We start from the raw sequence: 130,742 nt of genomic DNA on the forward strand, positions 1-130,742 counted from the left end.
GCATTACAGTGTGATGTCACTGAGTGTGATGTCACTGAGTGTGATGTCACTCAGTGTGATGTCACTCAGTGTGATGTCACTCAGTGTGATGTCACTCAGTGTGATGTCACTCAGTGTGATGTCTCACAGATAGTTATTAACTACTTTTAAGCATAAGTTTAAGATCACATAGGCCCGGTTTGGTGGCGATCGAATAAATTCCCTAGGAGAAATGCATCAAATTCCACTGGGATTATTATATAGTACCCAAACTAACTGACTTCTTGTTGAGTAGAGCTCATGACATGTGAAAGTTGTTCAGCTCAATGAGCTCTAAGTAAATACCGGCTTTCGCATGCATATGTACAAGTGTGTATGAGCTATGCATCAAAATCTTGTGTGAGAGCCTAGTGCCACGCCCAGGGCCCAGACTCTCAGACATCCTAATTGCAGCAGATTCCAAACTGTTAAAACAGCATTATCAGAGTGATATTCATGTCATCATTGTGCTGATGTCATAGTGCTTGAGCCCTAATCCTTAGCCGAACAGGAGGGCCTTCGCACGTTATGACTTCAGCACTATTAAAACTTCAGCATTATCAGAACGATGGCGATGACACCATAGTCATCGTGCCAATGTCATAGTGCTGGTGCCCTAATAATCCCATAGAATAACAACAAGGCACAGCATACATGATAACATCAGCAATTTCAGACATCCTTACTATATGACATCAGTACTTTCAGACATCAGCACTATGAAGGTAACGACGGTGATGTAATAGCCATGACACCATGGTACTAGTTAACAGATCGCGGGCGGCAGATGAAAAAAGTTTTGGCAAATATTAGTATAATATATACTTAAAGTATACTTTGTGTGTGAAGAACACTGTAAACTTATCTAGACAGTGTCACCAGAAGCACACCCAAATCATCACACCTCCTCTTCACAGTGGGAAGCACACATTTAACTGTTTGTTCACCCTCTCTACATCTAACAAAGACAAAGCGGTTAGAACCAAAAGGAGTTAGAAACAAAAGCGGGTAGAACCAGATATGGATCAGACCAAAGATAATTTTTCCACTGATCTAAAGTCCATTTCTTGTAATTCTTGACCCATGTCTCTTCCGCTTGTTCTTCTTCCAAAGTAATAGGTACTTTCCCACAATTCGACCATGAAATCCTGACTCACAGTTTTTTTCTGAGAAAAGTCTGTTTGAACTCCAAGAAATATTTATGTGGTCTCTAATCTGAGGTGTTATACATTTTTATGCCAATTTTTTTTTTTTTTTTAGGCAGGTCATTCTAATAAACTTATCCTCTGCATCAAAGGTAGCTCTTGGTCTTCAGGGAGAGCCAGTTTTATCATAGCATTTGACTTAACTTGGGGTAACACTCAAGTGTTTAAGTTCTTGAGATTTTTGGGATAGACTTACCTTGATTTTTTAAAGTATTGATACACTATTTTTCTACTTTTCTCTTTTCTTAACTGAGTGTTTCTTGCCATAATATAGACTTTTATAGTAGTTGTAGTAGCACTAATAATAGAGCTATTGACTCTGTACTCACCCTTCCTCTGCACAAGACAACTGATGGTCTAAAGCACATAAAGAAGGCAGGAAATGTCACAAATTAACTCATGACAAGGCACCTGTAAACTGAAAACCATCCCAGGTGACGACCTCATGAAGCTGATAAGGGAATGCAATCAGCAAAGAAGAACTTAATTTAACAATTTTGTTTCTGTAATACTGATGGCCTGAGGGGCTGATGTCCTGGTGTCAGTAAAACAATCCAGTCTTGATAAGACCAAGGAGTTGATTATTGATCCTGAGAGGAGGAGAAAGAAGCCACATAGCCTAATTTACATTGGCGGGACTGAGGTGGAGAGCGCAAAAACTTTTAAATATCCTTGTAATTAATATCAACGAGGACTTCAAATGGTGCCAGAATACTCAACAGCTTCTGAAGAAATCCCAGCAATGTCTGTACTTCCTAAGAAGGTTAAAGAAACCTAACCAAAGTCCTTAGAGACTTCTACAGACATACAGTCGAAAGTTTAATCACCAGCCCAATTACAGTGTGGTTTTTGAATTCCAATTCCACTCCTCAGGAAAGTAAAGCTCTCCAGCGGATGATTAAAACTGCACAGTCCATCTGAGGAGTAGCCATCCCCGTACTTCAGAGCATTTACAATACCAGGTCTCAGCACATTATTATCTTTATTATTATTATTTATTTATTATTATAATAAAGAGTCACAACACAATCTATTTACACTTCTGCCAATTGAAGGGTGATAAAGAAGTGTGAAGTTATGAACAAAAACAGTTTTTATCCACAAGCCTTTAGACTTCTAAAGTATACCTTAAAATCCTTAAATCACCTTTTATCTAATATATTTTTTATATATGTTTTTTGTGTATGGCTTTATGTGTTTTGTGTATGTGCATCAGGAAACAGGGCAAAGTAAGAATTCCATTGTATTGTTTAAACTGGTGTTTTTAACATGCACATGACAAACTTAATTCAATTTAATAAGTGTTTATATTAAAATGACAAGTTGAGCCTAAAAAGGAGAAAATGGCATTATTTAAGATCTACATGCAAGGAAAGGTGTACAGGACAGTGGTGAGACCAGCAATGCTCTACGGCTTAGAGACAGTGGCGCTGAAGAAAAGACAGGAGGTAGAGTTGGAGGTAGCAGAGCTGAAGATGTTGAGGTTCTCTTTGGGAGTGACAAGGACGGATAGGATTAAGAATGAGTTTATCAGAGGGACAACCCACGTTAGATGTTTTGGAGATAAAGTCAGAGAGGCCAGATTGAGGTGGTTTGGGCATGTTCAGAGGAGAGATTGTGAATATAGCGGTAGAAGGATGCTGAGGATAGGGTTAACTGCCAGGCAGGAGGTCTAGAGGAAGACCAAAGAGGAGATTTATGGATGCAGTAAGAGAGGACATGAAGTTAGTAGGTGTGAGAGAAAAGGATGCAGAGGATAGGGTTAGATGGAGGCAGATGATTCGCTGTGGCGACCCCTGAAAGGGAACAGCCGAAAGACAAAGAAGAAGATGAATCTATATGAATCAAAAATCTTAGATTTTTATATAAGAGACCAGGCAGTTATTTAATTTATTCTGCACGAGAGAAGAACTAGCCAATGACGTCCATTTCCCACAAATAAAAATACAAAAGAAATAAAATGGTTAGTTTTAAGCTGTAAATTTACATCATTCTATGAAGTTTCTAACAGACAACAGGAAAGTTATTAGCCTACCTGCACACAGTCAAACGTCTCTGTGACCCTGGAAGTATACTTCACTTTGAACAGCGTGCTCAAGTTGCCAGCTGTGTAGTAAAGCTGAATCTGCAGACCTTTGTATCCAAACGCCACTTCACTAATTTGAAATTCAGAAAAAAGTTATAAGATGGCATTCATCTGTTTGACAACGCACAGCTCTTTGATCAACCATGATAAATTGTGTGTGGAACATAAACATCAATAGATTATTATAACACGCATATAAAGGCATATGAAAGTAGTCTGGTATTAAAGACATAATGTCAAATTGTGGACTATTACACCATGTTCTAACGGAATGTGTCTCCCAAATGGGCCACAAAGCACACGGTGTCTATGGCATTGCTGTTGACCCAGGTGATTATGTGTTGAAATATCTTTACAAATAAAAACTATTCATAGTAGTTTCTATATATATTTTTTGTAGAAAATTACACCCTGTACAATTGTACAGGGTGTCATTATTTGCTGTGACTTTCTCTCAAACCATCATATATAGTTAAAAGAATGTAATGTAAAATAACGATTGAATTATCTAGCTGAAGAACACTGAAACATACTGCAATTTAAAACAACTACTGAGGTTTTAGACTGCGCCTATACTTCAAGAATATATGATTAATGTTTATTAGCCTATTAAAGTACATTACTCTGCAAAATAATTTTGTAATGAAAAATAATATATTAAAAAACCCTATTTTTAATATCTATAAATCTTGCAAATACTTACTCATCACCATACAGCTGATGACTGTACTCAGGGTGGAACGTTGTACTTTCATCATCTATGTCCTCTGGGAAACGTACTGCATGAGATAAAGAAAGAAATGCATTATTACTAAAATTATTATAATTTGTACATATGCACAAACCTTAAAAAAAGGAAACAACCTCAATTACCTTACAGGTACACTTACAGGTATATTAACTTTATCTCTGATGAGTCAGAGCCCAGACAAGTTTGGTAGTTACCCTGCTATGACACACCAACTAAAAAAATTATTTTGATGAAATGTGATTTCTATATCATGATTGTCAAGGATTGTTACATCTATCGAAATTTTAATATTTGTAGCAATTACGACAATGGATAAGCATTTTCTGTATGAATCCCAGAGATGGGAATTCATTTGCTTGAGCGTCTTCATACCAAAGGAAAAGAACACAAACTAAATTTTCATAGATTGTAACGGAATCTTTATCAACATGTCTTTGTACAGGATAATGATTACCCTATTTCTCCAAAAAACAAAACAAACAAAAAAATAACACACACACACTGGGAATAGGCCTTAAGTCTTGTAACCAGTGAGGTGAATCCGGTGTCTTCAAGCAGGTTTCTAAATGCTACTGGATTAAGATTAAATAATTTGTAACATGTACCTTATAGCACTAAATATATATATATATATATTTTACATATCCCAGTTAGGAAGCTTGAGTCGAGTATAGGGTCAGCCAGGATACAGTTAGGCAGAGCAGATAGGGTTAAGGATCAACATTGGCAACTTGATGGTGCTGGAACTTTCTGATCAGTTGCTTTAACCATTTAAATCACTACTGCCTTAAGAAAATCCCAGAGATGCTCTCTGCAACTGCGTGTTGGGAAATCTAAAATGTATAAAGAATACATGAACATTATAAAAAAAAGTGTGTATTATTTACCTAATTTTAAACAAATTGCCTCATTGGTGTCACACTTGTATTCTGCCAGTTTCTTCTCCATTGCATTCATATCTGAATGAGAAACAGAAAACAAATCAGACAACAAACAAACTAACAGTGATTACAAAAATTGAATGTTACCACATGCTGGTTAAATCTCTGGAAATACGTCTTTTTAATATAGCCCTAGGTGTGTGTATCCCTAAGGAATAAGGGTGAATTCCCGCCTCAGCATTAACGGTACAGCATCCACCACGACCCTGTCCAGGATGAAACTCTGACTCCAGATTGAGAAATGAAAGAGCACCTGTTTACACTGACTGTTAAATAACATCTAGCGTAGCTGTATCCATGACACGAGCTTAAGGACAAGACGGCGAGCAGTGTTCATGTTCTTTAATTCGTTAGTGTACAAAATATAGCAGCTACTTTGGCTACAACTACAGTATATATATATATATGTGTGTGTGTGTGTGTGTGTGTCAAAGCTAACTTATAACACTCACCCGGCTAACTAGTGAAATACGGCGTTCGGACTCTCTCTCTCTCAGTTTCGGTATTTTGCCCTCTCTTACACCTTATTTATCATTAACATAACCCGCATAAACAACTCCACTACATTTTACCATAAACAACTCATAACTCAAGTTATTCAGGTGCGTAGCTAGTTAGCTGTCAGGTAGCTAACTAGCTAGCTGACGGCTGTTTACAACTTTAGCCAGTAAACTCGCTAACCAGCACTGCTACCTTCTGCACTATTAACAAGGTGTTCATAAAATATCTCACCCAATATATCAATGTCTGCAAAAAAATCATGTAATATAAAACAAGTTCTTACCCGCCATTTCCACCGAGCACGCTTCACCACATAACCCGCGAAATGCAAAACTACTTCCTGTTTACTCACGTGCTTCCATCCTCAAACCTGATTGGATAGTGCTCTAATGACGTAATAATTTCCCTGGTAAGTGTGAAGAAAACATACTGGACACGTCCCATACGCGCACAGCTGTAAGAATCGTTGAAAGGAAATTACATCAGAATTTATAATACATAATTTCTCATTCCAATTTTGAATAATTACAAATTTATCAACTTTAACACATAAACAACGATTATCAATTATGCACCAGTAAACTGGTGACAGGACTATGGGCAGCCAAGTATCATTTACAGGAAAGGTCAATGCAGCACAACTTGCCAAAATACATTGGTCATGATACTAGGCCATGATATTAATGCACCAGAGTACTGGGCCCAGCAGGCAAAGAGCCCAAGGCTCAGCAGATCTCACTACAATTGAGTATCCATGGAATGTGCTGCATAAGCAAATAAGATCCATGGATCTGTCGTTAATGTTCTGATGCCACAGACCGCAACACACTCCCAGAGGTGTTGTGGAGTCATGCCACAAGGGGAACCTACACACCTACACAGTTTTGGGCTTAATGATTTGTGTTGTAATGTTATAGCTCAAGTCTGGGTGTTTTATGTTTTTACATTCATTTGATTGCATATTTGTAAGAAAATTACAATTTCAGCTATTATTGTTTAATTATTATTCTTGATTAGATATTTGCTGCATTGAGTCATCTACGCATTCTGTAAAAAATCTACTGTATACGTTACAGATACCCTTCTACGATCTAGAAATATGTAGATTAATACTATTATAAATTACAATAAGGATCCAAGAATAAGTATTTTAATAAACATTATGCAAATTTCTTAGATGTGCACTTTGCATTAATAATTTTAAGAAGAATAAAAACACCTTTGAAAAACTAAGCATGCCATTAGTGTATGCTAAAGTGCATACTTTATGTTGTATGTGGAATTAGTATAATTTTTTTCTATGATGGTTTTGAGCAACAGATAAAAAAATGTCTCATAACACAGTTACCACATTCTCATTAAACAGAATAGACATACTTGTGAAAACCTGCTGCACAAAAATATACTGTATGAAAAAAAAAATAGGTAACAGGAAACCATCAAAAAACACTGCTGTAAATATAAAAATATATACTGTCTTTTCAATGACAAAAAATAGTGCCCCTAAGTATTGAAATAACAGAGTTTTGTGTTTTATGTGATTCCCACATTCTGAAATATAGTCCAGTCCATATGCAAAAAGGTAATTAAATCCACATAAGCAATATAAGTACATGTACTCCAAATGAAAATTAAACTTTCATTGAAAAAAAATGCAAGCAGTGGCATACCCAGTATGATCATAAAAGAAATGGCATTATAGCTTTCTGTTGGCTGTTCTTACTGGTGTATTTTAGAGATGAAATGGATAATTATGTATTACTGCTCAATATTAAATCAACAGTAAATATCACCTGAAAATCAATGTATTATTTCTTGATTGTACATTTTTTAGCTTAATCAATGCTTGTTCACACTCAGACAATCAGTGCGTGGACTTGTATGGACTGACGTTGGTGCTTGATGTTAAATCAATTCTTTTGATGATGATGAATACAAGAATGTAGATTCAGCGTCATTTTTGTAGCTGCTGCAGTTCTCACATGTCTGGGTGGAGAAGAAATGCCACTGTGGATTGTAGTGATTGTCTCCAGGAATAAACAAAGAAATGCCAACCCAGTCAACAGTGGCATGTCTTAGATTTTAAACTTAGGATGGCAAAGAGGTAGTGGCACAACCCAAATACTTTTAAGGAAATGCTACATGTGCATTTATGTTGTTTGAGTTGTGAAAATATTCAAATTTAAATTTTATTTGTCACATACACAGTCATACATAGTATGATATGCAGTGAAATGCTTAGACAACTGCTCGTGACCTTAAAATAAAACATTATGAATAGGAAATAAATATGAAGAAGAAAAGAGAAGGTAAATTTAACTAAGAATAAAAAATTATAAAGAAAGAAAGAATAAAATGAAATATAAAATTAAAATAAAATAACTGTACAGTACAAAAAACAATATGAAACAATATAAAATATACAATATAAAAAACAGCTGTACAAAGTAGAAATATAGATTTTATGGAATTTTTGTGTGGAATGAAGTTGGATATAAATGGAAATAAAAATGGAAATGTCCAGGGACAATTATTATTATTTTTTTAGGTCACGGGCGGTCGTGTAAGCATTTTACTGCATATCGTACTGTGTATGACTGTGTATGTGAAAAATAAAATTTGAATAAAATTTGAATTTGATCCACATATTTAAAGTGACTTGTGCATCAGCCGTAACAGAATGTCCACGTGGTGTGCAAATATGCTCGAAAGTGATTTATTTAAAGTGACAGAGTGATGTAACTAACTAATCACCACAAAAGTGCAGTTGTGCAGTGGTTAGTAGTATAAATGAATGTCCAGAATGTCCAGAGTGAGTGCAAAAACCATATGTGTGGATGTGCAAAATGGATCAGTACTGTGTGGTGTACTGAATAAAAGAGAGGTTATTTAGGTTCAGAAATGGCCAATTGGGGTAACAAGACTTGTTACCCAGGTCACCCCTATTTAACCTCTGTGAAGAAGCAAATAATGTCCTATCAGACTTACCATAATAAAAATATATATGATAACATTGGACCTGATTTGACACCAAAATTGCCAAAAAATAAAAAAGTAAAAATAAATACCGTGGTGTGGTCGCCTTATCATTTTTAGATTTCACTGAAACTTGAGAATAGCAGTAACACTGGGAGGTTGATTTGGCAGCAATCTAAATGTTCTCTGTTTTAGTGACATATATAGCCCACAATCTTGTAAAAAACTTTCATCTAGCACCCATTCTTGTGCATCTCAGGGCACAAGAATTCAAACCTCCAGTCAGTGTTCATACAAAAAATGCTGAATAAAAGAACCAATTTAAAAAGGGAGAAATGGTTATTATCCAAATAGTTACATTTGAATTAAATATTTTATTTTATATTTCTTTTAAGCATTTTTCATAATTTTCTATGTTGTATTTAGTTAAGACTGTAATTATTAATTGGACCACAAGCAATACTATGCTTACTTAAAAGTTATATTCCCGACCAATATTTTGTAGACTTTTTTTGGAGTATTTGGAGAGATAGTAGAGCCAACTCCATTTGTTGCATTGTTTGGTGTGCCTCCAGAAAATACCAGTTTTAACCAAAGGAAAATTAAAATTTTGGCCTTCTGTTCCCTTTTGGCTAGGAGATTAATCTTGACTAAATGGAAAGACCCTGATCCACCAACATTTAGCCACTGGATAAGGGAAGTAATGTACTGTCTTAAACTGGAGAAAATTAGGTATACAGTTAGAGGGTCTACTGGCACATTTTATAGTATTTGGCAGCCTTTCTTAACTTTAGCTGAGGGCATGAACGCAGATAATATAGTACCGTAAAGGAAGTGTGTGTGAAGATTACTTATTATTATTTTATTTTACTTTTTTAAGGACATCTGATTGTTATGGCATCCTTGTGTTTGTCTGGTGTTGAGGGGGATGGGGGGGTTGGTTTTGTGTTTTTTTTGTGTGTTTTTTTTCTGTAAAGTTTGAAAATAAATAAAAAAACTTTGATAAAAAAAAGTTATATTTCCAAAGTAAAACCACTATGCTCAATCATACAGAATACTTCAGGCAATATGCAAACACCAATTAGCATACATTGCCTGTCTCTGGACTGTGGAAGGAAAACTGGAGAACCCAGACAAACCTGCACAAAGACTTGCACAGGAAGGTGATATTCAAACCCCCAGTCAAAAGATGCGAAGAAAAGTTGTAAACTGCTCGGCCATCATGCCCGATACACTTACTTACGTGGACGAGGTGCCAGTCCATCTCAGGGCACAAGAATGCACACACACACACACACACACAATGTAGACACACCAATTAGCTTAATCTGCATGTCTATCGACTATGGAATGAAACTGGAGTACTCAGAAGAAACTCGACCAAGCACGGGAAGAAAATGGCAAATTCATGTACGCAGACCCAAAAGCAGAACTCTTTTCCCTGGAGGTGTGAGGCCACAGTGCTAACCACTTCACCATGCTGCCATATGCCCTATACTATATAGTTGTAAAAATGCAATAATTAAAAAACATATATTAAAGTATTTTAATGTTTATATCCCCATGTGTATTGTAGCTACTCTGAACTTAAAAAAATAGTTTTACATTATTTGAGACATGCGAGCAGGGATTTAATTTTACACATGTTTAAAATATCGTTTAGCCAGTTTATATGCACACATTGTTCTACATGGCGTGTCAGCTGGACACACATGCCACCCCGGTGGAGGAGGAATCCCTCACTGCAGCACACAGCCGGAGAGCTGCAGCCCTCACAGAAGCGTGCGCGAGGAAGAGTGACGTCACACTCAGCATGGCGGTCAAGGTGACTCTGTCAATATTTATGCTTGTCAAAATACTAACTTCTAACCATTGTTTGCTCTGTTTGTGAGTTTATAACCTGTTAAATTGAGCCACACGCCTGTGACTGCTCTCTGCGCCGCTTGTCGAGTGACTTCTGTGGCTAAGCCTCCTCCAGAAAGTGTCCTAAGAAAGAGTCTAACCGTTATTTTGTTCTTAAATACACACACACACACACACACACACACACATATAACAAACGCTGGTTTTTTAAGTGTAATTTCTTATCTTTTGTATCAGTCGTCCATTTTAGCGTCTCATTGGAGAAGTTGCATGGTAAAAGATGTTCAGGCTGGAGTTCACCTAGTCGGTTAATATTATATCTTGCTCATAAAGATACACAAACTGCTTATGCACTCTTGTTATTATTATTAGAACACAGTTTGGCTTTTTTATTGTTGTTTTCGTGTCCTATGAGGTGAACTATAACACTTGCTATGGCAAAACATTACTAAGATGACCATGTCAGCATAACCTTCTGTAAAAGTGAAAGTCTACAGTTTGAGCTCAGTGATTTCCCTCTGTCTGCAGGTGCAGTCCACTAAACGAGCCAACCCAAATGAACTTAAAGATATATTCCTAAAGGTAAGAATATACATAGTTTCTATACTGTATTACCGTCCGTGCAGATTTTTACTTTTAGACTTTTAGGCATGTATCCATGATTTACTAAACCAGCATCAGGTTTACTTATTGCTAATGATTTCAAAGCACTTTTGTAAGTAGCTATGTTATTACTATCACATATGTTATGTAAGATTCAAACTGCTTATTTCCCATTAAATCAATAAAAGTGCATGGAAAGTACTTTCTAACTATGCCAAGATTACCTTGGGGTTCCTATCATCCAAGCTGGTTGAACGTCTGGTCAAAAGGAGGCTGAGTGGCCTTATAGAGCGGAGGTTAAGGCTAATAAATCCGGGATTCCGGCACAGCTATTGTAAATCACTTTGCTAAGGGCATATGTCAAGTTCTATAAACATAATTATGTGAGCTCGCCATAAATGAGAATACTGTAAATTGAGAAGTCCCACAGCATATTTTCTCCTGATCATCTCCTGATTTGTCGGTCAAAGTATTCTATGTGTACCATTCCTAGAAAATTAACCACCGCCAGACAATTAAAACAGATACAGATGGGTGCCAAATAAAAGGAAAAAAAAAAACATCAGATAGGTGGCATGGTCATGCAGCAGGTAGCAGTACTTCCTCACAGCTCCAGGGGTTTTCCCATTGTCTTTGTGGGTTTCATCTAGGTTCTCTGGTTTCCCCACATTTCCCCAAAACAAACTAGGAATGCTTAATTGCCTTTAATAGTTGTAAAAGTGTGTGTGTGTTTGTGTCTGTGTGTGTATGGTGCTTTGTAATAAACTGGTGTCCCATCCAGGGTGTAGTCATGCTTCTTGGTAAGTGTTCCCAGGAAAGCCTTGACTCTGTCCAGAATAAACCAGTTAAGATGAATTAATAAGTAGCATAAAGTGTTTTTGTAAGGTGTTGGGCCAAAACAAGCTGTCACAAAAGCTTCATTGTACCATGGCATAGATTCTACAAATCCCTGAAACTGTACGTGGGGTTGGGTGTGGGGAGACACACACCATTCTTTTGAAAGATATTTAATTAATGGTGTGTTTATTTTAGTGGTGGAGACCGCACCAGTTCAAAATCTCTCAGAGTTGTTCACTTAGGCTAGGACACAGACACCAGAACTTTCATTAATTCTTTATGCTCTGTGGTTAGAGGTATTATAATCCTGAAAGCTACCACTCCTATTAGGATATAAATGTTTCTTCATAAGGTAAGGTAAGGTGATATTTAAGAATAACACCCTCCAAGTGGAAATCCCTCTAAGTGGAACCAAAGCATGGCAGCAAATGCGTATCCCACTGAGGTGGCAATACCCACTGCATGGAACACGAGTGTTTAAACAGGGCATAGTTGATATATTGACACAGATTTATTAGCAAATGCTTTTATTTAAAGTGTGTTAATAAGTGCTATAAAAGAAAAATAATTTTCAATAATGTAAGCTTCCAAAAATTGACCAGGCACAAGAAGGAACATAGAGAGCCACAAATATCCACAGGACAAATTTTTTATATGAAAATATGATAGCCCCTGCATCTCTGTTTGATTACAATAGTTATTAAAAATCTTGTTTTAAAAACAGAAACTTCCAGTCTAGTGTTGCACACTGATCTATACCTACAGTATGTGTGGGTAAACTGGTCTTTTAGATTGTGTGTCAAGAGTTGGCAGAGGTCCAAGCCTTTACAGAAAAGGTCACACATATGCTTGGACTAATTCTGTCTCTTTCCTTCACCCTGGTATCTGCCCTTTCTGGACTCCTCCCAACCTCTGACATTTATTTCAGTCTCATGTAGTCTCAGCAATGCAGTCAGTCAACATGCATGCAAACTGCAACACAGGAAATTGTTCGCTGTTTTTTAGATCTTGGGCGCTAAGTTTCTCGTGATCACTTGACAGGGTTGTTGGTGAATCTGTGACAGCACAGTGGAGCAGTCACAGCAGCTGATGTTGTATTACACTGTCAGTTGCTAGTTATTGAAAGCACTTCGACAACTCTCAAAAAGAGTGGCTCGTGTTTTAACCTAGCAATATTTTAAAAGCTGCTCACTCTCTCACCACACATCACTGCACAGTTAACCTTGCCCGACAGTGATCAAATCTATAATTGACGGAGCTATGATTTTAATACCACCCTCGTCGCATGAAATAATTAAGTAGCTCTCAGAAATGAAGTCTGCTATAATGTGTAAAGGAGCCACTGAAAGCAAGAGTACTATTTCACTCAGTGCTGACTACGTGCTTGATTTGATGATGAAGTACTCTAGGCTTACCATGGCTGAACTTGCGCTCAATTATATGGTGAAGCTGTTAATAAATTGATTGGAATTAATGCTTTCCCCACAAGCATTAGCTGTAGAGTGTGTTTGTGTGCATGTGTGTGTGTTTGAGAGAAAGAGAGAGGGAGGGAGCGAGTGACAGAAAAAGAGAGAGGGTATGTATTGCATCAAAACAGGATATTTTTTTTGACTATTGCTCTTTAATTTGTACCAATAATAAAAACTGTAAAACTTTACAACAAAAAAGTAAATGATAGAAAGACTATGAAAATGGTAAAAAAAAAGGTTGTTAATCTTTTTAATCTTATTCATTTATTTGCTCCATGACAAGTGTTTTACTTGAGCTTTACACCAAGTTCAACAAGTTTTCTGGGATTTCTCCCTATATCATCACAGAAGTCGCCAACCCTTTGCACATTTAACAGTTGTAAGACTAAAGCAAAGACCCTCTTTCTTTCTTTCTTTCTTTCTTTCTTTCTTTCTTGCTTTCTGTCTTTATGGCTGTGTACTTTGAACTCATCAGCTGTCAATGGAATCTATGAATAAGGTGAAATTATTGATGTATTTCAGACAGAGTGTACACTCGGTTTGCAAAGAGAACCATCAATCAATGACATTGATGTTCTCACAGAGAGAGAAACACTGTTGAAAAGCAGTTTTAGCTTGGAGCAATTACTGTTGTAATGAGGAATAAAGTGGTCATATAATAGGAGTGAGAACAGTGATACAAAGGACAGATTGCTGCTGATTTTACATCATCTTTCTCTGAAGCATTTATAAAGAGAGTAAACAAATGTCTGTATATCATTTAATTTCCTACTACTGTCAGTGCACAGGATGTATTATTATTTTAGGAGATGAAAAAATACGTATTTCTGTAGGTATCTTTTAATGTTAAGCAATAATCATTTTCACTAAGCAACTTTTAATGTAGATAGCAAGAATCTGCTTAACGGAATGGTATTGTTTAAAAAAACGTAATATAACCAAATTAACTGTATTTGTAGCTATCTAAATGGAATTATATATCTCTCTCTCTTTCTCTCTCTCTCTCTCTATTTTTAAACGTATTTTCCCACAGTATGCAAGTGTGGTGGATAAGGATGGGGAGCATTACATGACTCCTAAAGACTTTGTGCAGAATTACCTGGGACTCCACACTCAACCTAACCACAATGAAAAAACTGTACAGCTCCTTGCTGGGGTTGCAGACACCACTAAAGATGGGTAAGAGTTAACAAAGTAATGCTATTATAAGACTGATAGTAATGATATAAAAATGAGATTCAGAACTACTAGGTTTGACTTGTTTAATTGTTCCACACTGAAGAATATTAGCAAGTGAATTTTTTTTTTCTTATGTGTTAGAAATACCTTAAGATTAAGATTTATTATGATTCATGTCTCTATTTTTAAAATAATTTTTAGTTTTGAGGTTCCAGCTGTCCTGTCTGGGCTTAATAATTTACAAGATTTTTAGAGCTTATTGGACCTACAGCAGTCAGTTATTTTCCTACTCATAAATCCCCAGTGAAAGTGTCTACTCTGTGTGACCACTACTTTATATTGTAATTCTGAAAGCTAAAATAAATTGAAATATGATTAAGGGCTACCTGACGGCTCAATCATATATGTTGAAGTCTAAAGCTGATGTGTTAATAACTGTAAAAAGTGAATGTGGGATATAATGTACAGTTTTGAGGAATAGCTGTCATGCAGTACGTAAGGATTTTTTTAATCAGTTGTATTAGAGTGTAGAATATTATTCACTAGAATAAGTCCCTGTGGTTGATGGGAAAAGAGTTCAAAAGAGTTAAAAATAGTTAAAAATAAATTTAGGCTATACAAGTACATAACAAATAAGTACTATAAATATACATATATAATCTATACTTATAAATATAGTTATAAAACTGTATTTTTTTCTGTACATTGAAGATATTTAAAAAAATTAATTTGACGCTGAAAAAAATGAATTAAAACGCTTTACATTTTTAAATACCGTTTATGAGTGTGCAATTGAAATCTACTAAATAAACGCAATCTCACCTTTGTTCCGCACACTTCACAGTAACATAAACATTTTTTCATATTCCAAAATTCAACAGATGGCGTTGTAGAAATTTTTTTTTTAAATGCAGTTATGACTGTGCAATTAAATTTCACATGAACAAAATGGAACATTTAGGATATAATAATAATAATAATAATAATAATAATAGTAATAATAATTAGAAAAAAAATATTTAATATTATCTACTTTCCAGAGCTCAAGGACACTTTACAATGAGTAGAAAAACATTCAACAAACAGACAAAATATACAGTATATAAGAATATTCATAAAACTGCTAAGTAATACCATTGTCTGAAAATTGTATTGTGCAAACTGTACTTTTAGTATGCTAATTAGGCTCAACCTCTCTTCCATGGCGCAGAGATTCCATGACCTAAAACCGCATTATAATTTTGTTCAAAATAACCATTATGGCAGACACAGAGTCAACTCGCAAAAAAAGATGCAAGCTTTTTATGGAAAGTGTCAAGAAAAATCTTCACTTGCTTGGGTTTCCAAAATATATTTTCACCATGTCATGTGACTGTTTCATTTGCATACTCATTAATACTCCTGCGAAAGATGGACATGTTCACAGGAACAGTTTTGTCTGTGTTCAATTATTTTAATGTCTGTACACAACACATTGTATTTGCTATAGCGACTTTATTTTTTCTCTTCCTTTTAACATACATTTTTACACATAAATTTTAAGAACCATGTATGGTAAGTGTCAATCTTTAAAGGTTAAAGCTAAAAATAAGCTGGTCAGCTTTAACGTAATCAGTGATATCATTATTTCAGGTTAAAGCTTACGTACATGTCTGCCCGTCTTTCTGTACAGCAGAACTTTCTGCCTAACCGATTAATACAAGGAAATAAAATTTTCTAGGGTTGAGTACCTTAAGCCTTGTTTGTGCTTAGTTGTAGTTCTTTCATCGTCAAAAATTCTGTTTCAATATCCATCTGAGGATTTTTTCGTAAAACATAAATATCCTTAAAAGTTTTGACAAATGATCAAACAAAACCTTTTTTTTTACTTATGTAGATACACATATATGGTGTGTGGGGGTGTGTTAGATAAATATAGATAGACTGATATACTGTACTAACTGACCATAAAAAGGTTAAAAGTTGGGCATATTTTTTTTCCTTTTATTCGAACCTGTTAAGAAATAGGGTATATTAGGCAGCATACAAACATCTCCAGAGCATCTCCAAAATAACAGGTCTTGTGGGATGTTCTCACTATGCAGTGGTTAATGATTATCAAAACTCATTCAAGGAAGGACAACTGCTATTCCAGTAGTTAGGAAGCAAAAGCTAGCTAGCAACTAACAAGGTAACACAAATTGGCAAAAACGAAAAAGTTAGTTCTGGCTACAATAGAAAGGTGTGAGAACACACACTTCACCACAGCTCTGGGGTTTTAATCTATAGACTGGTCAAAGCATGTACAGTATGCTGATGGTTTTGTTTGATAAATTACATTTTTTATTACATGATGTGGACCACCAGGCATTTTTACCTGCGGGAGGTGGCACCAGGAGGCACTATGTCAAAAAGACACGCCAGCAGCAGCAATGCGATGCTCTGGGAAATGTTCTGCTGTAAAACCTGGAGTTCTGGAATCCATGCAAATATTAATTTAACATGTCACCTACCTAAACATTGTTGCAGACCGAATACCTTCATGACAGCAGTATTGCCTAATGACAGTGGCTTCTTTCAACAGTATAATAGCCAGCCCTGCCATGGCACAAACATTGTTCAGGAAGGTTTTGAGGAAAATAAGATAAAGGATTCAAGGTGTTGACCTGAGCGCAATGTTTCGCAGATGTTGGTATGGTCAAGCATCTGTGGGATGTGCTAGACAATTAAGTCATAACCATGGAGTCTCCATTTCACAACTTATAAGATTTAAAAAACATCCACTGTATTGTCTAAGTCATTGTGCCACTCACTACAGCTTATGTAGTTTGGGCACTAACGGGTCAATACTGGTTTGGGGGCAAACCTACTCATTATTAGACAGGTGACGTTAATATTATGGCTGACCTGTGTGTGTGTGTGTGTGTGTATGTAAATACACTTACACTTAAACACTTGCACAAAGTCAGGGATTTTGTAGGCTCAGAGTCAGGTGTACGATTAAACAATTACACCAAGCAGGTGCTAATGATGATCAATTTCATATGTAGGTTGAAACACAGTCATTAACTGAAACAGAAACAGCTGTGAAGGGGGTTTAAAACTGGGTGAGTAGCAGCCAAACCCTGCTACTATGGTGAGATTGTGGAAGACAATTTCATGTCACAGGTCATGCACCTGTGTGGCAGGACTGAGCACAGTAAAAAGATACAAGGTAGTTATACTGCATCAGCAAAGGTCACTAGCTGCCAGTGATTTCAAAGCAGACTGGAGTTTCAAAATGTGCTGTTTAAGCTATTTTGAAGAAGCACAAAGAAACAGGCAATGTTGAGGACTGTAAACACAGTGATCCGCCCAGGAGTCTTAATGCAGCAGATGAAAGACACCTCATGCTTACTTCCCTTCAACATCGGAACTGTCAGAAACCAGTGGGACACAGGTACACTCATCTACTGTTCAGAGAAGTCTATCCAGATTACCTTCATGGAGGAATTGCAGCTCAAAAGCCATACCTTCAATGTGGACATAAGGCTAAGCAACTCAACTATGCACGAAAACATAGGAACTGGGGTGCAGAAAAATGACTGGTCTGATGAGTCAACATTTAACATATTTGGCTGTAGCAGGAGGCAGGTTGTTTTCCGAAGGGCTGTAGAGCAGTACAGTAATGAGTGTCTGCAACTTTGAAGTATGGAGGAGGTTTCTAGCATGTTTGGAGCTGCATTCCTGCAAATGGAGTTGGAGATTTGTGTTCTTAATGCTGAGAAATATAGGCAGATACTTATCTATCAGTACCATACTATCATGCAGTACCATGATGGAGGCATCTGGTTGGTCCCAAATTTCTTCTGAAGCAGGACAATGACCCTAATACAGTCAATGTCATTAAGAACATCAACAAGATGTCCTGGAAGTGATGGTTTGGCCCCTATCTCAACATCATCAAGTCTGTCTGGGATTACATGAAAAGACAGAAGCATTTGAGGTAGCCTACATCCTCTGAAGATCTGTGCTTAGTTCTCTAAGATATCTGGAACAAACCACCTGCCAAGTTTCTTTAAAAATGGTGTTCAAGTGTACTGTACCTAGAAACATTTATGCTGTTTTGCAGGCTAAGGGTGGTCACTCCAAATACTGATTTGATCTGGATTTTTCGTCTGTTCATTTACTTGCTTTACCTGCTAAAACTTTTGCACAATATAGATCTAAAGTTAATAAAGATTTATAGGTTTTATATTTGTGTTCCAGGTAACATTCAAATTTCCTTTGTCCCAACAGACTGATCTCTTTTCAAGAGTTTCTTGCCTTTGAGTCAGCGCTCTGTGTGCCCGATGCTCTCTTTCTTGTTGCCTTTCAATTATTTGACAAGACCGGAACTGGCGATATATCTTTTGGTATGTTGGTGCCAGGAACCTTCGAACTTGTTTATTGGAGTTATATAAACATCATATACAATTAATTTTAATCACTCTTAAATTTCTGTTTGTATTGCTGTCCTTACTGATCTGTATACTATTTCATCTTAAAATATAATATGTGTGAATAGGAATTATAAATAAAATGAGTTTTATATTACAACAATAAAAGATAATTATGCTAAATTTATTAGTAATTAGATTTGTTAAACTAAGCTGTGTGTGTTTTATATGTTCTGTAGAAAATGTACGAGACATCTTCAGCCAGACAACTGTTCACCATCATATCCCCTTTAAATGGGACTGTGAATTTATCCACCTGCACTTTGGACAGGACCTCAAAAAGCACCTCAGCTACTTAGAGTTCACCCAGTTTCTACAGGTGGGAAACCCTCCACCTTCCAACCCCTTACTAACCTGGTCCTAGGAGTTTGTTTTCACTCTGCCATCTTGTGGCTGAAATATCTCCACATGTAATTTCTGAAGACAAGAGCACAAAACCTTTAACATATACTTGTTTTTTAAAAGGAAATGTCTCATGTAAAAAAATAGGCATGCTTCTGGATGACACTGGATTTTTTTTTTCTTGGTTTAAAGCATGTTAAATATGCTAGTATAGCATTCATGTAGTCTTTAGGACCTCTGTTATACTTTTACTTTTTTAATAAGAATGTAAGAAAAAAGTCAAACTACACTTTGTGTGAAAATTTTAATTAGTACGCAGGTGATCTCCCTGTCCATCAGATATGCTGCTTTCTAAAGAGATGAGAGTGGGAGAGATGGCTGCCGTTTTAGTTGATGGCATGTTGAGTTATGGAGATCAGAGGGGCTGGTAGTATCTGATCAGTTTTGACAGCAGCGTCGACTCCTAGTGCGACCCCCTCCTCCTGCTCTCTCTCGTCCAGCTCATGTGTCTGATTGCAGGCCTGTCCGGCTAAATCACAGCTCTCTGCTCCGGAAACACCTGCCTCCTCTCCAGGGCATGCAGCACAGGATCAGACTACACCTGATGTGTTTTTCATTAAGCTCATGCACATGCACGCACACACACACACACTCCCACACACACATACACACAAGATGTGGACACACAGAAAAACACAGACATACACATAAAGCACAAAGTTGTTGTAGTCATCAGGCAAACTACAGGTTCTGTTGTTCACAAAATGACTGAGAAAAACTCTGACTCATTCCAGATTACAACACAAGCTCACGATTTCTCTGGAAATGTTAGAGTGAAGGATATACGCTATTTTTTAAAAGACAGCAACATGAGGTTTATTGAGTAGTTAACTAAGTTTAGATAAAACTTCTATCAGAAATGAAACAGGATTGTCACTGATGTGGTTATCTTCAATGTCAAATAAAAAATATTGTCTTTTTTTGTCTGTTGAAACATACTGATACATGGCCCTCGCATATTTGCTCCTGCTGTTCATATTGTAGGAGCTACAGTTGGAACATGCCCGGCAGGCCTTTGCTATGAAGGACAGGGGAAAGAGCGGGATGATTTCAGCCTTAGACTTTAGTGACATCATGTCCACCATCCGACATCACATGCTTACCCCATTTGTCGAGGAGAACCTTGTCTCGGTGAGTAATCAGTGTGACCCATCATGTGTATGATACAAGTTCTGGTCTTAAATGAAGAAAGCATTCCTTTAAAGAACTGAATTTATTGTTTACTAATTTGGTTCTTTTTTAATCTGTGTCTGGAAATGAACCCCCTGGAGAAATAGATTAATCTTAGTGTGTGACCAAAGAGTGGAAGATTTTGTGTTCAGAAAACCGTTTGATATTCTAAGTAGATTTCTCTCAGAAAAAAGAAAAAAAAACAATTAAAAGCACTTTCATTTTTTTAAAGTCTGTATGGGAAGATCTGGATGATTTATTATATAAATTAATGATATATTTATTATCATTACTATATTTGAATGAATTCTCTGTTGGCTCGCTGGTTTGCAGGTCGTGGGAGGAGGCACTACTCACATGGTTAGCTTCTCCTTCTTTAATGCGTTCAACTCGCTCCTGAACAATATGGAGATCATTCGGAAAATCTACAGCACATTAGCCGGCACACGCAAGGACACACTCGTCACTAAAGGTACCTGCCACACTGTGTCTTGCTCACTTTTGTATTGCTCAGGAAGGTCAGAATGAGTAAGATTACAGATTACGTAACTCTAAGTAACCATTTCCTGATGAATTTGGTGGAATACTCAGTTGCCGCTGGTCACAAGGCAAGCCTCAAGCCTCAGAACAGTAATAAACACCATACAAAACCTTTCAATGTCACTGTAAGGTTCTATACTGTACATCGTTCTTAATATTCTTGTAAGCAGTGACCTCTATTTAATGAAATTAATTCTAGGGGCTCTCCCTGATAGCTACTGTATATTTGATTATTTCTTTATAATTTTACACTATTGTTTAAATGTATACAATAATGTTTATCTATTTATTGGCACCATATAGCTATTAATTTATGAACTTTCCCATGCCAGAACATTATTTATAGGCCTGGGATTTCATTATGAGTTTTTCATGTTTTGATTTGAGCTTCCAGTTAAGCAAGCTACAGTGAAACAGACTAATAATTATAAGAATTTTATAATTACTTTTTAATTGATGGGTTATGATTTTGACTATTGTATCTTAATTAAAAAACACAAATCTCCTGGCTTACTGTAGTTACTGTAGCATAAATTTCTGAAAGAACACACCAACCGACCCCTGTCCACTGCTGAAAAAGTCTACAATGGGTATGTGAGGATCAGAATCAGACAAGAGAGCAATGGAAGATAGCGGACTGCTGTGACACTTTTTTTTTTTACATCAGGGGATGGTGGGGTACATGTGCCTTGCTTCCTTGGTTAAGACATGGCACACAATAGAAAGAACGCAAACAACAAGAGGAAATGTTTAGCTGGGAAAGTTTGGGTCCATCCATGTGGGTGTTATTTTAACACACACCACCTACCCACTGTAATAATGTGTCCTGCCAGAGTGCAAAAATTGTCATAGAATGGTTAAGGAGCATAAGATATAATGGATGTTGACAGGGCCTACAAATTCCCCAGATCGCAATCTGATCAATCATCTGGGGAATGTGCTGGACAAACAAGTCAAATCCATTTCGACTTCACCTCAAAATTTACAGGTCTTAAATGATCTGCTGCTAACATCTTGGTGCCAGAGACCACATCATGCCTTCAGAGGTCTTGTTCGGTGCATGTCTTGCCGGGTCAGAGCTGCTTTCATGACCTACACAATGCTAGGTTATGTTAGGTAATGTTGTTATATTACATCCAGGTTTTACATAATCAAAAATCCAAAATGGCAACAGACACTACACTTGACTGTAAAGAGTTTCAATAGACACAGCAGTTAAAATGTGCCTGATTGATGATGTCCTCCTCTTGTCATATTACAAGATCTGTATAGCTTTTTTATTGCACATTCTATTTGACATTTTTTTTGTATGGATTTGCTCTTAGCAAGCACAGCTTCCCTTCTACAATACACATACTTAGGCTTTTTCCCAAATATTTTGAGATTCCTACATCAAAAGAGTGTTTTTTTTAGCTGATTATATTTTTTAAAGGTCAAAGTAATAAATGTAACCTACCTTATTCTCTGTACCAGTATTATTAGTAGAACTAGTATTAGCGGTAGTAGTGGTATTAGTGTCGTTAACATTTTTTTTCCATCACTCTTCCCCCAGAGGAGTTTGTTAATGCTGCCAATAAATTTGGTCAGATCACCCCGATGGAGGTAGACATCCTGTACCAGCTCTCCGGCCTTCACACTCATTCAGGGTAAACACCATATAATCTAAGATCTTTCTCTGTGCACATTAAAAACGAATATTTCTTAAGCTCTCACATATTCAAAGTAGGATGTCTTTTACTGTTATACCTTTATACTGATCATATCCCCATGTTGTGTTTTTAGGCTTAATCAGTGTAGGAAAAGTGATTTCAGTTCATTTTGTTCTATCAGATTTTCTAAACCACTGAATTTGTTCTTGATTTGCCCCGAAAGCATCTTGTTCAGTTGATATTGTGTTTCACGTGAACATTGGCATTATAGTTCGACCTCATGCTCTTACCTAATTCTACGCATTTCTCACAAACAGCCTCTGTTGAATGAATCTATAAATGCCATTAAAACATTACAGCATGGTTTGTAGCTTGTAAATTTAGTGTTATTGCCTGTTTTCTGTAACAACAGTGGCTCCAGCCAGTTGATTTATAGGGAAAGAGAGCATGAGGGAGCCATAAGAATGCCTGCGGCATGTAGTATAGAGCACTGTGTGAGTCTCTTTGACTCTCTGAGGGAGTCTCACTCTGCGTGTGTGTATCTGTGTGTGTGTTGCAGGCTCGTATCCAGCTTTGTTTACCTGTCTGTGTGTATAAGCACACAGTAACTTGGTGTTACGGCACTGTAAAAAAGCTTATGGAAAATGTGACTTCATGCTGCTGGGAGGGATACAGCGCGTTTGGTGTTTTAACTTCAATAAAGTGAAGCTTTCCTGGCATCTCATTCTAACCCTCGCTGCTGTGTGTCTCTCTTTCTTTCTTTAGAGTCTTCTGTTATCTTTCTCTTTCCCTGTCTGTTTATCAGTGCACATCTGTCTTTACTGCTCATTCGATCTTTACGGCCTCTCACACACGTGAATGCACGTTGTCTGTCTGTGCTGTGGTGTGTGTAGATGGCTGAACCTGACTGATATTGAGAGGATAGCTCCTCTGGAAGAAGGCGCTCTGCCTTATCACCTAGCTGAAGTGCAGAAGCAGGTAAGGTCCCTCGCACCTCCACAGATTTCTCTCTTTTCTCTCTCTGGATGCAGCCTGAGTACACGCTTTAATCTCCTTTTTGCTGGGTAATAACATAACCACGCTCTTATTACACTGAAATTACACATGCTCTCTCCATAATAGAATTAGTAGGGCGATGGTTTCTTCTTTGTGATCCTGCATTATGTAAAACTAATTGGACAGAACATTATCCACAATTTCCCTTAGTAAAAGCTTGTCACCTCTGCACAGATACATACATCACAAACATAGCCCTCAACACACACACACACACACACACACAAATAGACCTAGACACATGCACACTGACATCTGAGAGTCTTTAATAGGTGCTTTTCTCCGGGCAGGGCTCTCTGAAGCCTCATTGTGTGAAGATCCCGAAGCAAGGTCTGTTTTGTCTAAAAGTCACAGGGAGAGAGAGAGAGTGATGGAGAAAGCAAACGAGGCAGACAAAACATAATCAGAGAATCAGTAAAAAGACAAGAAAAAGAAGGAGTGAGACGGAGAGCATTAGTGACATGGTGGGAGTTTACCTGAGGGTGTGTCTGTAGGCCTAATCTAGTCAGGGCTGTGGTCTCTGCCTTCACTGCTGGAGGTCTGGAACAGCATATTGGGAACACGCAGGCGCGCACGCACACACACACACACAGACATTTGTGGCGTTCTCAGGCCTCCTTGGGTGGAAGTTGGGGTAATTGCACAAACTCCTTTGATCAGAGTGCAGCCTCATTAGCATTCTGCCCTACAGTAAAAACAGCTGTGCAGAGACACACAAAGAGAGAGAGTACGCATGACAGAGAGACATAGACTACTCATAAGTATGTGAACACACTTTTGTAACTCATGTAGATGCTTATCAAATCCCTAAACATTTCACAGGAATAATCATCTCCTTTGCATCGTGGTGGAGAAAGCGAGACAGCTTGATAACTAGTAGGTTCTGCTTCGGGTGATAGGGTAAAATCGGATAATTGCCATACTGTAAGCAATTTTATTACTTCGAACTTTTTCGGAAGTAATCTTAACCATTTACAGACAGGACTTCATCTTCACATAAATAAGAGTGGGAAAATAGGAGGGTAAGATGCAAGGCGCCTGCAGCACATTCCACATCTTTCCTCCCCTGTCAACTGCTCTATAGCACTCTGTCCGCACAGTATCTGGTTGGCGATAGTTTTATAAAGCTCAATTCATTCATCCCCTCCCTCCAGTCTTGCTCAGTGTTTTATTCTCTGTCTCCTACTCTCCTTCTGTCTTGTTTGCTGTAGCATGCAGACATCTCGAGGCCGGTCTGGCTCCAGGCTGCTGAGTCTGCGTACCGCTTCACTCTGGGCTCCATCGCGGGAGGTGAGTGACGTCCGAGCTCCGCTGGCTGAGGAGTAACCTGAGCTGGCCAGACTGACATATAGGGAGGCCCCAGGGCTTGTTATTGTCCCATGGATAGAGAGAGAGAGAGGCTGATCCATGGCTCCAGGCTGTCTTTGGAGGCCGCAGTTCCGGAATGACACAAATCTTCCGGTATTGTGGTGGAATCTCAGAATAATTACCAAGAAGGAACTGATACAAGGAGACCACTGACAAAATGACACACACATACACACGTGCAGAAATGCATACACACACTCATTCACATGCACACAATGGACTTCACATGCAGGATTGTAAAGGTTTGGAAAAAAACGCATTATCTCTGGGTAGAAACACAATCATTTGGTTGGGCTTATGCTGCTAATGCTTTAGATCAGCATCTTCTGAAGTTAACATTATGATGAAGACAACTGTTAAACTGTGACACCAATTAGAATAAGTGATCATAACTCCTTGCCTGAAATGCCACTTCCAAAACTCTGTCATATTCGTCACCAAGATAGTGAGCAATATTTATTTAACATTTAAAACGACAATTGTGTCGCTTAAGGTGATGTTGTGTTATGTCAGCGTCTAAATACAATCTCGTATCTCAGTAACTCGGCAGTGAGAAATTATGTAGTGAAGTTACTTTAACAAAATACAATGCGGTGAAATAAAACAGTGTGAGTGTAAAATAAAAGCAGTATCTGGTGTGGATGGGATTTGCCTACTTAAAAGCTGTCAAGTGTTGAGCAGTTTTATGAGGGGTTTCTGCACATTTTGCACAATTCTGGGTTTCACCTCTTTTTAAACCTCAACCAACATTTATGATTGTTTAAAAGTTATTATCGAAAAATATTTTTAGGCGAAACTTGTTTATGTATTTTTAAATGTCATTTTTACACTGCACACATGGTAGTTCAGGTGTAATCACTGGAATATAAAAAGTGTTTTCTGTTTAACTGATCTGCACAATAAGACTGAATAATCAAAACATTTCTAAAACATTTTTGTTTATGTTAAAAGTCCATTAAAGGTTTTTTTTATTAAATTATTTACATGAAGTGTCTTTAAAAAGTTACTGCAAAGACACTTTAATGAATTGTTTACCAAAACGACTTGTAAGTTAAGCTTTAAATGTATGTCACATTACTTCTTTCAGAGTGTGGAAGGAGCTGCAACCAAAGGTTTGCAACATTCTTTAATATTAGTCTCATCCTCGAAAACTTTGGTTCACACTGTAGTTCCGAGGTTCCTGCATTACAACCAAATTAATGAAATGTTTAAAGGGTTTCAAGTGAGCTTGATGAATCATACAAAGCTTAAAATATGGTAGCTAGAGATCAGTCTGAGATCAGAGTTTTATGAGTATTGTGGGGGGGGGGGGTATCAGCAAAAAGACAGATTTCCACAAGACCAGTTTACAGGTAGGAAGTGTTAGAAACCTTTTCTCGTTTTTCTCGCTCTCTCTCGCTCTCTCTCTCACACTCCCTGCTTGTTTCAGAGGCACAGTTGTTACACATGCTTTGAAGTCGAGACAAGACATGACAAGCTTTTGAGGCTGAGAGAGGCATTTATGGCAACCTGCTGCTGAGCTGACACCACACACACACACACACACAACATAATACATGCACGCACATTTTCACAGCCTCCAAACTCTCACACATGCACATATGTGTGCATATACGTATCCTTAACAACCCAAATTCATGAATACATTGACATTCGTACACATACAGATCATTCCCCCCGCACATGCCTTCTCATGCTCGCAAGCTTGAATAAACACACAGGTACAAAAACTCTGTGTGAGAATTGGAAGTTCCCACAGGCACACAGCACAAAGTAAGGACTCAGTCTGAGCCTAATGACTGTTTTCTGCATGTACAGTTTATTCAGGCATCTTTAGCATGGAGAAAGGAAACACCAAAACATGGTGGGTAAATCAGGAACTGAAAGGTCAATGCAGGTAGATTAATTTATTTGTACTTGGTTTGTGTGGTTTAGCAGGCAAAGCCAAGGCTTTTGTACATTGTGTGTGTTTGTGTTGTTCATACATACAGTTTGATTGTGAATGACATGTACACATAAATGCAGAAGCAGTGTGTGTGTGTGTGTTTGTTTGTTATATTTCATGTGTGAGAATTTGGGCTCATAAAGTCATGTGCTCTCTTCCAGCCACGGGAGCCACAGCGGTATACCCCATCGATCTGGTAAAGACACGAATGCAGAACCAGAGATCCACCGGCTCCTTTGTGGGAGAGCTCATGTATAAGAACAGCTTCGACTGTGCCAAGAAAGTGCTCCGATATGAAGGATTCTTTGGTTTCTACAGAGGTACAACTTTCCAGCATGACAAAACAGCTTCTAAAAAGAGTATAAATGATATGCTTGTTGCTGTTCATCTGATTTGGAGTGTTATCCGATAAACCCAATACACCAGAGGAAAATCTTGAGTGAAGATATTTCTGTTTATCCAGGATTATTATTCACTGTGTACTGCGTCACTGACATGTTTGGTCCTACAAAAGTTAATACCAAAGCACATAGCTGTAGTGCTTTAGTGGTTGATACAACACTGAATGGTTACTAAATAAAGAAAAGACTCACCAAACAACTTAAATAATGCACCAGGATTGCCATAACAGACAATTTTTTTAAGAACAGCTTTCTGTCAAATATTGACATCTAGGTTGAGGTGATGTCTGTGAACTTGAGCAGTAGAAATATCAGATTTTTAGAACGGTGTCTGTTCCAGCCTAAAGGCTATATGAATTGGACCCTGGCGATTCATTTTAGCTAGCTCGAACACAGAAAATGGGTGCCACTGGGTTGTGGAATGAAGCTCTGTCCTGTAGTGACTGCCTTGTAATGGAATTAAACCCCTGAGGCCTGTGTGTCTGGAGAACTCAGACAGCAAAGGAGATTTGCCAGAACTAGTGCAGCAGCTTCCCACAGTCGACTAATCCAATGTAGATGTTGCTTGTCCACACCTTGAGCAAAAAAAAAAAAAAAAGGCATGGTAGACAGCGAGGGAGTCCAAGACTGCCATCTGCTGCTACTTTTGACATTGCAACCTTTATTTATTCCATCCTGCTTCTCTACCACCTCTTCTCTATTCACACGTTCTATCTGTTCCCTCACTCATTTAGTCTTTTCCCTAATGCCTTCTGCTTTCCTCTCTCTCTCTCTCTCTCTGTCCATTGTTATGTGGGATAGCTAGACTGACTGGTCTATATGCTGGCAGATTGCCATTTTGTCCACTCACTCAGCATTGCCCTCAGACTGTATCATACTGGCTGACAGAGGGTTACACACACACTGAAGGACCTCAGCAGACGCACACATACGCACAGGCCTATAAACACACACACACACAAAGTCAGCAGTGCTTTATCAAAGCAGCTGACTGAGATCCACTGAAATGGCTCTCTTTAGCCCGTCTGCCTTTTTTGCACGCACACAGACAGTTTGCTTCTGTTCTCCGTTCCGCACACCGCCATCAGCCAACAGCTGTCAAATACTCCAAAATGTTTCCTCACATTTTATCTTGTTTGTTTGAATGGTCACTTGTTAACGGTTTTATTCAGAGCAGATCTATGAAAAGATGTTCAGTTATGGGAATAAAGATATTTTTATTCTTGATATTCATAATGTTTAATTAGGAGATTGGTTTTGATTATGATTTGTTCCACAATGGTGTCGAAATCTTAAAACTAAACAGACAAAAAAACGTTGATTCATTTACTGTAACAGCAGCTCGTGCAATAGTGATGTCTGGAAATCACAGGTTTTTACCAAGTCATTAATTATATATATATATATATATATATTATTAATGTTTTATAGTCACAACGTATATACAATGCATTGAATTGTTGCGGCTCGTCATTAGTTTTTGTGATGAACTGCATTTGAGATTTAAGGAAAAGCTGTTGTGCAACCTCAATTTAATTCAATTCAGATATTGTCCTCTATCATGAATCATGCGTGCATGTCTCAGTACTGTATATAGTTGGGTAAAAAGACATCAAAGTATTTTTACTTTTTCCATTAGTTTTTTTCTTTTTTGGTTTGTTTGTCCTGTACACAACAGCTCTTTTTTCGGAGAACCATTGGGACTTTGCTAGTTGAGCTTAAATTTCAATGAGGTCTCATATATAGATAGAGATAGCAAACTAATATCTGTTTGGAAAGCAATATAACATAACCAGCATAAAAGACTCAAACTTAGAAATCTTCAGGACAGAAGGCTTTCCAGTCTCTTTCTTGGTAATACAACTTTTTTTTTACTGTAATGGAGATGTAAGTGATGAAATGATTGTTTAAAGCTGATATAAAGTAAGTTATAAGGAATTAACTTGTTTTATGGATGTTCCATAATTGTGGATGTAGTTATATCCAGATCAAAAGTATGACATTTTGCTCATTAATAAATAAAAGCAGGAATACAAAGTCAGTACTTTCACTTAACAGCATGCCCTGTCCTATTTCATTCCATACTCACCCTTTCAGAAGGTTGTGAATGATGTAATGCATTTCTGTCCGCTGTGTTTAAGTTCAGCATAACGTATTATGTTTCTGTGTGTGTTCTCGCCCCTGCAGGTCTGTTACCACAGCTGATCGGAGTGGCTCCTGAAAAGGCTATCAAACTCACTGCAAGTTATTATTGCATCCACATTTAATCTTCCTTAAGCCTGATCTGTTCTTGTTATACCCAAGGTTTTGTTTTATAACATGCAAATGAAACACACATCCTGTTTTTTTTTTTATATCATAGGGATGGTGAATAGTTTTGTATGTTAGAATGACAGCAGAAAGATCGACTTGTCTCTTGTTCTGGCTGTCACGTGACTGACTGTTTTGCAGGTCAATGACTTTGTAAGGGATAAATTCACCGATAAAGATGACACCATTCCACTGGTTGCAGAAGTGCTGGCAGGAGGCTGTGTGAGTATGCGAGTGTCTGCACACACTTCATGTTGTACATGTGTATGTGTGTAGTTTACTGAGTGAGTGTGTCTGTATGAGGAATGTAAGTATAGGGTTTATGAGTGTGTTCCTGATGGTGATGCTGCCTGGCTTTGTGTGTGTGTGTGTGTGTGTGTGTGTGTGTGTGTGTGTGGTGCCAGTACTCAACTGAAAGAGCTCTTGTCCCTCACGTTAAGCAGGTCTGAGTGAGGCAGCTGCTCTCCTCTCTGCACTCGGCTTATAATTGGTTCTGATGTGGTGGACGTCAAAAGCGCTGTTTCTTCAACTCAAGCGTTATGCCTGATTTTCCTGTTCCATTTTACTGAATATTTATGCGTGCAAATGAAAAAATGGTGAGCTTCAAACAAGAATGAAAAGAGAGAAAAAACACCAGAGAGCTAATTGAAAACTCTAGGGGATTGTGATTTCTTTCTCCTTCAAGGAAACTTTCTGACAGATGTAAAGCTACAATTATATGCTTAGAAATGATAATGTCATAAGTGATTTTTTTCTACATAATTTGCCTCTTGGGGAGTGAGTGACTTGTGGCTGTTATTGAACCATCATCAGGACTTGTACAGGGCCTCTGGCCTGTTCTAGCCACTCTTCCTCTGAACCCTGAACCCACTAATTGACCACAATCTGAAAAATGATGCTCGAGTATGAGCGCACTATTTTTAACCAGTGCTATAATTTAGCACACACTGGCATCGCCTGGCCAGTGGGCTTTAGAGGATGTGGATAGGGCGATGTCTGATCAGTGTAATGAGTCCCGGTGACAGAGACCAGGCTGGCCGGATAGAGGAGAGAAGTGAAGACTGTAGCTGGACAAAGAGGGTCAGGCCTCAGAGGTTGTGACCCCTGTCAGGGCCTAATTGGTGAAGATGCCCTGGAGGACTGTGGCTAAAACTGTGTGGAGCTCGATCTTATTAAGTTTGACAGCAGCATGCATACCTGTGGCCTCCTCAGCCTTGGGCATGGAGAACAGCCAACATGCAGACGAGCACACGTTTATGACATCTTTTCAAGTAAATAGGAGACTTTTGCTTTGGGCGACTGCTTGTTTTTGGGCACAAGCTTAGAAATCTTACAGTGTAGAATTAGGCCTTGTCAGAACATTATTGTCTGATTAGTTATTATATTAACCTACTGTCTACATTTAACACTTGAGACCTGAAATGTAACCTTTACTCACAACTTTTATATTTCACAATTTAACATGTGAGGATACGCTGTCCATTTATGTCACGTCTTCAATAGCAAAAATGTACAGTACTACCTCTTCACGTCAATGTGGTGAAGAAAAGGTTTTTTAAATGAACTGCAAAGAAAAATTAACCTTATGGCGTGAAATCTGTAAGTTAATTGTCTCATTATGAAATCAAACATATATAAGACTATTAAGACAAATTTGTGGAGATACCCCCTCCACACACACACACAGTTTCAAGCATGATATTCTGTTGATAATTTTTCATTATCCTAGAAATTATATATGTATATAACATACAGTACATACTTTAATGTATACAACATTATCTTCCATGGAAAAATAAAATTTGAAACCCTGAATTATAAAAAGTTTTAGTGCGATCTCAAAAATGTAATACCTATAATAATTGAAAGTTTTTAAAAATATATTTTATACCTTTCTGAAAGCTGAAGGTGTTAATTAATTTTTCCATTATAGCAGCAATGACAGTATTTTTAGCTATAATTCAAATTATTAGTTTATATTATTCTAAAACATAAAATGTAGTTTAACAAAGAAAAACAAAATAATAAAATGATGAAGTTTCTGCAAGGATATTTTAATGTATTATTTATGGAAGGAGCCTCAGGTGTCAGCACTTTGTCAGTAAGTCAGTAAGTTTTAAAACATTGGGGAGCCTTCAGGACAGGTTTCTCTATAAAATGACTCGTTTTATTTTTTGCCCTAACTTCTATTATCTGGGTTTATACCTATATAATGTGAGGAAAAGTTAAAGAGATTTCTTTACTGTTTGGATCATGATGAACCATCTCTGTGCTTTTAAATGAAGCATTTCGGATGTTTACAGAATCAGCTTCGACCCCGGGTGTCACCCCCGGCCCTGATTAGGCTCCAGAGAGGTGATAGATGCTTCAGAGTCAGAGGGCTTAAAGCCTGAGGCTGTCCCCACTCGGAGCGAATCGTCCCCCGGGAGGAGAAGGGGAGGCTGATGAGTGTGTGCGTGTGTGTGGAGTGTGATGGAGACAAGGATGCAGAGGATTGGGGGGGCCTGCAGCCTTGAGGCTAGGCCAGAGAGGGGAGACAGCCCTGGTGCTAGGGTCAGAGCTGCTAGGCTTTGTCTAGCACCAATGCTGCTCTGACATGACCCCAAATTTCTACTGTGAATGGACACCAGTGTAGTTGTGCCGACATAGAGACTACCCTCCCGTAAAGAAAGCCTTGTTTTAGAGTTTATGTAGCTAATTTAGAAGTGCTTACTGGGAGGAGAATGCTGATGTGACAAAAATTGGAGGGCAGACTGTCAATCTTAAGTGGCGTCATATCTGATCACCTCATAGGACCTGAGATTCCTCAACTTACAACAAACCAAATTGCAACTCTAAGCATGTTGTTATGAACCTATCATGTCGTGCCTTAGTATAATCTCAATTATTAGCCACACAGCTGGTATATATCACATTCATAAGTGGAGCTCTTGATCTTTTAAAACATGAATGACGTTTACGTGTTTTACAGGCCGGAGGCTCTCAGGTGATCTTCACCAACCCTTTGGAGATAGTGAAGATCCGTCTGCAGGTGGCAGGTGAGATCACAACCGGACCACGTGTCAGTGCACTTACTGTGATGCGAGATCTTGGATTCTTTGGACTCTATAAGGTGAGCTGAGTGAGATAAATCATGTTGTTAATAGATGTATAGTAACATTAAGACAATTTTTGAAAGCTGTGACACACATCATATGACACAGAACATGGCAAAGAAATTAAACGACATACAGTAATAGGTCATGGGTTTATAATTAATCGGACTAATTAAAATAATCTAAAAACATAGCATTAAGCCCATGGAAGCAAGAAAAGCAAGAAACATCTAGGAAATGAACGAGACTGAGGCTTTTGTAGGACAAGTGTTAGATGAGTTCACTGTACAAAGGGTGCCATATACAGTACAGTACAGTGGTGTTCATTTACCGAGAAATGTGACTCAGGTGGTAGGAATTAGGGACATGCAGGGGCTGATGGGTGCTGTTTTTGGCTCACTAACTTTTGTTTGTGTGTGTGTGTGTGTGTGTGTGTGTGTGTAAAATGTATAATGTACTATATTGAAAGAATCTAACTAGCTATAAGTAATATTTATATTTTTTAAACCTTAACCTAACCCTAGCCAGACATCAGTACCTTGATTTTACCCTCTCTGTTTTAAATAATAATAAAAAAAATATTAAAGTGTTAAAAATGGCATTTCCTGACAAAATATGTATACAGTATATATATTTTTTTCTTGTTTTACTACATCGTTAAATAATTTGTAGTCATGACAGTTCAATACACAAATAAACTCAACACACACACACACACACACACACAGTAATATAACTGTTTGCTACTCCCTAATGGTATTATATAATTATTGTTATCAATAATTCTAATATTTTTTTAATTAAATGTCCATATGCAGAAAATTTGTCCCTGAAAACGTTCTACCTGTGCCATAAACAAGCACATTCACTTAACTTCAAATGGACCAAAATGACTTTTTCAGTACTTTCCAGTTCTCAGTAGGCAGTTACTTGCAAGTCACTTATCATGACTGTAAAGATCTCATTGATTTTGAAAATCATGCTCTGTGTGTAATCATCAGTTACTGAGGTGCTCTACATAGCCAGCTGCTCTACATCCATGCCTTACTCATTCATTGATTGCTTTTTAACCTGGTTTCTCATTTTATTATTAAAATTTTTAAAAAGTTTAACTATATATTTTTAATGCTCATTCTGCATTTTTAAAATCTGTTGTCTGTTTTACTTAAACTTTTAATATCAACATTGGATTGGATGATTTTCCTGGATAAGTTGGTGGATCTTCATTTAAAGTTTGTTTGTTTATGAACATTTTTATGTTCAGTTTCAGGTTTTACAAATCATTAGTAATGTTTCATTTTTAACATAAAATAATATCCCTTGAAATGAAAATCAAATTTTACACGAACATTTATAAATAATGTGCCAAGCCCTGATTTACCAGACACAGCGGAGTGTTTGCACTGATTGGTGTGGTTGATCTGGACACACACCACAGGAATGGAGATGCTGTGTGTTTGCATAATCAGTGGCCTAACGATGAACAGCTGAAAACATGCTAGGGCTGTGTGCCTTGCCAATCATATTATTCCTATTAAAATGTAGGAGTACTACAGTGTGTTTGTCACTCACGCACACAGAGGCACATGGATGTAGACAAGAACACACATACAGGTTTTTCCTGTAGTCAGTATTCAACACTAAAGCAGCTGGAAAGATTGTGCTGCTGGTGCTCTCCAAGTTCCTGTGGCTTTTGCCTTAGATCTCCAGGAGCGTTCTCATATGCCATATTCTAATGAGGAGCAGACAATGTGCAGCTTGTTAAAATGTAAACACGCCTACTTCTTCTTCTCTGCATGAAAAGACGCAAACACAAGCTATTTGTGCTCAAACCATGCCTGAGTCAGAGTGCCTCCAGCTTGTGGATGTGGTGGCGAATGAGAGATGTCTATTGTGCTTTATGTGGGAGTGTTGGAGAGTGAGACTGTGTTTACCTGCGTTAAAGTTTTTTTTTGTTGCATTTATATCATGCCACTATGTTTTTATTTTATTTTTAATCAGCATCTTGTTTTTTAGTTTGCTCTGCATCTAGCTTATTCATTTATTAAAGTGACACTATAGTCAATTCAAAATAAAATGATTCAGCCTTACAATGGGAAAAGAAAGTAGGCATAATTTATAAGGTTCCTACGTTACCATACACATACACTAAAAAAAATCTACTTTTTTTGAATAAACTTTAAAAAATTAAGTACAGTCCAATGGTAAGCATCAAAAATCACAAAGAGCCACAAAAATTATGAAAATTACAACGAAATAGAAAGGAAGTAGAAAGAGAGAGGAAAGTACGAGAAAAAAGGTCACTTATTGATGGTTTAGTAATTTCATAGTTTATTCATGATTACTGTTTCAAATGATTCATGTTGAAATTTACTTTATAATATGTTTTTATATAGTTTGTAGAGGACTGACTGAGACATGTCCTATTCAGTTTTTTCAAAACATTATTTTACACTTTTTGTGTTTATTTGGGTGTCTTTCATGGTACATGTATAATACTTTCTGTAGTTGCCTTTAAAATTCACAGAGTTTGTGGAAAACCTGTACTCTATCATAAAGGTTTGTCCATTTAATGTCACATCCATAACTCGGGGATGAAAAAGCGGGGTTTTTTTCAGAATTTAAATGATTATATAAAATTTTCAGTATTTGTTTGTTTTTAGCTGAAGAGATTATATTAAAAGGGATGCAAATTAATTCTCGGATACTAAGCTTGTCCATGTGCCAAAGTCCAAATGTCACATGCCGTAAAACTGGGCTTACTAGGCTCTTAAAGATTAAACTAATGTCAGCTAAATCAGACAATTTCTGCTTCAGCCATGTTTGTGACCAAGTTCTTTTGCAGTTTTTTATTAAAGTAATCAAAATAGACAAAAACGAAGACTAAAATGTTTGTATGTTATTATTTCATCTTATATAAATGCACTTGTTCTAATGTAGACACTCCCTGGCAAAAGTCACCACTTGGAGTTCAATAAGTTCTATTCATTAGCATGTTTTATTTTGCATGTTTCTTTATTACCACTACAATCTTCTTGTAGCACCACATGGCTTTATGTAGAGCATTGGAGCAGCAGTGACTTACAGATATTTACTTACTGGGCCATTAAAGACGTTTCCTGGGAGGCCAGCGTTTCGTACGCGAAGCAGATAGTCCAATCATGGCTCCGGCGTACTGAATAACTTTTTATCTTAATGGTATTCAAGCACTAGAGAAACACTGGGATAAGTGCATTTGTGTGCATTAGCAGGGAATTATATAGAGAAATGAAGTTTTTAGAGTTTTTACTGTCATAACTATGTTCAGTTATTTTGCACCAATAAAAAAATCCCAGTTCAACCCCTTGTAGTTTATGATGTGTGTATTATTTGTCTGATATTAAAATCAGCTATAAAATAGCATGGTGTGAACCCAGCCTGTGGTAGAGCCTTTGAAAAATTCCTCAGAACATTGTGTTGGTCATAAAAAATAACCCTTCTGTATGTCTGGTTGCAGGGAGCAAAGGCCTGTTTCCTGAGAGACATTCCTTTCTCTGCCATCTACTTCCCTGTGTATGCTCATGGCAAGACAGCGCTAGCTGATGAAGAAGGCAGACTGGGAGCAATACAGCTTCTCATTGCTGGAGCTATTGCAGGTGGATAACAGCTCTCACCTTCATCATAAATAATTTGTTCCAGTGAGCTGGTAAAACTGATAGAAATGCTCAAACAGCTGAGGTTTCTTGCAGATCCATTTGCAATGTTCTGTGTTTTGTGTAGTTCCTGGGTAGGATGCAGGGTAAGAAATTCAGATCAGGTCTCCACACCTTTGCATTATGGTTCATTGTGAATGTATTGTGGATAACTGAAGATGTCTTGCGTAGGCGTTCCTGCTGCCTCTCTGGTGACTCCTGCTGATGTGATCAAAACGCGTCTGCAGGTGGCAGCCCGCGCAGGCCAGACCACATACAATGGCGTGATCGACTGTTCGAAGAAAATTTTCAGAGAAGAGGGCTTCAAAGCATTTTGGAAGGGAGCAGGAGGTACATAACACACATGGGTGATGCATGCAGCAACGAAATGAGAGGTTTCATGACTGTGCAATGAAGAACACGCTGGCTCCTGTAAATGCACTTTTTAAGTCAGATACCCGTGTGTGGTCATGCAGCTTTTCCATTCTCTTCTCAGCGCGTGTGTGCAGGTCCTCCCCTCAGTTTGGTGTTACACTTGTCACTTATGAGCTCCTACAGAGATGGTTTTACATAGACTTTGGCGGACAGTATGTACCACGTTCACTTTTATTTCATAAAAAAAAATTATTTAACATTTTGTATTTAATAATTTCATTGTGCTTGTTTTCCGAGCAGCCGTCCTACAGGATCAGAGCCGACACCGAAGTCACGCATCTCCGAGCTTCCTCCTGTGAGTGCGGATCACATCGGAGGTTATCGATTAGCCGCTGCTACGTTTGCAGGTGTAGAAAGCAAGTTTGGTTTGCACCTCCCTAAATTCACATCATCAGGTGCTGTTACAGTAAAGACAGATCCTACAGTTCACCCAGCTGCAGCCTCGTAGACCCGCATCCAGCTCAACCAATAGGTGCATTTGACATTTAAATAGCTTTCTGTTTGTGCATTCTTTATCTAAACTCAAACCATGCCATGTAGACACATGACTCTTCTTTATTTTATCAACAAAAGTTCTGATTTCCAAGCCTCCTGCATGAATATTTATTACTCTATTTATTTCCCCCCTGTGTGGCTTGCGTAAGTGTTCAAGCATGCAACACGGCAAATGTTAAAGTACGGAACTTGGAACTGTTGCTGTAATCAAAACAGAGGGATGTACTTACTCTTACTAGAAATTCTAACAATGTATTTGAATTCATATGGAAATCTAAAACATTGTTTGAAAAAGAAATGCATTTTATGTATTTTATTGAAATTAAATGTAATGATTTATTTTAATCTTGTACAGTGGAGACATGTTTTACAATTTAAAGACATACAACAAAATACTATTTAACAGAATTTTACCTGCTTAATATTTTAATGGTCTCATTAACAGGTATGATGTAGTTAGATGAGTTTTGAATCAACACATGAAACAGTTTGAGTTCAGAAAGAGACATTTATAGAGTTGTATAAAGACATTCAAAGATCAGCTGAAGATTGAAAAATTGGAAGAACAGGATCCAGTTTAAAAAAAAAAAAATGGCTTAAAAATGCTCAGCAAGTTGATGACAATCGCACAGCATCTCAATGATTAATAATACAGGATATTTGTGTAAGCATGAAGACAGGGTGTTTAATCAGTACCCAGAATTTAGTGAGTCAGAGATTAAGTAGAAGCAGGACTAGCGTTTGACAGTCAGGGAATCTTAATAGCTGCCCCACAATACTAAGCAAATCACAAGTACATTCATAAATTCAGCAGCACTCCTCAAATGCCAAACAACTTGAATGAGTAGATAAATTACTTAATTTGACAAAGATAGAATGACAAACACAAAAATTCCTGGTTCTGTGGGTAAAAAGTGTTACTGTCCTAAAAATCTTTGGTTTCTCATGCGGACTGTTATAATGCCCAGCTTTAGAAACTGTAGCACTTGGACAACTTTCTAGACAGGAAATAAGTGCAATGAGGGTTTTAAATTTACAAACCTTTATCACAATAATGCTTTCATTTTCAAATCACAGCAGTGAATTTATGAATGCACTCAGACTCCAGTGAGCAAGAGAAATGAGGGGGAAAAAAAGCAGGCTCTGTGGCATACTTTACAATTGATTGAAGTTTCAGACCCTTTCAGATGGGATAAAGAGCTCAGGTGTAAATACCAGCAGGAATCAAACTTTAAACTGTGTTTCTGATGGATTTCTACCTGACAATTTTAAGGCTTGAGGTACTGGAAGAGAATAGAAAACTGCTGGTTGCTGAACTTCATTGTCATTCCCATCACTCTGATCACATTCTTCACTCAAACTCAAAAGAAAAGTTGTAAATCAAATTTTTCGGATAGTCTTCATAATCATTACCGCTGTCGTCATGCCTTGTGTAAAAGCACATGCTTTTAATTTTAATTTATTTATTTTACTTTTGAATTGAAAACCTGTAGCTCATTTGTGGAATGGTACTGGAAGTGTAGTAATTATGATGGGATGCGCTGAGCCACGAGCTCTTCAGCATCTTCACGGTTTTCATTAATCTCTGTAAGCGTCCTGACGAAGCGGGTCCACTCATCAGTCCGTGGCACGGCGATCTGCTATAATGTGAAAGACACAGAGAAGCAAAAATGCAGCAATATGTTATCTGTCCAAGTTCACACAGGAGGGGTCTTGTAACTGAAGTCGTTCTCAGTTGTCAGAAGGTGTCGGACATCATAACCTGACTTCAAAAATGTACTTGTGGCTTATGTTATAGTATACTAGGGGTTATTATAGTGACAGTGTGATGGGATGTTCAAGAAGCACATATGATTGTGATAGTTCAGCATCCACAAACTTCTGACCATATAGTATCCCTTGCAGAATTCTGCAGAAACTCTCTTTGTCTTGCACTTAAAAAATTTTTATTACTCTTGAAGGTCTAGGAAACAGTTAAAATTGATTTCAGTTTGTTTGCAGAATTTATTTATTACTTTTATTGTTAGTTGTAGAATAGATTTCTTTGTCTTTCCAAAGCGGTTTTGGTAATTAGTCACAAATAGACCCCAGTGTTCTTTCATGCTCATCAATGGACATTAGTTTTGAAATACAGCTGGCCTAAATAATACAGAATATAAGCAAGAGAGAAATATTTAACCTTGAGGATTTTCAAGTGATATGATTATAGTCTTGTATATTAACAGTACTCAACTGAGCATTAAGAATAATCAAGAAAGGTAATGTTAGCTTATACCAGTAGATTAGCTAGGTAAATGCATACACAAGCTATGCTGAGTGTGGATTTGACTGTTTAGCGGTTGTAGTCCCTAGTCACATAATACAGAACTAAACGCTATGTCATAGTGCCTCACCTTTCGATGTTATAAAGTGGTGTAATACACTTTCAGGACCAAAAAAAGTTGGCATTTAGATTTAAATAGGAAAATACTTAAGAGCCTTTAATCAGACAATAGAAAAATTGGGAACCATTCAATACATTATAAAAAGTATAGTTATCAGAAAAAAATAGACCGTGAGATCACTTAAAAGCTTGGTGAAGATGCATCAATAAAAATCAAATGCAGAATCACAACTATGTTTAATAATTAAAGCAAAAGCATTTCCACTCAAAGGATTGGACTAAACTGTATGGCCATAAGAAAACCACATGTTGGTCAGACTAAACAGAAAAAGGCTTCATGTTTGCATAAAGATTGGACTTTGGCGCAATGGAAAAAGGTCATGTGATCTGATGAGTTCAGATTAAGCCTATTCCATAGCAATAGGTAGATCAGTCAGTGTAAGAAGGAAAGTGCAAGAAAAGAGGCACCCACCATGCATAGTGCCTACTGTATGGGCCACTGGAAGTATATTATCTGTTATGATCTGAGGTTGCTTCATTTGGTCGGGTCGAGGCTTAGCAATGTGGCAATAAAATGAAGTCAGCTGACGAGCAAGGTTATCCCATCAACACTGTTTTCTTCCATGATGTTATTTGCATAATGAATTGTGAAAGTGTGGTTCTGGAAACTGGTCACCACAGACTGCTGACCTTAACCATGGTTAAAGTCATGGGGATTTGCTGGAGACGATTTGGAAAGATGTTTGACCCTTCCGTCATAAATACAAGATCTTGGCCAAAATTTTATGCAACTTTTGACAGAAATAAATGTTATGAAGTTGCTTAATGTTGCCAAAACAATGTCATGGCGAATACAGTTGATAATCAAAGGGGAGTCCAAAGAAATCTTAAATTGTGCAACTTTTCTTTTCTTTTTTTGGCAAGGCAGCGTATTTTGAATAAAAACTTGCAGTTTGATGAAAAAGATATCATGTAAAGATATGGAGAGTTTTTGTTACTGCTAAGTGCAGAAACCAGACTAAGTAAAAATCATACCTTTGCCTCAATCCTACTGAAATTCCTAATAGTCTAAAACCCAACATATTACAGAAACAAACCCAATTACTGCAATAAAGCTTTTTTAAAAATCTTCTCACCTCTCCAACATCATAAATGAGAACCTGTCCTTCAGAGTCTCCGACTGCGATCTCTCTGCCCGTCTGTGCCCATCTCAGCCTATTGAGAGCAGGACTCCCTTGCACAGTAACACTGGCAGTGGGAACCTATATAACAAAAAAAACCTTAGCAATACTGAAGCAAATACAAAGTTACAAAACCTTGGTCACTATGTGTGTGCAAGTGTGCTCCAGAGACCTCTGTGTCATTGTTGAGGTTCCACAGGTCTAAATGACCAACTCCATCCACACAGGCGAAGAGGGCAGGGTGAATAGGTGACCACATAACATCATACACATAGTCGGAGTTATCCTCAAAAGAGTAGAGTGGTTTATTATTCTATAGGACACAAAAACAGCAGAGAAGCAGAGTCACTGGCTTAAACAAACAATGTGAATGGAACCAAAATCACTTTTCCACTGCTGCAATTACTCTCTTTGTTTCCAGGCGTTCACGGAGAGTAAACTTAGGCTGCTTTCATACAATATTTTTTAACAGAAAGGTCAAAGAACTTTTTGTGTTTATGTGAGAAAAAATGGCTCACACTATGACACACACTATACACATAAGAAGACTCTTAACCAGTCTAAGTGTCAGCTAACAGACTCTTACTGACCGTATTAGATTTATAATTTTAAGAAATACATTTTTAACCTTTATTGTAACGCTAGATGCAGAAAAGCAGCACTGCCTGTGTATTCTGGCTATACAGTATAAGCTAGGGTAGGATTTCCAAATCATATATAAATGTATTATTGTTAATGAGATTGCAACATTGGAATAGTGCCAATAAATATTTTAATTATGAGCATGCTGGCAAGGCTCAATTTGACTAACGTCTTATACTGAAGTTGTGACGCGACTGCGAAAGCATCCTTAAAACTTCTTTTTCACCAACTTTTAAGTCACAGTTCTGGTAAATTGGGGTACCTTAGTGCTCCAGAGTTTGACGGTCCAGTCAAAGGAAGAGGTAAGGAAGAGATGGGAGAAGTCAACAGAACCAGCCGCTGTGTGGCAGTGGATTCCCGTAATCGGACCGTGGTGGCCTTCAAACATCTCGCTGATCCCTGCCTTACTGCTCCCAAACACACACAAGACAGTGAAGAACATTCATCACAATTCTCCATCTTCTGAATTTAGAATCATTTGCTAACATCAAATAATTATTAAAAGAAGTGGACATTTAAAAGATCCCGAATGAAAAATGCACACCGGCCTGTTGTACTTGTGGCACAATCGCCTGGTCATGATTACTCGAGCCAAGTATGATTATTTGGCAGTTGCACCGCCGGTAAATTCCACAATCACATGTTTCTGATGCACGACGAGGAATGTGAATTAGGTGTGTTTCCATCAGTGAGGATGAGGCAAATAAACACCCAAACACAAGGTTCCAATGTGAGGAGTAAACATGGAAAAAAGCCTGGCTGTCTAGACTTACTATTGGGCAGGTAGCTCTGTGTCAGCTCATATAAAACTGCATTTGTGACAGAGAGATGCCAATAGGAGATACTGACGCATGAATCAATGGGTCTGTTCTAAAGAGAGTCTTCCCTATGCGTGCAACAGTGTGCTCGACAGCTCTGGAGATCGTTATGCTGGAGGAAAAGTACAGTTCCTAATTTCAGCATGTTTAAACCTGGTACTGAATGCAATCTTACCCAACAGCAGATCTGTTTTTTTTCTATATCTTTAACCTATTAGGTAACCGTTTCTCTATTCCCTAAACATTGATGCTTTCAAGCAAGTATTCTATACAGTTTTTTGCATTAAAAACTACAATTTTAAACACTTTCTTTTTGTAAACACGTTTTATTATATCATGTAAACCTAAAAATACAACCCGGTATTAAAAAACATTGCTTTGTTGCTTTGCACAATTGTTTTAAGAGAATTAGCCACCAGCTATCTCATGATCATAAACACTTTTTCGCCATATTAAGGTTACGAGCTAATTCTGCACAAAAAAGCTCCAGTACACAAACAGAGGCTCTCTGTGTGTATATGTGTGTACTCATTACTCTGAGAGGTAAATAGCCAGTGTGAGAGGTGCTTCTGTCTTATTAGCTGGGTTGAGATGGGAATATCATAATCATAGCATCATAAATGGAGTGGAAACACTGCAGCTCTCAAAATCACTGCTGAGCACAAACACGCAGATGAACATCTCGCCGACTGACTGAACTGCTCTCGCACAAGAAAACCTGAAGCGCTCGCCATACGGAGAACTGAGAGAAATCCCCATGAACAGAAACACTCCTGCTTTTCCTCTTCTGTTCTAATGACTTGTTAATTCCTTCATGAATTATGAGATCTTGAGTTTTCCACAAACATTTCACACTTTCACACTAAAAACGCACAAGAAATAGTGAAGTGGGATTAGTTGTTTCCACTAGGCGTGTTCGCAGATGTGTGTGTGGTCATTTCCAATGTTTCCATTCCATTAGAAAAAGATGATAATCAGACACTTTTTCCCCCAACTGAAGTGTGTGATTTACCTGCCGTGTCGACAGGACGTGTAGACCGATCCATCCTCGCTGCCTACCACAAAGTTATTAACGTCGCCCAGGGGAAAAGACATGGAAGTGACTGCTACAGACTTGGACTGCTTAAAGACCAACTCCATACTGTCCTGTAAGACAAACACATCGAACATACATCACGCAGCATTGTAAATATCTTTAGTAAACAACCTCTCTTGGTGCTTTCGTGGTGAATGATGTCAATACACCTAGCACTTCATAAATGCTTCACATCTGACCTTGTGGTTTGGCAAACTTTATGGAATGACGAAAGTAACGTTATTCACACTTTAAACATATAAGACACGCGAACAGCCATTTAGCCACCCCCCTCCCCTCCCCAAAAACTGCTAAGTCTTTAAAGAGCTGAGCAAACTGCCTGCCAAGTCCAAACGCATTTCCAAACCATTTCTCCTTGAGTGCATCCCTTAGACCCGGATTCTACACTAAAGGCTCTTTCCTACACAATTACCGCAGTTCTCTGACTCAAACCTCCAAGAATGATTTACATGGCCATATTCAGTAATAATGGATAGGAGAGTGACTACTGAGAGAAATGCATATAAAAAAATTTTCCCTGAGCTACATGTAATGAAGTGAAAGAGAAGAGGAACTTGGGTACCTGAGGCTGGGACAACATGTCCAGACTCCACGAGCACATTTTACCGTCGGTGGAGATGCTGATCAGGTTGTGAGCATTTTGAGTGCCGACTACATTTACACAGTACACAGGATGCTACGAAAGAAAGAGAGAGAAAGAAATATGGAACATATACTTCGGAGGACAGACAAAAACGGTTTAATTATAACCTATCACCTGTATGAATAATTATCATGATTTTTTTTTATAATTTCTGGAATTCTTGCAGTTTAGCAGGAAGAGAAAGATGATATGTATCCTATCGAAATGATCCCATTTAACATAGCACATACATGTTAGAAAAGTTCTAGCGCCGCATTTTATAGTTTTAATGATTTGTATGGCTCAGTAACAAAGCGCAGTAGGTCGGACCCGATCCCTGATTACATGGAACATATGGCTTAAATTACATTCTGTATGAGTGATTCAAGTTTCAGCTACTGTTGTAATCAACATGAATACACTCTCGTGGTTCACAGGGCTCTAGATGGCGTGGGCAGCATTACCGTGTGAGCAGCGGCTGAAAGTGGGGTCCTCTGCACTGGGGTTCGCTTGTTACTCCTATTGTCCCATAGTACGATCTGTCCTGAATACGTTCCACCTACCACCAGGTTAGGGTGAAACTTGACAAAGGCAGCTGACATCACTGCAGACTAGAGAGAATGAGAGGGAGAGAGAGAGAGAGAGAGAGGAGAGGAAATGGGAAACGGTCATGTGTTTGTCTTGTAACAGCAAGATGGATGGAATGAGACCACAGGCCTGTTTCAGTGCATTAGAATTATGTGAATGTAACACAGTCCTATTTTTCAACTCAAACTTGATTACGATTTCATTTAGATTTGCACTCTGTGGATAATGCTTTACATTCCGTTTCCCTTAACTAAGATCATTTACTGTATTAGCTGATTGACTTTGGCATTAACAAATTATAAGTAGTATTTAAAAAAAGGAAGAAGAAAAATAGTGTGCTTATTCTTTAGGAAAAAGTTCCATGAAATGGTGGTGTGATGTGACCTACTACAAACGATTAATTTCCTATAACAGAACATTAATTTTAGAAGCTAGTTATTTTTTTATTAAGTTTTTAAATAAGCTACACTCTAGCAAACAATAAACATTCTTATTTCTTTATGTCTCTTAAAGTTAGGAAAGGTCTCCATTCAGAACTCTTCACCATATAACAGGCATATATATTTACATTTAAATAACACACTTTTGTGTTTTTTATGTGTACTATTAGCCTTAGGTTTGGTAGGAAGTCTGTAGTACAAGTGCTAGATAACACTGATTAGTGCATTGATGTTACTGAATTACAGCCAGAACTACGATCATATATAAAATGTGGCTAAAGACCTTCTGACCAATCAGATTTAAGCAATCAGCAGCACTTTGACAGTTAATAATTGACATTTGTTTAAACATTTGTTTTAAACACAACTATTTTTATTCAGTTAACAAATGCATGTACTCTGCATAAAACACTAACATGTATATTACCAAATGTTACTAATTTACTGTTTCCTTCTCTGTGTAAAATAATTAGCAATTTATCTTCACTTCAGAGTTCAGCTACTGTAGTTTAACAGAATCATTCTACGAGAGGCGTACAAGTCCCGGCTGAGGTGTCTCAGAGCCCACTGCAGTCACTCCGGCACATGCAGTGAGTGTAACGCCTTGAAAACAAACTTTGCAGAAGAGAGAGAGAAAGAGAGAGAGAGAGAGAGAGAGAGAGAGAACTGTACACAACACCACTTGCACATTACAGGAACTCAGCTGGGCGTTACTGGCACGTCTCTGATATAGTCCTCACTCTAAAGTGATGTTCACATGTTTGGGCCATTGAAGGAGTTCCTTGGAGGCCAGTGTTTCACGAAAAAGGCAGTACAAGTATGACTCAGGGGTAGTACTGCAAAAACCTGCCTCGATGGTAGCCGAGCACTAGTGAAACGCTGGTATGTGTGCATTTATGTAGCAGGGTATTGTATTTAGAAATAGGTAGTATTTACTCTCATAACTGTGTTCTGCTATTCTGCACAATCAAAAGTCTGGGTTTGACTTAAACACTCTCAAAACTAAGATCCAGTTTGTGTCACTCATTCAGGTGGAATAATTTTTAAATATTGCTTGTTATTATTTTAACTTTTTTTTATTAATATAAGCACAGATTACTTTGTTAATGTTACTTAAGATGTATTAATACTGACAGTGTGTTTAATGATAACTAACACACATCATAACGCCCATTAAAAGAACCTTCATGGAAAGTGTTAAGAGCATTTCTACTAAAAGCGAATGCTAAGCTGAAATCTTTCTGATGCTGTAACTCAATCGTGCAGAACACATCCCAATACCGACCGTGTGATACTTTGTGATGAACTATACGTTGACGGCAAGGACATCATTTGCATTTGAGGCGCGCTCATTTTCCAGAGTGAATGGATGAGTGGCTGGGTAAGTGCATGCGTGAGTGAATAGGAGATAGAGCTGTTCTTTAAACTGGAAATGGTCCACCAGCACCCCTGAGATTTCAGCGAGTGACTGGTTCAGCCAGATCCAACCCCCTACTGTATCCAATATAATCCGGCACCATCTAATCAAACGCTCCCTTTATAACCTCAGAGGAATTTTCCCTAACTTAAGAGGTAAAACGTTCCTTTTCAGCTTTCAGAGAATGGCGAAAAATCCATTTTCATACTCTTGGTCTCACACACACACACACACAGGTGGAGAAAAACAAGTTCACACTTATGTATGTATGGAGTTTCCTGATTTGTGTGTGTGTGTGTGTGTGTGTGTGTGTGTGAGGCATGTATCCGCTCTGAAGGCCAGCACATGTGGTTCTACTCAGCATGTCCTCAGAACACTACCTCAGGGCGTACACATACAAACACACACACGCACGCACCTAAAACTAGAAGTAAAACATGCTTGCTAAATCCAGTGGAAATTTTTAAGCTTGAGTTCTACAGCTCTCTAAATTTCAAATCACATCAAATTCTCTTTTTATTTAAACTCTCTCTCATTATTCACTTTCTGGATTATTCTCAGCTTCCTGAAACATTTTACCGGTCTCTGTATCTACACTATGATTTCTTATTGCTCAAGCTGATTCTAATCAGTATACTTTAGTAAAGACTGAACTCAGAGCAGTTATAGTATAATGTACAGGTGATATTCTTCAACACAATCCCTGTTTTTGCACAAAAATCATTTTAACACAACACATGCTCTGCGATCTGCAGGCTTTCTAACAGTAGACAACGGAGGAACTTTTTGTGTAAGAAATGTTTTTTCTGCAAGTCAATGAACAAATTACAAGTTTATCATAGTTTCTTTAATCTATAGATATACTGTAATCATGACGTGCAACACTGGGTTTGTGTTAACAGAGAGAGAGAGAGAGAGAGAGAGAGAGAATACCAGCATGATGAAATCACAGAACTGTGAGGAGGGATGAGAGAAGAGGAAGAGTGGATGCCAGGAAAATTGGCAGCAGATCATGTTGGTCAGAGAAACAGCTACCTGTGTGTGTGTGATTGATGAAGAAGGGGGTTCAGAGGGTGTGTTCGTGTACGTGTGCGTGTTAGATGTTATTTCAGGCAGCTTGTTTGTATGTGGATATTTGTGGGGTGCTGATTTGAGAGGGTGGTACTTCCTCTCTTACCTGGCAGTGAAAGACATACTCGGGCGTAGTTTTCTTATACTTCATGTTCCAGACCAGCGCCACTCCATCAGGCTCATGCGGTGCCTCCTCGTTGTTGTTATAGGAGGCAACCAGCAGCTCAGGATACTGCACACACAGAAAAAAAACATGACTTGTAGCGCACACACTCATTCCCTCAGGCTCTTTTCCTCTTCCCTCCCACTGCGGAGCGTATGCGTGTGTGTATGTGTGGATGTGGATGTGGATGGCAGCCAGAACGCGTCACTGCTTCAACAAGATTTATTACAGGGAAACTTTTCCTCAGCAGCAGTGACGGTAAATAAGGGCCAACATGAAGCAGCAGCTGACTGCAGACCACTAAATGAGCTGCTCCAGAGATGCACTGCCTCAGGCTACTGCTGAGACCTGCTTCACATTCAAATCGCACTGAGACTTGTAAATACCCTGCAGAAAGTAATCTTTTCGCCACAAATGAAACGAATGCTTAACTACCGTCTCCGCTAATGTAAATGAAAAGATTCGGTTTTGTCCGGAACGCATTAGTTGCAAAAACATTTTTTAATAATTTTTTCTTTTTAAAAATGACAAAGCAAATGTGTGCGGTGAGAAATAGTTTCGGGTACACATCTAGTGCCAGGAGTCATTTACACCCTGCGTATCACACAGCAGCGCGGTACATGCGGGAACTTAATCATGCCACCTCAACCACCATTTGCCAAAACACAGATTTAGGACTCTGAAGAAACCGCAGCAGCTAAAACAATAATCCACGTCTGTTTATATTGTACACATTTACTAGAGGAAATGAAATTGAGAAAGCAGAAGAGCACACATTGAGGCGATTTGCTCATAACTAGATGCAGTGCCTCCGAGCTTCTGATCAAGCTTTTCACTTTGAAAGCCCAGAAGCAATTTGCATTATATAGTCAGTAAATAATATGTGACGTTTATACTTAAGGTCAATCTGTAACCTGAAAAAGAAAAAGAAAAAAACTAAACCCAAACATGACTTGTGGGAAGCGCACATTAAGCTCCATACAGCGGAGTGAAGAAGAACTGGAGATACTTAGACCTTCTTCAAACTAATTCTGATAAGATTTCACTAAAGGTTGAATATGAAATTGAAAATGGCACAAAATCACAGTGTCTGGGAGTTATTATAGCTTTAAAATATCAGTAAATTACTGATGCTGAAAAAAAAGCACAGAACTGGGGTGGACCAAAACAACCAAAAAGATGTGACCTAAAATTTCTTGAAACTGTACAATTTCAAAACGATAGATAGAGAGACAGAGAGATAGAGAGGGTGATAGAGATGAGGAGACACTGTGCATGTCTGCTGCTTTTGCACAGGTCTGAGTTTGGAGAAGATGCTTTGAAGACCCTACATGTCCCCTTTTCTACACTCCTGATTAATGCAAAATAAGCAAATTATCATTTTAGTCCAAATTTGTATGTGAGTGTAACATGTGCCATGTCATATAACATTTCTTTGATTCTTGAAAACAATATTTTGTATTTTTTCCAGTTTACAGAGGTCCATGCTATGTCAAGGTACAAGCAGTGAATGAGCATGTTTTTGGTAGTGTCACACAGCGCCTGAAAGCCTGAAAACCATTCTAACAGTGATGTAAAGTACCAGTCAAAAGTTTTGACACAACTTTGGAAAAATTCCATGCTCTTTTCTGTTTTTATTTCATTCTACTGTACATTGTAAAACAATTCTGAAGGCATCCAAAATACATATGCAATGATCTCCTCTAAACAATTGATATTGTGCCTGCTACTGATGCTCTGTAAATTATTATTATTATTATTATATTCAATTATTTGTCACATGTACTTTACAGCACAGTGAAATGTCTTCTTCGCATATCCCAATTAGGAAACTGGGGTCAGAGCGCAGGGTCAGCCAGCTTACAGCGCCCCTGGAGCATATAGGGTTAAGGGCCTTGCTCAAGGGCTCAACAGTGGCAACTTGGCGATGCTGGGGCTCGAACCCCCGACCTTCCGATCAGTAACCCAGTAACCCACAGCCTTAACCGACTGAGCCACCACTGCTCCAAAGCCTTCATAATGGCTCTAATTTAAGGTTCTGTCAATCTGTGATTTCTGAGGCTGGTAACTCTAAATAAGTTTTGTTCTTGCTTGCCTGGGATAGTCCTCATGGGAGCCAGTTTCATTATGGTGCACTTGACAATACCGTCTCTTACAAGAACTGTTGCAGAACGGTAAAAAAACAACTGATCAGAATAACAAAATAATTGATCCACTAAATAAAAATCTAGTATTATTCTACTATATAAAAAAATAAATCATTAACAACAAGACATTGAATTAGAAGGTGTGTCCAAACTTTTGACTGGTACTTCACGTCACTGTTCAAACGTTTTTTTAGGCTTTTATGGCCTGTGTAAGAATAACACAGAAAAGGTGATCCTTAATTGCTTGTATCTTTGCATGGACATTTCCTTTGCCAGGAAAGTACAAAAATTGTTTTTAAGAATCAAGAAACATTCCTCAGTAACATTATTTAGGAAAAGAGAATTAAAAATCCATTAATATAACAGGGATTAAACTGAACAGATCTGATAGTATTTTGTTTAACACCAGTAAATTCAGGTTTACCTGTGGGGACCAGTCCAGGCAGGTGACCACCCTGTGTTTGGACCAGCGCTCATCCGTGAACTGTCTGTTCAAAGACAGCTTTGCTCCAGCCTGCATCTCACTACAACACACACACACACACACACACACACACACACACACACACACACACACACACACACACACACACACAATAGATTCTGTATCTAGAAATCACAGCATCTCTTGTAGTAAGGATAAACTTTGACTCCTTCTCCAGTACACTCTCTTTCACACACACACAATTTTTTAATTATTAAAAACTGCCTTGACCCTATCATTTCAACAATCTTAGCTTGTTACCCCTCCTTATCCTCAGGGTCACGGCCACTGTAGTCAAAGAAAACATCAACGTGTTCAGACAAAGCTCTCTCGATGATGCGTGTGCTGTGGTCAAAGAAGTCCATAAACTCCTCCGAGTGCAGGATCTGCAGCTTCTCCTCCTCGGTCAGCTCATGAGGGGCCACTAGAGATAGAGGAGTTAAAAAAGATACAGTTCTTCCTTCTTTACTGGCTAGAAGATGACAAAACATAGCAATAATAAGAGCTTGTGCAAACTATGAATAAGAGCGCCACCAAAGCAAAAAACTACCAAGATGCAACCAGAATTGACTTTTTTTTCATGACAAAAATGGAATACAGGAAATTCTGAGAATTTATTTAAAAGTTACACATCTAGTTAGACAAAACACCAATATACCTTGATTTATCAGTTGCTAAGCTATAAACTAAAAAACTCTGGGGAAGGGCCACATATGGCACTCTGACCCGAGTCTTTTGAACTTGTACAAAGTACAGTCAATGTGTTGAATGAATGGGATTAAAAGTTGCACGAGTAAACCATCTAAAATATTTTGGCTAAATAATGAGTTTGGAAGTGGAGACAGTGGCTGATGTCATCGCTCCTTTGATTGGTCGGTCTACACCATAAACACCTAGACACCACAAGACTGGCCTGTATGCAAATATGATTATATAGTGGAGCTGTGATTTTTCTGAATGAAACATACTACAATGTTCACTTTTCTCAAACGAAGGCTTATTCATTATTACAGTATGTGTGGTATAAAAAAGTCATTATCACTGTTAGACCAAGGTGTATCAACATTAAAATAGAAAGAAAAATGTATAGATATGGTGTGGTTATTATTCTGAACATTATTATTGTTGTCATACTACTACTGTTAATAATAATAATAATAATAATACAAATCCTCTGAGGTGTATCTCATCAGTGCTTACTGAATTTGGCATTATTCTCCCATTATAATTTTATTTTTAAAAGATTTGTATATTAGCAAGAGTAACAAAACAAATTTGTTACTAAAATCAATGAATAATCTTGATAAATAATTGTGATTATAAAGTCCTACTTCAGATCGCATCAGTGATGCAAGCAAAAATCGCAAAGTCTGAGTATATTACTCTCTACTTTATCCACGCTACAGTGGCAAACAACTTTATAGAGTTTCTCTTTTCTGTCTCAGGATTGCTGATCAGAGTTTGAAGTTTATAGTGGTCTTTTGTTACCAACTCTTTAAATAAAATAAAATCACCGTAAATCAACTTAAAAACTATGCATGATGTTAAAATCACGAAGGAAACCAGCATGTGTTTATATCCTTTCAGACATACCTTCTACTACTTGTTCCTGCACGGATGTCTCCTTCTCCACTACTGGCACTGCTTCTGCAGGAGCCGGCTCTTCCTCCTCCTCTTCCTCTGTTGAGGAAATGGTACCATAATGAGACCTTGTGTCAATAAATCACACAATACAAACAAGATAACAACCATAAAATCACTATAAAGGAGTTGAGTTATGAAAAAAAGTAGAACATAACTGATATTAAACGACAAATAATAAAAAGATACTCCATTTATGTGGATAACATTACTGCTAGGTGATATGGCTTATGCTTCATGTATGCTAACTTCTAAACATGGTATAGCTATTAATAAAAACTATTGATTATTTAAAATTCACAAGAGTAAAAGCTGGGGCAGTGGGGTGTAAAAGAAATTATCATACAAAACATTATAAATATTAAAATGTTCTTGAAATGTTTTGGTAAATTACACACGAACTTGGGTCCACCAGACAGAGAAACATGAACACAGACGATAACTTTGAGTTATGGAAAAATATTGTATGGAAAAGCCGTTGATATGAAACACGTGCCCTTATCTGGACACACCATTTCACTGTTCCCAAGTTTTACTGTGAAATCACTAGCTTAGAAAAGGAACAAGGCCTAGACAAATGCCTCAGTTAAACACGCTCCCATCACAATGTCACCTCGCCTATAGTTGCCCCTCTTTTCATTGGGAACAAGACTATGTTAGAACACAGTCAGGGTTCTTCTTCCCCCTCAGCTCCTTAGTTAACGAGATACACTATTGTACAGGGAGGACACTTGTTAGCAGCGTTATCCCTCTTTGCCTTTCGAATACATGGACAGACACAGTAACACATGCGTATACACATCCCACACACGCGGAGCAGGAGGGCGGGCAGCAGGTGCCCCAGGCCTCTCCCATTGGCCACGCCAGCTGACTGGTGGAGTGCGTGAGGCAGATGGCTCTGCTGGGATTGTGTGCGAGAGCGAGGTGGCATAGAGATGGCACTGAGTTTTTTTCTGCCTGACTGCCCCTTCTCAAGACTCTCTCCGGAAACACAAGCCTGTGCAATTACCAACACGACAGGGGGTCCGACAACTTCCATTCAAACAGCGAGGATGTGCAACAAAATACAGCTTGTGGCCCTGACCAGCTGGCAAGACACACAGTGTTCAAACAAAAGGTCAAGCCTTTTTCAAACACACAAATGTGCATATACACACATTCTAATCATCTGAAACAAATCCGTTGCTTATTGTAAACGCAAGGAGGGAAATGTTAACATATGCTGAATGCAGCAAAACTCGAAAGGAAGATAAATTAGCCACATTTTGTGCAAGATATCATAAAGAGTCTAAGGCAGAGGGTAAAAAAAAAATCAAATTTATAATGTCATCTGTCAGATCTTCCATTAGGGATGTCTTCATCCCTCCCTTTCAAACAGGGTTCTAAGTGAAGGGAGGAAAGGAGAGGGAGGGAGAAGACCAGGAATGAAGAAAAAGGGGAGGGAAGGAAAGGGATTGTTCTGATGAGTTTACAGAGTCACGCTGATGACACAGGCCATCTCAATGCATTGGGCCCTTAGTCAGGCAAGGATAGAGCACAGAAGGGTAAAATCTTTCCTTTCAAGGGCCTCAATCAGGCTCAGACGAAAACAGTAATCAGTGTCTTTCAGTCCAGGGCCCAAGCGCATGCCGCAGCCCTTTCTCTGCCAGCCAGGCCCAAGCAATCAACCTGCCAGGCATTAGCAACGTTAAGACAATCTGGAAATAAAAAGTATAATGCACCTGCCAGGCAAAATGGCCATTTGGAGAAAAGCTAGTGATCCTGGTGACCCCACACGGGTAAGAGGGAGAACAGTGGTACAAAGAAAATGAGAGATCGGGGATAGGGAGGCGGGGGGGAACAGAACCGTTTAACAGAATTCACCCTGATGGCAGATCCCCTTCCCCATCGACACCTCATCTCAAAGCAACCCAATTATCGCTTTTGTATCATTTAAGGAATAAAAGCTTTGGGGAGGAGTGGAGGGGGGAAGGCAGAGGGACTGAGGGAGTAATCACCAGCTTTTGTGAATGGACAATATATTAATGCAAACGCGCCATGGGTCCAGAGGCTGTTCGAGTACAAGACTAATGCCCTTTGATCTGCAGTGCAGGTGCATGGGGTCTGAGTGAAACACAGACACACACACAGGGGACTCTATAAACCTGACTTCCACATTTCTATATACCACAGAGGATTTAGCAAACAAACCTCAGCTCTCTGCGCTTGGCTTCCTGAATCAGACTTTCAGGATTTCTGATTATAGTGGGATGAGAAATTGCTCAGGGCTCATGTGGAATGGGTTTTACTATTGAACAGCGGCACAAAGGAGTGGGCTGTGAACACTTCTGGACCATTGTAAGTCATGAAAACACAGTTCCTCACAAATAGTGGCCACTAAAATATCCTCTAAGAAATTTACTTACCCTGGGATGTGAAATATGTGTATTTTGACACATATTCAACATTTTTGCAAGAATGCCCAGTATAAAAGTACATAAAACATATACATGTATAAAATGTATTTATTTTTATTTTTTTTAAAGGGAAAATAAAAGAACAAATATAGGTCCATAGGGATAACTATAGCAGGCATACAAGAATGTGAGTTTGAATTCAGTCCTACCAGACTTAAAGAATACATTTACAAAACTTTCCTGCATGTTTTACATGCTGACAAAAAGATTGGCACTTAGTAGTCATGATTTTTTATGTACCTAGATATTATGCGCTGAAGGGTGCATCCCACACATTATTCATTTTTTTCCATGATTGATTAAATACATGTCTTTAAGGAGGATAATGCTCATGTAAATGATAAATTCGAGCTCAGACAATAAGTTTAATTTTGAAAAGCAGGCCGTTTTGTGGTTGGCAGTAGAGTGCTGGGTTAAGGGTGCCTGAGTTTTAAGAGAGGCCCTCGATAAGAGAGGCCTCTTATATGCCCCGGTGATTAAAATAGAGTAGTACTCCTCCTGTAGAGAGAGCATGATTAAAACAATCACCTTTAATTAAAGTTCACATTCAGAGAGAAAACGTTTCACAACCTCAGATGGTTCTAAAGCTTTGTGAAACATGCAGCTCTCTCATCCTAGACTAGAGTTTAGAAATTGGACTGTGTGATCACATGACACTCAGCAACTACTGTCTTGATGCAGCACAATGCTGAGAAACTTGATTTGAAACGACATTCACTAAATCACTGGCTGCTTTATAATTCATGGGCATTTGATGTTAAAAAAAAAGCCATAGAAATTACATTTCCGATTACATACTGTACTGTGTACAGAAATCTTGTACAAAAATCTTGAGCCACCTCCCATTTCTTCATATTAAATGAAACAATGTTGATTATTTTAAAGAAATCAGAAGGATGTTTTACTGCAGTAGCCTAAAGATACAACTTAAAAATTGGTTGTTTATCCAACAACCTCAGCAGCGATCTCATTTCCCCTCTCGTCTGTTCCAACCACTCAGCATATATACCAGTATACTAAACATCAGTATACCAGCGGCTGCATCATTTGCAAACTGATTTTTACTGCTTCGTGCCTCAAGTTAGACTTTTTATTTTTTTCTTCAAATGATCCACAGGTCACAGTGTGGCTTAATGAACAAAAACATTCCTCTGAAACTGGTCAAGTACAGAGACTGGATTGAAAATGAGAACCAAATTCTTGCCATAAATGAGAGCCAAACGGTCTTTCAGGAAGCCTGGAGAACTATTGCTCAAGACTAAATTAATAGAAAATATTCAAGTAATTCTGGCTCTCTGAAAGCAAGATATGAAGAAATCGGGGTGGCTCAAGACTTCAGCACAGTACGGTATGTATTTTTTTTAGAAAACTTCTTGCCATGAAGATAATACTTAACCATTTTTTTTTTTTTAATCTGTCTCTTAGAATGCCTGTTTCCCCTCAAATCAATAGGTTGTTCTTCAAAACGACAGAAGCACAGTTAGATCTCATGCAGACTGAGGTTTTTTTTTTTTTAAAGGACATTGAATATGAACTGAACGGTGCGAATCAAGAGCCTTAATCAGCACGTGTGTGTCAACCTGAGCTACAAGCAGCAAGTCTGTGCATGTGGTGCAGGAGATTCTGTGTCCTCTGATTCTGTGGTGTACCACCCGCTGACCTTCAGAGAGCAGACCTTCAGTAACTCTACAGCCCAAGACAAATCACTCAATCAGCCAAGAGAGAAAGACAGAGAGAGAGAGAGAGCCATCTCTCTGAGTGGCAGGGACAAGAGGCGTGAAAGCCTCTCAATGTCACCCAATGCGTTTAGTTATGTGCCTGCATTGGAAAGCAAAAGAGTTGATGAAATGATTACACGGTGCAGGAGGAAAAGATGGAAGCAGAGATGGGGGGATGGTGGTATGGTGTTGTCTGCAGATATTGGCACTGTTAAACACACTTTTACGATGCCACGGAAAGCCTCTATTCATTTTTAACAAGGGGGGGGGGGGGGTATGTAAACACCGGTAGTATGTTTAACAAGAGAATTTTCAAAAACTCACTAATGGTTCTTTGACCCCCTAATAGTAACAGAGTTAGCAAAAAATACATCTCTCTCTCTTTGGAAACCCAAATCCAGTCTGATCCCAATTCAACACTGGTGCATCTCTATCTCTAACTCAATCTAAACACTCTTCCACGCCTTGAAATGTCACGTTACACAGACTGTAACAATCACCCTGCAAACTCGAGCATTGCTATACGTGCAACTGTTAACACGCTCAGAGCATTCATTACCCCTGCACCTCCACCTTTCAGCATGTGCATGAGGCGAGGACAAACCTAAAGATCATGACAAGCCAACCAGTGAATACAGCTTTTTTTTTTTTTACACAGACATGTGCACAACCCCCTTATAAAAGCTACAAGCTGCAATTACATCCATATTGACAATCATCAGATGCTTTAGCAAGCCATGGCACACTTCATCATATCATCCTTCAGTCTCCTGCTCTCCTTCTCCCACCCCCTCACTCCTGCTGTACCATTCTCCTTCATGTCATGCCTGTTTTTCCTATCCAAAATGCAAATTGGCCTTGTGCTCAGTAAGACAGATGTAAGGCATGCATAAGAGTGCTGTGTGCGTGTGTGCGCGTGTGTGTGCGCGCATGCACATGAGCTTAGATGCATCAGGGAGTTTAATCTTTCCTTGGCTTCTTATGTTTCTCGAGACTCTGCAATTTTCCTTTGGCTTTCATCTCCATGCTCACTCGTCTCAGATCATTTCCAAAGAAACTTTTTTTGCACAGACGCACACACACACAAGCAAAACGCATACAGATACATACAGGACACACAGACCCAGAGTGGCTTACACACATAAAATAACATGCACAAGCAGAGATACACAGATGGACACAGATACACAGATTGAGGCAGACACACATACAGAAGACACATTTCGTCTAATCGGTAAGGTTTGGGGTCTTGCATTCCGATTACTTGTCACCTGTGAGTGGCATGTCATCACAAGTTACCTCTGCAACTACCAGAATGGCTAGACAAAACAGGAGTGTGGAAAATACATGGTGCTGAGGTTTGCAGTTTTCAAAGTAAACAGGTTAATATTTATTTTTTTCCCCAGTTTTGTGTGCGTGTGTGTGTGTGTGTGTGTGTGTGTGTGTGTGTGTGTGTGTGTGTGTGAGAGAGAGAGAGTGGAACAATGTGTATTGTGTTACGTGTGATTATTAGGGTATAGAACATTGGATGCTTTGACTGTGAAATCAGGACGGACATTTAAAGTGTTTTAAATCAATACCACCAGAACGTTGAGCAACAGCACGGCACTAAACACGTAAGAAAACGTGCCGTCCTCACAGCAGACACATCTGCACCAAGGACACATCTGCCGGCAAGTGTTTTCACGGTCAGAACTCACCCTCTTTCCGCTCGCTCATGCTGGGAGTCTGAGTCTCCTTGGTGTAAGACACCACCTCTTTGGGAGGGAAGTCCACCTGAGTCACCTTCGCAATGCTTAGCTTGGCCGGGCCTCGTCTGGGGGTGGGCGGACAGGGAACCAAACAAACAAACAGAAAGGCAGACAAACCCAAATGAACAAAATGAGAAAGCAGTCGGTCGAAAAATGAGTAAGAGCGCAGCGCCAAAGCCAAACATTCACACAACCATCACAAAATGGCACTACTGCCTTACTCGTTCTTTCGGGAAACATCTCTTAAGTTTTATCAGCAACACATGGGGATACCGAGAAACACATGTGCTCAAAGGAGGACTTGGTCTCTCGACTAAACAAGACTAGAATTAGAAACCAATCAAGCGGCTTATTCAGTACAGGATGATGTAGGAAATGGTCAACCACGTGACCAACCAGTTCCCTTTGCACTAATAGAACTGATCAGCCAAAACATGGTATAAGAACTAAAAAGTGTAGTTACCTAGGTGGAAAGTTCATTTTCAGATAGGATCATAAAAACACTTTTTTCGCTTTAACGCTTTATTTTCAGTAAAATATGCACAAATGTTTATATTTTCATCAGATAAAAAAAACACATTTGCTAAAAACAATTTTATACTCTTTATGTAGTATTTTTCAATTATCTTTGTCATGGAAATGAAACTTGGCCAATTTAGATTTCACATAAAAAGACATAAACCTGAAAAACTGTATTATTCCACAATGCAAAACTGTTAGGATATTGCAAGATGAATTTGACATGGTTACGGATAGACGTCATGGTCACTACAGATGTTTTGCATTTTTAACTTTTACAAAAAAAAAAAAAAAAAAAAAAAACACAATTTAAGCAATACTTTTTACAGGTCATATGCTTCTAGAAGCTTATACCAATTTTAGTATTAATACTTAAGAAATATGAATAACTAGCATTTTTAATTACTACTGTTTGAAGCAAGACAGTATAATGCTGAACACATTTTGGGGGCACATATAAAGTCATCTCTCCCAAACAGCTGAAGTTAGCAACTTAAATTTTTTAGGGAAGCAAAATCACTTCCATGTTGCACAAAATTCAGACGTTTTGGTCATACTGTGTATATATTAGTTTGATTAGTAAAAGCGAGCAGAAGGGAGAAGATGTGGAAAAAAAAGAGAATGCAGTACCCCAGCTCGGAGTGAAGCAATAATGTAGAAGGATCAGAGTCCCAGTGGAGAGTCCTGTTAGTATCACAGCAACGGCCCAGTGTTAATGAAAGAGAGAATATTTTTAGGAATTATTAGCACGGTTAGAAAAAAAAAAAAAAAAATTCACAACAATTATTAATACATTAACACACATCTTTACATTCTTTTAAATAGATCCTAAATATAGTTATATTAACTCCGTTAGAAACTTCGTCATAACCTTTTAGCATTAATTACACTGGTTCATAGATGCATCATGATCAGGTTTGTCACTGAAATTAGTTAATAAACTTATAAAAACAAATCTGCGTGAATCATGCTCATCTTGCAAGAAAGACGTTCATCCTGCCTCCCATCATCTGAGGCAACATGTCTACTGGCCAGCTGTGTCACAGAGACGGCCATGACTCACAACTGAGTAGCAGATCTACCTACGAGTGTGAGTGTGTGTGTGTGTGTTAAAGTTGGGGGGGGGTATAGAGTCTGCGGCAGCGTGTGGCCCAGGTGGATGTACATGAGGCCTTGTACGACGTGCAAGTGTGTATGTGGTTAGAAAAATGACCTCCATGTGTGTAGGAAGCGGTAGTGCAGCAGAGGGAAATGAGTGGACACGGAGGGCCTCGGGCTGGAAAGTAACCCCCTAGGCCTGCCGTCACACGTGTGTGTGTGTGTGGGTGTGTGGGTGTATGATGGGGGTTAGAGTTTCAAAACTTCTGTTTAGAGTCCCAAACTTAAATCAGGGGTTAAAGAGTCCCTCAGGCAGCTCACAACCAATCACATTGTTACTTGAGCTATTTGTACTTTAACTAAAAATGGCACACAGACTTCTATTTCTGAACATTCACAAATAAACACTACTTCTCCGTGTCACTGGGTCACAAATTGCTTGCTATACTGGAACTTTATTATGCTAAATGTGTCGTTTCTGAATACATGTTAAACGTGTTTCAGATTTTTAACAGTGGTCATGGAAACGTTCCAAAATACAGTACAATACTGTTGAAAATCACACAAACTCAAAAAAAAAAAAAAGGTTACTATGTAACAATCTGTGAAATTGACGCGAGAAGCTATAGACGTTCCCTGACAACAAATATTTAATCTTCGCACCAAAGGTTTTTCTACGTGGCATAGTTTCCTTTTGAGGCAGAAGTAAAAGCAAGTAATAGCATGGAACAGCAAGGACAAACGTTTTCACCTGTTTGAACCTGTACACTAAACCGCACACAAAGCCTTTAAACAACATAAACATTTAACTGTGCCTTTGGTGCACAGACAGACTGTCGCTCATGCAATCCCACAATCACCAACGTCTTCAGCACTATCAATTACATAAAGAGAGAGAAAGTGAGAAAGAGAGAGGGAGAACGCCGGTGGTGATTATACCTGGGTCCTGTGGTGCCGTCGCCTGAATCCTGGCTACCTGCCTCACTTGGGGTGCCTGTAGATTTGGTCGTGGGAGACAAGGGCCCGGGAGCTGTGGAAAAATGTAGACAGATGTTTTGTGTACACCTAAGCATGAAGGTAAATCTGACCGGAATGCTAATAAAGGCAATTTAAATTACAAAAAAATAAGTTCGATTTTATTGTTAAATTCAGATTTGAAAAAATTTTTTACGTACGTTTTTACGTTTTGTAAGCAATACCCAACTTAATAGTTTAACATGTTCACATTGTTTGAAGCATAAAAAATTTATGTTAAATGTATAAAGTCTTATTTTTTTATGCACAGATTAGTCTGAGTGTGAATACATAATAAAATAGACTGAAGTAAAGTGCAAAGACTTCAAAGACTTATACTCAAAATACATTTTTGTTCAATAGCAAAGACAAGTCTTCCGTTAATGCGTACTGAATTGTAAATGTTCATAATTATAAATATGTCTCTCTATCTATCTATCTATCTATCTATAGATAAATAAATAAATGTATAGAACTAGTTCTTATATAATTCCAAAACAGGAATATGATCATTTGACTCACTTGATCTGTTGATATTTTTACACAAGCGTCAAAGGTACAGAACCAGAGAGTGACATGAACAAGTATGTGGTATTTTAATGTTTCTCATTCACATTAGAAAAAAATATGCTTTACTGCTTAAAATTCATGAAGTGATATTAAACAATGCAATAGTTAAAGGTCAGTATATACTGTAGTTAATACCACTAGCTTGTGAGCTTTGCGCGCTGGTGATCGAGCGCTCGTGCCATCAGCCTGGAGCACTTCTGCCCCCTTGTGTCTGCTGTGTAAAATCCAGCGAACAAGAGCTACATGTAAGGTCCAATTACCATCAGAAAGTGGACATGTCTTTAATGGGATTACTGCTGACAGGTTTTTAACACAAAAACTCTGTCAAAAGTCTGGACTGCATTTGTGTTCTTTAATAGCTTAACATTCAATAGATGTTTAATAGGATTATCTAAAAATCTTCTGGATTTCGCTAATATTGAGGTTAGTTTACTTTTACCACTTTAAATAACACTATAGATCTTAAGAGGAAGTTAAAGATTTTTTGTCTGTCCATCTCCCCTAGTTTAATGATTTATTCATAACCATCTCCCTCATCTGGACACATCCCTGAAAAAATACAAGATAAGTTGACATACATCTGATCTGACCGTTCCAAACCAGGTTAGTGTACTCTGACTGCATTGCATAAATGATTAAAATAGCTGGGTTTAAATGAATTGAGATAATTACACGCTGCTATGGACTCAAAATCATGATCCACTAAACAACAACTGACTAATGAAGCGCTAAAAAATTCTTTTCACTCCGTTTTATCTCCTGGCCAACTGATGCGTCTCACCAAGGTTGATTTTATTTTCAATCCTAATTGGTCAGAGCCAATACAGAGAAGAGGACGTAACAAAAAAAACTATGAAAAATCTTTTATAGAGCATTATGTATTAATAGAACTAGATATCCTTGCTTGTCCTATCAATATTTCAGATTAAAAATAGTATCGTCTTTGGCTTTGAGGACGGAAAGTAAGTGTAACCAGATATAAATAAGTGTCATGCACTGTACATGTTGCAATGTTATGGTGGAAAAAATGGTGTAAGCTGCTTACAGGTCAGCTGAGGATGTAATTACTAAAATTTATGTTTTGGAAATTGTTTAACTACCAGATAAGGCAACAGAAATGCTGCAAAATGAAGCCATGACAGCAATTTAATGTAATACTGTAGGTTAATAAATTCAACTAAATACAGCAGGTATTTAAGCACGTTTTCTACATTTAAATAAAATAATATAAACAATGTTTGCATGTGCTCTGTACAGCAGGGATATTTGTTGATTTTTTTTCTGATTTATGTCAATAAATTGCATGTTTTGCACGTTAGAGACATTTTGTTTGTCTGCTCCAAAATCTGCGTGTAGCATATGGTTTGTACAAACGAAATGTAAACACATATTACAAAATACAATACAATGTATTTTTATATGCAATATATTTTTTTCCAACTTAACAAATTTCACCAGGATGAATGAGGATTGGTTCTCTTTGCCGTTGTCACCTTTGGCTTGCTCATTAGGTCAAATATACTGTATATATTTTTACATTTATAAGCAGAATTTTTATTTATGTGAAGCTGTTCAAGGATATACACAGTTAAAGAAGCTATACAAATAAAATTTAATTAAATAACACCTTAGTTGAAATCTTGGCAAGTCCTCATACTATCCTAAATCATATTAAACATAGAACTAGGAAATATCTTTTAATTAAGGCTTGTGTTTCGTTTAGCTTTGCTGCCCAAGGACAATAGCAATACATATTACCTAAAAAATGCACTGTCCGATTTTGCCAAAAAAACCTTTCACAAATGCCTTTCTTATTAATATTGTGACGATTCCAACGTATTGCTCACAAATGAATTGAGCAACTCTCCGCTGGCACAAACATATTATTTAATCTAACCTTGGTTGTTTATATAGACTTGTTGTGATGGTGAAGTCCAACAGCAGCTTACAAAACTGGCAAACAAATTTACACTTTTGATCCATTTTATCCAAACAATCCATGTACCCATGTGACCAACAAATCCAGAGAGGGGTTGCCATTGCTGTCGAGTACTGCTGAATTAGTAAGAGAGTGTGAAGTGTAACTTACCTGGGTGCACATCTGGTGCGATTCCCATGCTCTGAAGCAGAGCTTCAGCCTCTCTCCTCTTCTTCTCCAGATCAGAGTCATCCTGCACCGCAACAGGTTCTTTCTGCTGCTCTGCCTGGCAGAAACACAGAGGTATGGTTTAAAAACAAAACCTGTTTCTGTTCCTCAGATCTTAAGCAATTTAGCTAAAATTAATTGGCAAAAAATATTAGGATCCAGATGTGCAAAGCTGATGAAGACATCACTCAGAAAGTAGTTGCAGCTAAAACTAAAGCCAAAGGTGGATTTATTTATTAATTCTTTCTTTTTAGTATTTTTTTTATATTAATTAATTAGCTATGTTTTAAAAAATAATAATAAACAGTAATAATAGTACAGTTTAAAAGTGAAATTTAAGTTCTTGGGACCATGTCAGACCATAGATAAGATGAATGGGGGTGAATACTTATGCAAGGCTAGGAAAATGTATAACGGAGCACAAGTTCATGAAACAGTTAGCAATTTAACAATTTCACACATTAAAGCTAGGGATTCAAATGTATGTGGCATTTTGTCATATTTTAAAATGCATTATATGCATTTGATAGTATTTACAGCTTTGCATCATTGTGTTTATCCATTTCCAAGTTTATCCATTTCAGTTGCTTCAATACTCAGTAATCATAACGTAAATACAGTAAACAATCAGTGGTGGCCCCTGCTGTGAGCACTCAATCCTAACTGCCAGTAAGAATAAGCTGTATGGAGAAATAAAAAAATGCAACTGAAGAATGTTTGCTGAGTGTAACCTGGAGAGGTATGAGAAATATGTGGAGATAAATATGCAGACAATTTGTCTAACACTTCCCAAAAAAAATTAAAAACACACCAAGCACACATTTAGCCTCGCGATCGAGAAGCTATGTGGGGTGCTGTGATAACAGTAGAGTTTGTCAAGTATTCTTCTTTAATTGTGAACATATTCAGTTACAAATGTTAGTCCATTCATTTATTCAGCCATGATCAAGTTTTCCTGGTCAGGGTGTTGGTCGGTCACAGGAAGTGGCAGGAAAAGATGCACAAGCAACAGGAAAGATTCCATTTTTAAGAAGACGTCTTCTAGAAACGGCTACAGCTGGTGTATTCCTAATATTAAGCCACTGCTGAACCTGAGACCGCGTCTGCAAAGTCTTAGTGGTCCAAAGTCCTCTTTTTGGATAAAAGTACATTTTGCATTTCATTTAGGAATCAAGGTCCCAGAGTCTGGATGAAGAGTAGAGAGGCACAGAATTCGACATGCTTGAAGTCCAGTGTGAAGTTTCCACAGGCAATGATGAGTTGATTGTGTCATGTCATCTGCTGGTGTTGGTCCATTGTGACTAGCCAACTCGCCTAAACCTCAGAGAATCTATGGGCTATTGTCAAGAGAAAGATAAGAAACACCTGACTGGACAATACAGATTGAAAAAAAGCTGAAGAGTCGGTTAGTAAAGACTGTGCAGAGAATTGTGGAAGCCAAGCTCCCCAACCTCAACATAGAGGTTGTTTGTGCCCCTTACATGGGGTAAAGGATACAGGACCATCAGGACACACACTAACAGACAGAGGAACAGCTTCTACCCGAGAGCTGTAGCCTGCATTACACCCCCACCACAAACACACACATGTAGCTGCGGAGAACTGAAGGCAGATATAACAAACCAATTGTTTGCCCTTCTTCCTCATGTTGCTGCTAATGCGCCAAACACTTTACTGCACTTTACACTCAGGACTGTTTTATTATTATTATTATTATTATTATTATTATTATTATATATTATGTAAGTATAACTTGTGTTGTATAATATGTATTTTCTTATTTTTGACAATCATGTTTGCACTCTACTATTTGATCCAAATCCCACTTCATATATATTCCATTGTACAGTATATATTTATTATATTTTTGTGCAATCAGCTTTTGTTTATTCTTAGATTTTCTTATTGCTGCTGGTCTCTGAAAGCTACCAAACAAATTCTGTTGCATCACTACAATGGTAATAAAGACTATTTATCTCTATCCTATCTCTGTACGACCGCATTAATGCAGTAAATTGTGCTAAAGGAGGCACAACCAAGTACTGAGAGCATAAACAAATATACTTTTCAAAAGTTAGGAAAAAAATCTAATAAAAAAAAATGAATCACATGGTATAACAGCTCGTCCTGCATGTGCTGTAGAATTATAAACTAAAAAGACATATTTCTGTTTAACACTTTTTCAGCAATTATAATTTTTCTTTGAAACTTAATCATTTTAAATAAGATGTGTGCTAGTTAAAACAAATACAGTGCATAGAATGCCTTGTTTCTTGTTTATGCTAGCATCAACACATATAAAATGTGTTGGATATATATTCTCACCTCCTTTTTCTTGCGTTCTTCCTCCTTCCTCTTCTTTTCTTCCCTTATTTGTGCGAGGCGCTGTTTCTTTCTCTCTAACTCTGCCTTCAGCTCACTCTTATCCGACATGATGCTGTGACCAGAAAACAACTGCAGTGTTACTGCGTGCACTCAAACATTGCACTAAACTTGTATATAAAGGACAAAATAATCAATTCAATCAATACATAAATTTTTTGCATGTGGGTTACAGTAATATAATCACTAATCCTGGTACAATTCCATGCGAAGAATGATATTTAGGGAAATAGAGTTATTATTTAGGAAGAAGTCCAACCCTGGTCAGAGACACACACCGTATCACAACAGTGAAAATTTTTCTTCATTATTTAAGATTAAATTGGGGGCTCAGTGGTAGGTTTATCGCCTGCCATGCGAAAGGCTCGGGTTCAATTCCCACCCAACGCTCAAATCCCAGTCACAGAAATGGCAGTCTCAAACCCGGATAAAATTGGAGGGTTGCGTCAGGAAGGCCACCCGGCGTAAACAATGTGCCAAGTTATGTACCTGATGGTCTGCTGTGGCGACCCCTCTACGGGAGCAGCCGAAAGACAAACAACAACAAAAACTTAAGGTTAAACAAATCCTTTTATCTCATGTAAACAGCTCTTTGCCCTTAACAGCTCTAATATAAAAATTAGGAGTGTTGGAGGTCCTTAATTTCACACTCCGTACAGCAACATCACGGTTATTAATTTTCTTCAGATCACACTGCACCTCGTGATCCTGTGGGGATTTGGGATATAAAGTAAGCTCTGTTCTTCGTGCACTGTGAGGATGAAGTTAAGAAACATATTAATAGATACAGTCTTGGCACAGGGACTAACTTTCATTCTGTCTCCATAAACAGCTATTTCCAACAACCAAAAAAAAAAACATTTTTTTTTCTATTTATACAAATGCATCACTGTTAACAGTATTTATAATAATACAACCAGAAACTACTACTACTAATAACTAGCAAAATAAAATGAAAAAAGAAATCTGCACATATACAGTATGATGCACTCCGAGCACACAGCCCTTCTGTGCCTTGTGTAACACTCTAAGGTAATAATTCCTAATCTAAAACATGCGTGTGGCACAATCTCCATGCATTTGTTTCTCCATGCCCTGAGAAATCTCTTCAGCTCATTGTATATTAATGTCCACGGCTAACTCACTAGCATGGGCGGCACCGAGTTAGCAAAGTCAAGTGACCACTAGAGCTCTGTGTAACACTACTAACACACCCGAGGCGTAGAGCAGATCAACTGCGACTGGTTTACAGATTCCATTGAACATTTTATATACAGTACATATATCTAATTTACACCTCGCCAGTGTCAGCCTCAGCGCTCACTGCAGTCTACACTCCGCTCACAACGTTAGCTGCCGTTACCGAGCTGCCATTCATATCGGGGACAGGACACATAAAGCTTACTCACGCCGTAACAGTGCACAGAGCGAGTGGGGAAAGCAGCAGTGATGGCAAGATAGTTTAATAAAAATAAAATGAGAATGCTGTTATAATAAACAGAGACTGACCCGTTAGTTTGGCTTCTTTAATTTATCTCCGGAAAGCGGCGTTATTGGTTATTGTTGGCACCGTCCACAGAACAGCTTCCGGGTCCTCGGGGAGCGCTGAGAAATAACGGCAACCGAGAAGGTTCAAACCGCGTTACAGTAACGCCTTACATTACAACGACAAATTGAAAAGACAATTGGTATCACAAATTATTTAAATTATATAAGACTTCTATTTACTGCTAAATCGTTTTGAAATATACATTTTATAGTCCAGAGGATTTAAATATAGATTTAATTTAATATTCTCAAATTCAGATGGAAAAATCATATGCCTTATATTCAAAAACTATATTCAGTGTCTCCTAATTCATCCCATCGGTATACTAATAATAATAATAATAAGAAGAAAACAAGATACAGTATGTGCAAGTATGTACTTTCTGATTTTTTAAAAAGTTGGAGCTTACTTTCTGGATACGCCTCTTTATGATTGTCTTAGCTAATGATGATGAAATGTTTTGGATCAGAAATTGTTTGGGTGTGGACGTTTCCACACTGTAAATTAACCACAGAGCTTTTGAGGACACTTCTGAATCCCAAAATGATCAAATTGAGCACATTATACTGTAATAACCACGTTTTTTCAGCTGTCTTTAAAGTTTCATGGGAAATTGAGCGTTAGTTTACGGGTATATACTGTATATATACTGTCTAATAGATTATAGAATATAAGGTACTTCGATAGGGTGAAATATTTATTTAGGGTTTCTCATATTAGCGTTTAGTTGTTAACTTTAGTTCAGTTGTTGCTATTAGTTGTGATAGAACAACGCGCATGTTTTAGCCTCCCTCGATTTGTGTTCAAAGTGCTCCCTCTGCTGGTAATCGTGGAAAATGTTAATAAAACGAGTGGCTTTATTTATTTATTTATTTAGCACTCACTCACTCACTCACTCATTTTCTATACCGATTTATTCTGTATACAGGGTCATGAGGGGCCTTATGCTCATCCCAAGTGATGATGGGGCAGTGGTGGCTCAGGGCTAAGGCACTGAGTTACCGATCGGAAGGTCGGCGGTTCGAGCCCCAGCTCCACTAGGTTGCCGCTGTTGGGCCCTTGAGCAAGGCCCAAGGCACCAGGGGCGCTGTATCATGGCTGACCCTACGCTCTGACCCCAGTTACGCTGGGATATGCTAAGAAGGAATTTTACTGTGCTGTAATGTATATGTGACAAATAAAAGCTTAACTTAACTTAACTTAACTTAAAAGAGAGTTAGGACACAGGCATCTAAAATGTACACCAAGGATACCCATGACAGGGTGCCAATCCATCCCAGGACACACGCTGCACACTACAGGAAATTTGGGAATGCCAATCAACCTAATCTGCATGTCTTTGGACTGTGGGAGGAAAACAGTACCCGAATGAAACCCAACAAGCACAGGGACTCTATGCACACAGACCAGTGGCGGGAATGGAACCCAGGCCCTGAAGGTGCAAAGCGACAGTGCTAAATACTTTGCCATTGTGAGTGTAAAAATGTGATTATTTTAAATGTTTGTTTTTGTTTTTAAAAGCTTTTAAAAATTTAAACCATAACCTATTAAGTAAATATTATTAGATACTGAAGCATGCTAACCCAATACTTGCTCACTTCTCATTTATCAATTACAATTGAAATTTAACAGTATTATATTTTACATAACATGGTCAAAGTGGCCTCAAAATGCTGAAACATTGTGTGATAAGTCTTTCGATTAACCACCCAATATTGTATTTTTGAATCAGAAGTCTTTTTTTCACCTATTAGTGTTACTGTGTTTACACAATGCATTCCGCACACATCTCAGAAAACACAACACCATACTATTCTAGTATAAAAAATATTCCTAATAATGTACAAATATTAGAGAAATGGAAATGTGGTAATTGTTATTATTTACTTATAGGTATAATTTAGTTATAAATGCACTAAATTTATTTAAATGTATTTATAGCAGCTGGATGCAGTATAGGGTGCATTACATAGAGTAGAACAATCGTGACATGATGAATTTGAGGCGGTATCAAAAAGATTTGAGGTTTGCACACCACAGATCCGGGTGCTTTCGCCATATGTCCTCTTTCATATTGATGGTCTGGCCCCTGGAGATGATTTTCAACGTATGATGCCACAAATGTTGAAAAAGACAATGATAATGTACTTGGTCAAGCTGCGGACCTGCCTGCAAAAGCTGCAAATGGTTCTTCTTCCCCCTGGGTCAGCAGTCTGGAGACAGACTTTGTAGCACCACAGTGGATGTTCAAATCATACGTGAGGATTGCTTGGTATGACACTCCAACAATGGCAGCAATGTTGTGGGTTGTTTGCCGATGATCATCATGCACAAGCTGCGGAATGGTTTCGATATTTTTCGGGGATTGAGCTCATTAAATGTCTTCCTGATCTCTTGTTGTCTTCCAGTGATGTTCTTTCACTCTTTAAGCTCGAATGCTTTATTGTGGCATCACCATAAACTTGCAGAATCATGTCAAACGTCTCTGTGGCAGATTTGGCCAGGTTCACGATGAATTTTATATATGCTCTTTGTTCCAACTTGCTCTCCATGATACGTATCATAAGAATAGCACCAGTTGTGCAGCTCCCGATGGACACAGGACAATGTCTTTTGGCACATATTTGGCACACTTATAAAGGTCTGTGCTTCCTGTGAATGTGTGTGCGGCCTTGTGCTGCCATGTGTTGGCGCATTACAAAACTAGTTTCAAAACGTTTTTAAAAACACATCATATATACAGAAGGACCCAGGGGTCTTGGGTTCAGTTCCCGTCAGTGAGTTCAGTCAGGTCAGTGTAAATGGAGTGTGCATGTTCTCCCTGTGCTTGGTGGGTTTCCTCCCGGGTTTCATCCCACAGCCCAAAGACATGCAGATCATGCTAACTGGCGTTTCCAAATTGCCCATAGTGTGTTAACGTGAGTGTGAATATTGACCCACTGCGGTTGTACAAATGGGAATAAGTACAATAATCATCAATGGCCTCCATTGTCCCTGGTTGGACTACAGAGGTTCATGGATGAATGGAATAGCAATATATAGTGCATTTTAATCATCATCATCATCATCATTACCATGAACTAGAAATACCACATTCGTAAATAGTTAACGTGTGCACATTGTATAAAGTAAATATATGTCAAAAGTATGAGTTTTGTTTTCAGGCATTTTTTCGGGCTTACTGTGATGACGCACAGGCGCTGGACTGGGTGTAACACTGCCCCCTAGCGTCCTGTATAGTAAATCCGGAATAACACTACAGGAGGCGTGTGATCAAGTAGATAACGTACAGTACATTAGTGTACAAGCGAGAATTCCTGCGAGACAATTTCACACTGAAGCCGGATGTATATGGTGGCGGACGTTTCCCCGCGTTGCTGGTGATGTACCTGGTTTAATGCTCGGAGATAAGCGACAGGTTTATGTAACATGTGTTAGGAGGGTCTGTGTTTGGTTTGTTTCGCTCGGACCATGTGCAGTGACAGCTGGTGTGGCCGGTGCCTGACACGCCGAACTGTTGTTATCTTACAGCCAGGGATGTAGAGGCTCCTCATGTGGCGTTTACATAAGAAAACAAACAAACAAACAAACAACCTTGTTAAAAGTTCAGGACCCTGAGGAATAGTAAGCTAAGCAGTGCGAATACAGGCTAACTGTACGCTTCGCAATTAACAGCTTCTACTAAGCGTGAATAAACCTTAGCTTGAGAAACCAAAAACTGACAAAATGAGGATTTTGAGGGCTTTAATGAGCAACACATCCATCGGGAAGCTTGTGGATCATTACTCCAGGTTTTCCCCCTCTCCCCTCTCCATGAAACAGTTCATAGATTTCGGTAAGATTCTCCCTTTAAAAACACAAAACACACAATTAAACGCCAAACACTGTTAACAGTTTCCGGTTTCATTTTTCTTTCTTTCTGTTTGTGCCCAGGTTCAGAGAACGCGTGTGAGAAAACCTCCTTCAAGTTCCTGAGAGAGGAGCTGCCAGTCAGGTTGGCCAACATTATGAAGGAGATCAACCTGCTGCCTGATAACTTACTGAGGACGCCCTCAGTGCGCCTGGTGCAGAGCTGGTGAGTGCAGAGCTCCTCATACACACATACACACACACACACACACACACACACACTGTTCAGCACTCCACACACTCTCGGTGGGAATCAGCGGTGGAGTGCTGTGGGCAATTGACTGCACAGTACCTGCTTAACCCAGTGTCGCACACAGCACCTGTGCCACCCCGAGTGCCGGGGTAGGGCGCAGTATCTCATTTCTTAATTTCATTCCCTTTGACAGGTTTTTACGAAGCAATCCACTGTTCCATGACATAAAAATGTGACTGCAATGTTGACTTAAAAAAACAGCCTTTGCACATGAAGTCATTGTGATGCTCAACACCATAATGCCATTGATGTTTTGCGCAAATTTGCAAAAGAAACATACAAACAAGACTGTGTGCTTTATTGTATCAACATTATGAATGATTTTATCTCCTTCATAATCTTGGCCAACCTGACTGGCAGCTCCTCTCTCAGGAACTTGAACAAGGTTTTTTTACATGCATTCTCTGAACCTGGGCATAAACAGAAAAAAAAAATGAAACCGGAAACTGCAGTGTACATAGATTTCACGCCCCATACGCATCAGTGAGCTTTGGCCACCCATGACCCTGTCACCAGTTCATCGTTTTTTTATGTTTAGATCACTTTTAGTAGGCCCTGACCACTGCAAACCAGGGTCCGTATTTACTAAGCTTCTCAAAGTAGGAAATCACTCCTAAGTGGATAAAAATTCTCAGATTGACATCGATTTTCAGGAGTAGGAATAAGAGCTATTTATCAAAATTCTTAGAATAGGAAATCACTCATCTCCAGTAAGATGTAGAAGAGCTCCAGAGGTGTCCTAACTGATCAGGAGTAGCAAAGAAATGTGTTCAGGCAGAGACATGCGGAGGAGAAATTTTAAGTAATATTAAGTGACACTTACAGTAGCTCAAAAATTGGACAAAATTTATATATATACACTCAGGAAAAAAAGAAACATCCCTTTTTCAGGACTGTGTATTTCTACAATAATGTTGTAAAAATCGAAATAACCGTACTGATCTTCATTGTAAAGGGTTTAAACAATGTTTTCCATGCATGTTCAACTAACCATAATCAATTAATTAACATGCACCTGTGGAATGGTCGTTAAGACCTTAACAGCTTACAGAAAGTGGGCATTTAAGGTCACAGTTCTAAAAACGCAGGACGCTAAAGAGTCTTGTCTATCAGCTGTGAAAAACACCCAAAGAAAGATGCTTAGGGTCCCTGCTCATCTGCGTGAACGTGCATTAGGCATGCTGCAGGGAGGCATGAGGACTGCTGATGTGGCTAGGGCAATAAATTGCCATGTCCGCACTGTGAGACGCCTAAGACAGCGCTACAGGGAGACAGGAAGGACAGCTGATCATTCTCGCAGTGGAAGACCACGTGTAACAACACCTGCACAGGATCGGTACATACAAATATCACACCTGCGTGACAGGTACAGGATGGCCTCAACAACTGCCCGAGTCACACCAGGAACACACAATCCCTCCATCAGTGCTCAGACTGTCCGCAATAGGCAGTCCATGAGGAGGAGATGCACTGCAGTACTTCAAGCAGCTGGTGGCCACACCAGATACTGACTGGTACTTTTGATTTTGAGCCTCCCTTCATTCAGGGACACATTGTGAAACATTTTTAGTTTAAGTCTTATGGTGTTGACTCTTTTAGTGTTCATACAAATATTTACACATTAAGTTTACTGAAAGTAAAAACAGATGAAAGTCAGAGGACGTTTCTTTTTTGCTGAGTATATATATTTAAATATAAATATATATATATATATAGTATATATATATATAAGTACATTTATTTATTTATTTATTTTTATCGTGTGTGTGGTGTTTAACTGGTCTACAACTGATCTCGTATGCTGTCTCCACAGGTGACTTATACTGTAAGTTTTTTAGTAACAGCAAAGATCCAGCTTTAAAACAGAGACACAGCCGACAGTGTTGAGAATAATAAATTAAACTCTGCTCCTACAGCACTGCCGTTCATACAAGTGCAGGTTTATACATTTTCCCACCACGCAGCGTTAAAATCAATGAAAAAGATGTAATCATATTTATATATACATTTTGTATACTTATGTAAAATTATTTGAGCTTACACAACTGTTTTAGATTCTTTGTTATAAGCAGTAATTCATCAATTAATTAACATGGCATATACTCGTATTTTACACTTCTCGGGAGTACGTGCAGCAAACTTACATGGTGGCATTGATGCTTTCACAAATTGCCTTTGTTCACTTTTTATCTTTAGAGGTAAGAGTAGGCCAGAATTTTACTTTAATTATTTCTTTACATTTACTCCCTCCTCCACAAGCAAAACACTCTCATCCTCTCTCCAGTGTCACTTTCGTTTGGAAATCATTTTGATCAAATTATGACAGTCCTACACTGCTCTACCTTAGGGGCTTGAAACAGTTGTAATTGGAGTAGTCTGATTTAGAATATCGGCATGCAGCCGACTCACACATCTATACGTTTTAACCTATGTGCATAAAGCTTTTACACAACTGCCGTTGATTTTACTATTCCGCTTTTCCACCGTTTAAAACTACACCCACTATAACATGCAGCCTACTTTATGGCTCTCACTGTCGGAAAAAGTGACGTCACAGCTTTCCTTGGCGCAAGTCCTACTCCTCGCCGAAAGTAAGAATAGGAAGCTTTATAAATAACTTTTATGTCCTACACTGAGGTTAGGTAGGACTATTTTCAGTCCTAAATGAAATTTGAGAGCAACTTCTACGAGTGCTCCTGAGATGCTTAGTAAATAAATATGAGTGTTTTGGTGTTGCTCTGATCAAGTACAAGTTTGGCCCTTGTAAAAGTCACTCAAATCCCTACACTTGCATTTTTTTGTTATCCAATATAGCTATTACAGGGAAAAATGTTCAGGTTTTGTTGTAATAAGATATTGTAATTGTAGCTATTGTGACAAGGGTCAAATTTTGAGGTGATGGGTCAAAGCAACTCCAAAACTGCAGCTCTTGTGCGATGTTCCCGGTCTGCAGTGGTAAAGACATACCAGACGTGGTCGAAGGAGGGAAAACCAGTGAACTGGTGACAAGGTCATGGGAGGACAAGGCTCATTGATGCAATGGGGAGCGAAGGATAGCCTGTGTAGTCCGATCTAGTAGATGAGCTACTGTAGCTCATATTGTGGTAAAAGGTTATTGCCAGAGTTGGTTATGGATGGAACCCCTATTAAAGTTGTTAAAAAGACAAAAATTCTGGGCGTCACCCTAGACAGCAAATTATCTCTTATTCCACACATTAAACTTCTTAAAAAGAAGTGTTTCAAAGTCATGAATATTCTCATGAAAATCCTGCCTCAATATTAGGCGTGTGGTCATAATGCTATGGCTGATTGATGTATATACACCACCTTTTTGTTGTAGAACCTCCAAAAGGACTGGTTTGGACCCTCTTTTGCCTTCAGGGCTGTCTTAATTTATCTTAATTTATCAGGTGTAAACAATGGTTTTGGTCCATTTGGACATGATAGCATCATGTTGTTGCTGCAGATTTTTTGTTGTGTAGCCATGATGCTAAACTCCCTTTTCACCACATCTCAAATGCCATTTGACTACAGTGACCTCTTGTTACGTTCAAGAAACCGGTTGGGGAGGATTTTAGCTTTGTGACATGGTATATTATCCTGCTGGTCATAAAAGGACGGAAATGGTCAGCAACAACAATCAGGTAGCCTAAGGCATTGAAATAATGCTCAATTGGTACTAGGAGCCCTCAATTGCACCCCCACCATCATGAAGTATTGATACCAGCCAGGATAGATGTTTACTCCAAATTCTGATCCTACTATCTGAATGCCAAAGCAAACTCATTAAATGAATCAACATTTTTCCAGTCACTTATTGCAAGTCCATGCAAATTGTCACCTCAGTTTCCTGTTCCTAGCTGACAGAAGTGGTACCCGGTGTGGTCTTCTACTGCTGCTGCCTCAATGTTTAACTTGTGCATTCAGAGATGCTCTTCATCATACACTGGTTGTAAGAAGATGTTAATTGAGTTACTGTTGAAAAAGGCACTTTTGTCCAGATAACTGCTGCTAACTGGATATTTTATCTTTTTCATTTTATTCTCTGTAAACACTAAAGATTGTTTTGCAATCAGCATTTTATGAAGTTATGAAGCATTTTACTCAAACCCATTGTGGAACCCATGTTTACCAGCTTGTCTGGCACTTAAATCACCTTTCTTCCCAATTTTGATTAACCTTATGGCTGAATGCATTGTGTTGCAGCCATATGATCACATGGCCGATTAGATATTTGCATTAACAAGCAGTTGAACAGGTGTACCTAATGAAAAATATGAAAGATCTGTTCTAACTGGTTAGAAGGTATTGATTCATTTTCCATAACATTATGGCTAAGACAGTAATTAACCTGCAAGGTTAACCGTAATTATCTTGTTTTAATATGTTATCATTTCTGTAATCAGTATCATAATCATAATCAGTTTCTCACAAAGCAAGGTTTTCAGTGGGGAGGTGGGTTCTCATTGTGACTTTTGGCATGCCCAAGAATTACGAATGTCAGTGCTTTGTAACTGTTTATAGAAATACATGTCTATAATAACATAAATGCTATAAACTGTAAACATTAAAAGTAGGGGTAATTTTAATTTATAGAAATAATTGGGAAATTGTGGTGATGGAGGAATAAAACCAGGTATACATGTTTTATTCTTTGTGCATCACATGTGCGTTTTGTTGGCAGGTACATTCAGAGTCTCCAGGATATATTATCGTTCAAGGAGAAAAACGCAGACAATGGAAAAGTCAATTCTGAGTAGGTCTTTAAAAATATCCGTGAGTGTATGTTTTTTAACGGAACGCGTCTGAACATTTAATTATGCTTTTAGTTTTACAGATGCAGTGATTAAGATCCTGAATAGACATAATGATGTGGTTCCCACAATGGCACAGGGAGTGGTAGAGTACAAGGAGGCATATGGTACTGACCCTATTACCAGCCAGAACATGCAGTACTTCCTGGACCGCTTCTACATGAGCAGAATTTCCATCAGAATGCTCCTCAATCAGCACAGTAAGATCCTTCTCACAGCATTCTTGTGTGGGTTACTTAAGTTTTATTACACCTAAAGCAGGTCTGCTTTAATCTAATTCTTTTCTGGATGATTTGCTTAATTCTTTTTTTTCTCTTCGTTTGTTTAATGCTGTTTATTGCAGGTCTACTGTTTGGACGGAAGGTACAGACGAACCCAGCTCATCCAAAACAAATAGGCAGTATCGATCCTAACTGCCATGTCAGTGATGTGATTAAAGGTAGGAGTCTCAGAGGATTTGACACTGTGACAATAGGTGAAGTCAGCCGCATTTGAGACTGACATCATCCCTGCCTTGTTTAGCTGCTCTAGTTTAAAAATGCCATCACAGAACTGCTTTTTTTTCTGCAGATGCATACGAAAATGCACGAAACTTATGTGATCGATACTACATGAACTCACCAGAACTAAAACTAGAAGAATTCAACGGTAAGGTAGAAATATATTTTGTCTGCTTTAAAACGAGAGAGCTTGACTTGTATAAAGTAAACTTTTAATTTCAAAATTTTTTTGTGCAGGAAATGAACCCAACAAGCCCATAACTGTGGTTTATGTGCCGTCTCATTTATATCACATGGTGTTCGAATTATTTAAGGTACCGTGTGAAGTTACTGGCTCATTATGCAGCACTTAAAGACATTCATGTTGAACTTAATTGTAAGTCAAACAAAAGTAAGTACAGTACAGAGCAATAACTGAAATCTTGTGCTGTGTCTTAGAGGTCAGCCAATTAGTCAGCTGTGTCATTTAAAGGGTTCTGATCTAATAATATACCTTGTGACTCCTTTTAGAATGCCATGCGAGCCACCATGGAGCTGTATGGTGACGATGTGGAGTACCCTCCAGTTCATGTTAAGGTCGTCCTGGGTCATGAAGATCTCACTGTGAAGGTACACACTCACACATACTCGCACAGAGTGAAGTGTGTCACAAATCTGTCTCTTTTTTAGCTTTTGTTCATCTCTGTACTACAGTTTTATCAATCAGTGTAATTTAAATCTATTCACCCCTTTTTGTACTGTAACAATCTGGAACTGAACTGCACTTATGTGATGAGTCGACCATAAACGACTTGGGTAAGGAGAATGGAATTTATAAAATGTATAAATTCCTTGCTCTCATAGGTCAGTGACCTTGGAGGTGGGGTACCACTCAGGAAGATTGACAGGTTGTTCACATACACATATTCCACTGCCCCACGTCCCCAAATGGACACATCCCGTGCTGCACCACTGGTGAGTTTAACCTGTTACTGTCCTGGTGACTGATTTGAAAGTGTGTTGTACCTCTTTCAATAAAGTGCATGTAAGTATAATAATAAATCACACCAATCTGCCCCTAGGCTGGTTATGGCTATGGCCTGCCCATTTCCAGACTGTATGCCAGGTATTTCCAGGGGGAACTGCAGCTTTACTCAATGGAGGGCCATGGCACTGATGCAGTCATATATATCAGAGTAAGAGCATAAATGTACATAATTAATGTTACGTTACGTGGGAACATAGGACAAAACACCAGTAACGAATCTGCTGTGAATGTTTTGAAACACATTGTTGTATTCTAGTGTGAATTAAAGTCATACTCTTCTTTTTAAAGGCACTTTCTACAGAGTCCATTGAAAGGCTTCCAGTATATAACAAATCAGCATGGAAACACTACAAGACCATCCATGAGGCAGATGACTGGTGTGTGCCAAGCAAAGAGCCCAAAGACATGAGCACCTTCCGCAGCATGTAGAGCCTCTGCACCAAAGGCAGAGCGCACAGTTCATTTTGTAATTCTTATTGTTAATAGGAATTAGAATAATTCAAGTAAGTAAGAATGAAAATAATTATTAAATGAATGTTTTTTTCACTCATATTGAATTTATTGTACTGGAAATTGAGCTAGAGTAAGTTTTTATGTTTCTAGTGCATAAATCTAAATGTGAGAGGCTGTATTAATCTGACTACTTCTCAGTGTTTGGATGCCTTTTCCTTTAGTCATTGCGGTTACAGGGATGGTCAGTAATTCTTTTTTTATTTTGTTTTTAATAAGTTCTTGTCTTCATAAGTTCCTTTGTCCAATGGGGCAGCTGATAGATTGGCCTTCTGATAGAAAGCCATCACGGCTATCATTAACGTTTTTTTTTTTTTTTTCTTCAATAATTTCTGTTGCCATGGCTTTTGTGTGATCGGACTTGACAGGCAATCCTTTGGTTCTTACAGGTATAAATGAGCCTTGGGTGTCCATGATCCTGTCACCAGTATACGTGTATATACAAGTTCATCTCAATAAATCAGAATATTATCGAAAAGTTTATTTATTCCAGTAATTCAATGCAAAAAGTGAAACTTGTATAAATTCATTATGTGCAAACTAATATATTTCAAGTGTTTATTTCTTTTAATTTTGATGATTATGGCTTACAGCTAATGAAAATCCCAAATTCAGTATCTCAAAAAAATAACCAATTAAAAAAAAGATTTTTAAAACAAAGGACTATAGAAAAGTATGAAAATGTACAGCACTCAATACTTTGTTGGGGCTCCCTTTGCATGCAACACTGCGGCATGGCATTAACAGTCTGCGGCACAGCTAAGGTGTTATGGAAGCTTAGGTTGCTCTGATGGTGGCCTTCAGCACTTCTTTGTTGTTGGGTCTATTGTCTCATATCTGCCTCTTTATAATGCCTTATAGATTCTCTATTGGGTTTAGGTCAGACAAGTTTGCTGGCCAATTAAGCACAGGGCTACCATGGTCCTTAAACGAGGTATTAGTTCTTTTGGCAGTGTGCTGCTAGGAATTGAAATCAGCATCTCCAAAAAGCTGGTGAGCAGAGGGGAAGCTTGAAGTGCTCTAAAACTTCCTGGTAGATGGCTGTGCTGACTTTGGACCTGGTGAAACTCCAATGACATGGCTCCCCAAACCACCACTGACTATGCAAATTTTACACTCGACCTCAAGCAACTTGGATTCTGTGCCTCTCCTCTTTTTCTCCAGTCTGGGACCTTGATTTTTAAATGAAATGCAGAATTTACCTTCATTTGAAAAGAGGACTTTTCCCCCACCAAGCAACAGTCCAGTTCTTTTTGTCCTTAGTCCAGGTAAGACACCTCTGAAGTTGTCTCTGATTAAAAAAAAATTCACAATATTCTAAATTTTTGAGAAATTGAATTTTAGGTTTTCTATTAGCTGTAAACCATAATCATCAAAATGAAAAAAAAAAAAAAAAATAGATATATTAGTCTGTGTGTATTAAATCTGTACAAGTTTCACTTTTTTAATTGAATTACTTAATTTTTTTATTATTATTGTTATGCACCTGTAATTAATAATATTATTCAGGTCACATGGCAGGGGTGTTAATGTTGTGGCTTATCAGTATGAGTAATTGTAGCCTTCACTGTCTGTTGCTGACTGGCATAATATCAGTAGTTAATTCTTGTACAATGTATGGAACTTTACTGACTACTAAAAATAACACGCACACAAACATGTGAAAATAAATTTATTGGTGCAGCTTGTTTAGTCGTACCAGAGAAATCACTGGATATTAGTCTTTCCTCGTGGTCCTTTAAAATGGTGTATTGAAACAATTAAAATCCATTTAAACAGGAACTTTATTGGGGCTTAGCCAATTGTATAACTAATATTTAGTACGCATCATAGCAGGTGGTAAGACAAAATAAAATATTACACAACATCAAAAATCGAAGTCTTTTAACTCAATTCAGTACCCTGCTTTAATCCTAAATCAGCGGTATGCTATATAGGATCTTTGTAGATCGTCATTTAAGATATAAAAAGTATTACCATAAACAGCACAGTTAAACAAACTGCAGCAATACCTTAATAATTTCACGTTTTGCCGTTTATAAATTGCAAAATGGTCTTACACTATGAGCTATTCTACTCAGTAGAAAATGTGTTCAAAAGTTTAATGAATAATGTTTTTTCTTCTGAAGTTAATAAACGTATAAAATATTTCATTTGTACATTTAAAAACCATGTCACTGTTTGCCTCTTAAAAGACAAATATAGTGCTTTCACCTAAGGACTGTACACAGTTCTAGCAAAGAAGGTAACAAAGATGGTTGTACTATAAAAAAAAAAAGAGATAGAAAGATGTAATAAAATCATTACTAATTACAAAATAAGTGGCATTTAAATGTCAACATGTTCTCTCAATTTTTTGTGCATATAAAATACAGTAAAATCTCATGAAGGTAGCAAAGAGAACTCACAATCATCTATTTGGTCCACACTGGCTGTAACACATTCCTGTAAGCAGTGACCACAGCCTTACAATTGGTCTCAGTTGTATCAGTAAGTTAAACTAACATTTTGGCAAAAAAAAAAAAAAAGCACAGAGCCCTTTAGGTTCAAAGAGCCAGGTGAAGAATTTGACAGTGTTGTAATGCTTAAATCTGATATTTTCTGATATGAAACGTACTTGTGCGTTAGGGTCAAGCTACACACAGATCTAATATGTACCTGCTCTGCACATTAGTTCCTATGAACAAACTATGGATTAATTTTACATTGCCTTGTTAACATGTCTAACCTGCAGATAACTGTAAAATTAAACAGCAAATGGACATCAGCTGCCTGCTTGACACACACACACCAGAGTGCGTCAGTGCTTCAAAGAAGTAGAAATAAAAAGGAAAATGGAGCAAGAGACCTATAAAGAGATTAGGGTGCCCTCAACAGATAGAGTCATTGTTGCCTGGAAGTCTTCCACTTCGCCTGGCTTCTTTGTCACGCTTCTCACGCTGTTTTTCCAGTTTCTCCTGGGCTTTTTTCATGTCCTTAAGCTTCTTCTTAATCATGGAACGGTCAGTTTGGCTAAAGACTCCAAGAACCTGAAGCAGAAAGACAGATACTAATTAAAAATAGGACAAAATTTAGGTTTGCATTTTCTTTGTGCTTTCTAAATCATAATATTCAAATGATGGAATTAATAAAAGGGAGATCTGTGGTGAACAGATCAGAAAATGTTTACTATTAATTTATTTTTTAATAATGTTCATAAGTAAACATTTCTTCCGGGATGCAACATAACCTCTTAACAGTATGAGCATGTTATACAGACAGAACAATGACATAAGTATAAAGGATGTATTGGTTTAATACAAATCCAATTATTGTGATGCCATCACAGGTGTTTACACTTATTTAGTTTAATACTTGCACTTCTGAACTGTCGGTCAATATCGGACAAAGCCCCTTATCTTAATGAAATTATCACTGACAATAAGCTGGACATTTTTCTTCTCACTGAAACCTGGCAAGCTCCGGCTGATTTTATTCAGTTAAATCTTCTTGCACCTGATGGATATAAGTATCTCGCCCGACCTCGACTGCATGGCAAAGTGGGCGGTCTTGCTGTCATTTACTGGGACAATCTTCATCTAAAACAACTTGTTTTTCACAATGCGAATTCATTTGAATACATGGTACTAAAAGCTGACTGTCTCACAATTATCTTGCTCTACCAGCCTCCTATAGCCCTGTCCAGCTTTTTCCTGAACTCAGTGAACTGTTAACCGTTGCCTGCTCATTGTTATTTCCTATTCTTCTGCTAGGTGACTTCAATATTCATGTTGATACAGTTTGCTCCAACGCTACCAAATTACTGTCTGTTTTTGAATGTTTTAATTTGACACAGCATTTGACGTGTACGTTCCTACCCATACTCGTTGTCATACCCTTGATCTAATATGTATATCAAGGGGGGATATAACTTCTATTTCTGCTTCTGACACCAGTATTTCTGACCAAATACTTCTCGACTTTAGCCTCAATCTGCCTATGCATTGTAAATGCCTTAAGACTGTTATTTCATACTGTAATTTAAAAGCTATTGATACTGTGTCATATTGTACTTCTATTGTCTCTTCTATATTTCTTCTCCGTCTGTGATACCATCTAATTACCACTCTATAATTTCTGAAATCCTACAGCAGCATGCTCCTATCAAGATCAGAATGTCCCCGCCACTCACTCTTCACCTTGATATACCCCTGAGCTACCGGTAGACGACTTAAACGTCTTGGCTTTTCTTAATCATCTCAAATTTTATAAATCCACTCTTTTCAGCTCGCTCTAACTTTATCTCTGCCACAATTAATAAATCGAGCAACAGGCCAAAAGCATTATTTAATACAATAAATAAACTTACTAACCACCCACCTTAGGATGCTCTAGTATCTAATGAGTTCTGCTGCTCTTTTTTGAATTATTTGCTATTTCCTTACTAATACAGAGCTCAGCCACCCAACAAATCTATCCAGTCAGTCTCTGTCTTGTTTTTCTCTGACGACCCCAGATTCTGTCTCTAAGCTAATCTTGAAATCCAACTCTTCATCCTGTCACCTCGATCCTTCTCCTACTTCTCTCCTGAACCTTTGCCACTCTGCCATTTCTGCACCTATTTCTTATTTTATCAACTCATGTCTTACCTCTGCTTTATTTACACTGCCACTAAAACCTGCTGCAGTTACACCTGTGCTCAAGAAACCCAACCTTGACCCCTCAGTTCTATCTAATAATCGTCCGATTTCTATTTTACCTTTCATATCTAAATTACTGGAAAGTACTGTTGCTGCCCAACTCCATCCAGTCTTTTTTTAGTTGATCATAATCTCTTTGACCCTTTTCAATCTGGTTTTCACCCCTCCATAGTACTGAAACTGCACTTATAAAGGTAGTGAATGATCTACTGCTTTCTGGTGATTCTGACTCCTTGTCTATACTACTGCTACTTGAACTTAGCTCTGCCTTCGATACTGTTTCCTATGATTTACTTATTTCTCATCTCTCTGGTCTGGGTATCTCTGGAACTGCTTTCTCTTGGTTTTCTTCCTATCTCTCCGATAGACAATTCTACTTTTCTGTTAAGGATTTTCGATCGCCCACCGTCCCCCTGAAGCGAGGTGTTCCCCAGGGATCTGTTCTTGGCCCACTATTATTCACAATTTACATAATCCCACTCGGTCTGATCTTTCAACATTATGGTCTTAACTATCACTTTTATGCCGATGACATTCAACTTTATTCTATCTGTAGACCTACTCCATCTGCCCAAATTGACAAAATCTCTGCTTGTGTGAAGGACATTAGAGATTGGCTTAACTTAAATTTTCTGAAACTTAATATGGACAAAACTGAGAATTTTCATTGGAACCCCAGCACTTACCAGCAACATTTCCACCAATTTCACCTGGGAGATTGCTGGCTCTTACATCAAAACTACTTAGGAGTAATCTTCGACTCCACACTCTCCTTTCAGTCTCGCATTAAATCTGTCACTAAATCTGCATTTTTCCATTTACGGCATATTGCCCAACTGCAAACCTTCATCAGTGCCAAAGATGCTGAAACTGTCATCCATGCATTCGTCTTATCACGCATTGATTTCTGTAATGCCCTTTTCATTGGTCTACCTGGCAACTCCATCTCCAGATTACAATATATTTAAAACTCTGTGGCTAGAATACTCACTCATACCAAACGCTCTGCTTATATAACCCCAATCTTGTACGATCTCCATTGGCTCCCAGTTACCTACCTATTAAATTCTAAAATTTTCTCCTTGTTTTTAAATCTTTAAATGGCTTAGCTCCCACTTATCTTTGCAATTTGCTTGTCCCCTATCGACTCACTCACTACGTTCTACCGATTCTGGCTTTTTCGCTGTCCCTCTGTACCGCCTCCCTTCAATGGGGGGCAGATCATTTAGCATTATTGCACCTAAACTTTGGAATTCTCTACCACACTCACTCCGTTCTGTTAATAACATCTTAGTATTAAAGTCTTTACTCAAAACTCACTTGTTCTCTGAATGTTACACCTCTGATTTGATAAACTGACCCCTTTGTTTAATCCACCTGTCCTCTGCATGTTTGTCTCTTAGGTCTTGTTTTGTATTTTTAGTTATATTTGTTTTTTTGTATGTTTGTTGACCTAATGTTTCTCTACTTGAGTACTTCAATGTCTGTTCGTATTATCTCTTTTTGTTACATTCATTGTAATGTGTTCTTGAACTCTGGAAAGGCGCAGTATAAATAATAATAATAATTTTTTATAATAATAATAGAGTTTAAAAATGTCACCCACTTTCAATCTATCACTGTCCAAATTCATCAGCTGCAGTCCATCCACACCCTGCTGAGTGAACTCAGAAGTGTACTGATCCATGTTCATGCCCATCAGCCAATGGCACACCTGCTGAGTTGTCCACTCTGAGACTGGGCGGTTTTGCCACTGGTAGTCCTTCCCCACGGAGCAAGGCTCATTATCTAGAGTCTACAAGGATAAACACGCGTGCCCACACACACAGCAATTAACATAAGTTTGCAATTTCAGCTGCACTTTTAGAAAAGGAGGTTCCATCTAGGTTTCCATTGTAATCCTAGAACCATTGAGCTCCCAATGGAACCACTTTTAACCTAAAAGTGTAATCATCATTCCAGATTTTCTCTAAAACTATTTCAGTAAGAATATTTAAGAAGCATTTTAATTACACATGCAAAAAAATAGATTAAAAAAATAGAGACATTTCCTGATAATCACAAAACAATGCACACTTTTGTTGCAGCTAGAGCGTGAACAGATTCTCTCTACAGATATGTGGCGCAAACATAACTTTTCCAAATGAATCATGCGTACACATTTTAAATATTATAAGCCTCTATGGCATGCAACATTTAGCAACATGGAAACACAAGACTTAAAAACAACATGAATGCCATAAAGTAAATCCATATAAAATGACTATCTTAGGACAATAAGCAATATCAACCAGACAGATTTTCACTGCACATCAGATCACTTAAAATATATAACACAAGCAACATTGATCCAGCCCAACAGTTCACACATGCAGCATTCCACTTCATTCACATGTTTTTAAAGATCCATAAGCAGATGTCATTATGGGAAGCGACTTCCACTCTGAAGATAACTGTTGGCCTGGACAGTAATTTTGTGCGACAGACCTGATACAACAGTGTGCGGGATCACGGCACAGCACGCCACTCACCTCACTGGAAGAGAAGGTTAAAGTGTGAGCTCGGCCTGACAGGTTGGGCTCTGCCACTAGCCCTGCTAACTCTGAACACGGACTGCATGGTTTTGAATCATCTAGCACTGTTATGCTCTGAAATGAGTGGGGAAAACACAAGACAAATATAATGGCTAAGCTAATGATTGAAATGCAAAAATAGCAGATGTTTTTATTCAGTCAGTGTGGAACTGATTTTAACACTGACTCAGCGTGACAGAAGTGAAAGAGCTCAAACTATAAAAACATGCTGGCCCGGCTGATGTACTGCAAAACAGAGCAGACCGAACCTTCAGACTTGTGTCACACATTTAAGTCAAATTTACATTTAACTCATGAAAACAGTAATGGAATATTTTACTCATGAGTTTTCTGTTCAGTAAACTGTCCATAGAGGGCAATGTTCATCAAGACCAACCAGCATGCATAAAGAAATGTACTCCCAGTTCCATCAAGAAATCTACAACTAGTCCAACACTACAACTATCACGCAAACACTAACACATTGCAGCAGACATGTTCTTCAAAGTATAACTATTAAAATAGGCTGAAGCCCACTAAAGCTCAGACATACTGTTAACCAGCTTTTACTGGACATGACCTAAAGGATAGCACAGCCCTAGCTGCATGCATGCACTACTTAGAGCCCAACACAAACTATTTCTGCTATTCTAACTTTATACATACAGTAGAAAACAATAAATCAGCTCATCTACATTGACTACTGTACGAGGTTAGCTTGTAGCTAGAATTAATAAATCTCATCTAGAAGTCAAGGTGAAATATACTGTACCAAATCTAAGGATCGACTGAACAAAGAGGACCAGGAAAGATTTGTCTGTTTGGAAAAAGGGATGTTAGTCAGTGACCACACTGCTACAATCATGGCCAGACAGTTTCTCATGTATTTGTGAAAAGCAAAAAAAAAATGTTCCCAGAGTCAAAGATTTCAGGGACTCGATCTTGGGCACAGAATCTGAGCTGACGGGCTCAACATGGCTGATTGTGTGAGAAAACCGAGCTTCTCTGTCTTTTGCTTTTATTAAACCTCCTATCTTCTGCCAACCGACGTCCTTCTCTTTCAGCCTCCACTTTCTCTTGCCTCTATTATCATCTCTCAGACCCTCTACCCCTTTATCAATCCTTTTCTTCTCACATGTCTCCTCTTTTTCATCTCCTTCGTCATAGTTCCTTCTGGTTAGTAGGGTTTGATGCATGACACATCCTTCATTACTTATCAGCCCCGTTCTCAGCCACACTGTCTCGCTTTTATGCATTTATCTAACCTGACCTTGGCCACATACTGCCAGAAATGTGGAATTACTGTTTCCTATTTTGGCTATGAAGCTAACTGGAGACTGAGGAAGTCAGGGATAAACACAAAGCAACTCATCTTGCATTCCATTATAAATAAGGATTTTTACCCAAATTTAGATGCTAACATAAACTGTAGAAACCTCAGGGGGTGATAATGCAGTGTGACCCAATTCTTCAAGTAGAATTCCATTGTACTATACACACATGTACAGATAATGATGAGGATATTATTAGTGTACGGTGTGGAAGATAATTGCTATAATGTCTGGTTTAGTGTGTATATCTTTGTAATACATAAATATACTTAAAAATATTTACTTTTAACTAATAAATTCCAGTGCCATTCTAGTAGCATTGCAGAGATGTGCAGACTTAAGTGCAAATCCCTTTTCACTTGTACTGTACAGTTCATCGTGTAAAAGTAAACAATATACTAAATACTAGAGCAATAAATGCAGTTCAGGTATGATTCTATAAATATATCCCTATTGATATTGATGGCTTTTACTTTTCTTAATCAAATCAAAGCCAAGCTGTTTCATGCATTCCAAGGAATTGTCATGGGTACCTCACACTGAATCACAGACACCAGTTTTATTATTATTATTATTATTATTATTAAGATGAAGGCAATATAATTGTAATAATTAGTACAAATTCTTAATCAAAATAAGACACTGGGACAACCAACAGCATGTTAGCTTTGGGTGGACAATAAACTACAGTATCAGCATGATGCATTCACATGTGCTAACAAGCTTCCTTTAGTAAAATCAGTGAACGACAGCAGAAGAATTTGCCTGCACCTTGTTTTTGCGATCCTGCTGTTCACTGGATTCTGCTGCTGTTTGCGGGAGACTGCTGGTAGAAGATGAAGGCTCTCTGTCTTTTTCTTTGTCCTTATCACCGAACCAAGAGAAAGGCATGCAAGTCGGGTTGGACGCCAATGACGCTGAGGGTGAAACATTTGGGCCTGACTCTTCCAGCAGCTCTGCTGAACCTCTGGACATGAGCCAAATGAAACAAATTGTGAACAAAAGTGGTAAATATATTACATGAAGGGGAAAAAAGGTATAGATTAAGTATAGATTAATGCATGCATTCTGTTTTTCAATTAAATTTTATTTATACAGCGTTTTTAACAGTGGTCATTGTCCCAAAGTAGCTTTACAGAATCAAACCATTATGAAAATAAGTTTAAAAAGTGTAAGAAAATATCTACTGTATAAATCATAATTTAGCAGGTAGTCCCTGATGAGCCAGACGTGTGCGACGATGCCAAGGGATTGATTTGCTGTCATACTGTTTATTTGTAGGCTTAAAGTACAGTGTAACAGGAAAGGTGTTTAAGTTAACATGAAGTCCAGAGACTCTTGAAAACTTGCTGTATAGCATTGTGAAATTACTGTTGGCGTTTTGAGTTATTTGCATTTGCCCATATGTTCAGCAGCATAAAAATAAAAAATCGATGAAATCATTTTAAAAAGTCATCTGATATGATAGAGATATGTCTGGGGTCTACCTGCTGTCCAACGATGCTCTCATTGAGTCTTTGTCATGTTTCTTTCCTTTCCCACCCGACTTCCTGAGACCACTGGAGAAGAATAGAGTACAGATTCACAGGAAACCCATTATTCACTGCTGATTACACTAGAGACTTTCTCAGAAAGTTTCTTACCCAAAATCAGGGAATCGCCTTTTAGATTTTCCTGCTCCATCACTGGGGTCTTCTAAAATAAAAAAGTATAAATAATAAAGATGTGATTAATGGTGCATGCGAGAATTAGATTACAAAAAGTCATAAATTTAATATACTAGACAGTATTCCAAAGTGTGGTTCAATATAGTGCATCAATTCACACATGTTGAAAATCATTGTGTATGCATCCTTGCATCGTGTTACCTTTGACCTCTTTGCCTTTTCCTTTGGACTCTCGCTTCTTGACATTTCGAAGAAAGCCAGTGGGGGAAGAAGTTGATGGGAAAATGGAGGAACACTCTGTACTGGTTCCTGGGGAAGACAGAGGGGCGGAGAGCTCTGTGGTGCTCCTAGAGGTGCCCAAAAGAGGTGCATGGCCAGGTTCCTCCGTCTGGCCTTTAGCTGATGAAGAGATGGACACTGGCAGGGACAGACTATCCTGTAGTGACCTCCTACGATGTGGACGACCCTGAGACTCTTCCTCGTCATCCTAGAGAAAGGGAGGACACAGCCTCTGTCAAAACACACTGTTAAATAACATGCTCTGTATTGTAAAATAAAAAAAGCATTATTTAATATTTTGCCATGTATGCATGGGATTGCATTATAGCATTTGATTCATAATTATTAGTTTATATGTTGCAGACCTGAGAAAGGCATGCAGGAGAGTTGATAGTGTCTCTGATTTTAATGCGAGATGGTGGCTGCCGTCTGGACTTTTGTGCTAGAAGGCCTTTGGCCCGATGGGCACTCGAGTCCAAAAGCTTAGTCTCCGGCACAACATCACTCCAGTCAGTATCTGAAAAGTGCATTGTAAAATATGAACTGCACAGTTACCTACAGCATACCCTAGCATTACACAGATATGGTTAGTCTGTGGGACAGAAAATCTGCTTCGAATGAATTATAAGCTTCTTTAAGCATGATAACTGCCTCCGCTGGTACTGTACTTCAAAGGTTTTTTTTTTTTGTGTAATGCAACTTGACTTATTACTACACATTTTCTGTGGCAGCAAAATAACTAGTTTAACAAATGTATGTGGTGTTTTTTTAAATAGAAAATTACATTACAAATTCCTCCCATTTCTGCTGAGTGACTATTGTTTATAATGGAACCATATAACCATAAAAAGTAATTTATGCATCAAGTACCAAGCCACATTTTTATATGGGAATAGGTTCTGCTGCTCAGCAGTAAAAACATTCTTTTAAACCTTTTAATTGCAAATCCATTACAAAAAAATCCATCCAATTATAGAACGCACACAAGCATTTATCATCTCATTTTTGTAATCAACATATAAAAAGAAATAATGCTCTGAATTATTTTGTTTTGATGTGTTACATGCTGATTAACAACTAATGCAGTACAAATGGCAAATACTGATCCCTACTGCAAAACTTAGTAAATTCGTATTTACCTTGTAAAAGAGCGTCTTCTAGTTTGTCGTTTAAATCCAAAGACTCTTCCGTGCAGTTTTCTACTGTATTGTCTTGAGGCTTGGCACCGGATTCCAAATCCTCAACCTATGTTAATATTTAGAGAGAAAACATGGTTGAGAGAAGAGGTGGGAGGAATACTTTAGTGCCTGAATAGACCTCATCTATACTTACTTTCTTCTGTAAGCCTTCTATCTGGGCTTTGTAACAGCTTTCCTTTTCCTCCATAATCTTCTTCAGTTCCTCTTCCCTAATCACAAAGTCCAGTTCTCTGCAGGATAGAATAATTAAAATATTAGAGTAATTCCATCTCAAATCAACCAATGAAAGAGAAATTTTCCACCATCACTTCTCAGAATTTGCTGATTTTTTCACCAATTGTTGGTATTGCCATGAAAATAAAACCCCCCAATTTTTTTGTCCCAACTCCCACTCGTTAAAAAATGGCAGCCATCTTAATTTTTGGCCTCAAAGTGCTTCAAGACATTCCACGCCCCTTTTTGAAATCCTCTTTTCCTTGATAACTCACTTGCTATGTGTCATATGGAGATAAAACTGGATATATTCATGTAATTTTTTATGTAGATTCAGATTCTGCAATCAGAATTTGGCTATGTGGTTATGGAGATATTTCTGAAAAAACATTTTTTGGGGGTACCCCTTTTCTACCCCCCCAGAACCCAAGGTCTGCATGTATATATGTTACTCAAAAAAATAGGGGTTACTTCACATCACCTTATCTTGAAAATGAATAAAAACCAGGGGTGTGTTATGCCCTGTTTTATAGAAATCATCAAAAATGAATTGTCCAGGTTTTGCAAATGTTTTACGATTTGATACACATTTTATATACAGAGACTGTACATGGATGTACACAATAGGCCTTATCTACCAGTAAATGTGTCATTTTATGGTGGTACATGTAAGATACATGTATCACTGTCAAACAGTATCCTGTAACTGAACCATTCAGGTTCATACTGATCAGAAAGTTGAATTATCTCCAACCAACTCCATGAGTGACCTCGCACTCAAGGAACTTGGTGATTGCTTCATTTTTTTCTTGGTGCTAATTAAGTGCAGAAAAACAAAAGCAGGTGAGTGTGTTTCATTTATGTTAATTTATTAACTGAAACTTTCCAGTGTAGTTTGTTATCTTAATCACAATCTGATTACAAAGACTTGATGGCAAAGCTTGTCTGTTCTTTGGATTCTCGTGACTATATGTTGCACAGGTGTGAGCAGTGCCCCCCTAAATCAAAACTATCTGATTATCTTGATTAGGGCAGGGCAATATGGCCAAAAATATTTATCACGATATATATTTGAAAATTAGCGATAATGATATAACTGACGATATGATTGACACGAGACAAAGCAGCTGTTTGTATGTGCATTAAAGCTATATACAACTTTAACAGTGCAAATGCAAATTCCACACCACTGAAGTTGCACCATTTTTACAAACCAATTCTGGTTCATCTGTTTCATTCAACGATCCGCTTTCGCCTTTCTTATTCTCCGCCGCCGCCATGCTTTTTCCGCCATAAGCGTTTAAAAACAAAGGCACTGCACATGCGTGTTTTACCCATATTCTATCGCAATATTTCAGTTTCTTATCCTTGCCTAACATTGTACCGGTATTACCGTGAAGGGTATAATATGGCCCAGCCCTAATCTTGATGGTATATTTGAAAATGCTGATTTGGACCCAGATGACACTGTTCAGTTCAAGCAGTGGATTTCATTATAAGACTTTGTGAAAAATGTGACTCCAACACAGCTCATCACTATACAGCCAAGGCCCAAGCTGCTTATTTGAAAGAACTGAAAGAGAAACTTCCCATTGGAAAGGAGGCTGTTATCCTCATGGATTTTGCCGAATGCTATTTTTCATTTGTCAGGATGCTGTTCAAGGTTTTTATTGGGATACATCCCAGAAGATTCTGCATCCTTTCGTGGTTTACTATAGGTATGGTAGTGAAAACGATGGTTCACTAAGTTGCAAAAGTTTTATGTTGTCAGTAATGAAAAGGAACACAATGCTATTGTTGTTCACAAGTTTATTAAGGTTCTCATGAATCCACTGAAAGTTAAATCATGTGCATTACTTCTCAGATGGTGCAGCCAGCCAGTACAAGAACTATACATTTTTTTTTAGGTAGCTGCAAAGTGCATGCCTTTCCTAGTTGATATTATTTGTGTCACTGCAACTTCAGGTCTCGTACATGTACATGTACCCTTTTTGTCTCATTCCATGAACTCATTTTTGTGGGCTTTGTTCTTTCAGAATCAGATACCCAGGGTGATAAAAAAAAAAAACTGTGATTAGTCCTTTCAGTGTAGAGTCTTTGACTAGATATGCATTACAGAAGAATTTGAGGTAACTTTTACTTTGAAAGGAGCAGATTTTATGAGTATGCATTAAGTATTCTACAGATATTGCAGTACATTTCTGTGTTTCAAATCATAAAATGTTGCAAAACCTGGACAATAAATTTTTGATGATTTCTATAAAACAGGGCATAACACCCCTGGTTTTTATTTATTTTTAAGATAAGGTGATGTGAAGTAACCCCTATTTTTTTGAGTAACATATATACATGCAGACCTTGGGTTCTGGGGGGTCGAAAAGGGGTACCCCCAAAAAATGTTTTTTCAGAAATATCTCCATAACTCCAAGCAAGTGAGTTATCAAGAAAAAGAGGATTTCAAAAAGGGGCGTAGCACGTCACGAAGCACATCGAGGCCAAAAATCAAGATGGCTGCCATTTTTTAACAAGTGGGAGTTTGGAAAAAAAAATTGGGGGGTTTTATTTTCATGGCAATACCAACAATTGGTGAAAAAAATCAGCAAAATCTGTGATCATGTGGTGGAACCCTCTGGTTGATTTGAGATGGAATCACCCATCACAAAAAATCTGAACGTGTTCTTTACATTTGTCTCTGGTCAACCCTACTTACTTTTGCTGGTACTCCTTGAGCTGCTTCCTGGATTTACTGTATTTCTTGTCCAAAGCTTCAAGCTGATTCTGAGATTCTGTGAGTTGCTCATTAAGAGCTTTGCAGAGAGCCTGAGCATCCAGCCAGTTTTTCTCCATGTAGTTGATTCTTTCGGAGTTCTCCACAATACATTTCTCCAGCTGCTCTTGACGTTGCTCCCATGCGTTTCTTTCCTTCTCAGACTCCTTCAACTAAACAGAAAAATTGCATTTATTTTTACAAAGTATAAAATGCCGTTATATCTATGTTTCCATTACATGTTTCATGTCCAGTTTGTAAAAGATTCACTACCATGTATGTGCATAATTGTATTGTCTGGAATGCAAATCATGTGTCTAAATTCCAGCTTAGCAACTAAATGCCAAACTAAACTTGTGAGATCCCATGGATGATGTACTCTACAAAAATGTGGATTTTTAAAATAAAAACAGAAGTAACTGATAGTAAGAATTTCATACTGTACTTTTTCTTTAAGTTGATTGACTTCGGCCTCTGCTATGCTGTGCTTTATCTGGAGCTGCATGATAGAATATGAAAATCTTACATTTCAAAATAGTTCAATGTGCACTTATTTTAAATACGCAGACAAGCTAAACAAAAAAAACATAATATAAACAATATCATAGTGTGACCATAACATTGTAAATTATTTCCTAAATGGTACATGTATTGGATCTGGATTTTTAAATAGCTGGATAAGTCCTTTATTACCTCCTTAAATTTGAAGCTAAGCTGAGCAGCATCCATATTTGATGGCAAGAACATCCTTTCATTCTCGGGTAAATCATACAGCTCTACGGACCTCCTCCCGAAACTTGAGCTTACAATCCCATCTTCCTCTCCTTCATCCTCCTCGTAGTGTTCATCCTAAAACAAGCGCACAGCGGCGTCACAGACTGACTTACTCTCCAAAGCAATGACTAGTAAACAGTAACATACCGGGAAACCAGAATTCCCAGTGATCAACAATGAATATAAGAGCTGACACTTGTAGGACAGATAACTTCCTTTCCTTGTCACTGCATGTACGTTTTGTTTTACTGTTTTTTAAGTTATCTGGAACAGTGAGTTTAAGTGTAAACTCAAGGAAAGATAACAACATACATTTCCTGCCCTTGTGCTTTGCATGTTTCAAATGATTACAGTGCACACAGCCATCACTGTACAAACATATTCACACAACAGAAACCAACTTCACCTCCACCAGTCACTCCCCATTCAAATACACAGTATGCAAAAGTCTTGCTTCCCCACTACTGAATGAGAACTGAATACTGATGCAGCAACCACATCCACCCTAAACAAGGACTTTTAGAAATAATTTTAAAACGTATAAAGCCAATAGCAACAGTAACCTTACTAACACCAATCATTAAGAAAAAAAACTTACTACTTTTAGCAGGAGGAAGAACAGATGTTACATTTTTGAGTCCGATTTGCCTGTATGACTCAAAGTTTGGTGAAACAATGAACCTAAACTCGATCTGTTAATTCTAAACTTCAAGCCTATTTAATTAGCACACCTCCTCTGTGGACTGTTCATATGGATCCTCCAGTCTCTGCTGCTGCTGGTGTCTCTCCTGCTCCAGCGTCTCACTGATCAGCCGCGCCACTTCGCTCTGGGTCCCTGGTTTCTCTCGACCTATCAGGAAGCTGCACATGGCATGACTGATAAGTTAGCAGAAAGGAAGTAGGTAGGTGTAACCTACTCATCACTATAAGGTGTATAGTGACCCCCCATGTAACGTCACATGTCTCTGCATAAGGTTGTGGGTCTATAATGCTGGATAGTGAGTACAGATTAGCATGTTGTAATGGTGTAAACAAAGCTGCCTTGTTCATTATAGATGGCTAGACTGTATGTGCGCGCATCCTTCATTTGCCTGTGGTCAACCATTATCATACCAAGCTCAGCTCAACGGATTACTGAGGCAGTGCGGGGGTGACTGAACAGCCCAGCAATTCCATTAAGGTAAACTATAATTATATAAGGTAATCAGTATGTAAAGCGTCTCTGCTAGCCCCACCTGTCTGCCTCCGAGGCAGCTACTGTGTTACACGTCATTTTCCCTGCATGTGTGGGTCAAGCTCACACTTGTACAAGTCGCACAGAGGGTGAGGTTAGTACTCACCGAACTGTTCCCTTTGTGTTCTTGAGGACTGTAGCAGCAAAAAGTTGTGTCACTCCCACCAGACTGATGCTGTCGACTTCTACGATCTGATCGTTCACCTGGATCCTGAATAAAAACCACCATTACTAAACATATCCATTGTACAACATGGATAAAATGTACACCAATGCAGAGTGCAATGTTTGTGTAAGAATTCATACACAAGCTTCCAACACTAAAAATCAGATGGTAAATGTCTTCCTGAATGGCCATTTCTAATTACACAAGTTGGTGCTTGGATGATTTGTTAAGCTTTAAAGCTTAGACCTCATGTAGTTTTAAAGGGTAATTATCTGCTATGTTTAAACAACTAAATATTTGGATTTAAAATATAATTTTGTAAAAACAAAGGGATGCAGTAATTCAGATTTAACCAGTCATAACCAAAATAAATAATATAACAAAATAAATCCCTCTAAGGTGGTACAAAATGCTTTTGCTTGATGTCAGTCACTCTGTCAGGGTAAAAATAAAACTAAATGTCTCATCAATTTATTTATTTATTTTTTGACTGAAAAATTATAGGAGATTTCTAGAAACAAACATATTCCCTAACATAAAATTTATGACAATTTTTTTATAAATGGATTAAAGAAAATTTAAGAAAATACTACCTACTGTAGTATAAGAGAGAAAATTTTTTTTGAGGCATGCTGTTGTAGGAAAATAGTTTTGGGTGATAATTGATTACTTTTCAAAAACAAGATGCACAACAAAATCTACAATTAATATCGCTCTCGTTTTGCCTGATTATATTGCATAATTGTACACAGTAATTGTGCTCTTTTTCCTCTAGAAACCTACACCATCAATCGATGACAAATCAGGTTCCTCACACTTCTCTTTTGAACCCTGACACTGACTCAGACACCTGTGTTATTATCCACTACAACCTGAAATAAAAACAGCACAAGTTCAATCTGAATCTGTTTAAGCTCAAAAAGAATAATAAAAAAAAAGTTAAAAATCAAATCTTTGATCCACATATGTAAAATGTGTTATGTTAACAACTGATGACAGGATTACCTTCATCGCATTAAGATATAAAAGGTCAAATAAAGCAACCCTAATCCTCCCACATTCCATTACACTTGTCTTACCTTCCATCTCTCTCAGCCGCTCCTCCTTCTGTGATGGTCTTCACAAAGATGCCAAGTTTTTCCAGCCCCTGATCAGCTCCCACCCCCATTCCTATGATGCTGATACCTAGCCCATTATCACCTGCAACAAAGAGAGGGGAGAAATATATCAGTTTTTTTTCCTTAACTAAAATACCGAAGAGCATTTATATCATTCAATAGGTCGAGCTGTATTATACTTTGATTCCCTTCTTATTTAATTGTTTGTCTGTTTGTTTGTTTTTTCGCTTTTTTTTTTGCATGCAGAACCAAAAAACTTCCAGCTCCTTTTTTTTCACGTTTTTCTCCTTTTTTTTTTTTTTTTTAAATGCCTGGCGTCTAGCCTTTCTTATGTATGTAAAGTAGTTTCTTATGTATGCAACGAAATTAAATTCTTGGCCCAAGCCAAATAATAATGAAATGCTTGACCGAAGACCGAACGCAGTGTTTCGCATTTTTTTTCCATTTATATTAATTATTTATTAAATAGTAAAATTTAAATTTGCTTTTTACTATTTTGTGTTGCTTTTCAGAGAAATAAATCAATTAACAAAAATACAATTTAAAAATATTTATTTTACACTGAACATTTTTTTTAACATTCCAGCAGATATTATACAAACAAAGCACAATATAACTTAACATAAATAAATTTCTCCTATAAATAAACGTGTCTTTCTCATACTCTGCATGATGTTCGGGGTGTCTTGATTTTAAGTGATAAATTAAACTTGAAGTGCTGTACGTTTTTGCAGATGCACCCCCTCTGGACAATTCAGCAGCACAGTGTCTGCAAACGGCCATTTTTGCCTCTTTCTCTGACACTTTAAAGTGCTTCCACACTGCTGACATGTTTGCTGCATAAAGCGCGCGCCTCTCACTCTACGCGGGTTACTATTTAATTGCGTCATTAAAAACGTCATTGTTCGGCAAAATGTATTCAGCCTTTTTACTTATTCGGTTGCCGAACATTTGGTGCATCCCTACTGTAAAGCTGACTTGGAGTCAGGTAGGGGTGGGGTGGGTGCTATAGGGTTTATAAGGGGGTTATAAAATTTACAGTATATTGAAGCATTTTATGTTTACCCTGTTATATCCCTGTTTAAAATCAATAAAAATATTGCTGAAAGAAAAATAGGTCAAGCTGTGGAAGTAAACTACCTTTCTCCATCTCCACTGGAAATACATCCATCTTCTCCACACGCTTCTCCAGTTCATACTCAGCAGAGGCTGCCACGGGATCCACCTCATCGTTGCGTCGGTCATAATCTTCATTTGAGTACGTGGTAAAGACCTATATCAGACACACAGTAACATGAGGATCCATTTACAGAATACTGACCCGTCACAAAAACAATTCTCTCTGTTATCTTAGGAGTAAAAACACATTGACTCACTTTTAATATCATAAGCACTCATTAAAGTTTACCTTATAAACATGAACTTAGGTGACCTTTTAATATTAACAATGATTGCCACATAATGTGTGTAAAAAAAAAAAAAGCCCCCAAAAACTTAAAGCTAAAACTGTAATCATTAAACTAAAGACTTTCAATTCAACTCAATTTCACTTAATTAAATAATCACTTGTCTTCTATAGTTATCCACATCACGTCGAGGCAAAAGTCTTATATCACTTATCTCCTATAAGTTAGTTACTGAAGCATGGACATAGTAAAAGCTGATCTGTGCTACTGAGTAAAGGTGTAAACATGGGAGATCTGCTCTCTCTCCATCATTAAATATTTTTCTAATTCCGTCACTGCCAAAAACAATTTAGATGGTTTATGTACAATCAGGTCAATAAATCTTGGAACAGAACTAGGGAGTTTTTTTTTTTTTTTTGCATTTGGCCTGTTTATATCATTGAATTTGAAACACTGATGCACTGAAAGATGTGGCTAAAGTCAGATTTTCAGCTTTAATTGAAGTGGTTTTAGAAAAGTGTGGCAATCCCCCCATTGTGGTGGCTCATAAATAATGGAAAAATCAAGGCTGACAACCAGGTGCATGGCTGGATGTGGTCCGTTCCCTTATTACTCTATACCTAATCAAGCAGATAAACGTCCTGAAAGTGGTTGAGTGTTACATTGGCATTTGGTAGCTGTTTAATCAAACTTTCAACATGAAGTGGCTATGTAAATAAAAGGGAGCCCATGATATAAATCCATCTGAGAGAGAGAGAGCAAAATAAGTGGGAATAACCAATATTACAATTTAGAACATTCTTAAAAGGAAGTAATTAACTGGCAATCTTGGGAACAGCAAAAAGACAGGAAAATCACAAAAGAGAACTAACAGCAGAAATCTGTTCGTGGTAGAAAAACCCTGTTACCTCATCATAAAGTCAGTTACACTCCCGAGGAGGTAGAATTGTCTAAGTCAAAAAACAAAAGAGGCTTTATACAGCCGCAAAACACTAGTACAAGAAGTAAAAGGCCAGATTAGACTTTGCCAGAAAACTTAATCAGATTCTTTGAACTGATGAAATTAAGTTCTTACACACAAGCACGCGTACACACATGCACGCACACTTTAAAAATATATATATATTCCTCCCCCAATGTCTACTAAACATGCTTCTAGGTCTACTTTATGTCATTTCACTTTAACACAATATCTGACTGGACGTAATGGAATACAATCACACAGCAGTGAGTTCTGCCCACTGGTCTTATAGATCAAACAGTGCATCAAGTGTGCTTATATGCAAAATCAAATCCAATGCCAGAGTCAGAGTGAGGGAGCATGCAGCTTAAGAAGCTACATTAGTTTACTCAAAGTGACTCAAAGTACAGCATTATTAAAATTCTGGCAGGTACTGTATATTGGGAAAATATTTCAGAGCATGGACTTAATGATGTCTGGGCTACCATCTGCTAGCAAGCACGCACTTTCCACTACTGTATGGTAAGTATTAGTAGCTAATGTAAGGTACTAACTGAGAAATCCTGCTAAACAGGGAGTCAATATTCACAATTCAACCGTTTTTTTTTAAAAGTGATGGTGTCAGTGCAGTTTGTTTATAAAGCAGCAGCTAGCTACTGATCTTAGCTACCAATACTAATATTCTAAAGTTTAAAATGTTCTTACAGGAAACTGTAGATTAATATTACATTCATCTAGTGTTAGCTGTCTGAGTTTATGCCATCACTTCGTTCACTCACGTGTCAATCATCTCACTTACTGTGCCCTTACAGTAATTATCAAACAACCCCTATAAAATGTCTTTATAATAAGGAAAAATACTAAGGTAGACAGCAAGGTTTTGTAAGTGGGACAGACCAGCATTTAAATGAAATACACCTGACATTCACTAAAGTGAGAAATGGGAAGGTTGGACATTTGAACTTCAGCCAGCCACTAGAGGGCCACAGGAACGGTTTGGATTCACTTTTAAATCTCTATTATGGCTGCTTTAGATTTGACCCATATATCATTAAACCACAAATGACAGTCATGCCACAACAAATTTGCTTAATCTCTACCTAAAGAGAGTGCTGCAGCAGCACTTTAGTCTTTTAGTAATGCTCTCCTATTCTCTAATCTATATACTGTACTTTGCTCAAATAGACAAAAAAAGAAGCATGTATTCGTGACATACCGTATATATTTATGAAAAAAAAAAAAAAAAAAGAATGTCTGGTCTGACCCTACAACTTCCTGCCCAGGGTATTAGCTATTGAGCCACCACTGCCGTAGATTAAGCCACAAAGCTTAAACTTTTATGCTACTATACCATCATCTTGCTGGTCATCGCCGACTAGTGGACCGTCTTGTCTTAAATTGGGCACAAATAACTGCTTTGCATTCAAACCAGTAGTGTCCCCTTGTGAGGCCAGAAAAGCACACAACCACTATCCTGTCCAAACAATACAAGTCCATCAGAATCACTAAAAACATCGGAAAAATACTTTAATAAAAAACTATAAACTGATATAAGCCACAATGTATTCTGTTCAAAGGTGGAGGTTTCCTTTAAACTTTATGAAGGCATTATGAACCAAGGTCTATAAACCAAACCAAAGCCCAGAACCCTACCGCTCATTTACACACAGTCTCTCCAAAAAGATTTTCAAGTTGTAAGATAATCTCTGCTTAGGAAAATAAAACCATCTAGGAATGGTTTTATTTATAGGAATAGGAAAATAAAAGCAACGATGCATTTCAAAGAATACAAGGGCAAGAAAAAGTGCGTATGAGTGTACAGTGTGTGTGCGAAAGAGAAAGAAAGAGAATGAAATTCAAATACTAAAGATATTGAATTAGGAGCACTTGTGGCATTTGGAACGTTTCTCAGGAATGATGTAATGCCGTAAAAATTTTCATTCTGAGTCTGAGGGAGAGTGCCTGGGGCATGTCGAGGCTTGAACAACCCTCCTCATACACACCCTTTATTTTTCAGAGCTTACCTGCTGATCTGACGCCCATCTACCCATGTGGTTTTTATGCTCGCAATGACTTAAGCATTTAGAGAATCTGACTCTAGACCAGTCTGCAAGAGCACCCTTCACCTGCCTACTAATCCTCCCATAGTGTACAATCAAAGCCCACACTGACAAAGGCAGCCATGTTTAAGAAAGAAAGCAGCTCACACACTGCTCTGTCTTTGTCCAACCCACTTGGCTGCTGATCCAAGAGCATTTTTGTCCAAAACCAGGCCATGCTGAATAATTTGCTTGTTAAAGATGAGGCCTAACATCGTTCCACTAAACTGAAAGCTATGATTTGAGTGGTGGAACTGGTCCTAGATCAGCTGGCATCTACAATACTAAACGTTGAACCATGTAAAAGGAAGAATGATGCACTGGTTCAGAACGAGAAAGAAGGAGAGAGACCAGGAACAGCAAGAGGAAAGCAGTTGGGTTTAAGGCTTTTAATACTGGTTTACTCAGTCTGGCTCCAGCCTCAAACTAGAAAAGTTCGGGGGGAAAAAGGGTAATGGGAAATGTCTTTAAGACAACCAGAAATCAAAAAACTATTTTTTCTTTAAATAAAAAAAAAAAAAATTACCCAAGCAAAAAAAAAAGGGTAAAATTCCTTCTTTTAAAATGCTCCTATGAGCATAAATGGCTCCTAACTTGGCATTTTACACATCATTCAGTGCAAATTTTTTTTTCTTTTGAGGTTTTACAGTAAAATAGAGAATAAAAATGTGCCAAGGTTTCTGATTCAATTTCCCATTATATACCACGGCTTAAGTAAGATGCACCAATAACCCCACTGTAATCCTTGGCTTATCTCTCAAATCAACCTTGCCATTCACACAAAAGTCGACAGACAGAGAGGTCATCAGCTGTTTTGAGAGGTTTTGCGATTGGTTGGTTTTTTACCTAATGAAAACAGAGCCTGGTACAGTTATAGCAGCCTAAACTGTAGAACGTATAAAGAGCTGTGAATGAGCGCCTGATGATTCCCAGGCCTTGGCTGAACTCTCAGTAGCATAGTGGTTAGGCTTGGACTCACTCTTTCCCTCTACACTTACGCTTTCTTTCATTTCTTTTTTTTTCTTCCTCTTCTCTGACTTTCCTGTTGCCATTGAATACTTCAGTAAATTGGAACAATGTCCTTTTCTTTTTGGTAACCTAATCGCTAAGACTGTGTGTTCACAGAAAGAAATGCATCCCTTTATACAAGACTGAGTGCGTGAAAGAAAAATCAGAGAGAGAGAGAGAGAGAGAGAGGCAGGTTATCTCTAGTTACCTTTGAGGGAAAAAACTCCTTTGATTCTGCACATCCCTAGACCCTGGCTTCCTTCTTTCCCTGTGTGTGAGTGAGTGAGGATGTTGCACACCTTTGCACTGTGCGTGTTTTATGTGCAATGATAAGCTGAAGTGCCTGACCATTTCGGAAAATTAAAAGAAATACAGTGAAACCTTGGATTGCGAGTAACTGGGTTTGTAAGTGTTCCGCAAGACGAGCAAAGATTTTTAATAAATTGTCTTCAAAAACCAGCAAGTCTTGGTTTACAAGTACCGAGTATCATGTATCACGCATGCGTTTCTTGCTTTGATGCGTGATGACAACTGAGCCAACAGTTTTTCTCTCATTGTGCTGCGGAATTGTGAGTAATCGTCTCCCCTGCTGGGTCTTAATGCTAGTCTCTTACTGTTATAATCAACATACGTACACGCATGTACTGTTTACTATAACACTGTAACCAGGTGTGTGTGTATAACATCTTATATTTTGTGTTTGTAAGCACGCGTGTACAGCACACGTGTACTGTTTCTTATAACACACGTGTGTGCAAGCGTGCAAAGCAAAAGAAAGTCTCATTAGAGGTTAAAAATCCATTTTCTTCCTGTGTGTGTGTGTAAGAATTACCCCCTCTTTGTTTCACACACACAAACACACACACTCTGCTCTTCACAGAAACACTGCTCTGTCGCGATTCTTTTCAAAGGTAAAATGCAGGTTCATTTGTTTTGTTTGTTTTACTTCACAGCTGTGATTCCATTAGTATGCGCTCACACAAATGTCATAAGTGATGTTCCTTGCTAATTTTTTGGACAAAACAGTTTTTCCGTTAATGTCTGTGTATGTGTGAAGTTTACTGTGTAAGATGGGAAGCGGGAGACGTGAAGGGCTGAAAGTATGATTTTCCTCTTTAGCTTCACACACACACACAGCCTGCGCGAATAAGCAAACACTTATATGTCGGGATTTATTTTTTTCCTTTTTTTAAAGGTATAGTGCAGGTTTATTTGTTTTATTTTTACTTTATATTTTGTAATTAATTATTTTTATGTATTTATTTTTTGGGACTGTGGAATGAATAATTTAATTTTCCATTATTTCTTATGGAAAAAAAATTTGGTTTACGAGTGTTTTGGAATACAAGCCCGCTTCCTGAATTAATTATGCGCGTAATCCAAGGTTCCACTGTAATAAAAATCTCAACTTGCTACTATTCATTTTGCCTATCAAGAATAAATTATGCATTATGCATAGCGTATCATTACATAACAGCAATGCAATGATCCAGAGGATTCCACATGCTCTGGAATGTTCACAAGATACCTCCTTCCCGATTGGTAGCTGATTGTCTATCGATTTATTAGTAATCTTAAATTATATAGAGCATAAAAGTCCCTGTACATGAGCTGTTACTATAGAAACAATAACATATTAGAATGAGTGCATCATTCATGTAACAGCCAGTCATATTTATAAGTATTAAATTATCCTGTGGTAAGAAAATTAATTAGATTTTAGGATTATTATTAGAGAATATTAGATTTTTAAAATATTAGCACCTCTTTATAGCTTCATCAAGTAAGTATTAAGGATTTAATATAAAATTTGTACTACATCATCTATTCATAATTTGATAAGATAAATGCGTTAAAGAACTTTTCTAGATTTGGCAATTTACCCATGCATTCTCTGAGCAAGTCTTAATAGACTTTTCGGATTCTACACTTCTGTAAAAACTGCTTGCATAACATGTGCGCTTTGTGCACAGAAGCACTGGAACAAGGTTTGGTGTCCACTAAGGGAAACTGAAATGCTACTGACAAAGAAATTCTACATAGCCGTGCACTTCAATCTTTGTAGCAACAACCACAGGTGGGTGGTCAGGTGTCTACATAATTTTGGCCCATAGCATGATTTAATAACATGGAGAGGTAATTAGCTAGTGAGGAGCATTAAAAGGGACTAAGGAAAACAACTAAGTAAATTCTAGGAAGAGGACATCACTGACAGAATAAGATGATAAGCACAACGTAGATACAAAGTCAGCAAGTCATTGTGCAGAGTTTCAGGTATGAGATGTAAAGTTATCTCAGTCTTTGCATCTAAAATAAATGAGTTCGACTTATCATGTGTTACTGCAAGGTGAATCCATTTAACAGCAGCTTCATGCTACACTTGCACAGAGCATATTTCTAATTCTAAAAACATCATCATGCAAGTAAATAAAAAAAAAAAAAACATACCAGTAAGATCCGCATTGTGCCTGGGCTCTGTGTGTGTGTGTGTGTGTGTGTGTGTGTGTATTGCAGCATGCAGCGGGATTCTGGAACCCCAGAGTGGGATTAATCATACGACCCAAATAAAACTGGTTATACCTACTTGCCCCCCAGGCAACCTCTAACAAAAAAAGGCAAACAAACTAACAGCCTAGACACAAAATCTGCCTGTCCTGGGGACCCAGACTTGTGATTTCTTCATCTCTTGACCCTTAAAAATGCTCTCTGATTTGCTTGGACCATATGGCCTGGACAGATAGGAATGTACAGTACTACTAGACATTGGGAAGAACCAGTACACTTTAGTACAAGTACGCAAAATGTGCAGTATACGTGGCTTAAAGTTTAGCACGGTCAACTTGCAAAACTCTACGATTGGGGGATTTTATCTCATCTCCGCAACCTGCGCATGAGGTTTTGCATGTACTTGGTGGCTTTCCTCTGATTTCCTTCCACAGTCTAAATATTTTCAGACCAAGATTCAATCATTTGTTACATATACCTTATAGCACAGTGAAACAGCATATTCCAGTCAGGGGAGCTCAGGGTCACAGCACGCCTAGAGCAGATGGGATTAAGAATCTTGTTCAGGAGCTCAAGAGTGAAAGCTTTGGCTGTGCTGGGGCTTGAACCCCCAACCTACTGATCAGTAACCCAGAGCCTTAATCTTTGCCCCAAGACATGCTTTGTGAACTTATGTCTGTTTGTACAGTAGGCTTGGGTGTGTGTGAGCGCTCGTGCTCTGCAATGGATTGGCACCCCATCCAGAGTACGATGCCCTCCCTCGTTCCCCTTCAGGTAGGCTTTAGGCTCCCCGTGATCCAAGACAGGATAAGTGGTATAGACGATGGAGGATGTACTGTGTAGTACTGTGGAAAGGATTTAAAATTTTAATTGAATTTCACAACCAATGACAGTTGAAATACAGTGGCTCAGCAAAATGATGCTGAACACAGAACTTCTAAGGACCACAGAAGCACAAACCTTTAGTGACGTGACCATGGTGTGGTGGTGACTCAGGTAACACAGAGCTTTACAAGGCCAGTATAGAATACAGTGGAGAAAACCTCCACCGTGACTCTTTAATTGGTCGCTTGATTCTTGAATCCTAACCGTCCATGCAAATTTATGATGTGGCTGAAAAGCCCACAGCTCCATCTGGTTTAGATCTACAGCCACTGTACAATTCCAACAAAATCCCCCCTCCAACGGTTCCACTCCCTGTAAGTCAACATTACTCATTACCGTTCATCTATTACTACAAAAACTGTTACACACACTCCCATGCAAAACAAATCTGCCACACACACACGAAATAGACCCAGCATTAAAAGTGCCACAAAAACAAGCAGCTGAAACCTGAGCAAAAAAAAAAAGAAAAAAAGTAAGAGCTATACTATACTACTTGCTCCATTTGCTTTCTCTCTCTCTCTGTGCATACCTCTCTCTGTCTCTTTCCATCATGATCTCTCATTCCAATGTGTGCGTCTCCTGATCAGTCTCACGGTTTTTCCCTCTCTCTTTCACACGGTCTCTCTCTCCCTGTGTCTTTCTCTTACACTCCCAGTGTCTCAATCAGTCTCTGTAATAATTACAGTCTCTCTCTGTGTTAATCACACTTTCCGTCTCAATCGCCCTCTTCCTGTGTCTGGTTTTCTGTCTTGCACAATCTCTGTGCCTCAACCCCATTCCTTCACTCTACTCTGACCAGTCTCAATCTTATGATCATGCTCTCTTGATCACAGCTACACAGTTTGTGTTTACTCATGACATTTATGTCTCAGTCATGGTCTCTCTTTCTCTGTCTTGATCTCCGTCTTAACCGTTCATAGACACACGCACAGACAGGCGCAGGTGCGCACACAGAGTCACATACAGTTGTACATTCTGATTGGACTTTCCAGTAAAGAAAACCTAAACTTTACATCCCTTATGCTAAAGTTTTGTGAAGTAGTTAAAGTCAGGTTGCCAAATGCCTAAATGTAAATTCATGAGCGTTTTTCACAATAAATGTTAACATATTCTGGCATGCCACAAAATTTAATAGCAGGAGAATTACTACAGTCATAGTTATAAACAAAATCAATTTGTGCACCTTTAATTGTGATTTAGGTGTGGAGGATAAGCACTCTCAGCACTTTACATATGATCATGTCCACTTGCAGGTATTCCTGCCTGATCTCATGCATCCAAACACTGCTTCTCTTTGCTGAAGGAATAGTAAAGAAAAACAATGCAAATGGATGAATCTAGCGCGTACCACTTTGTAAACCAGCCCGCATAGCATTAACATGTGGAATTGCACAACAGAGCTATGGTTCAGTAGAAATTCTTCTATGCGAAAGCTCCCAAGTCGACATGAGCTCTTGGGCAACGCCAAGTCAAAACTTTAAGCAGGTTAATAAGAGGTGTTAGTCCAGTCCGAATAGGGCTTAAGAGATAATCAGATCATAATTTGCAGTTTGAAACTGTTAATACAAATAACAATAATTGCTTATTTATTTAAAAAAAAAAATGCTTATTTATTTTATTTTTAAAAATTGCTTATTTTACCAACAAACAATGTTAATATCACAATGTTAATGCCACTGTTTCATGTGACTGTTTTTTTGTTTTATGTTAAATGTAGAAAATTAAAGACAGAAATCCAAAACGGCTCCATTTTAGGTCAAATAAGATTTATCATTAAATTATAAGTCTTAATACAAGAGTGTGCAAACGGTAACTCTGAGCAGAGGCAGCACGCACACACTGATATAAAACGTTCCACCCACAGGAGGAAATGGATATTCAGAAAATTATATAATTTTTTTTTATCCCAGGAAGAAAGCTGGCTTTTAAGTTGTTTCTGTGTGCCATGATGCTGAAGTTATCTTTTAATGCTGTGTAACACTTCAAAGACAGAGGAGAAAGTTGTTTACCAAAGTTTAGTTTGTACTTAGATTTATTACAGTAAGCCTGGGACATTTTAATAGGTACAATTACATGGACCTTACTTTCTACTAATAATTAGAATAATGGCTGAATCAGAATAAAAATGCATCATGAAAACACCTCAGTCAGAATCGTCGGACCTGATCAGAATAAATTTTCAATGGGAATAAGAGGAGTGCTATAAAAATCATCGAAAACCCAATCAATAGGTTCATATTAGCTGTGTAAACACTTATCGATCTGTTTATTTTTCTTGTTTGAATAAATCTGCTTTCTTTCTGTGCATGAGTAACTTTTTTTTGCATGAGGAAATTTTGCTTTCATTACTAAACTATAAACTCTGTAAGAAACAACTATCCCCCATCATACTTTACACATTTTTAGCATTTTGAAAGAATCACTTATCCAGGGTGAAATTTTTATTGCATTATATATATGAGGAGTTGAGGGTTAAGGTCCTTGCTCAAGGGTCCAACAGTGGAAACTTGGTGGTTTGCACCTAAAAACTTTCAATAAGTAGTCGGAACACCTTAAGCACTGAGCTGCCCTTGTCTTTACGGTCATCCACTGTGTGTCTGGCCGAGGAATAGGCACTTATTGGCTTCCAATTGTACACACAGTAAAGCTCTAACCAATGATGGACGAGTCTGAATTCTTGTAACCAATAATTACACAAATGGCAGGATTCAATGGAAAAGCTGGAAAGAAATACTACTTCTGTTATATTTCCAGCAGATTAGATGCTTCATAATGACTCTGCACATGTTCTGATTAAATCCTTTGTCTGATCCATGCGTACGGTCAAGTTGGAATATCTAATCACAATGTTTTCAGTTGGGTTAAAGAATTCCTCCCAATTTTGGGAAATTGGATAATTGACTGATCAGGAATGTCTCAAGCTACAGCAATTAAAAGTAATGCCGTTTATTAATATACAGATGAGAATTCCAAAAAAAAAGCAGACTTTCAATTTCCGGTTCGGTTTGGCTTATGCAAACATTTTAACAAAGCTTTACCAAAAGGGTGTTAAATAAGTATGCACATGTAATTGAATGATCCAAGCCCTGGAGCTCTCTACACGTGTTTGTTTACAGTGCACACAGCCACATCACCAACTCAAACACACAGTCAGGGAGTTAGTTACACACACACACGTTAGTAACATACTGTGGCATCTGGAATTAAACACTATGTCTGTTCAACTTAAAAGATTAGATAATACAATAAATTTATAGAAGGCTGGTCACATATAATGTTTGCTTGTTTTCCTAAGTGCTTCCTAAGAACTTCACCCTTATCTTGCTTATAGCACTGCTGAGTCTGACATACTTTTCTATTTCATGTTCTGAGGCTACAATAATGTGAGAGACAGTCTCTGTAAAGTGTGTAGAGCCTATCGTGGCATCTTTTGAAACACCAGCCTGGTCACGTTACAGAGCGTGACGTACTTCCTGCTGGCACTAAATCTCGAGGAGACATAAGATTAGGCTTCTGTGTTTAAATTTATGTTTGCTGTCAGGAGATTGTGTCAAGTCTTATTACACCAAGTGTAATCTAGCTACAGGCTATACTGATAATCCTGCACGTATAAAGCAGACGTGTACAGCTGTAAAAGGAAAGGCGCTACATACTTTCCTAATATCCAGGTTTTGACTGTCCTGTACAGAAGAATCTGAAGAATGCTAGCTTTTGTCAGAAGATCGTAACGTTAAATCTTTACAATGTCAACCGGCTGTGCTATCTGGGCAGGAGCGGTGGGATAAGTCTGTCTCTGTCAATCAGAACGACATTAATCGATCGTGGGCATCTAAGAGCTTGTGTAGGTGGAAGAGGGCAATTAATGCATTAAGTATTTGATATTAAATGTTAAATTGACTTAAATAAAGGAACAGTTCCATAGAATTATTTATTTATTTATTAAATAAGTGTGCTTAGTTAATTTGTGCTTCCTTGAGTCATGACTTCTGCTTAGTTGCATGCCACCGGCACCTGCGTCCAAAAAAATACTATAAAGTCATGGTCATGCCACTAAGCAGACAAACTCTCTCAGGCTCATTTTGGAAGTTTTCATTTCCTCTGACAGTTAAGACAACTTGTTGTGAACAAGCCAGAAGTGCCCACCCCACCCCTGAAACCAACCCTATCCACTGTACACACCTCTATGTGGGTAAATCCTTGTTAATACTGAAGGAACACACCTGAAATTGTGTAAGAAAGCAAATGCAAGAGAGACTGCAAAGAAAGAATACAAAGACAAGAGCATAACTGGTAAACCTGCTATAAGATACTGCTCTGTGTAAGAGAGAAAGCATTCAAAACAGAGGCGAGAGTCAAACAGCAAGAGGAGAACAAGAAAAGATCAATTAGTATTCATACTAGTGCCTTTGGGGCCACTAGTCCAGGTGTTCGCATGGGTGTAGAGAAGGAGAGAGAGAACACACTAACCCTTTACACACGACAGTCTTAAACCAGCACTTCTTACTGAAGTCTAGACAGATAAAGAAAATGTATCTGGAGCACAAAGACAGTCCGACCTAAAACCAGTCCGGATTACACTGTCCTAAACAGAGACTAAGAACTGGCAGTCTTTAGTCTTCAACATCAGAGACATAAGGCAGAGACAGGTCCTGACCGAGTACAGACTGAGTAAGCACAGTGTGGTTGTAAAGAAGGGCTGACACGGGAGAACTGGTGCACGGGAGAACCGAGTGTAAGAGCTGCACTTCTTTATCCTTCTTTGTTTTTCGGCTGTTCCCTTTCAGGGGTTGCCACAGCGAATCATCTGCCTCAATCTAACCCTATTCTTTGCATCCTCTTCTCAGCATCCTTCTACCGATATATTCACCATCTCTCCTCTGAACATGTCCAAACCACCTCAATTTGGCCTCTCTGACCATCTCCAAAACATCTAACATGGGTTGTCCCTCTGATTAACCTATTCTCGATCCTATCCATCCTTGTCACTCCCAAACAGAACCTCAACATCTTCAGCTCTGCTACCTCCAACTCTGCCTCCAGTCTTTTCTTCAGTGCCACTGTCTCTAAGCCATAGAGCATCGCTGGTCTCACCACTGTCCTGTACACCTTTCCTTTCACTCTCGCTGATACTCTTCTATCGCACAACACACCTGACACTTTTCTCCACCCATTCCAACCTGCCTGTACCCGCCTCTTTACCTCCTTTTCACACACTCCGTTGCTCTGGACAGTTGACACGAAGTACTTAAAATCCTGCACCTTCTTTACCTCTGCTCCCTGTAGCCTCACCATCCCTCTTGAGTACCTCTCATTCACACACGTATTCCATCTTGCTGCGGCTAACCTTCATTCCTCTGCTTACCAGAGCATACCTCCATCTTTCCAAATTTTCCTCCACCTGTTTCCTGCAACTTCTTTATCCAATGTTTGAAAAAAAATATATATATAATAATAATAATAATAATAATAATAATACCTTTACAGAACAGAGAGCCCGAAGAACAGCGAGACACCCAGTGTCCTGCACACACCCTCAATATACCTATCTGTAATTAAATATCATTAAATTAAATAACTGATGCTCAGGTAATTACTGTTTTATTGTAGTTGTTTGCTTTTATGTTTTATTTAGCTTATGTATAATGTATAAATGCAGATGTGTGTTTATAAATGTATTGTTTAGTGTAATCAACCTGCATTATTTGCTTTGGTAACAATGTGATTAACCACACAGAGACTGGAAGACACAGACACGGGCGGGGGATGAGCAAGAGAGAGAACATTTAATATAAATTTTGATCAATCAATATAAATTTGATTGATCAAGAGAGAGGGAGAGAGAGAGAGACACACTCAGACAGACAGAGAGACACAGAAGGAGAGAGAGAGAGAGAGAGAGAGAGAGAGAGAGGCCACATTCCACAGGATGGAGCAGAGATAGGGAAATGGGAAAATGGAAAAGACAGCATAAGCAAACCACAGTGGAAGTGGAACAATCTAAACAAGTGCCTCACTTCTGTTTCCTCTCTCTCTATCTCTCTCTCTCAGAGGGTGGAGAAAGAGATAGAGAAATAATTAGCTGAAAAAATCTTACAAATCCATGAAGGGAAAAAAATAAAAAATAACAGACTCCCAAAAGCGCAGCCGAGTCCGTATTTATAGGTACAGTGTAGACCCAAAACACACACGCACACAAGCAAACACAAACGCTCACTACCACTACGCCTGTCTGCTCTATGATCACACGCGTGTGATTGTGTCGTGCAGTGCCACTAAAGCACTAACACAGCCACCTCATTTCTAAACAGCTGGTCCAAAGTTCTGTTGCTCGTCCTCTACGCCTACGGACATATTCAGTAGTTTGTATTCTTAGCTGTGGGCACCTACTGTGATGGCACCCGTGTGCTCGCGCACACGTACGGATGCTTTTACGTGATTTTAGGGTGGGCCCATCAAATTTCCATTAGTGGATAAAACAGGCATACTGTCCAAGTATAGATCAGGTGTAGTTCTGACGCTGTGAGCTCTACAATAATGGACAACATGATACAGGACATACTCACACAAGAGGTGTAACGGTTTTGAAGTCACGACTTTGGTAAAGACGACAAAGTTTAATACAGTGGATGCAATTAGTAAAAAGTGGCAAACTAGACATAATTTCTTCACAACATAAAAAAATTACATTAAAAGGCACATGCCTTTATTCCTTTAAAAAAAAAAAAAAAAAAAAAACACTGTCAGAAATGAGCAAAGCAAAACTTCTTACCTTTAAATGAGCTATACAGTACATTAGGTATTGGGCTTTGGATTAATCAACATTCAAAAAGATTCATTTGGTGAAGCTAAAACACTGACTCTACAGTTTGCTATTTATAAATCACTCAGCCGAGTTAGCTGCATGGTAAGGTGACGCACACGCCCATTACTTCCCTCATTCATTCAGTCATATCCATGTTAAAATCGTGGGTGGGACGTTCCATTGACAGTTATTGATAATTTATTATTTAATTATATTAATAATGAATAACTAATGATATGTATACAACTTGAAGAGTTAAAAAAGAAAACTTGACACCAGCAGCATTGACGGCCCTGCTACTTAAAGTTCAGTTCTCCTTGTTACCAATTTGTTTTCCTAAAAACTCTTACAGTACAATATACTGTAAAATATACAATACTGCAAAAGTCTTGAACGACCCCTCAGTTCTTCATATTTTGCTTCTAATGAGCCAGACTTTCTTGTATTTTTTTTTTTTTTTTTCAGTTTTGAGCAACAGTTCTCCAGACTTCCTGAAGGACTTTTCTAGCAAAGTTTTTTCCCTCATTTTCAATCCAGTCCCTGTACAAGACTATTTTTTTCTGGGGAATTGGTTTGTTTGTTAAGCCACACAAGTAGAGGCAGAGCTAAAGGTAGCAGAGCTGATGTTAAGGTTCTCTTTGGGGGTGACAAGGATGGATATGATGGATATGATATCATGTTCAGAGGAGAGATTGTGAATATATTGGTAAAAGGATGCTAAGGTTGGAACTGCCAGGCAGGAGGTCAAGAGGAAGACGAAAGAGAATATTTATGGACGTAATGAGAGAGGAAGTTAGTTGGGGTGAGAGGAGAGAATGCAGAGGATAGACTAAATGGAGGCAGATGATTCGCTGTGGCGAACTTGGGAACACCAATTAACCTAATCTGCAGGTCTTTGTACTATATAAAGAAACTAGAGAACCTAAAGGAAACCCACCAAGAATGAGAAGAACATGTGAACTCCACACACACACACACGACAGAAATTAAACCCTCTACCGTGGAGCTGCAAACCACTAACGCCACCGCGTTGTTGTGTAAACAAACAAATTTTAAACTGTGTCTTTAGGCACTTTGCAGCCTGTCACAGTAAAAAAAAATTCCCCATTTCTTTTATTTAATCTACATCATTTATTTAATATAAGGAAATGAGGGTCCCTCTTATGGCAAAGGCTTAACAAATTCTGTCCCTTCCACACCAAAATATAAAACCCTGCTGACACAAAAACACTTTACTTTCTCTTTACTTTACACTTTACTATCTCACTAATTAATAAATTCTAAAATTAAGCAGGCTGTGTGTGTGCATAAAAGAGCACTCAGTTTATCTCAGTCATAGATCAAAGTCAAATAAATGAAGAATTATTAAACAGAGCAAAACAGTGGGACAGAATAAACTGACATAGGAGTGTACATGCTAACTAAGGACTGAAAAGCTAGACAGGTACGCACACAGGATGGACACACAACAGAAATCTTAAAGGACATTGCCACTGTGCTTCTAATGGGTTGCGCTGTATATAGTTTGCTTAATTACTGAAACAATGCTCGTATAGTACAAATGTCAAAGTGTCCTGCTCAGCGTACAAATTCTCTTAAAAAATGTACAGGTAAAAAATTATGTCATCATTCCCATGAATTACTTTAGAGAAGTTGTTCATACAAACAAAGTGTGACGCCGGATGACGCTGCGAATGACGTGCTGACGTGAGCCAACAGATAGCAATCCCTATGTGTCGCTTCTCGCTATTCGCAGGGAGGCGACACAAAAATGTGATTGGTGCATGTTAACTGACAAATGACAAACACAGATCTTGAATCACACTTCTCTGAGCAGGTCTGGCTACAATAAGTCAGTATCAGATGCTTACAATAGCTTCTTCCGCAGTGTTTTTGAATTCTCAATTCTGATTAGTTGATTGTTCTGTGATGCAAAAAAAAAAAAAGAATAGAAACAATAATAATAAATTGTTGCACAGAGGAACAAATGGGGGTGGGGATGCTGTTTTACTATTCCTATGATACTATTTTTCCTAAAATAAAAAAAATAAAAACAACACACTCACTCACTACCTTGTTCCATTCCATATCTTTTTAACTGGGAGCGGCGCATCACAACCACAAGCTCATAGCTCCAGTCAGATAAACAAAGACACATTCCTAACACGGCCCCTGAATATCGCCTGCCAGTCTACCCTTTTTGCTGCACAGGTTATCTAGATGCTGTACTTCTTTCCCCAGTCTGCCAGACTAAGAATTTAAATGAGTGTGTTAAATCTCACTTACATTACATCAACAGAACGCATAGTGTTAACCGCACCAACTACCACATCAGCTCAGACTGAAGTCACTCATTATGGTTTTTACATTCTAGCTCTGTATCATCAGACTTTCAACATGCATCAAGCGCAAGTTATGGGTCATTCTAGGACCAGGAAGCAAGGATTCTCAATAGATCCATCTCGAACACACACGGTGGGTTGAGGAAAAATACAGAAACGTCAGTTTCATTCAGTAATAATAAATATTTGCCTTTCCATATATATACAATCCCTTTAAATGACCACTATCCATGTAAACCTTATCAACAACTCTAATAAGTCCAAGTCTCTCATTAAAGTTCTGCTCTCCACACATCAACACAGTCTTAGATTGGTGAAAAAGGCCTCCTTTAAAGGCCTGACCTGACAGTAAATTTGGTCTTCTTTACATACTGAACATCTGGAGCACTAAACAGAAGGTGGGGGGTGTATATCAGGATGATTGTTTTGTAGTTGATTGTGTATTACACAAGGTGTAAATGCATATGTGAAGATACCCGACAGCGCCTTTACTAATTAATAGGCACAGAAATCACCAGTAATCACCCGATCGAGTACATCACGATACCTAGGTGACAATTTTAATTATATTGGGATTCTGTTAGTACCATTTATAAATATCCTGATTCAACATTAGGGATTTTTTAGCTGTATTTAAATGGTTACAGCCTTTCTATAAATATGTGTGTGCTGTATTTTCAAATGAGTACAACTTCAAGTTGTCTGTCTTTGTCTTTCAAAAAACTTTTTAAAGCCTTGGGCACTTTATAAAAGACTTGCATTTTTACTTTTCTGCTTCTGTTCGTAGTTTTTTTTTCCCCCTCCAAGAGTCCTCTTTGGCTGCTTTTACACTACAGTCCCAGTACGTTGTATGCAAAGCTGAATACATTTGAGTAATTTAAACACTCTATATTGTGCACGGTCAAGAACACAGATCAGCATACTGTACATATTGAGCAGTACAATGCAGTATACTTGGGTACAACTCGAACCCTGAAGGTGGAAGTGGACAGCTGTTTAGAACTATTGTGAAGGCTGGCCAGCAGGGGAGAAGGCAATGGGATGTGGGAACAGCACAAAACAATTTTGCCTAGTGTGAAAGAAACCGGAATATGACCATTATGACCTTCTGTGAAATTCCTCTGTCGGCTAACACCAGAACTGCTAAGGTTTTAAAGACATTATCTGGACCTTCAACCTCAAGACACAGTAAATAAATATCTAAAAAAAGAACAACCAAACAATATCCCAGACTACTTATATGTTTAATATGCAGCGAGCATGTACTGTATTAGAACGTATACTAGCATCATGCTTGTTATCCTGTATGGATGTCAAATCCTACAAAATCTGTCCAGATTATATAACTTATGATGAAACTGTTTACAGTCCACCAAATTAGAATATTGAAAAGCAGTCATGTGGCATGATGCACAAAAAACAGCTCTCATGTTGGGACAAGACCTCTGCCTGTTTCACAATACCGGACAGAACAAATTAAATGCAGAAGATCAGCATTTCATCAGCCGTGTAAGAAGACGACTATGATGATGTGCTTTACGGGGGAGTAAAGTGGAGCAGTCCTTAAATCCCATCCTATTACCACACTGTGATGTCGTAAACACTTCAGCTCCGATGAGTTTAAGCTGACCTCAGGACATCATGCCTGTGAGAAGAACACTAAAGTATTAACTAACTTTGCTTGAAAAAGGGTGCAGATTTTCTATCCAGCTGCCTCTAAAGTACAGTTTGTACATGTACATCAGAACTATAGAGAACCCCACTGTAATATCAACAGAAAGGTTTTAATCAGAATGGATCCGCTCCTTTATAAAACTCAATAGTTGCTGTAGGAAATGAAGTATATGGTATGTATAAAGCACAAACTCCACCATCCTAAAGCCTCTCCTTTACAATGTTCTGACAATGGAGACTGTATCCATAAATGCTCAGTAAACATTGTCTTACAGGGAGTTTTATTACAATTTAACTTTAGCTCATGTGAAAACCTCCCTGGGTGTGAGCGGTCATTATGGAAACGCTAACACATTAGAACATTATACAGTAAGTGCAAGTACACTTGTTCTATTACAGATGCTCTTTTAGAAAACTAATTAACCTTCAGACCAAGATGAGAATTTTATTAAAGCTTCAATATAATATCAATATTGCAATAAATGGCCTCAAATTATAAGACATGACTTTGCAGTACTTTGACACCATCTGACTATTAAGGCACTGAAATATTGAGCCAAGCTAAATCACTTAACTCATAACTAGATTAAAAAGGTCTCATATGATATTTTTTGACACACTGCCCATTCCTAAACACAACCTGTTTACAGCAGCACACCCAGATAATGGTGTTTTTCATATTTCCGTCCCAGCACAGATGAGAATGAAAGATAGTATGTGAGGCACATCTGCTAAGTCCTACCATACACACAACACAAAGAGACACACAAACATGTTAGCCACGCCTGCTTGTAGTGTGGAATGCCTGCTTCAGATGCAGGTACCTGCTTGTAGTTTGGCATCATATACCCATTGCTGCCTTTACTAATTCTTTCAGCCATCAGGAACAAATGGAAACCAGAGTTGATCATTAACAGCCGAAGTGTAAAAAAAAAAAAAAAAAAAAAAAACCTTGCACCAACATGGAATGTGAGCAAGAAGAGAGTTGTTCAGTTGTAACAGAGAAACAGACAGGAAAATTCCATCAGGAAAGGAGAAGTACAATGCTGGGCTTTATATCAACAGGAGGTGTGGTGGAGTGAATCCTCCATGTACTTCATTCTGAAGAAACTGGTTTATAACAGTGCACTTTATGTTTAAGATCCCTTTGGGAAAGGTTGGAGAATAATTAAATAGATAAAGAATAATTTGTGATTCCTCTGGACACTTTATCATAATACACCGAATGCACACAAGCATTCTCTCAACCATCCATAACGGACAGACAAACCTTTCCACTAAATGTAATGGTAGGCAACATGAAAAAGATTTGACTATACAAAGTTCTACACTTCACGATGAGTATTACATTGCAGGTTTTCAAACAACTGCCAGCAAAAATAGAGGAGAAATTAAGAAATTTTCATTTTCAAAAGATTCAACATTTTACAAAACTTTTTAATGTTTAATATGAAACTTTGGCCAATCATTTGATTCAACAACAACAACTGTTATTAAAAAAAAATACCATATTTTATGGCAAGTTGTGCTCTTTAATATTATATTACCATACAAATCAAATAAGCATTTCCAGTTTTTGTTTGTTAATTTTAAACTAAAAACGTTCTTGCTTACCCGTATTGGTGCGTTAGAGAAGCGTATCGCCCTCCTGGGTGAACAGTCTTCATCCTCTGAGAGACCAGTAATTTCATCATACTCATAGTCATAGTTCTGATCATCATTCTCTTCCTCCTCCTCCTCCTCCTCCTCCTCCTCTTCTTCTTCTTCTTCCTTCTCAGAAGGACCTGTCTCCTTATCATCCACAAATGCTGCATTTTCAAAACTATAAAACACTGGTGAGGTTTTTCCAGATTCATCCTGTTCACTCTCTTCATCGTCCTCCTCCTCTTCATCACACTGTTCATCAGTCTCCTTTGCCAACTCGGTTTCCTGATCCTCTAGCTGACACTCCTCTGACTGAGAAACTACCTTTTCCTGCTGCTTGACCTCCGTGACCTTTTGAAGGTCATCTTGAGATGATGGAATTGAAGCTCCTCTATGCAAACCTCCTCTCAGTGGGTCGGGGCTCAGCTCCCTTTTAAGCGTCAGCTCTTCAAATACACAGTCCTCCTCATTCTCCTCGCTTTCTGAAGATTCGTTCTGGACTCTAACTAGCTCTGCACGGACCACTCCTGCCCCAGTAGGATCTACATTTGGCGGGGACCGAGGTAAAGCCTCTCCAGACGACCTCCGCGACATAACAGATTCACACTTAGCCACCTCCGGACCCTCGACCTTGTTGTAAAAACTGCTGCTAGAACTTGAAGACTTTTGCTCTCTAGGAGAAACAGGGGTGGGTTTGATTTCCTCTGTGACTGTGCGAGAATTATTAAAACCCTCAACGGAGGAGGATGGATGTCTCGAAGTGGGGATGCAGATCTCATTACTGTCTTTTGTGGTAGGGGAAGTGGGTTTAGAAGATGGTAGAGAGGATGAAGAGCAACTGGTTGGTGATGTCAGTGAGCGAACTGGTTTGGAATGAGTGGGGGAGAATGGTTTCTGGAAGTGGTCACTCAAAGGTGAAGTCGGTTTGTGAGCGTCGTCTCGTACAGGAGATGTAGGTCCTGAACTTTCTGTAGGGCTACACACTTTCTCTGGTGTTTTAGCTGATGATCTTGCTAATTCTCCATTATCGCTATCTGCCATGAAATTTTCCAGTCTTCTCGATATAGGTCCTGCATTTAATAATCGATTGCCCTGCTTTACGTCCTCAGTATCCTTGTTTTCTGGTGAAGCAGGGCTGCAATCTGCTTTACTAATGTTGTTGTTGCTGCTATTTTCAGAAGCTCCTACAGGTTTCGGGGTTGCTCTCCTTTCTTCACACACATTACCCTGTGAAAGGCGTCCAGAGGCCCTGCCCGGGGTCTGTCTCTCTACTGTAGGCTGGTCCTTTATACCCCTCTCGAACAGTTTCCTAGTCACAGAAAACTTCTCGGCCAAGGCCGCTTTGTCGATCTCGGGGTCCTCTCCTTTTGGGGTTCGTTCATTTTGAGGATCCGGGCTGGTCGGGCTGGTCTTGTGCGTGGCACTAACTGGGAACTTCGGGGGTGAGGAGATTTGAGGTGCATCTGCCTTCGCTGCGGCTTTTCCATCCTGGTTCTCCTGCAGTTGCTGGCTGTCCAGCTGTAGGAAAATATTCTTGATCTTGTTGACCCGGTTGCCAAAGTTGCGTCCCCTGGCTGGGTCCTCGCGAGCCTCACCGGAGGCGCCGTTAGCGCAGGACTTGGACGGGATGTCGGACTTGGTTCCGTCAAAGGAACACTTGATGGCGTGGAAGTCCGCCTTGTACGCGTTTCTGTGAGGAGACGCGCTCCTAAGAGTCCTCTCGCCTTTGCTCTCAGTTTTGATCATTTTACACACACACACACACACACACTCCCTTGTGATCTAATGCAGTGAAACGCGGATCCAAATTCGGTTTAGATTAGTATCTGTAGCTCATGTGTTTTATTTCTACTTGCATGAAGCCATAAGGTGCTGAGTTTCTCCGGAGCATTGTTTCATCGAGCGGGCGGCGGACATCTGCAAAAAGAAAAAAAGAAAAAAAAGGCAAAATTCCCTGTAGATGGAGGAACAGTGTCACATAACTCGTGTGCTAACTCCTGGCTCTAAGTCACTTTTGTAGTCCATTGTTAACACCGTCTAGCTAGGCTAGCGACATTATCAACAACAACCAAGTTTGCTTCACGTTCATATTTAACCTTAGCGCATAATAATAATAATAATAATAATAATAACACCGACTACTTGTGTCATTGTTTACATGTTTCTGTGTTTGCTAACGTGTTTCTCATTTATGTTTACACAAAAAGCCTGGCTCTAACTTACACATACGGCTGAGAAGTTAAACTCTGCGAACAATAGCGTTTCTTAAACACAAAGTCTCAGTGGGAAGCTCTTCCTCAGCGGCGGCGAAGCGCCACAAGTTTTTCTGAAGTCGAGTCGCAGGAAAAGCCAAGCCGGAGATCCCAAAAAAATATTCCACGGGCCTCGCGCGCGCACACACTCACTCACACATACTTACCTTCAGTTAACGTGCCTTGCTATACAGTCTCGTTCGACTTTTCCCTTCCCGGTGTAACACACACTTTCAAACTTGTCATTCCTTCCCCGCCATCGTTACTCCTTCCTCCTCGCTCCTGCCTTTTTCCCTCCTTGAAAACTCCAGACCTGTCGCAGCTCTGCCGCCGCTTGTGCTCGTGTGCGGCGCGCGTGCAACATGGTGGGACGCGGGCGCGTGGGCGCGTGCACGATCGCATTCCAGGACAACTTGTAAAATTCCCACCCTCCTCGAGCGCGCGGCGGGAGAGCTGAAGCGCAGGGGGGTTCAGTTCTCGTTTATTGCAATTATAATGCAACAGTGATCATATGCAGCGTTTCTACATTGTGTATAGATCCAACCAGCGAGGTGTTGTGTTTAGTTATGGAGTCAAGAAGTTACTAAGGAGTGGCATCTCCTGCTTATACCTGGTTTGTTTCTTGAATGAATAGCCACAAAACTAAATTATTATGTTGGTTTTGTGGTTGCTTTATACTTAGATATTCATTTATTCATTCATAGATATACAATGCAGTGAAAAAGTATTTGTCCCTTTCCTGTTTTTTTGTATATTTGTCACACTTTAATGATTCAGATCTTCAAACCAGTTTTAATTTTGCACAAAGATAACCAGAGTAAATACAAAATGCAGTTTTTAATTGATTATTTTATTTATTAGGAGGAAAAAAGCTGTCCAAACTTGTTTGGCTCTATGTGAAAAAGTAATGGCCCCCTAAATATAATAACTGGTTGAGCCACCCTTGGCGGCAACAACTGCATTTAAGCGTTTGCAATAAGAAAGACTCTGAGGAATTTTGGCCCATTCTTCCATGCAGAATTGTTTTAATCCAGCTACATTTGGTTTGGAGGATTTAACCTATTTAAGGTAATGCCACAGCATCTCAAACAAATTTAAGTATGAATTTTAGCTAGGCCACTCCAAACCTTTTTTTTATTATTATTTTTTTTTATGAGCCATTCAGAGGTAAACTTGCTGGGTGTGTTTCATGTCATTATCCTGCTGCATGATCCGAGTGTGCTTGAGCTTTAGGTCACAAACTGAGGGCCAGGATTTTCTAGTATGGAGCAGAATTCATGGTTTCATCAATTATAGCAAGTATCCAGGTTCTGAAGCAGCCCCAGACCATCACACTACCACCACCATGTTTGACTGTTGGTATGATATTCTTTTTATAAAATGCTGTGTTAGTTTTACACCAGATGTAACAAGACACACACCAGTCCACAGAATATTTGCCCAAAAGTCTAGGGGGTAATCATAATATTTTTTAGCAAATATGAGACGAGCCTTTGTGTTCTTTTTGGCCAGCAGTGGCTTTCGCCTTGAAACTCCATGGATTGCCATGGATGCTATTTTTGCACAGGCTCTTTTTTATTGTTGAATCATGAACACTGACCTTAACTGAGGCAAGTGAGGTCTGCAATTCTTTAGATGTTGTTTTGGGCCGACCACTCCTGGGAAGGTTCACCACTGTTTCAAGTTTTCTTCATTTGTGGATAATGGCTCTCACCATGGTTTGCTGGAGTCCCAAAGCCTTAGAAATGGCTTAGTAACCCTTCTCAAACTGATACATGTAAATTACTTTGTTTCTTATCTGTTCTTGAATTTCTTTAGATTGTGTGTGTGTGTGTGTTTTTAAATCTTTTTAATTATTTTATTTATTAGGAGGAAAAAAGCTGTCCAAACTTGTTTGGCTCTATGTGAAAAAGTAATGGCCCCCTAAATCTAATAACTGGTTAAGCCACCCTTGGCGGCAACAACTGCATTTCGAAATTGATCGAGTGTGAAGTATTTTTTTTTTTTATACCCCCTTGCGGTCAAATGACCGCTGCTCGGCGCTTCTAGTGTTAAGCGTTTGCAATAAGAAAGACTCTGAGGAATTTTGGCCCATTCTTTCATGCAGAATTGTTTTAATCCAGCTACATTTGGAGGATTTAACCTGTTTAAGGTAATGCCACAGCATCTCAAACAGATTTAAGTATGAATTTTAGCTAGGCCTGTATCTACATAATACACAAATGCTTCACTTTTTTAGATGGGTTCTATTTAAATGATTTCTTGATCCAAAATGTCTGGCAGATAACAAGGCTGGGAGTGGCAAGTAAAATTTACCTCAGATTTTTAAAAAATTACAGTTCATTTATGATTTAGCAAGGGGACAATTACTTTTTCATATAGGGCCAGGTAGGTTTGTCATAATTTCATCTGCACTATACAATTGAATATACAGTACACTGTACATCAAGCGTATTTATTGTAGCATTTTATTTGAAATGTACAGAAACAGCCACCATATTACTCAACACTACACTAATTTGAGAACCAGTATCTTAGAACTCGCTCTGACACATATTTACACACCCATTCATAGGGATCATTTAGCATAACTAACCCACTTACCTAAATGATTTTGGGGTGGAAGGAAATAAGATACCCCAGAATGAACCCACACAAAAAAGAGTAACCTGAGGCATCACTGTGCCAGCCACAGTTCTGAAGAATCAGGGAATTTATTTAATCTATACATGGGAGTGTGTCCTTTTATCATGATGACTGTATTTTACATAACTATAATTTTCAACTATGTCAATTAGGATTTAATTCATGTTAAAAGTTAGACTTGGTAAATGACTTCACAAAGTAGCAGTATATTGTGAAAGAGAAATTAAGTCTGCGTGCTACCATTATCCAAAGTTAGCTACGTCGGATTTAAAGGGAAATGAAAAAGTTAACACAGTCAAGAAATAATTTTCAAGAGTCACATTTGTCTTCCTCATCTACTACGGTAGGCCAGAGCAAATGCAGGTGCATTTATTACACAGATTTATCAGGGCCAACCCAAGTAAATGAAATCAGAGAGAGAGAGATCCCAGTATCTCAGTATTTCAAGAGCAGGTGGGTCACAGTAGCAGGGGTGATGTGGCAGTTGGAGTGTTCAGCAAACTCTAGCCCTGCATTCCAACATGTCTTACTTTAATTCCTAACAGATCTCAACTTTGGCAAGTGTCTCAGCATATTAAATCAATTAAATATGTATGAACTGCTTATGTTGCAGCTTTATATCTGGTGTGTTAAGCAAAACGTTAAACACAAATATTTCTCACTTTCAAATGCTATGCGTTCAGACCCAATTCAGCTTAGAGACAGGAGTGTGTAAACTGTTGTTGGATAATCATTCTATTTTTATGATATCTGTATGTCATGCATCAGCTTTGATATATGATATATTTTTGATAATATTATTGATATATATTCTGATATATAGCAGTTAATATGTTTGGTGTTTGGCTGCCACTGTATGGACAATATATACCGATCAGCCATAACAATAAAATCACATAAGATTAACACTGATTATAATTTATATACCTGTAAACTACTGACATGAGCATGGGCATCCAAGGCTTATTTATGCCTGAGGGGAGCAAAGCCCAGCCTGTTTGGTCTGATCTCACAGAAAAATTAATGCAGCACAAATTGCTGAAAAATAGTTGAACCTGGCCACAACAGAAATGCATCAAAACACCAAGTGCATAATAACTTGCTGTGTTGCCTAGCTGGCAAAGGTTGTTCAACAAGCAATCAAATTCACCACTGAACAAAAAAGTTTGATCCATGGAGGCCCCATCCCACAACACTGTTGATCCCTGAAGAACCTGCTGCTAATGTCCTGGTGCCAGATAGCACAATATACATTTAAAGGTCTTGTGAAGTCACAAACCTTACAAGGCAAACCTTACACTTGATTTGGCATAATGGTTTTAATGTTATGGCTGATCAGTGTATCAGGCATTTATCTGCATTTGCGAATGTATTTTAAACCAGGGAACCTGACACATAAGGATATGAATGTTAATTATAGTAACAAATAGAAAACAGAGAAAACATACTGTTCTTCTCTTTAACAGATTTCTTCTTAAGGCACAACTTGGCAGATAATGCTGCAGCAGATGGTCATCTATTTTACAAATGCTTGCCCTGCCCTTTCAGTGTTTTCTCACCATGCCAAGAACATAATATACATGTTTATTAAAAAAAACTTTAATCATCACCAATAAAACTGATATTAACATAAAGTAAATGGAATAAACTTTTGAAAAACAGATTTAAAAAGAACCTAATGATTTACTACAAACATACCTTACTGTAGGCTCAAAATTTAATATAATTTGGAAGCACTGCTTTAAAAGATTTATTTAAAATAATAGTGAAGATGTATGTATTTCAGTTCATTCTAATACTTCATGGGAAGTGTACATGTGCAGCATCTACTTGTAAGTTGCATACAACCACTTTCCGTAGATGAGTTTGGGCCTTGTGGCATTTCCGGCAGATAGTTAGTCTTTCATTCCGGGTTAACTGGGCACAGAGTTATCTGATGAGCTCCCAACCGTTCACACAACCGTTCAGACCTCCTCTTGTACACAACTGATATAATCATCTCATTGCTTAAGGCACAATAGAATTATAGGCATATTTCCCTAGTGTTGTGTCAAGAGTTAGGAGATGATGGCATTTATTGTGTATATGACTTTAGTTAGAAGTGTCAATTTATTTATGACTGGCTTGAGGCACATTACAGTCCTGTAAACAATTGACAACATAATTTACTATGCACTGTGTAAACAACATATGTAAAATGATAAATGCATATTAAATGCATTTACAGTATTAAGATTATCTGTAGGTTTCGGTGTAGCCTGGATTGTTTTCCGCTTGTTTTTCATTAAGATGTCAATGCAAATCTGATCACTGTAGCATAAAAGGCAAACCTTTAGCTCTAGAGTCTGGATAACTTCACACATGAATGGCTCAAGTTATTCAGGCCTACATGCCTCCTACACATCTCCTAGTAACACTACAGTCTGAAATTCAGACAGACAATTATTAATGGCAGACCTTCCTCTGCCCTCATTTCCCGGGAGTACAACTGTTTTGTTAAGCACACTGTTGTCAGGCCAACCCCTGCCCCCTCTGTATACTCAATCTGTGACTCTGAAGCTTACAAAAGTCAGGCAAAGGTTCTGGGTGAGCAGAGGATTTCTTCAGTCCCCTTCTTTAGAACAAGAAATGGAACAGAACACTTTGCGATTTTCTATATGAGTGTGACGTGATTACTGCATTGATGAGGTCTCAGAAATAAAGGTAGCAAACTGTACTTTTCCTTGTCACTGGAGTAGCGGCATAACCTTTTGTACTTTAAAAGAATTATAGGCATATAATTTGGGTGATCCAGATACAATCATAACTAAATGGCTTCTATAACTGTGTGTTCTAAGATCAAAAGTTTAATTGTATAACAGGAAATGTGTTTTAGTTGATATAAAGTACACTTTGTTGAGGTCACCACCTGTTTAGTGTTTTTTTATGAAACTGTTAGCAAATTTTATTTATTTTAATAACTATTGCAGTCATAATCCATCATACAGTTGATGTTATTAAGTGGAACTTTAAATAATGAGAACTTTGACAAGAAGTTGTGTGCCAGGATGCATCAGATCAGGTTAAAGGGCAAAAGGAATCAGGATCTCTAGAGACTCAGGAGTGTTACAGTCCGACAGAAAAAAAGAACGAGAGAGAGAGAGAGAGAGAGAGAGGAAATAGGTATACTCACTGTCATGTAATGGATAAGATCAACCTTCCAGCCTGATCAGTGAAGCAAGAGAAAGGTACCAAAGCAGGGCAAGATAAAGTGCTGGCAAAGCAATCTGGTCAAGACATGCATAGGACAAAAATAGACCATTACCATGTATCTGCTTTCTCAAAGGCACTGAAAGACTGGATTAGTGAGTCAGAAATCCACCTTCTCACTTTGATGAATACACACATCAATGTACTCTTACCTCCTCACTCTTCTTTCCTAGTCACTAACACGACCTTTGACCTAGTCTCATACACTCACTCTGTGTGAAAATATGGACTCAACTTGTTATTAGAAATGGATAAAAAAAAAGCTTTAAATACAAACAAGACAGGTATAAAAACTGGCCATTTTAACTGGAACACCTGTTCCTCTGCTTTTATACAGTTATTAAATCAGCCATTCATGTGGCAGTTGCACATGCAGAAATTCATGCAGATACAGGTCAAGAGCACTTCGATGGTGGCAAGATTGTTGTGACAAATAGGATTGCTTGAGCGTTTCAGAATTTAGTCTCTGTACTGAAAAAAGGTCCATTGTGCAGTAGGTATTAGAGATCACACAGAATGGGCAAACTGGTTTGATCTGACAGAAAAGCTATGTTAACCCAAACAAGCACTCTTCAAAATAATTTAGACCCACACATTTGACACTAGAAAAGTGGAAGGATTTTACATCATAACTGTTCAGTAATTTGTGGTTCTATTTTATGTATTATAAAGTATAAACACAATTTAACCCCTTACATATAAGACTTACTTTACCAAAGGTTCTGTTTACACACTCTTTTAATAACCATGATAATTTAATGATTCCAGGTAGTTTCAGACTTTTAAATCATGTTTTTTTTATCCTAACCCTGGTTATGCTAAGTAATATTTTAAATGCATGTTTACAAATATTCAGACCTGGTTTATGCTGACCAACAACCATCACTCATGTGTGCTGAAAGCCCTTTCTGCCTTAATGATGATGGGTAAAGACACCTTATACATGCTTAAAGGAAACAATATAATTTCTGAAAGATTGAGCAGTTTAAAACAGGTACAATTACTTTACTTTTATGTAAAGTATGTAAATCACATGCTGTGGCCTTTACAGTCACCATATGTCACATCTGTTGAACACTTTTGGGACATTTTGATGTGTTAGAAAGTGCTCTTCACCATCATTACCATAAATACACCAATCTTGTGGAAAAACAGTGTTCATCTTTTGAGTTCATTTTTTGACACTTAGCATTTATGCCAAGGTTACTAAAGTGGTTTTGTTGCCTCAAAACCATACAAAGACACTTTGTGATGTGTTTTATTCATTTATTTGTCATTTTGTAACATTTGGTTTGCTTTTACAAGAAAATACGGGAAAGGTTGGGGTTACTCCAGGGCCGCTGTATGATCTCTGACAAAAGTTCTATAACAAGCTGTGAACAAAGCAGTACTGTAATGCATATGTGAGAAATAGTAGCATTATTATTAACAGCCCCGACAATAGAACTATTGATTAAATGGTGTTGTAGGGCTATCTGAAATTAGATCTGTGTGGGTGTGTGAGTTTGCATCTTCTCCCTAGCCTTGGTGGGTCCCCCTTTTTTTTTCTATAGTCCAAAGACATGTGCTCTAGGTTAATTGATATTTTCAAATTATCTGTAATGTGTGTGAGACACAGGTATCCCGCAACCCTAGGATTAGTAGTGCAGATAATAGATTATAAATAATATTTAAAACAATATTATGAATTATCATCCATCATTCGCTTTGCACTTTTGGGTTAATCCACATAAATGCCGCCACCTACTGGACAAACAACATCTGGTACAGGATTCACTATTAAAAAGGTTCTTTATTGGCATGACTAATAAGGGCATTTGTATTGCCAAAGCTCAAATATAGACTTTAAGCATGAATCAGAAAATAACTACAGATAAAATAAATAAACAGATAAACAACTATATATATATATATATATATATATATATATATATATATATATATATATATTCAACAATAGTGGCCGAAATAAACACTTGCGATCGAAGCCACTGGAATGAAAAGAAAAGTAAGAAAGGAAAAGAAAAAAAATATACTCACACAAACATATACTACTACTACTAATAATAACTATATCGACAGAGTACAGTCCATGAAACACAAATAAAAATAATATAATAATATATAATTTCACTTTATCCTAAATGTAAAATGGTGTGAAGAAAGCAGGTATACCTAGTGCAGTAGCTGTACTGAACTGTCATGGACAATAACTTAGTTGAGTCTTTATTCTTAGTTGCCTAGGAGACAAGAGATGTAACTCTCAAACTTTGCCTCTGACTTGTTTTTTTTTCCAGCCAGTTCCCACAGAATCTCCATAATGCATCTGGCCTTCAGTAAGCACTGAGTGAGAAATAATCAAAACAAAGGCACCGGTACTCAGAAGCCATTTATCTTTATCCTCACCAGAAGGAATTTTTTATGAGTTGCTAGAAAGCTGTGCTAAATGAGATATATGTGGGATGCATTTTTTTTTTTTTTTTTTTTGGCGGATGACTGATGAAGCTTTAGTAGGAAGTTCAAAGTCAGCAGGAAGCATCGCCTCCTTTCTCTCTCACTTTGTGTCTGTACTTCATTTTTCTCTGCAGAAATGAATACCGCAGGGTTGCTAAGTGGACACATTAATAATGGGACTCGGTGACATCACTGCTCAGCATCTAAATGTCTAAAGCTGACACAGAACAAAGCAGTTCTCCTCTGATCTGAGCCAGCACACATGACTGTTGCAGTATCTACCACAAATATGACCAGTTTCCCAAAGTAAAAAAAATCCTTACACAATTCTGACAATCATATATTGTCTTTTCCTATCTTTTTACTATTTAGAGAGATAATTTGTCCTTATATTATGAATGTGTAAGAGATAGTGGCATGGTGACTTAGTGTTTAGCACTGTCACCTTGCACCTCCAGGTCCTGGGTTTGATTCCCACATTGGGTCTGTTTGCATGTGCTCCCCATGCCTGGTGGGTTTCCTCCGTGTTTTCTGGTTTCCTCCTAAAGTTAAAAGACATGCAGATTAGGCTAACTGGCATTTCCAAATTGCCTGTAGTTTGTGAATGTTGACTGGAGGTCCTACCATGGTTGTACAAAATGGGAATAAACACAATAGTCACCATTGGCCTCTAAGGTCCCTAGTTGGACTACAATGGTTCCTTGATATATGGATGGATGTAAGGAATAAGGAACACTGGGGCATGTTTTCTTTGCCCGTGGAGTCTGGAGTCTATCCAAGAAGACTTCGAGCACAAGGTAGGGTACACCCTGCATGGGGTGGCAGTATGTTGCACACATAAGGAGGCCAAACAACCAAATCTGCATGTCTTTTGGATTTTTGGAGGAAACCCACCATGCACAAGAAAAACTCCACAGGCGCAGACAAGAGGCAGGAATCGAACCCATTACACTGGAGGCATGTTGTCAAAGAAAAAAAAAAGGTTAACGATGGAATGGTGTTATGCAGCCAACAATAACAGGAAAATGTTTTATACCATAGAAATGGATCTCACTCACTTAGTCACTCATTCTCTATACCGCTTATCCTGTACACGGTTGCTGGTTGCCTGGAGCCTATTCCAGGAAACTCAGGTTGTGAGGCAGGGTACAAAACACACACACACTCACACACTGTGGGCAACTTGGAAATGCCAATTAGCTTAATCTGCATGTCTTTGGACTGTGGAAGGAAACCGGACTATGCGGAGGGAGCCCAATAAGTATGAGGAGAACATGCAAACTCTACACACATGTCCTTTATTTACTGTAACACTCTAAAGTTCCAGCTTTTTTAGTAAGCTACACTTTATATAATATTAAAATATGACTATTGTAACTTATTTAGCATATACAATAGTCAAATTCTGGATAATGTGTAGTGATGATATAATAATTATATAATCAGTCCTTTACATAATACAATGGTAGTGATCAAAAACTGTTCATTAGTATGTGTTTACAACTTTGAGCAAGTTGTTTACCCACAGTCGGCTCTGTCACCAAACAGTATAATTTGGTGCCAGCTGCATCGCTTAAAGGTAAACAGGAATGTTGCACGATACACTAGCTCTCTGGCTGAGGGTTATGAAAACAGAGGTCAGCGCTGCCCACATGGCCCGGGAAGGACTTTACCTACCTATCCTACCTACCCGTGCTACCATGTAATTAGCTTTAAGCTAAATAATTCACTTCATAGTCACAAAAAATGCACTCTGTATGTGATACACATGATTCGAGCCATATGCATTCTAACACAGTCTACAAAATAAAGACTTCTACATAGCATATAATTCAGAGAGGAATTAGTATGTGAGAAATTACATCAGAAATACACAGTTCCCTGTATGATTGACAACATACTGTACTGTACCTTGCTGATGCATTTTAGACATCTCCAGGCCAGTGTACAGCAAAAAGTCAACAGTGTCACTCCTGATTGATTGCTGCTTTTGTCTATGACACTTAAAATGCTGCATCTGCAAAGCCACTAGCACTGCAGATGACCCCTCCCACCACTCCCATGGACTATTTATCAAAGCATCCACGCCTTATCAGACAGACTGCAACAATTTCCTTGCCTCAAGCAATTTAGCTCCTCAATACCCTGCTCAAACACACTATACTACTGTACAACGGCAAACGAAACAGCACCACAAACAACACAGTGCTCACATCCTATTAGATGCTATGAAACTGTTACTTGCAACCTTTTCCAATTTTTCAATACAACCTTTATATTATACTGTATTTTATACCTGAAATATAAGTCTTGCCCTGGTCCTCTTATGCCACACAGCATGTTTAATATCCCACCAGAAATATGACCTAATCAAGTCCGAGTTGTGGCAGAAGTCTGCCAGCGGTCACATTTAAATAGATTCGTCTCACTGTGACATGTTGGGAAAAATGAAACTCGTGTGAGTCAGCACTGAAGGACTG

General features: G+C 38.3%; 5 protein-coding genes across 10 annotated transcripts in view; 2 read left to right on the forward strand and 3 right to left on the reverse strand.

Moving 5' to 3' along the window:
* The window catches only part of hat1 (histone acetyltransferase 1), a 21,947-nt gene extending 16,109 nt beyond the window's left edge, over positions 1-5,838 (reverse strand). The window contains exons 1-4 of the mRNA XM_053497261.1: positions 5,786-5,838; positions 4,948-5,019; positions 4,013-4,088; positions 3,259-3,379 (exon numbers count right to left, since the gene is read on the reverse strand). Coding sequence (XP_053353236.1) covers positions 3,259-3,379; positions 4,013-4,088; positions 4,948-5,019; positions 5,786-5,792 — 276 coding nt within the window. The 5' untranslated portion in view covers positions 5,793-5,838. The remainder of the gene's footprint in view (positions 1-3,258; positions 3,380-4,012; positions 4,089-4,947; positions 5,020-5,785) is intronic.
* Positions 5,839-10,233: 4,395 nt separating this feature from the next.
* LOC128523986 (electrogenic aspartate/glutamate antiporter SLC25A12, mitochondrial-like) lies at positions 10,234-37,693 on the forward strand. Its single transcript, XM_053496243.1, has 18 exons — positions 10,234-10,303; positions 10,870-10,923; positions 14,284-14,429; positions 18,687-18,802; positions 19,066-19,205; positions 20,273-20,419; positions 20,792-20,930; positions 22,551-22,644; positions 23,541-23,625; positions 24,915-24,993; positions 27,178-27,336; positions 29,605-29,657; positions 29,869-29,949; positions 32,699-32,839; positions 36,319-36,457; positions 36,686-36,844; positions 36,990-37,080; positions 37,169-37,693. Exons 1-18 carry the CDS (start codon positions 10,292-10,294, stop codon positions 37,374-37,376), a joined length of 2,043 nt encoding a protein of 680 aa, XP_053352218.1. The 5' UTR covers positions 10,234-10,291; the 3' UTR covers positions 37,377-37,693.
* A 218-nt stretch (positions 37,694-37,911) lies between these two features.
* dync1i2a (dynein, cytoplasmic 1, intermediate chain 2a) lies at positions 37,912-67,378 on the reverse strand. Of its 3 annotated transcripts, none has more exons than XM_053496244.1 (17): positions 67,280-67,378; positions 65,714-65,825; positions 63,332-63,446; positions 60,598-60,688; positions 59,191-59,244; positions 57,991-58,106; positions 52,069-52,155; positions 50,737-50,899; positions 50,416-50,515; positions 47,788-47,913; positions 44,630-44,776; positions 44,106-44,219; positions 43,460-43,593; positions 41,892-42,036; positions 41,160-41,300; positions 40,943-41,068; positions 37,912-39,063 (listed from the first exon to the last, which is right to left on the reverse strand). In XM_053496244.1, exons 2-17 carry the CDS (start codon positions 65,819-65,821, stop codon positions 38,950-38,952), a joined length of 1,881 nt encoding a protein of 626 aa, XP_053352219.1. In that variant the 5' UTR covers positions 65,822-65,825; positions 67,280-67,378; the 3' UTR covers positions 37,912-38,949. The 3 variants fall into 3 exon arrangements, with proteins under 3 accessions (XP_053352219.1, XP_053352221.1, XP_053352222.1); XM_053496246.1 differs by lacking the exon at positions 67,280-67,378 and adding an exon at positions 67,073-67,202; XM_053496247.1 differs by lacking the exon at positions 59,191-59,244.
* Positions 67,379-70,573: 3,195 nt separating this feature from the next.
* Positions 70,574-78,368, forward strand: pdk1 (pyruvate dehydrogenase kinase, isozyme 1). 2 transcript variants are annotated; one of them, XM_053495842.1, is made up of 11 exons: positions 70,574-71,154; positions 71,253-71,394; positions 76,166-76,237; positions 76,311-76,495; positions 76,639-76,734; positions 76,866-76,943; positions 77,033-77,109; positions 77,306-77,404; positions 77,639-77,749; positions 77,857-77,970; positions 78,111-78,368. In XM_053495842.1, exons 1-11 carry the CDS (start codon positions 71,046-71,048, stop codon positions 78,249-78,251), a joined length of 1,224 nt encoding a protein of 407 aa, XP_053351817.1. In that variant the 5' UTR covers positions 70,574-71,045; the 3' UTR covers positions 78,252-78,368. The 2 variants fall into 2 exon arrangements, with proteins under 2 accessions (XP_053351817.1, XP_053351818.1); XM_053495843.1 differs by lacking the exon at positions 76,166-76,237.
* A 1,619-nt stretch (positions 78,369-79,987) lies between these two features.
* On the reverse strand, positions 79,988-120,275 carry ppp1r9ala (protein phosphatase 1 regulatory subunit 9A-like A). Of its 3 annotated transcripts, XM_053495838.1 has the most exons (19): positions 120,081-120,275; positions 117,632-119,578; positions 97,473-97,605; positions 96,294-96,414; positions 95,155-95,259; positions 94,546-94,675; positions 93,734-93,889; positions 93,486-93,539; positions 92,984-93,213; positions 90,194-90,290; positions 90,001-90,106; positions 89,227-89,378; positions 88,784-89,069; positions 88,559-88,610; positions 88,403-88,474; positions 87,687-87,882; positions 85,543-85,659; positions 84,618-84,806; positions 79,988-81,361 (listed from the first exon to the last, which is right to left on the reverse strand). In XM_053495838.1, exons 2-19 carry the CDS (start codon positions 119,405-119,407, stop codon positions 81,203-81,205), a joined length of 4,131 nt encoding a protein of 1,376 aa, XP_053351813.1. In that variant the 5' UTR covers positions 119,408-119,578; positions 120,081-120,275; the 3' UTR covers positions 79,988-81,202. The 3 variants fall into 3 exon arrangements, with proteins under 3 accessions (XP_053351813.1, XP_053351815.1, XP_053351816.1); XM_053495840.1 differs by lacking the exon at positions 85,543-85,659; XM_053495841.1 differs by lacking the exons at positions 79,988-81,361; positions 84,618-84,806; positions 85,543-85,659 and adding an exon at positions 85,666-86,401.
* Positions 120,276-130,742: the final 10,467 nt, after the last annotated feature.

This window comes from Clarias gariepinus, chromosome 5, assembly GCF_024256425.1.
Source record: "Clarias gariepinus isolate MV-2021 ecotype Netherlands chromosome 5, CGAR_prim_01v2, whole genome shotgun sequence".
NCBI lineage: Eukaryota > Metazoa > Chordata > Actinopteri > Siluriformes > Clariidae > Clarias > Clarias gariepinus.

Excerpts from the sequence above, each read along its gene's own strand:
- dync1i2a (XM_053496244.1), bottom strand. The coding sequence starts at position 65,821 with ATGTCGGATAAGAGTGAGCTGAAGGCAGAGTTAGAGAGAAAGAAACAG. Across the intron at positions 47,914-50,415 it reads GCCTGGACTGGTCCCCACAG|TATCCTGAGCTGCTGGTTGC; the intron begins GTAAACCTGAAT and ends CTGTGTGTGCAG. Across the intron at positions 43,594-44,105 it reads ACATGTTGTCCCAGCCTCAG|GACAGTATGGAGTTGGTCTT; the intron begins GTACCCAAGTTC and ends TTTGTCTTACAG.
- LOC128523986 (XM_053496243.1), top strand. Across the intron at positions 22,645-23,540 it reads GGCCTTCACACTCATTCAGG|ATGGCTGAACCTGACTGATA; the intron begins GTAAACACCATA and ends TGGTGTGTGTAG. Across the intron at positions 24,994-27,177 it reads TCTGGGCTCCATCGCGGGAG|CCACGGGAGCCACAGCGGTA; the intron begins GTGAGTGACGTC and ends GCTCTCTTCCAG.
- pdk1 (XM_053495842.1), top strand. The coding sequence starts at position 71,046 with ATGAGGATTTTGAGGGCTTTAATGAGCAACACATCCATCGGGAAGCTT. Across the intron at positions 71,155-71,252 it reads GAAACAGTTCATAGATTTCG|GTTCAGAGAACGCGTGTGAG; the intron begins GTAAGATTCTCC and ends GTTTGTGCCCAG. Across the intron at positions 76,944-77,032 it reads AAAACTAGAAGAATTCAACG|GAAATGAACCCAACAAGCCC; the intron begins GTAAGGTAGAAA and ends TTTTTTGTGCAG.
- ppp1r9ala (XM_053495838.1), bottom strand. The coding sequence starts at position 119,407 with ATGATCAAAACTGAGAGCAAAGGCGAGAGGACTCTTAGGAGCGCGTCT. Across the intron at positions 90,291-92,983 it reads CTCAAGGAGTACCAGCAAAA|AGAACTGGACTTTGTGATTA; the intron begins GTAAGTAGGGTT and ends TCTATCCTGCAG. Across the intron at positions 90,107-90,193 it reads TAGAAGGCTTACAGAAGAAA|GTTGAGGATTTGGAATCCGG; the intron begins GTAAGTATAGAT and ends ATATTAACATAG.